General features: G+C 38.0%; 2 protein-coding genes and 1 non-coding gene across 4 annotated transcripts; 2 read left to right on the top strand and 1 right to left on the bottom strand.

The window, feature by feature from the left end:
- Positions 1-11,612: 11,612 nt before the first annotated feature.
- STRIT1 (small transmembrane regulator of ion transport 1) lies at positions 11,613-29,366 on the top strand. Its single transcript, XM_058187840.1, has 3 exons — positions 11,613-11,843; positions 28,999-29,105; positions 29,204-29,366. Exons 1-2 carry the CDS (start codon positions 11,831-11,833, stop codon positions 29,097-29,099), a joined length of 114 nt encoding a protein of 37 aa, XP_058043823.1. The 5' UTR covers positions 11,613-11,830; the 3' UTR covers positions 29,100-29,105; positions 29,204-29,366.
- Positions 29,367-41,364: 11,998 nt separating this feature from the next.
- On the bottom strand, positions 41,365-115,406 carry MME (membrane metalloendopeptidase). Of its 2 annotated transcripts, none has more exons than XM_058187837.1 (23): positions 114,881-115,406; positions 100,377-100,546; positions 96,254-96,289; positions 86,877-87,038; positions 85,393-85,473; positions 82,330-82,425; positions 82,108-82,226; positions 80,922-80,987; positions 78,976-79,110; positions 77,639-77,740; positions 73,789-73,925; positions 73,588-73,681; positions 67,466-67,594; positions 62,776-62,874; positions 61,517-61,597; positions 59,075-59,178; positions 56,402-56,460; positions 53,201-53,320; positions 50,318-50,451; positions 48,091-48,156; positions 45,698-45,793; positions 44,581-44,657; positions 41,365-43,045 (listed from the first exon to the last, which is right to left on the bottom strand). In XM_058187837.1, exons 2-23 carry the CDS (start codon positions 100,534-100,536, stop codon positions 42,946-42,948), a joined length of 2,253 nt encoding a protein of 750 aa, XP_058043820.1. In that variant the 5' UTR covers positions 100,537-100,546; positions 114,881-115,406; the 3' UTR covers positions 41,365-42,945. The 2 variants fall into 2 exon arrangements, with proteins under 2 accessions (XP_058043820.1, XP_058043821.1); XM_058187838.1 differs by lacking the exon at positions 114,881-115,406 and adding an exon at positions 114,700-114,819.
- LOC131201577 (U6 spliceosomal RNA) lies at positions 86,219-86,329 on the top strand. The gene has a single exon (XR_009155935.1). It is a non-coding gene; the product is annotated as a U6 spliceosomal RNA (small nuclear RNA).
- Positions 115,407-144,179: the final 28,773 nt, after the last annotated feature.

Below are 144,179 nucleotides of genomic sequence, written 5' to 3'. Positions count from 1 at the left end.
CCAAATATCTAATACAGTTTTATCATTGTAATAGTGGCGGATATCTGTTTTATTCGTTTTTGTTTTAAGTCATTTTCAGATCCTTTATTTCATGAATGAACTGCTGTTTAGCAATAATTAAAAAGTTTGTTTTTTCACACTGACCCAGGCATTGATATTCAGCCTGAAAAACTAATTACACATACTCTTATCACAATTTCACAATTTTAGAGTAGATACAACTTTGATTTGCAAGAGGAGTGCTCTGATCCATCAACAGTTGCTCAAGTACTAATTGTACTTATTTTCTTTATGAGATATTTTTTTTGTTTGTTTACATTTATACCCCGCCCTTCTCCGAAGACTCAGGGCGGCTTACAGTGTATAAGGCAATAGTCTCATTCTATTTGTATATTTTTACAAAGTCAACTTATTGCCCCCCCAACAATCTGGGTCCTCATTTTACCTACCTTATAAAGGATGGAAGGCTGAGTCAACCTTGGGCCGGGCTCAAACCTGCAGTAATTGCAGGCTTTGTGTTCTTAATAACAGGCCTTACCAGCCTAAGCTAAACCGGCCCCTTCAGATATGATACCATGATTGGCAATGACATGGATTTTGAGAGCTTGCAGGGCCCTTGGAGCCCAGAAAATAAGATCCATTGAATGAAAATGGTTAGGAAAGTTTTGGACATCGAAAACAAAACGGCATTCCGTCTCCATGACTATATGCCCAGATACATTTATTTTGCATCCAACTGCACCAATAAGTGGGGCCATGAGCATGGCTATCGGATCCAGACAGTCAGCTTTTCTGGAGACCATTTGCCAGAGTCAGATTCAATGGAGCTAGGCCTAAGTGGATTCGGTAAGTGACTGATTTCTAAGTGTAAAAGTAAAATGTATTCACCCACGTCTTTCGGTTTCAGCACCTTGAATAAGATAGGCAGGAATTACCAATTTTAATCTTAAAGAACGCTATATTACCATCTCTCTGCTTTCTTTAGCTAATTGTAGATGATGAGATTCTGGATGTTGCTGTCCAAGGACATTCTCACACCTGGTTAGAGGAAGGCAGAGTGATGCTACCTGGCTGCCAGCCCGTACTGTGATTGGACCATGTGATAGAAAGTTTTTCTACTTTCTCAGAACAGTCAATAACATGGTCCAGTATGGTCTGGCAGCCGGATAGCATCACTCTGCCTTCCTCTGACCAGGGGCCACGAGCATGGCTATTATATCCAGTTAATCAGCTTTTCTGCCAATGGAGCTAGGCCTCAGATGAGTTGGCAAGTGACTGATATCAAACTGTAAAAGTAAAATAGATTCACCCATATCTTTGGGTTTTAGGACCTTGAATAAGATAGATAGAAATTGGCAATTTTATTCTTAAAGAAATCTATATAACTTTCTCTCTGCTTTTGTTTAGGCTCAAATTTAGGTGATGTGATACTGAAAGTGTTTATATGGCAGGATGTTGGAAGAATAGTTAAAAGACTTTCCATGGTACAATGCACCCTTTTTGGGAAATTATCCTCAATCTCGAGAACTTTTCTTGAATGTGACTTAAGAAAAACCCTATGGATTATGGGAAGTTGTTTCTTTTTCTCCGAAGTGTCCTAAAGAGGCCAAGGAAATCCTGAACCAGATGAGTTTTGAGATGCAAGGAAATAAATTTAAATTTATAGAAATAAAATTGAGGGGCTGACTTTTAGTAAACTAATGCAATATAAATAATAAGTTAAAAACCATTTTAGTTCATTCTATTATGGATACCCTACAACCATATCTGGAGTATACAAATCTGGTGGCCATACGTAAGTTACAGCCTCATCTCATTTCTGTAATAAACTCTACAAGTCTGCTTCGGAAACACTGATGGTTTTGGTGTTTCTTCCTACTTGGCCAGATTCAAGGAATCTGTCAGCCCTCTTAGGAAAGCCGAACAGGAAATACAACTAGATGAACTAATGATACTTCATTAGAGGACTGCATTAAAAGAGTTTTGCAGGTCTGAAAGTACAAAGTTCCTACCACCATTTTTAATTGTTTGATCTATTAGGGCAGGTCCTTCCTAAGTAACTTTTTCTGACTGTTAAGCCACTTGGAGTTCCTGCGCTTTTTGTCTGATTGCAATAGATTGCAGAATCTCTTCCTTTCTTTCTCCCAATCATTCATCTAATCCATTACAGAATCAGAACATGTGATTGTAAATTTGTATTCTTGCACTTCTGGACTTTATAGTTTTCAGCACTTACATTTCTTTCTATCCAGCTGAAATCCAGGTTGTGTAATCTCACATGGAATCTTATGCATAACTATATGTTAAAGGTAAAGGTAAAGGTTCCCCTCACACATATGTGCTAGTCATTCCCGACTCTAAGGGGCAGTACTCATCTCTGTTTCAAAGCTGAAGAGCCAGCACTGTCTGAAGACGTCTCCGTAGTCATGTGGCCGGCATGACTCAATGCCAAAGATGCATGGAATGCTGTTACCTTCCCACCAAAGGTGGTCCCTATTTTTTCTACTTGCATTTTTTACGTGCTTTCGAACTGCTAGGTTGGCAGAAGCTGGGACAAGTAATGGAAGCTCACCCCATTACACAACAGCACTAGGGATTCGAACTGCTAAACTACCGACCTTTCGACTGACAAGCTCAGCGTCCTGGCTCCTGAGCCACCGCGTCCCTAACTATATGTTAGCACAAGAATAAACTTTTTTTTTGCTAAAATATTATTCCACGGATATGTTTGATACGTTTCTTTTTATGCTAGGTTTGGAGTTTACTACTTTTTGATTGGCTTGTTATCAGCCTTTTACACTATCAATCTTTATATCCTTCTGGACTGATTGCAAGGATTTTCTTTTTTATGGAGAAGGATAATTTTGTGATTCTCTTCCTGAACAATCAGTAGCTGATGGTGGCAGTGATGGAGGAATGATATTGGGCATTTGATTGCTTTATTATTATATAATGTATGGCTCAGCCCTTTCCCCCTTGCTATTTAATATTTACATGAAACTATTAGATGAGGCCTTTGACAGCAAATAACCTTATTTGTCATGATGAGGTAACTTATCAGCACAGGATGTGGTTGATTTGATGATACCAGCTCAAATGAACTGGGCAGGAGATAAAGAGGTGATCTTGACTTGGCCCAAACCTGGTGATTAGGATCTGGATGGAAAGGAACTGCTGTAGACTAATCCTAACAAAATGAAATGGCTATAGATTTGAAAGCCTTTTAAGTCTGAAGACAGTGCATTATAGTTCTGGAAAGTTCACAGTATAGGGGTTCTCCTAGACCCACACCACCTATTTGAGCAACAGGTAAAGATGGTAGCAGAAGAGCTACTACAGAACTACATCTTGCATGTATAGAACTACATCTTGCATGTAGTTCCAACCTAAATGTGTCAGTTCCAGCCTGAATCAAAAGACACTGTGCGTGGTCACTTACCCCCTTGTCATCTTGTGGCTCTTATCACTCTTGAAGACCATGTACAAGCTGAAACTGATTCAGGAAGCAGCAGGTGAAGCTAAGCAAGATCACATCAAATACCTGTACAATTAGCACAGGGCCCCCCCAAGGCTGTGTGCTCTCCCCACTTCTCTTCTCTCTGTATACCAATGACTGCATCTCCAATGATCCATCTGTTAAGCTACTGAAGTTCGCAGATGACACAAAAGTGATTGGTCTCATTCGAGACAATGACGAATCCGCATATAGACGAGAGGTCGAACGACTAGCCTTGTGGTGCAACCAAAACAATCTGGAACTGAACACACTCAAAACCGTAGAAATGGTGGTAGACTTTAGGAAAAACCCTTCCATACTTCCACTCTCACAATACTTGATAACACAGTATCAACAGTAGAAACCTTCAAATTTCTGGGTTCTATCATATCGCAAGATCTCAAATGGACAGCTAACATCAAAAACATCATTAAAAAAGGACAACAAAGAATGTTCTTTCTGCGCCAACTCAGTAAGCTCAAACTGCCCAAGGAGCTGCTGATCCAATTCTACAGAGGAATTATTGAGTCTGTCATTTGCACCTCTATAACTGTCTGGTTCGGTTCTGCAACCCAACAAGAAAAACACAGACTTCAGAGGATAATTAGAACTGCAGAAAAAATACCAACTTGCCTTCCATTGAGGACCTGTATACTGCACGAATCAAGAAGAGGGCCGTGAAAATATTTGCAGATCCCTCGCATCCTGGACATAAACTGTTTCAACTCCTACCCTCAAAACGACGCTATAGAGCACTGCACACCAGAACAACTAGACACAAGAACAGTTTTTTCACAAGAACAAATAATTCCCTCAACACTGTCAGACTATTTACTGAATCTGCACTACTATTAATCGTTTCATAGTTCCCATCGCCAATCTCTTTCCACTTAAGACTGTATGACTATAACTTGTTGCTGGCAATCCTTATGATTTATATTGATATATTGATCATCAATTGTGTTGTAAATGTTGTACCTTGATGAACGTATCTTTTCTTTTATGTACACTGAGAGCATATGCACCAAGACAAATTCCTTGTGTGTCTAATCACACTTGGCCAATAAAAATTCTATTCTATTCTATTCTATTCTAGCAGAAGAGCATCTACATCTTGCATGTAGTTCCAACCTAAATGTGTCAGTTCCAGCCTGAATCAAAAGACACTGTGCATGGTCACTTACCCCATTGTCATCTTATGGCTCTTATCACTCTTGAAGACCATGTACAAGCTGAAACTGATTCAGGAAGCAGCTGCCCAGCTACTGAGGAGTGTATCTGCATTTGCTCATGTAATACCTCTATTCTGTGAACTGGGTGCAATTCAATTTGGTTACCTTTAAACTTACATGGCTCAGGATCTAGACATCTTATTCTGAAATGAATGAAATAAGATCATGAAGAGAATGTTGCTAGGAATACTAGGAATGTTGCTAGGTTGCCAGGAATATGTTGGTATCTTAAGTATTACCATTTCTGAATAGTTCCTCTTCCATTGTCTATGGAGCTTCTCAGTCATGTAGGTCATGGTTGTCCCAAAGGTGCTTTTTCAAGAGGCAATTAGACTTTCTGTTTTTTCCTTTGAAGACGTTTCACCTCTCATCCAAGAAGCTTCCTCAGCTCAGCTCAGCTGAAGTCCACAAGTCTTAAAGTTGCCAAGGTTGGAGACCCCTGTTCTATGCCACTCCATTCTTCTACTCTGGGCATATACATTAATTCTCTCTGTTTCCTCTCTGAAATATTGAACCTACAGAAACTATGTAGTTGTTTACAATGAATATCCTGTGGAGTAGATTTATTTCCCATAAGAATCATGCTTGAGAATACAGGGATTCAAACACAGACTTTCATGAATTATGGAATCAAATCCTGCATTGTGTGGATTAGTCTGTTTTGCATTTTCTGAATATATGAAATTATAACTTTCTTAAAAGATTATTGCAAAACATTGCTAAGACACGTTCCCATTTAAAATGAGCCAAATAAAATTATCATCTACCTTTGCCTCTGCCTGAAGAGAGTAGATAATCTATAGCCCAAAGATAGAACACAAATATTTAAGAGGTGATGAATTCAGTCCATAGCACCTTGAGGAAGATCTCAATATGCTTCTTCTTGAAAACTCTAGTCAGACTGCTGGTAATTGTTGACTATATGTGAGGTTCAATATCTAGCAGTTTTGACTCACTATGTTCTAGGAAAAAGACTAGATTTAAACAATTGAGTGTGTCCAGAAATATTTCACAAGAAGGGTCCTCCACTCTTTCGCTCGCAACAAAATACCTTATGCCACCACACTTGAAATTCTGGGTTTAGAAAATTTAGAACTACGCCGTCTTTGGTATGACCTGAGCATAGCTCATAAAATCATCTACTACAATGTCCTTCCTGTCAATGACTACTTCAGCTTCAACCACAACAATACACAAGCACACAACAGATACAAACTTAAAGTGAACCGCTCCAAACTCGATTGCAGAAAATATGATTTCAGTAACGAGTGGTCAATGCCTAGAATGCACTACCAGACTCTGTGATCTAATCCCCAAACCCCCAAAACTTTAACCTAAAGTTGACCTCTACTGTTGACCTCACACCATTCCTAAGAGGTCTGTAAGAGGCGTGCATAAGAGCACCAGCGTGCCTACTGTCCCTGTCCTAATGTTCCCTTTAATTGTATTCATTTTATGTATTCAATTCATGCTTATACTTATATATATTATCTAATATGTAATTGACAAAATAAATAAATAAAATAAAATAAAGAAGCTCAACAGAAGCAAGAACCTAGCATTGGGCAAAGTGTGCGTGTGGGATTGAAACTTAAAAGCCAAATATAAATATATTTTTTCTGTTTTCTTGTTCTGGTACATAACCAGGAGAAGTTGTTCATGAACCTAAAACAGAATATTGGATGGGATTTACTTCTGATTGTATCTATGCTATGAATCAATATTAGTGATTCTTAGTTTTCACAATACTCCAACCAACCGAGGCAGAGAAATTGATCCAAGCTACCCCAATTTAGAGGACGCTGTAGTGACATTGGTAGCCTTAGAAATTGTTCATATAAATAAATAAATAGTTTGAAATTCTGGGTTTAGATGGGTTTGAAAGCATGACCCTCTTCTTACTAACCTTTTCCTAATCTTAATTGTTATATGCAAATGCTCATAGTTTAGAAATATTCTCATCTTTAAAACTTTTAATATATTTCATTTCCTGAAATGGAATCCAGAGCTGAGTCATTTCCTTACTAAAAGAAATGGGGAAAATAATGTAAAACTGAGAAATAGGCTGAAGATAATTTCTGCATCTCCTTTTTATTCAGCCAACAAATTGCAAACTACTTGGAGGGGAAAGTTTAGTTTTTAATAAATACAATGACTAATATGCTATCAATTTGCAATGGCCGTTACCTTCCAGGGAGTTCAGATATATCAATAAGAAACCAAATATGACATGACTTGTCATTAAATCCCTAGCAGGGCAATTGATATAGCATAGTTAATACCTATGCTAGTCCAGATCAGATTGGTTGAGCAAAACACTTCACAGCTCTTGAGAATTTGGGGAAATTGAAGCTGATTAAATCAAATATCTTACTGGGTGAAATAATAATGTCATAACCACACCTGTTTCCTATATACATTTGCAATTTATTATTTCTCCAAACTTCAATCTTCATTATTTTTCTAATAGATACATGTCTCTCAAATACATTCACTAGATATCTTGATCACAGTTTTATTGAAAAATCAATTGCTTTCAGTTTTAGTAACAGACGGAATTGAAATGGGTTCAATGAGATTGCATAATGTCCCATTTCAGAGATGTCAGAATAAACCAAATATCACTCTGCTTGTCAGGCAGCAAAGACTAGCTTTTTTTAGAAAGCAAAGCATTGTGGCACCTTTATAATATACAGAGGAGGTAAAATTGCATCCAAGTCCCATTAAGAACCCAGTCTCTTTTTCTTGCACATATGCCTATACCGGCTATCTTTCCTCTATGCATCCATGTGGAAAATGAGTACAAGAACTCCAGCTTTATATGAGACCTCCACATTTTCTTTCCCCCTTAGTTAAAATCCCCCCCAGAATTGTAGGTAAATATCTTAGAAAAAGGTTAAATCACGGCAACTGGACCAAAGTTTATAAAAACTGAGATGTTTCATTACTCAATCATCCAAGTAACTTCTTCAGTCAAAAGTTTGGTTGGTCAGAGAGTCATTGGAATGAACCAGATCTTGCCATACAGACTGCAGGGGGTTTCTCTCCAAAATCAAACTTTTTAAGAAACTTTTGGCCTGAATGATTCAGACTTCATTTACCTATTGGAAGTAAATAGTCTCCTGATCAATATCTTCAAAAGAGTTGTTTCATTTCATTCAAGAAAGATAAATCTTGAAACTTTGGGACAGAAAGTGGGAGGAAAGTCCATAAGATAAAGGTTTTGAGAGGATAGAATTTCTGTTACCCATATTTTCTGACCTGTAAAAATAAATTTATTAAAACAGTATCTCAGTTTGCTTACACAGAGGTAGAAAGCAACAATGAGTAACAATTCTAGTAAATTGTAAGGTGGGTAAAAGTTTATTTATTTATTTATTTATTTGTCAAACATGTATGAGATAACAGGTATAAGTATAAACATGGACATGAGCATGTCAGAGCCAGTCAGAGGTGGTATTTACCGGTTCTCTGAACAACTCAAAAATTTCTGCTACCGGTTCTCCAGAACCTGTTGAATACCACCTCTGGTTTGAGGATGTAATAATGGAGTCCGGTAGAGCATTCCAGGAATTGACTACTCTGTTGCTGAAGTCGTATTTTCTACAATCGAGTTTAGAGCTATTTATCTTGAGTTTGTATCAATTGTTTGGCTGTATATTATTGTGGTCGAAGCTGAAGTAGTTGTTGACAAGTAGGATGTTGTAGCAGACAATTTTGTGTACTATACTTAGGTCAGACCATAGGTGGTGTAGTTCCAGGTTTTCCAAGCCCAAAATTTCAAGCCTGGTGGCATAAGATATTCTATTGTGAGCAGAGGAGTGGAGGTCTCTTCTGGTGAAATACCTCTGGACTCGCTCAATTGTATTAATGTCTGATATACAGTGTGGATTCCAGGCAGACAAGCTGTATTCAAGGATTGGTTACAACAGATGTTACAAAAGGAAAAGGATTTGAAAGTGAGGGAAGAGTTCAGTCCTGCTAATCTTTCAGCCCATCTAGCCATGTCCCACATGTTTTTTTATAAAATCATTGATAATTAAAATTTGAATTTACTGTACATGTATTGGGCCTGAATTTTCATCACTCCAAATTTTTGTAAACGAACTGCAATTTGCTTAAAATATAATAAGTAAATCATGGATTTTTCAAACCACAAATCAGTACTATATCTGAATGGGTCAAAACGTGTGATTTTATTTCATGAATTTGAAACTGTATTTTAGTTCAGTGTCACTATGTTTTTATGAATATATCTGACGTATGTAATTTATTATACATTCCTGCCATAATTTTCCAAGTATAGGCTTTTTCTGGTTTAGGGATTGGAGCCAACATGAGAGGCTTAACCTCTCGCCCAACATATGCTCAAACGGTTATGAAAGCAATTCTTGCCTGCCTAGTCCTGTGTATCAGAAGGCAGCTTCAAGTATTGTTGTAAGTTAAGTCTGCTTAATTTTCATCCTCCTCCTAAAATGTCCTTTCATTATGTCCTTTAAAACTGTACATTTCAAGTCTAGTTTGCTGCCTTTAGAAAAAAAATTTTTTTTTAGCTTTCATCTAATAGTTTCTTATACAAACTTCTGCAGAGACGGTTGTTGCCATGCCCTTGTCCAAAACAACAAGGACTGGAAAGCAACCAATTTGCAAAGGTCAGCGTGTCTTGTTAGGTTAGGAACGCATTGTTCATGATGGAAATTATTTCCAGTAGATCAGGCATTTGTGATATATAATTAGCAGAAATACAAGACATAGGATTGATCAGGCAACAGTTTTCCGGCAGAAAAAAAAAGTGCTTCCCCCAGTAAATTTTTAAATCACTACTTCTGTTTAGTAAAAGGACAGGACCATGTGTTGTTATATAATGACCCAGTGACTTATTCTCACCAGCATCAAATTCAATCTGCTTCATCATAGTCTCTTGACATATTATAAGACACCAGGTGGCATCAGATGGATGTTTAATAGGAGAAAGCTGATGTCATATAAGGAGAAATTTTGGACAACTCCTGAATGAAATCATCCTCAACTATTATTTAATCTGTTTCGTGCCATTTTCATGAAAACATTCATTTTCATTTGCTTTTTAATCTTGTTTCTGAGGAATAGTGATTTGCAGCAGAACACCCCCCCCCTGCATTTTTGAGCCTTCTCATTCCACATGACAAGATTGAAATTGCCTTCAAATTATTTTTAAAAGGAGAAAAAAAAATGAGTGAAATTCTCATGGGGTGAGCAGTATGATTCTTCACTTTACCTTCACTAGGAATACATTTGGCTATGCATCGATTTCCCCCATTTCTATGTCTGAATTAAATCTCAAGGCAGGTAGCCTTAGGGAATTTTTTCCAGGAATAACTCAAAAGGTGGTGAGCCAGGGAGCAAGGGCAAGGTGATAAGAGATGGAGTCCCAAAGAACAGCTTCTTTGAAGCAGTAAAGAAGGTCAAAACTACCACCAGAAGAAATGTAAAGCACCATGGGAATGCAGTGGAAAAACCAATTCTCCTTCCTCAAGATAGAAAGGAAACTCTTGGGAAATCATAGGCTTTCAGCAAAAGAAAAAACTCAGACTCAAATAAAATTCTCATCCATAGGCTTCAACCATTTTCTTTAAGTCCCCAAATCTCAGCAAAGCAAAAATTCATATACCTCGGTTTACAACAATTCATTTAGTGAACGTTCAAAGTTACAACAGCACTGAAAAAAATGATTTATGACCATTTTTCACACAATCGTTGCAGCATTCCCATGGTCACAAGATCAAAATTCAGATGCTTGGCAATCGGTTATTTTTATGACGGTTGCAGTGTCCTGGAGTCGTGTGATGACCTTTTGCGAACTTCTGATAAACAAAGTCAATGGAGAAGCCACATTAACTTAACAATCTTGTTACTACCTTAACAACTGCAGTGATTCACTTAACAACTGTGCCAACAAAAGTCATAAAACGAGGCAAAACTCACTTAACAAGTGTCTTGCTTAACAACAGAAATTTTGGGCTCAGCTGATACCTGCTTGCTATGATTAAAGATTAGGAAGAGCTGGTCTGAAAAAAAGATAGTCGCTTGAATACATTATCACAAGAAAGATGTAGGATTAAAGTTCAAAATAATTTCCTCATCTGGGACTTCCAAACTATAGGTAAAGGTAAAGGTTTCCCTCATCCATACGTGCTAGTCGTTGCCAACTCTAGGGGGCGGTGCTCATCTCCGTTTCAAAGCCGAAGAGCCAGCGCTGTCTGAAGACGTCTCCGTGGTCATGTGGCCGGCATGACTCAATGCCAAAGGCACACAGAATGCTGTTACCTTCCCACCAAAGGTAGTCCCTATTTTTTCTACTTGCATTTTTACGTGCTTTCGAAACTGCTAGGTTGGCAGAAGCTGGGACAAGTAACGGGAGCTCACCCTGTTACACGGCAGCACTAGGGATCAAACCGCTGAGCTGCCGACCTTTCGATCGATAAGCTATACTCAAACTATACTCAAACCCAAAAGTCAGATATAATATCTGGAACTATACACACCTAATTCTAGCATGTCAGTCAAGCTCTACGTGGAAATATTGGCTTCCTGAATGTTGTATTTGCAAAACAACAGCAAGAAGTGAGGCAATGCAGGAGAACCATTAACAGTTCTTTTATTAACTACAAACAATTAACTGAGGTGAGCAAGCAAGCAAGCTCTAAACTGACAGCCCTTTTATATTGGAGCTGTCAACAGCTCAGCCAATAGGAACTCCTTAATTCTCCCGCCGGCTATAGCATTGGCGGTTAACCAATCAACTGCTGGTTACTGGTCACGTGTTCTCCAGCCGAACACAACACCGAAAACTGCCAGTGATATAACAGAGACCATTAAGGGGTCAACTGGTTTGTGTTTTTAATAGTTTGTTCCATATTTGGAACTGGCATAATGAAGAGCAACTTCCTCAACACTATCTTTTCTGACTCTTGAATAAAGTTACGTGAAATGCTGGCAATCCAAAGAGAAACAGGTGCTGGGCATTCCAAATATTGCTCTATTTAAAGCCGCCTGAAAGCTCAGAGTTACAACAACAGCCTCAGAGGATTGTATCAAGTCTGTTTAGACTCACAAGAGAACAATGGCCAGAACAGGTATTATACAAACTGAGATATTTTTGAAATGTTATTCATGTAACTATATAATACGAATAGCTTATGCACTTAGTCTGGGAGTTTCTGTTGGTTTCATTCATCAAATATGGGTTTTGAATAATCTGTCTGCTTCAAATTTAAGACGTTTCCCTTACATAGTCGATGATATTATCATTCTTACTTTACTCTTACTTTAATGGTTTTGTAATTTTATGGGCATTTGCGGGGAGGTGTTTAAAGGTGAGACCTCTGATATTTTCAAGAAAACACTTGAAGTCTGAGCATAGCAATTACTTGCTCTACAATGATTGTTAATTATTAAATTAACATTGCATTTCCAGCCATAACTAGATTATTGAAACAAGGTAAGATTTTAAAATAAAGCTCAGTGCGCCCAATGCATAGATATTTTAGAATCAAATAAATGTTATTCACTTGTAACAATTTTGTTTAGTGTTTAATAATAGCAATAGCTTTCCCATTGTCAACAGTGGAGAAGTCAATTTGAGGGTTATCTCTGTGAGTATTAGCAAATTGTTTTTGCACGCTTCCCTCACCATAGCAAAAATAAATTTCATTTGTATGAGCATTGGGGGAGATTTATAGCAGCTTTGTAATATTTGATTTCTAAATATGAAAATATTCAAATGTGCTAAAATGAGAAAACGCTTGAAAGTAGACGGCAACACAATTATTTCCCTTCAGAAATGTAGAGGGGTTTTTGTTTGTTTGTTTGTTTGTTTGTTGGTGAGCTCTCTGTAGACTTAAAGGTACTTGTTTACAGCATATGTAGTTCTAAGCAGAAGAAATCATACAACACGATCCAAATTTTGGAGCCATTTTTAATTATTTTTTCCCTAGAGTTGAAAATGATTCATTTTGTGCACAGAAAAAAAGGCATGTATCTTGGCTTCTGTTTCAAACAGCAAAAGAACTTGGGCCAACCCAGAATCAAATGCAGACATTTCACCAAATTTGAAAAAATGGCGGATGAATGTCATTTCTGCTGCAGAAAGGCTTCTGTGGACATGAAATCATGAGATCCAAATACTGTACATTCGTGCCAGTTGTAATAACTTGTTGTACTACTGAAAGCATTTGTGAAGGAGAGAGGCAAAAAGATGCTGCCTTTTGATGTTTATCTATTTTTATTTATTTCATTACGTAAATTGTATGTGGTTTGCAGCTAATTAACATTACTGACAAAATCTATGTTACTCCCTTGTTTAATTAGAGAAGAAATGGCCTCAGTGTTTGAAAATACTGGTAGTCACTATTAACCTTAACTCAGACGGCTGTAATCTTTATGAATTGTATTATGACTGACTGAATTATGGATATTTTAAAAGAAAAAAATAAATACAAATCTTAGTTTGGTTGGTAAACATATAACCATGTCTATGGAATTTGGATTGCTAAGATAAATTTTTTGCACTTTTAGGCAAAACAATTAATATTAATATCACCCATTAATAATTAATACATTAATATTAAAGTTGTAAATAGATTGTACAAGACTGGATCAAATGCCAAAAATGCCTTCAAAAGTTTTGGAAAAATAAAGGTGCTTTTTCCTCTATAATTCTGATGCAAGGAGCTGTTTTTTGAGTGTGATGATTGCTCTCAATGGAATAATATCTATGTCCAGACCAGCTTTTTTGTGAAATGCAGTCCTTTTATGAGTAGAAAATGTTCTCTACTAGCAGAGCACCTTGGAATCCAAGTCAAAAGCATTTATTTGTTTTCTGTTGTTTCCATGGGGCAATATCCAATACATGGGTCATAATACGCTGAACAACTCATTGTCAGAGTAGATTGTACCTTGATGAAATTCCTACATTGAATTTTGTGGCCAGCATAAAGGTAAAAGGTAAAGATTCCCTCCGCACATATGTTTTAGTCGTTCCCGACTCTAGGGGGTGGTGCTCATCTCTGTTTCAAAACGGAAAAGCCAGCGCTGTCTGAAGACGTCTCCCTGGTCATGTGGCCGGCATGACTAAACGCCAAAGGTGCAGGGAACGATGTTACCTTCCCATCAAAGGTGGTCTCTATTTTTCTACTTGCATTTTTTATATGCTTTTGAACTGCTAGGTTGGCAGTAGCAGCGACAAGTAGTGGAAGCTCACCCTGTTATGCGGTACTAGGGATACAAACCGCTGAACTGCTGAACTTTTGATTGACAAGCTCATGGTCAGCATATTTCACTCTAAAAAAGGATGAGACAGATGGAACCTTGCAATCTTTTTACAAGAAGTTTACAGAAATGAATGGGATCAGTTTTAAGAGAGAGAGAGAGAGACAGATACAAGCATACATTCAAGAATGCACTGGCAGAAAAACAGATGTTAGAAATGGAAAAGGTAAGAAATATAAATTCTGGTTAACTGATAGACTCTCAATAGAGTACTGTTTGTTCTGGCCCTGCATGGATAATCTGAAGATCACATGAAAAGTAAGCAAACAATTTGCTGAGATCTTGCACCTGCTGGACTCCCTTGAAACTGGACAGAAATGAACCCATCCTAAGAAATTCTTTCTGGACTTCAACATCTTTCTCTGCTTTGTTCATTGTGATGGTTTGGTGTGGGGTCTGGAGCATATTTACCATGGCTGCTGATTGGTGGATCCCTCTCCCAAAATAAAATGGGCAGCAAAGGTACTGGAAGAAAGAAGAGGTACCTACAATAGAAGAATGGATATTGAAAGTCATTAATTTGGCTGAGATGGCTAAAATCTCAGCTTTTTTGAAAGACAATACGCAGGAAAGATATTTAATTGAATGGAAAAAATGGATTGAATATCTACAAAACAGATATCAGATTAAGAAATATCAGATTGCCTTTGAATAATTAGGAAGTATTATTTTATGTAATGGGGAGGGGGTTGGGAGATGAAAAGATTTGGATGAGGTTAATTGGATTAGAAGGGAAAATTTTACTCTATTTTTAGTTTATGTATAACAATACCTTGTGATTGACCCGGGAAGCTGGGGGGGGAGGGAGGGGGGAAGGGGGTTTTCTGGGAGGGAGGGGAAAAAAAAAGGGGGGGAAAATGTTTTTGTTTCTTAAAACTTTTTCAATTAAGAAAAATGGGCAGCAAAGGTGAGCACTGAGCTGGCACAAGCCAGAAAACAATATTTTTGATACATAGCAGGAAAAAAATGGGTAGAGGTTACCTTTTGTAGGAAGGCTACTACGGGCAAAGGATTTGTGCCAGTGCCAAAATCTAGGTCACTACTAGGTAGCAAAGGGAATTTCATTTTCTTTCTACTGGGAATCTAGATTTTGGCACCACAGGTATAGTGATCTCCATCAAGGACTTATGCAGATCTATACTCAAAAGGCAAGTTTGAATAAATTGTAGTGAACCAGTTTTAATTTTGCCTTGGATTTTATTAGGTAAATGGTATATCACAATGTTTCCGATACTGAAGTAGAGATAGCAGACAGGAAAATCATACAGCAGTCCATCATGGTTATTCATATAGCATGCTTTTCCTGACCACTGGAAATCCACACTGTTATGCTTAACTTATGTTGAAAGATTATTTTCTGAGGGCTACACACTTAGTTAAATAGAATGTAGGACAATGGCTTCAAAAATAGAACTTGGGTTTTTTTTTTTGTTACAAGTGGCACTGTAGAATACTTAAGTTTTGTTCTTTAGAGAGTCTCCCCATTGGCTTCCCTAGACGTTCATTTTGGCAAGCAGCAGTCACGTTTCCTCAAATTGTGTCAGCTATTTGCTTGCTTGCTTGTAATAATTCCCCTGGAATCATTTTTCCCAGCCAGCTGTTGTCTGATTCCTGACACAGGGAAGCTCTGCGGGACATCTCTGACCCTTTGACATCATCTGACTTCCATTAAATTGAATTTTTGTTAAAAAAGCATCTTGATGTTGCATTCATTTGTTCTTTTTATAGCTCTTTCTTGTTCTATTAACTAATATTAAGGTATTTGTATAAATGAATGCCATAATGATGGGTAGGTTGTCTAGTTTAGCTGGCTTCTGTATACTTAGCTCAGGGACTTTATACTACACTTCCAGACATACATGAATCATATTATTAAAGCCAAATTATATTATATATTTCCGCAAGCATTTACTTTGTGCACCTAGTAAGAATATTAAACATAAGAATAAATGGCAATAATTCAATTTATTCTATGGGAGAACCTAAGATTTCCTAAGGTCTGGGTATGTTCCTAAAAACATTCCTGAGTTTCATTAGTTTATAAATTCACTGTAACAGTAGGACAAAATTTAAATGTGCAGGAGGATTGCTATTAAAAGCTTGCTTCTTTATTTAATGATATTTCTAGGTCAACGTTCTCCCAACAGATTCTGGGCAGCAAATAATAAAACAGCAACGATTCAATTAAAACAAGCAACAAATGCAATAAAATTCCTTTTCAAAAACAAAAACATCATGCTGAACCTAGTAAGCTTGAGCCAAAGGCATGATTAAATTAAGCAAATTTAACATGTTTGCAAAAAGCCAGTAGCTTTGAAACCCTACATACTTATGGGAATTCCATAAACTGGAGGCTACTGCTGAGAAGGCCTTATACTTTGTCTATACTCCACTTACTACAGAAAGTGAGGGGGAGGAAATAATAGTATCTCCAGTTTGACTCATGGTAGTGATATACAATTGGTTGATGTCAAGGTATTGTTTACATCTTATCCTAAATCAATGGATAACTGTTAAGTTCTGGAAGTAACGAGGCTGGAGACCAGGGTAGTGACAACAGCTCTTTAATATAGGGTGAACCCAGCAACAGGCTGGGGGGAAAAACCTCTCCTTTTATACAGTTCTGCTGGAGGCTTCGTCCAATCAGCAACGTGCTGATTTCCCGCTCAAATATTTAAAGGTACAAACATGAATACATAACACTCCTCCCCTCCCAGAAAACACTTTGCCTCTATTTACATATTTATTTACATGTTATTTTTCGACGTAGTCACGCAAATAACCTGGGCGTCTCCTAGTTCTTTCTGACCTGCGCGGTTCAGTTCTGGGTGGTGTTTTGAGCTGGTCGGAGGGCTGTTTTCTCCTCCCAGCTCTTTCTCTGGGCCAACGGGCTCCGGATTATTGGCCGACTTTTTCTTGGCCATCCGGCCTTGGATTAATTTTGGAACTTTCCTGCTGCTTCCTCGGGACCTGATGGCGTCGCTGGAACTCTGGGACCTCAGCTAAGTCTTGCGCCTCCCGGTCATTGTCAGCTGTGGATTCAAATTGGTATTGGTCATGATTTGTTTCATTTGGTTCGGTTTGGTCAGTTATTCGTTTCTTAACTGATCTATGTGGCGCCCACACTCGGTTGTCTGGTAGCTCTACCACGCACGATTTTGGGCCGGTTATCTTTATTATTTGTCCTGCGAACCAACTAGGGCCGTCCCCATAGTTTCGGCCCACACCCGTCGCCTATGCTCATTTCCTTGTCTTTTCTAGTTTTCCTTGTAACCCTCTGGTGTGTAATGGGGTTCAAGCGGTCAAGTGGGCACCGGAGTTTCCGTCCCATTAGCAATTCGGCTGGGCTTTTCCCGTGGCCGTGCTTGGGGTTCTGTGCTGGACGGCTAGGAAAAAGTCTATTTTGTTTGCCAGTCACCTGGCTTGAGCCTGGACAATGCCTCCTTAGCGCCCGGACGGAACGCCTGCAAGGCCATTCGACGCAGGGTGGAAAGGCGCAGAGAGGGCATGTCGGATGCCTTCCTCTGCCAGGTATTCTTCAAACTGGGCTGCCGTGAATTGGGGCCCATTGTCGGACACCAGAGTGTCCGCAACCCGTGAGTTGCGAATAGGTGGCGCAGAGTTGCGATTACTGCTTCGGCCGTAGTGGATTTCATGATTATGATCTCCAACCATTTAGAAAATGCATCCACAACCACTAGGAATGTTTGGCCGTGAAAGGGCCAGCAAAATCAATGTGGATTCTTGACCAGGGCCCTTGGGGCTTTTCCCATTCTCTGACTGGGGCCGTTGGGGTAGAGGTCTGGACTCTTGGCAAGCTTGGCATTTCCCTACCCTCTCAGCAATCTCTGCGTCCATGAGTGGCCACCATACATAGCTTCTAGCTAACCCTTCATCCTTACGATCCCTGGGTGACCTCGTGGAGGAGGTCCAATACCTTTCCCTTAGCTTCTCAGGAATTATTACACGATCACCCCATAACAGGCACCCCTTGAGCCGAGAGCTCATCTCGCTTTTTAACAAATTCTTTGAACTGCTCGCCCGCGCAGCGGGCCACCCTCTCTGTACCCAACCGAGTACAGTCCTTAACACAATGTCGGTATGATGCCCGAGCCACTTCCTTAGATGTGACTGGGCCAGAGTCCAACGAGTCAATAAGTAGGATGGGCGTCCCGGAGTGGGGTCTTCGGTCGCCCCTGGTAGTGGGCATCGGCTTAACGCGTCTGCATGCCCCACTTCTTTTCCTGGTCGGTGCTGCAGCTTGTAGGAGTAAGCGGCTAAGAATATAGTCCAACGGGTCAAGCGTGGCGAAAGTGCCACAGGCGTTGGGCGGTCGCCAGCCAGTATCCCAAGTAGCGGTCTGTGGTCAGTCACGATTTCAAAATTCCGCCCAAAGACATACTCGTGGAATTTTTTGACCCCTGACACAATGGCTAGTGCTTCTTTGTCTAATTGGCTGTAGTTCCTCTCTGGGGAGGACATCGTTCTAGAGTAGAACGCTATGGGGGCTTCTGTGCCGTTTGGAAGTCTATGGCTGAGTACAGCCCCCACCCCATAAGGGGAGGCATCGCAAACCAGCACTAGGGGTAATGAGTCGTGATATTGGATGAGCAGGCTATCACTTGAGAGCAGGTTCTTTACTGCTTCAAAAGCCCTATTTTCTGACTTTCCCCAAGACCAAACAGTATTTTTCCTAAGAGCCTATGCAGCGGTTCCAAGAACGGTTGCTTTGTTCTTTAAAAAGACCGCGTAAAAATTAACCAATCCCAGGAATGCCTGCAGCTCTGCTTTGTTTTTGGGCGCTGGAGCCTTCCTAATTGCCTTAACCTTGCTCTCAGTAGGGTGAATTCCTTTCTTGTCTATCCGATAGCCCAAGAAATCGACGGATTCGACCCTATCTGGCATTTGTTTGTCTTGACTTTTAATCCGGCTGTCCGGAAAATGCTCAAGACCTTTCTTAACCGCTCCCCCAATTCCTCCATGTTTTCCCCTGAAATTAGGACATCATCGAAGTAGGGAACTACCCCTGGGAGCCCCTGCAGTAGTCGTTCCATCAGGTTTTGGAACAGCCCTGGTGCCACACTGACCCCAAATTGCAATCGGTGCACTTGAAGGCCCCCTGTGCGTCACAATCGCTTGGGCTTCAGCTGTGCGGGCGCCTACTGGCAGTTGTTGGTAGGCTTGGGCCAAGTCTAACTTTGCAAAGACTTGCCCTTGCCCCAAAGAGTGCAATAAGTGTTGCACCACGGAACCGGTAAGCGCTTTTCTGTAAGGCTTTGTTAAGCGCCGCCTTGTAGTCAGCGCAAATTCTAATTGACCCGTCCGGTTTTATGGGGGTGACGATTGGCGTCTCCCACTTTGCGTGATCGACTGGCACCAAAATCCCCTGATTAATGAGCTTATCCAGCTTCTTATTGATTTTTGGTTTTAGGGCAAAGGACTCTCCTCGCCTTAAGCCTAATGGGGCTACCTGGGGGTCTAAGTTGAAGGAAATAGGGGTCCCCTTGTACTTGCCCAGGCAGTCCTTGAAGACATCTTCGAACTCGTTAAAGAGAATGTCTTTCAGGTTACAGTCACTTCTGTAGATGCCAGTCACTCCCATGCCCAGGGCACGAAACCAGTCTAGTCCCAACAGACTGGGCAGAGTTCCTTCGACGATCGTGATGGGCAGGGTCTTTTTATGTGGCCCGTATCGACTCGGACGGAGGTGGTCCTCGAACAGGGATGCGATTCCCCTGGTAGTCGTGCACTCGTAGCCGTTGTGCTTGCAGGTGGCGCTTCGCGACGGACGGCAGCGACTTCGCCAAAGTGTCCCAGGACATGATGGTGATCGCTGATCCCGTGTCTACTTCAAGCCGGCACCGTACTCCCTCTATTTTTGGCTTGGTGAAGATCTTCTTCTCCACTTTGGTCGAGGCGCGGCCTATGACCACAGTTGTTTGGTTGGAATCGCGCCTTTTTGTTTGAGCCAATCGCGGGCCGCCTTGCCGATTCCGCGCCTGATTGGCCGATTTGAATTTTCGGCGGAAGGTTGGGCGCTCGACAAACTTGAGCTAGGTGCCCTTTCTTCCCACACCGCCGACATGTCGCGTCTTTAAACTTGCAGCGTTGGCGCTGGTGTTGACCCCCGCAGCTTCCGCATTCGTCTCGGTCCCCTTTGTCGCGTTTCTCGGTGCGGCAGACCCCTTCCTCGTCTTCACCGCCGGATTCGGTCTGAACCTCCTCCTGGTGCACCGGAGTTGCCTTCGCCGCCTTTTGTGGGACCGGCTTCTGCAGTGTCTCTGCCGCTTGGGAGGACATTTCATGTGCTCTGGCTTCGCCCAGAGCGTTGGCTAGCGTGAGGTTGCTCTTTGCCAGCAGCTGTCGCCGCAAACGGATGTCTTTGACCTCGGATGAGTTGCTCGAGGAGCACCTCGCCCAGGTCACGGTATCCGCAGTCCTTGGACGCTTCTTAGGGCGCCATGTAGTCACCATGGATTCGCCTCCATCTGCCTTCGCCTCCGAATTCAAACCGCCGCACGTATTTGGACGGCGTTGGTGAAATGGTTTCTTAGTAAAGTCTGCAGAGTTGGCCACGACACCGACTGCAACGGCGTTGGCTCTGCCAGGGCTTCCGCGATGTCGATGACCTCCGGACCGCAGTGGCTTAGGAAATAAGCCCTCTTTCGGTTATCCGGAATTCCGTGCAGTTCGTTGGCTTCTAGAAAACTTTCGAAACGGGTCATATACGTTCCCCATTTCTCTTTAGCCGGGTCAAACGGTGCGGGCGGAGTGTAACTGGCCATCTCCGCTTTTCTGCCCTGGGATTGCTGGGTTCGGGTCTATCGTGCTTCAGCTCGGTTCTGGTTCTCCTCAGCCTCGAGATCCCACCTTCGTCGCCAATGTTAAGTTCTGGAAGTAACGAGGCTGGAGACCAGGGTAGTGACAACAGCTCTTTAATATAGGGTGAACCCAGCAACAGGCTGGGGGGAAAAACCTCTCCTTTTATACAGTTCTGCTGGAGGCTTCGTCCAATCAGCAACGTGCTGATTTCCCGCTCAAATATTTAAAGGTACAAACATGAATACATAACAATAACCATCCTTCCTGAAGATATTAAATAGTACAGGGGAACCCTAAGAAAACCCACACTGGAGCAATTGGGGTACTGAGCGTTTTTCATCTAGCACCACTGACTGGTATCATTCAGAGAGGAAAATAGTATCCCCCGTTCCTCTCAGATAAGCTTTAATTCATTTTCGGAACGCAGGCCAGCACACAGTGACGTAAAAGTTAGCCATCACTGATATAGCCTATAGGCTAATAAATATATACACATGGTGGTTTACTCCCGGTTCGCCCCAGTTCAGGTGAACCAGTAGCGGCAGCAGCGGGAGACTCCGCCCACCCACCCAGATGTCATCAAAAAAGGCCTATGCATGCACAGAAGCGCCGTACGCTCGCAAAGCGAGCAAGTGAGCACCCCTGCACGCTATCGATAACGAACTGGTATCACCGGTATTTGAAACGCACTACTGATACACACACACACACACACACACACACAAGAATCCTCTGTAGTTGATTTACATTTCTTTAGGTGGGTATTGGTATGATTTATTTAATTCTTTTTTGACTAGAGAGCATTCAAGGCAACTTATAAGACAAATGAAACATAACTTTTGCATTTAAATTAAATTACAATGAATTTATATTCATTGTAATTAATTAATTACTTTAATTGATATAATTTAATCAATTAATAATTAATTAATTGATATAATTTACTTGGACTCCAGCAAAGCATTTGATAAAGTAGACCATAAGCTACTACTAGATAAAGTACAAAAATGTGGTCTAGACAGCACCACCACCAGATGGATTCGTAACTGACTGACCAACCACACTCAACGTGTAGTCCTCAACGGAACTACATCCACATGGAGGGAAGTATGCAGTGGAGTACCCCAAGGCTCTGTTTTAGGTCAAGCACTCTTCAACATCTTCATCAATGACTTGGACAAGGGGATAGATGGGGAACTCATCAAATTTGCAGATGACACCAAGCTGGCAGGAATAGCCAACACTCCAGAAGATAGGCTCAAGATACAGAAGGATCTTGACAGACTTGAACATTGGGCGCTAACTAACAAAATGAAATTCAACAGTGAAAAAAGTAAGGTTCTACATTTAGGCAAAAAAACAAAATGCACAGGTACCGGATATGTAGTACCTTGCTCAATAGTCGTAACTGTGAGAGGGATCTTGGAGTCCTAGTGGATAACCATTTAGTTATGAGCCAGCAGTGTGCAGCAGCTGCTAAAAAAGCCAACACAGTTCTGGGCTGCATAAACAGAGGGATAGAATCAAGATCACGTGAAGTGTTAATACTACTTTATAATGCCTTGGTAAGGCCACACTTGGAATATTGCATTCAGTTTTGGTCGCCACGATGTAAAAAAGATGTTTAGACTCTAGAAAGAGTGCAGAGAAGAGCAACAAAGATGATTAGGGGACTGGAGGCTAAAACATATGAAGAACGGTTGCAGGAACTGGGTATGTCTAGTTTAATGAAAAGAAGGACTAGGGGAGACATGATAGCAGTGTTCCAATATCTCAGGGGTTGCCAAAAGAAGAGGGAGTCAAACTATTCTCCAAAGCACCTGAGGGTTGAACAAGAAGCAATGGGTGGAAACTAATCAAGGAAAGAAGTAACTTAGAACTAAGGAGAAATTTCCTGACAGAACAATCAATAAGTGGAACAACTTGCCTGCAGAAGTTGTGAATGTTCCAACACTGGAAATTTTTAAGAAAATGTTGGATAGCCATTTGTCTGAAATGGTGTGTAGAGTTTCCTGCCTGAGCAGGGGGTTGGACTAGAAGATCTCCAGGGTCCCTTCCAACTCTGTTATTATGTTATGTTATATTAATTTAATTTTTAATGGCTACACCCCCATTTTAGAGTCTGTCTTCTGTCTTAGCCTGATTTATACAGCTGAAAAAAAATGATTGGACTCAAGATTCATATTACAATATGTGTGTGGTGCATTATTTTACATCCAGTACATTTTAATGGTACATTCTGTCATGCTCCACTCAGTATTTATATCAGGCTACAGTATTTGGTATTAATCCACTGACCTAGTTTTTTCTCTCTCTCTCTATCTCTTTCACACACACATGGATACACACAACACACATACACACACACACAAATCCTAGAGCCTGCACATTTTAAGTTATAAATTCAAAACTGACTCAGTGCCTCTTTACTATTAACACAAACAAAGTATCTTTTATTGTAAGTCTAGTAAATGAGGTAGCTTACTTTATTCCTAATTAGGATGTCATAGGCAGATGGCTTCCTTAGTTTAAAACCATGCCAAGGAATTGCCCTAAGCAATTGTGGTTTTTTAAAAATAAAACAGCTTAGAAAATTCATTACAATACGCATCTGAATGTATATTTTTTAAAATGCTGAGAGATCGTCACTTTCAGGTTCAGTTTCAGCACTGATGATGTTTGAATGATGGATAATGCATTCTTCTCTTCCACTTCTTTTAATGCAGCTATAATTATGTAATGGAATGTGAAAAAAAAACTTTGGGAGAACAGGCAAAAAGCCTGGTCAGGTCAGATAAGATACAGCAGTGGTCCACAACCTTTGCAGCTTGGTGGCCTGGCTGGGAGTGGGGGGAAGAAGGGAACTGGAGTATGTGAGTAGCAGGCATACATGCACTCAGCTCAACATGCACAAGTTGAGGTGCGCATGTGTGTGCATGTACACAGGCCCACTGCTTGTTCAAATTGAGTTATGCACATATGCGTGTGTGCCCGCCTGCCACTCGTGTGGCCCGGTTGTGAATAGGCCATGGCCTGGTAGTGGGCCATGGCTCAGGAGTTGGAGACCTCTGAGCACAGCCCACAGCTAGATAATGAGTGAAAATTCTCAGGAGAGTTCCCTTCTTAGTTTTACAAACAGTAAAGGAGACAGGGGTGGGGAAGAATTGTACTTTCAGACTTGCAAGTGTCTGTCAATCTAGCATTACAATAAAATAGCTGATCTGGTTTTGATTCTATTTGGCTTACCCTGCAAGGCTGTCATTGATCTTGTATACTGCTTATAGATGACCTACAATACATTATATAAAAATTATACGGTATATATATATATATATATATATATATATATATATATATATATATATATATATATATATATATATATATTTTCTGAGGTTTTTGCGGGTATTTGTATGTAGGTCTTTGGTTATTCGGGTTTTCTCCCGCTTAAAATTGGAAGTGTCTTGGCGACGTTTCGACGAAGTCTCATTCGTCATCTTCAGGCTTCAGCTTCGTGCTTCTGGGAGCAATGCACATTTTACGCGGGAGAAAACCCGAATAACCAAAGACCTACATATATATATATATATAAATAAAAATATAAATGTAGTTGCCGAGAAAGTGATGAGCATCTCTCAGTGTGCCAATATGATTCCATTGCTCTCTCTGAGCTAAACTGACTACTAGTTAGCCTCGGGTGCATTTCAAGGTGCTGGTTATATGGATGGTCTTGACAAAATTATGCAAGTTTACATAATGTAATGTAAATAATGTAAAACATTTTTTAAGTCCTGAACATCCAGTTCATATGTAGAAGTGGCTCAAATGGACACCTCCCTAATTTACTCAATGGCAAGAAGGAAAATAGGGTATAAAATAATCCAATTTCTTCTTGTGTTACTATACTTGTGTTACTTGATGTTAGGTAATGCCCGGTCCGTGGTTAATAAAGCCCCCCTGATTTGCGATCTTATTCAGGGGGAGTCCGCGGACCTTATGGGCATTACAGAGACCTGGTTGGGTCCGGGGGGGGTTCCCCTCGTTGAGCTGTGCCCTCCAGGTTTCCGAGCATTTCATCAGCCGAGGGCCCAAGGTAGGGGTGGGGCGGTGGCAGTTGTCATTAAGGAAGATCTAGAGCCAAGGGAGGCCACTGTTCCTCAGATTGCCGGTTGTGAATCCCTCTATGTGAGGTGGGGCCATAGGAATCAGTTGGGCTTGTTGATCGCGTACCTGGCTCCTTGCTGCGTGACCACAGCCCTGCCCGAGCTGTTGGAGGTACTTGCCTCTGTGGCGGTTGAGACCCCCAGACTCATAGTCATGGGGGATTTCAACTTGCCATCGGCTGGCTTGCTATCGACTGCAGCTCGGGAGTTCCAGGCTTCCATGACGGCCTTGGACCTGATTCGGGTAAATGATGGCCCCACGCACATGGGGGGAGGCACACTGGACCTGATTTATATCTCTGGACAGTGGTTAAATGATCTGGAACTAGATGATTTACTAACAGAACCGATGTCATGGTCCGATCATTTTCTCCTTCGACTAGACTTCCGAACCGCCATCCACCATCGCAGGGAGACGGAACCTATATGGTGGTTCCGTCCCAGGCGCCTGATGGACCCTGAGAGGTTCCTGACGGAGCTTGGGCCATTCCCTGAGGATCTGGCCCACGGCACGACTGAGGAACTAGTCGCGGCCTGGGAGCGGGCCGCGGCTGGGGCCTTGGACCGTGTCGTGCCTTTGCGACCTCTGACCCAGCGCAGATCTCGTCTGGCCCCTTGGTTCTCCGAGGGGCTGAGGGAGATGAAACACCGGAGAAGACGTCTAGAGAGCACCTGGAGGTCCAGCCGTTCCAAAGCTGATCGGACACTAGTTAGGTCCTACTCTAGGACCTACCTAGTGGCAATGAGGAAGGCAAGGCGCTCATACGCCTCCACCCTCATTGCGTCGGCAGATAACCGCCCGGCTGCCCTGTTTCGGGTGACCCGCTCCCTCCTTCATCAGGAGGTGCGGGATGACCCGTTGCAGGGACGTGCCGAGGAGTTTAGTGGTTATCTATACGATAAAATCGCTCAGCTCCGGGATGGTCTGGACCGAAATTGGGATGATCCAAGCGAGGGAGAGGAGACACGTCTTGTTGAGTCCATTTGGGATGAGTTTGACCCTGTGGCTCCCGAGGACGTGGACAGGTTGTTGGGGAGGCTTCACGCCACTACATGTTTACTGGACCCGTGTCCTTCCTGGTTGGTACTGGCCACTCAGGAGGTGACACGAGGCTGGCTCCAGGGGATTATCAACGCTTCTTTGTTGGAAGGGGTTTTCCCTGCCGCCTTGAAAGAGGCGGTGGTGAGACCCCTCCTCAAGAAGCCCTCCCTGGACCCAGCTATTTTGGGTAATTATCGTCCAGTCTCCAACCTTCGCTTTGTTGCGAAGGTTGTAGAGAGTGCTGTGGCGCGACAGCTACCCCAATACCTGGATGAAGCCGTCTATCTAGACCCGTTCCAGTCCGGCTTCCGACCCGGGTACAGCACGGAGACAGCTTTGGTCGCATTGGTGGATGATCTCTGGAGGGCCAGGGACAGGGGTTATTCCTCTGCCCTGGTCCTATTAGACCTCTCAGCGGCTTTTGATACCATCGACCATGGTATCTTGCTGCGCCGGTTGGGGGGATTGGGAGTGGGAGGCACCGTGTATCGGTGGTTCTCCTCCTATCTCTCTGACCGGTCGCAGACGGTGTTGACAGGGGGGCAGAGGTCGACCGCGAGGGACCTCACTTGTGGGGTGCTGCAGGGGTCGATTCTCTCGCCCCTTCTGTTCAACATCTATATGAAGCCGTTGGGTGAGATCATCAGTGGCTTTGGGGTGAGATACCAGCTGTACGCGGATGACACCCAGCTGTACTTTTCCACCCCAGGCCACCCCAATGAAGCTGTTGAAGTGCTGTCCCGGTGCGTGGAAGCCGTACGGGTCTGGATGGGGAGAAACAGGCTCAAGCTTAATCCCTCCAAGACGGAGTGGCTGTGGATGCCGGCACCCCGATTCAGTCAGCTGCAGCCGCGGCTGACTGTTGGAGGCGAGTTATTGGCCCCAAAGGATAGGGTGCACAACTTAGGTGTCCTCCTGGATGAACGGATGTTGTTTGAAGATCATTTGACGGCCGTCTCCAGGGGGGCCTTCCACCAGGTTCACCTGGTTTGGCAGTTGCGCCCCTTCCTTGATCGGGATGCCTTGTGCACGGTCACTCATGCGCTCGTTACCTCTCGCTTGGATTATTGTAATGCTCTCTACATGGGGCTCCCCTTGAAGTGCACTCGGAGGGTTCAGTTAGTCCAGAATGTAGCTGCGTGGGTGATAGAGGGAGCTCCGCGTAGCTCCCATAAAACACCGCTCCTGCGCAGACTGCACTGGCTACCTGTGGCCTTTCGAGTGCACTTTAAGGTTTTGGTCACTACCTTTAAAGAGCTCCATGGCTTAGGGCCTGGGTACTTACGGGACCGCCTGCTGTTACCACATGCCTCCCACCGACCCGTACGCTCTCACAGAGAGGGACTTCTCAGGGTGCCATCCGCCAAGCAATGTCGGCTGGCGGCCCCCAGGGGAAGGTCCTTCTCTGTGGGGGCTCCCACACTCTGGAACGAACTTCCCCCGGGTTTACGCCAAATACCTGACCTTCGGACATTCCGTCGCGAACTGAAGACACATCTTTTTATTTGCGCGGGACTGGCTTAAATTGAATTTTATTAAATTTTAAATTCTTATTAACTAATTTTAAATGGGGGTTTTAGTTCATTGTATACTTTTCAGGCCAATTTTAAAATAAGTTTTTTAATTGCATTTTAAATTGTATATTGTACTGTTTTATTTTGCCTGTACACCGCCCTGAGTCCTTCGGGAGAAGGGCGGTATAAAAATCAAATAAATAAATAATCAATCCCAGTAAATGTAATTTTAGCCTTCCTGTGTTGATTTTTTTGTTCTAGTCTATCTCATGGGACCAGAGATAAACTTTATAGTTTATCATCTGTAAAACTGTTCATGATATATGACCCATTTATTTGATGGACTGCTTGTGCCCAGTTGTTTCTATGTACCCGGTGAGATCAGGCAGAGTATTTGGGTCCTATAACTTAAGCTATGTCATCCAGAAGGACCTAGGAGGATATGTTCTCTGGCATGATATCTGCCCTCAATACACAAATAGAATATCATTCTGAACATCTGATTTAATATATTTAAATGGCAGTTTCTAAAATGTTATTATGTGTAACATTTGCAAAGAATATATCATATGCATTATTCAGTAAAGAATGCATCCCAAATGTTCATCTTACTGATGTCAGCGTTCCAGAAAACACCACCTGCAGAAAAGACTCCGAAACCAGCATCTTTCAAAGTTCTTTTACTAGCATAGGTAAACTGGCACAGTTGGATGAAAACCGAAACTCCTTCTCCAGTTCAAACCCAGCCTGACCTTGACCAGCAGGAAAAATGTGTTGTTATGTCTAATCATTTATTTATTTTATTTTATTTATTTATTAAATTTGTATACTGCCCTTCTCCTGAAGGACTCAGGGTGGTTTACAGCCAATAAAACCACAATACATATGATACAGATTAAAAACAGTATAAAAACTAATTCAATATACGACCTAAAAATTTTAAATACAATTAAAAAACGCATTTAAAAGCCCCAATTTAAAACTACATTTAAGCTAGTCCTGCACGTCGAAACAACAACGTCTTCAGCTCGCGGCAGAAGGTCCGGAGGTTGGGGAGTTGATGGAGCCCCGGAGGTAGCTCATTCCAGAGGGCAGGAGCCCCCACAGAGAAGGCCCTCCCCCTGGAGGTCGCCAGCCGACATTGTCTGGCTGACGGTATCCGAAGGAGGCCCTCTCTGTGAGAGCGCACTGGTCGATGGGAGGCTACCGGTGGCAGTAGGCGGTCCCGTAAATATCCTTGCACTACCACCCTCCTCCCTTCCTTTCCCACAGAGGAGAATTGTGGCAGCATATGGAAACCTTCGGCCTAGTACGGCTTCCAAAGCTGACAACTGAGCTACAAATTTGCTTATAGTCAATCATATTTTTTTAAAAAATATTTTCCCATTGTGTAAATAAAATCTTCATTCTTTCTTTTTAGAGGCAGAGCCATTGCCGTATTCCAAGTATGTTGTACCCGTTCTTCTCATGATTGGCTGGATTGCAGGTTGTGCGTTAATGGTTTATTATGTCTTCTCTTAAAAAAAGGTTAGTGGTGATAACATTACATCTAGAATAATAAATATTATGAACTCCACCTTTCATGACTAGAATTTATTAACTATTTTTTTTTTTTTGCTATACAGGAAAGAAGACTTTGCAAACCAGCCTGAAGGCTAATGAAGACGGTCTGTTTCTTAGTTTAAGAAAATACTGTTTTGATAATCTTAACAATGAAAACATAATACAATTTATACATTTTGTCTTCCAGATCTTTAATAGAAAACAAATAAACAAATCAGTTTTGTACATATATGTAACTTTTAATGAAAATTGCATTAGACATTTAGTAATAGAACAATACTGGTCCATATGCTGGCAATATTTTATATTGTGATATTTATAGAAAGAAGCATTATTTGTCGTATGCTGATAGGCAATGTAGAAATTCAAATATTTTGTTGCTTGTAGTTAGAAAACAATTAAATTGCTTCATAGCTGTCATCGTTGCCTTGTGTTTCCCGTACATTATATAGTACTATAATAATATTTTAACATGATTTGGGGACTTTTAATTTTGTTTCATAAGAAGCATCTTTTTTTAAAAAAATGATAATAACTTGACTTTCAAGAAATGAAAGATAAAATTTGAGGTTATATTTCATTGGTCTCAAATATTTTTAAGAATAATCAGAATCATAAATGTTTCACAAATTGGGCTAATCCTTATAGCTGTTTCTTCCAGTGGCTCTTCTACTTTATTTCTAAGACTTCGACTAGAAAATCTTAAAAATTATCACACTTGTGTAAATATAAATGCATACATACCTTATAACAAATGTGTATATATAGCCCTAACTTTATTGTAAAATTATGGTAACAGAATCTTACAAAGTCTGAAAGTATCTCTCTTCCCCCGTCGCCTTTACAGCCCAATAAACTAGAGAGGATCTCTTTTGGGTTTTTTACCATGCCCTCATTCTTTCTGTGGACTCAGCTGCAGCTTGTCTGACCATTATGTATTCTGCGGCTTTACAGCCTGTCTCCCAAGGTCATTCTGACATACCGTTACAGATATACTATCATGTCCTATCTAAAATTTAGGATTATCTTTGAAAGTGTGACCAGGGGTGGGCTTCAAAAATTTTAGCAAGGGCTTCTCTGCCTGGTTGCTGGGTGGCCGTGGCCATGGTGGCCGTGGCCTAGTCAGCCTCCTGCACCATGGTGAGGGGGGTATTTTTGCCATCCCTGGGCAAATTCCTTGAGTCTCTGGGAGGGCAAAAACGGCCTCCCCAGGCTCCGGGGGCCAGAAATGTGCCTGTTTCTGGCCTTCCAAACTTCTGGTAAACCCATTTTTCACCCTCCCCAAGCCTCTGTGCATATCCTGTACTTACCTGTATCCAAAACTCCTGGGAGGGGCAGGGCAGAGTGGGCAGGGCCAGCCAGGAGTGAGATTTTGGGGTTCTCTGAACTGCACAGAATCTTAACTAGAGGTTCTCCCGAACCCCTGAGAACCCCCAGCAGTCCACCCCTGAGTGTGACTCATCCTACAACCTATATTGTATCACTCAAAAATATATACCAGTGAATTAAGACTCCTCTATGACCTGCCTGTCAGAACATATGGTTATGTTAGGTTTGCTGTTTGGAATGGAATAAATGAACAGATGTCACAGTAAACGTTAAACCATCTATTGGCCGCCCTTGAGCTGGTGAGGATTTAAGCAGGGCATCAGTTGCCTCTTGTGTGAATACTATCTTGGCTGGCCTAGGTATTGGGTTTAGAATTTTTTCCCTGAATTATTTCAGTGGTATAGTGCTATAGAGTTTCTTTGGAGCAATGTGAAAGGTGAAACAATCCCTGGCAAGTGTATCTGATTTTTCCTGGTTAGACTTTTACTGCCATTTTTCTATATATATTGTGAAATATCTTGATTTGAATATGATTAAGGTGTGACCTGACATACACTTATTTGAAAAAAAAATAGGTCCAATGAAATTGAGCAAAACTGACTCTGTTCTTGCTTAACACCTATAGCATAACAGTAGTACTTCTCTTCCTTCAGTTTACACAAATACTCACCATATAGTAACAGACTGCATGCTGTTGAATTTTTCCAACATCCTTAAGAGTTTTATCGTCATCTCTTTTTTGTTTCTTACTTTTTATTTTTAGATTTGTATGATGATGTAATTTGGAACAGGGATTCCGAAGACTATTTAAATACTGGTTAACATTATTCTTGGTAGATACTTTCAATATAAGTGCAGTCTTTTAACCTGAGATCCTGTGAATGGAACCTGAATTTTATCTATAGGCCAGCCACAAATTGTACAACTGAGTAATAGCAACTTAATGCAGAACAAACTTGCTTATGTTAAGGATGAATTGTTGTGCAATTAATAGGCTATCAATAGTTTTAATAAATGTTGAAGCCTTTGGTGGCTCTTCTCCAGTTCAATTTAGGATAATCACTGTTTCTTTTCCAAAATCTATTTTTCAGTTCTTTACATACTCTACCTTAAGGTTATTTACTCTAAGAGTGAAATACATAGAGAGACATGCTTATAATGAGAACTAAGTAGTAAATATTCTCAAATTTTGTCCCTTTTTAAATGTTGCAAGAAACCTGAGAACTAATAATATATGCTGTTGCTGTCTAATATAAGTACAAATCTGTCACTTGATGGGGTTACTGTATATTTCTGACCTTACCTTTAGTAATAGTACACTTCATTTACAGCCAGTAGGTGGCATAGCCTCTACACATACATTGGCTGTTTTCAAAGCAACAATTATGCCATCTGATGAAATGTCTCATTTCTGTATATTTACATTTAGTTGTGATTATATGTATATTTACATTTAGTTGTGATTAAAACATGGAAGACAAAACAGAAATGAGAATAGCAACACAACAACTTCTGATCATAAAATGATCTGGGTTTTCTGTCACTATTCAACATCTACACATCTCCCTACGCGATTTGAAGCCAAGCCACTTGCGCTTAACCAACCTATTTCAGAGTCATTAAAATTAGAGACTGGGAAAATATTTTTCTATAAATATTGGCACTTTGGAATATTGCATCCTAAAAAAATGTAGAGTTGTTATTTGGATACTGCATTTTATTTAGAACTGCTAGGAAGGGAGTTTGTACATGGTTTCTGTTTTCTTAGTCATTCAAAGAAGTACATTGTACGATCATTTGCTCACACCTTGGTTCCTGGAAATGCCTGTGCCGGAACAAGAGGGATGGTAAGGAGTCTGATAACTAAGGCTACAATTAGTAAAGATCTCTACTTCCTCAGCTGTTCGTTATCCCTTGTTTGTTGGCTACAGAAGTCAAATGCTACTATTGAAATCACATCTTTAGGTGTTTGAAGGATGGACTCTTGACTTCTGTATTTCGTTCTTCACTGGCTTTTAGAATCTCCAAGAAGAAGGAGAATTGGCAACCTTTGTTAGCACGTGGCTGCTAGAGCCATAATGATGACATTTTGGGTTTCGACATCTGATGGCTGCCAATAGCAATTTCAGCAAAACTTCTATTATTCTGCCCACTAACCTGATTGTTGAGCAATTTCTTCAGAATCAGACCTTGTTTAACTTCTCAGAATAACCCATACAAGACATCCCAGTCATGAGAAGAAAAGAAACTAGCCATGGTTATTTGCCTGATCTCAAAGTGTGGTCTCACTTCTGATCCTGTATATTTTAGGATTGACTTTCAGCCTTTGCCTGCTGTTTTTATTCCCCCCATCAAGGCCTCTTCAGCTGCTTCATTCCCAGCTCCCAAGGAACTGAAATTTGTTGCAACACAAATTGTGCAGCAACCTGATTTAAGTAATGATAGGATTGCAGTGGATAATTTAGTTTTAACAGAAACTCAGCTCACCGTATTTCAATCTGCTAGTTATTCATGTAATTTATTATATACATGTAACTAGTTATTATATTTTATTTATGTTATTAAAGTTTTTTGTTATGTATTACTATAGTTATTTATGGCACAACAGCTTTACTATCTTATTATAGTTATTTATGTGATTATACACATTTAACTATAAATACATCTAATGACTATAAGCAGGTCATATATAGGAGAATTATGCAGGAATATGCTTGCAAACTAGGGGCAGGAAACATTTGTGCATCCAGTGTTCTTCAATTACAAGGCCAAGATTCCCTTACATAGTCATTTTTATGAGATGGAAAAAAAGATTATGGATGTGTACTTCTATCACTGTATGATGATCTCTTTCGCCACCTCCCTGTCTTCCCTCACTTTAATTAAATGTGGTATGTGACAGAAAAACAAGTATGTTATAACAGAACAAACAAGCCAGCCCAAAAACACCACAAGAATTTCTAAAGTTTTAAAACAATCTGGAAAATTAAGTAGATAAACAGAAAGCTTTTTTTTTCCTTTTTCCTTTTGCAAAGGTAAAAGGCTTTGGCTGTTTGAAGAACCATATTCCAGACTGATGAGGGTATTTTAAACTCACTCCTAACAACATCCTCATCCATTTCCTTTGGAACTTTCTCTATTATTCAGAGCTTTTCTTGCACCACCGAACTGCTGACGTAAATCATTGCATGAACCCACTTTTTATAAAACAAATTTCTCTGGTTTTTCTTGTTCCTTGTTACATAATTCCTTCTTACATAAAATTCCCCAGGAGAATCTCTATGTGTTTTTGCGTAACTATATCTTTTCGCAATCATCTTTGTTCAGAAGGATCTCTCTCAAAACATGTTTTTAATTCATATTTCTGACCAGAGAAATATGGGGGCTGCCCTATGCTGAACAGTGCCTTTTCTCTATGTTGTAATGGAATCTGGTATGGTAGAGAGGACACACCATTCACAGAATATTCCCTAGCGAGTTTGTTTTTTTAAAAAAAAATACCACTATGAACTATTTTCCCATGTTATTTGAAGTTTATTCTTGCATTTAAAAAAAACACCACAAATCCTGAAGAAAAATAGTAAAATATACTTGTGTGAATATTTTTATTTTATTTGGCATTTGTTATCTATTTAATTAATTTGTACAGCTGCCCATCTCCAGATATTTAACTCTGGAAATGCACAATGATTGTAAGTAAAAAAATATTATAACTTGTGCAACAAATCAATGTCAATAAATACATGGCTGCCAGGATTAAAAAAAACAACCAAGACAACAATTAACCATGATACAACTCAAACATACACTTGGGGCCTAAGGCTAAGTAACAAAACCAGATCTTCAAGGTTTTATAAAAGGACAGCTGTCTAATTTCTGGAAATAATGTTCCAGAGGACAAGCTGTCTTCTTGGGCCCTGGACACCATGTAAATCAATCAATCAATCAATCAAATCAATCCTCTTCATGAGGAAATGTTCAACCATCCTAGATGTAACCTACCCCTAGGCAATTATTTGCAAGCTAGACAATATGCATTTACGATTATTCCAATACAGTTGAGTAATGCATTCTCTCTTTTTCTCTCTCTTTCTTGCAATGAACATGTGGCCGAACTCTTTAGTCTAAATGTACAAAGAGAGATCAGAATCTTAAAATCATTCCTAAGGAGAAATTTCTTGACAATTAGAACAATTAATTAGTGGAATGACTTGCCTTCAGAAATTGTGGCACTCCAACACTGGAGGGTTTTAAAAAAAGATTAGACAACCATTTGTCTGAAATGGTTTTCTGCCTGAGAAGGGGTTTGGACTAGAAGACCTCCAAGGTCCTTTTCAACTCTGTTATTCTATTATTCTGTTCCAATGTTAATACTAAATAAAAATAACTGAATATTTACTGTCCTTAAACAGCATACTTAAGAGCTAAAAGTGCAACGGGGTCAAATTGTCTTACCCAGGAACATCATCTTCAGCCGATAGGCCCATTTCTTTAGGCCACACTATATAACAGTCCATAAACTCTAAAGAATAATAACATTGGTACAATTTATTGTCAGCAGTTCTTGAAGGCAAATACAAAACAAATCCCATATGAGCTAAGATTCTGTCCTTGTAGAAAAGGGTCTATTGAATCAATTGTCCATGTCTTGCTGTATTGCATTTTTATAAGGATGCAAAAAAAATTGCTCTTGACCTAACAAACTAGTGAGACAATTTTTATTTAGTCTGTGTGCAACATGAACAATATGATTTATATTCAGTTTCTATGAATATGCCTATCTTTTGCTGTACTGCTTGTAAAATCATATACATTTTGATGCATTGATGAAATATTCTGATTTGTCTACTATTACTTTGTTGAATTTAGCCAATAACCATTAGTAATATTAATACAATAAGAATAATCAGATTATGGAATGGGTAATAAAATATGAAGTGCAAGTATGATATTCTTGGATAAAGGTGATTCGTTTTATATTTTTAGTATATTAATTACACCAATCGTGATAAAAAAACCTTTTTCATGTGCACAAACTCTATTGCTTCTTAGGGTTAACATTTAATAAATTATGCCAAATAACTTAATTATTTTTATGGGATATAACAATGACATACCAGCTGTAAGAATGATTTGTCATTTTGATAAAAATGATGACAAGTTGGAGAATTTTTAAAAGCATTCTTAATGAGAGGAGATTTAAGGAGAAGAACACTGAAATAAAATTGTCATAAGACAATTCCATTTTAAAGAAGAGCCATTTATGGTGAAAATTGCTAATTTGAATGTTTGGCACACATGATTGGCTTGTAGCCTGCCCTTTATTTTTAGATAATGTTGAATTGCGAGCTTAATTCCAGAGATCTTATGTCTCCTGTCTTTGCAACTAAGAGTAAATTTATATGCTGACATCTGCTTTAAATAGTTTCATGTCAGGAGAGCTAAGAGAGGTGAGCCAGGTCACAGTGGAAGTTTTGAGGGAAGGCATGTTGGCAGAAATACCATCTCGCCATATGACAATAGCTACCACATGGAGCCATTTAAATGGTTTCTGTCTCATGTAATCTCACAGTTAAAAGCCCCTAAAGTCATTAAGTCCAACTTCCTGCTAATACATGGAAATTCTTGCAGCTTACATTTCTGGAGGTTGTAACTTGTAATGAATCCCTTACATTTTGCATATCTGTCAAATAGTAAAATGTTATTATTAAACCTGAGAATCTTCTTACCATGTCTTGCTGAATACCAAACATTATCTTCTAATACATGCAGTTGAATGCATTTATCTGGAGGAATGTGGTCATAAAAAGATAAACATGGGGTAAATGTGTCCTTCTGAAAGAATAAGCAGTGTAATCCCATCTGGATGTGTCTTTTATGGTCTGACAATAGGCTATGCTGATTAGTCCAAAACATCTGGAAGCCAAATGTTTTCTTATTCTTGCCAAGCAGAAGACAGTCACTTTACAACAATTGCTGGTTTTAAAAGTTAAGTAGGGTCTCAGCAGATACTTTGTTAAAAGCCACCAGGGAATTCCAAGGTTTTATATTCCAGAAGAAAAAAACGGCAGCTCTGGCGAAATACTCTTGCTAAGAAAACTATATGTCCATGAGGTCACAAAGAATAAAACTCTACTCAGATGACATTTGACTTTTATCTTTTAATATCTCTACCAGCAAATGCTCAGTCTTATATATTGGAAAAAAGAATCCTAACAACAAGTACAAACTTGATGGTCATTATCTTACTGACAACCCTCACCCTGTCAAAGATCTCGGAGTTCTCATATCAAATGACCTAAATGCCAAAGCCCACTGCAATTACATAGCAAAAAAGGCTCTAAAAGTAGTAAACCTAATTTTACGCAGCTTCTTTTCCAAAAACTCTACACTACTAACTAGAGCATACAAAACATTTGCCAGACCTATTCTTGAATACAGCTCATCAGTCTGGAACCCACACCACATCTCTGACATGAATACAATAGAACGCTTCCAGAAATATTTTACTAGAAGAGTTCTTCACTCCTCCGAAAACAACAAAATACCTTATACCACCAGGCTTGAAATCCTGGGATTAGAAAACTTACAACTCAGTCGACTTCGACATGACCTGTGTTTAACACACAAAATCATCTATTGCAATATCCTTCCTGTAAATGACTACTTCAGCTTCAATTGCAATATTACAAGAGCAAAAAATAGATTCAAGCTTAATGTCAACCGCTTCAAACTTGATTGCAGAAAATATGACTTCTGCAGCAGAGTTGTTAATACTTGGAACTCATTACCTGACTCCATAGTCTCTACTCAAAATCCCAAAATCTTCAACCAAAAACTGTCTACTATTGACCTCACCCCATTCCTAAAAGGACTATAAGGGGCGTGCATAAGAGCACAAAAGTGCCTACCATTTCTGTCCTATTGTTCCCTTTATTATATCAAATTAATATAGCTAATGCATATTCTTTACTTATATATATATATTCTTCATGATATGTTTTTTTTACTTATGACAATGTTTATGTATACTGTTATGACAAAATTAAATAAAAAAAAACTTTGTTTGCTTGTTTTGATGTCTTTGAGCCAGCAGTCCTGGCAATTGCTTGGACGCTGAAATTTAAATGGATGCAAATCCCGTCTTTGTCACTGTCTGATGCAACTTTTCTGACTATATGAGAATATTTAGCTGACAACCATATTTCACTGTACTGTGAAAAATTGTATTGGTTTTGGCAATGGAATTGAGCTAGCAAGAAAAAAGACCTGCCTAAAAAGATATGTGCTCTACAATTAAAAGTTTATTTGGTGAACAAGTCTGTCTTTCACGATCACATTTTACATTTGTAAACTAATGTGCTGTGTCTGAGATGGACTTTGTAATTCACACAGTTGTAAAAGCAGTGAAAACTTTGAAGGACTTACTGTTGTGTGGAAATTCATCCAACTATTCAATAATGTGGGACAGGGCCAAATGTTTTGGCATTGCTTATTTCATGGGATTCAGTTGGGCCTAATATACTAGTCTGTGTGAATCTTCAGTTAGAAACTTGCTTTGTAAAACGTGGTTATGGTTTGTTTGGACAACATGTGGCATAAGTCAAGTGCCAAAGCAGAATATGCTGATACTGCGGTCCAGTTGTTTTCAAATAGCTGCTATCTGCATGGAACAATGCTGCCAGCTTGTATTGTGTGTTGCCAAGGAGTATCCACAGGATTTGGTTAAAAAAGTCAAAGAGATTCCACCTGGTTTTATTTGCATTAGCATCTCTAAATCAGGGAAGAATTCTTCTAATGCTCTTTTATGTTTCTTTTCCAAAATAAATATTTCAGAATCCATTTGTTATTTTGTGTTTACTTTTCATTTTAAGTGTTTCAAATGTTACTGGATTTTTTTCTTCTTCTAGTTCCATATGCCGATTCCTTTTCATGCTGACCTTCAAGCAGCTCACAACCACATGAAGCAAATTTGATAATTTGATTCCATAGTTAGAAAAAAAACCAAGTAATTGCAGATTTGAAATGGATGCTATATTGCAGGGGTGTCCAATTCAAGGCCCAATTAATTGAAATACCCATGCCACGAGGAAAAATAAGGCGTTGCTTATACATTTTCACTAAGAGGATTTGTTGTGCCTCGCCCGCCCCCCTCTCTGCAGCCGGGCCCCTCCCATCTCCTGCTATCTCAGCCAGAGACTGATAATGAAGGCGAATGGCCTGGCATGCCTCCAGCCCCCAGTCCTGGCACCATGCCTGGACAGACTGAGCAAGACGAATGGCCTGGCATGCCTCCAGCCCCCAGTCCTGGCACCATGCCCGGACAGACTGAGCAAATAAACCTCCCCCCCACAGCGTGTGAGCACGATGAGCATGAAGCCAGTCACGAACTAGAATTGCCAGCAGCTGGAGGGTGGACAGATCCACGCTTCCGGAGAATGGAGAGGCGACGTCAGCAAAAGGAAGGGAGGGGCAGGCCTGGATAAGTGCTGAGTCATGGAGCCACACCCCATGGCCTATATAAAGGATCTGCTTTCTGGCATTCTTTGAGTCAGTCAAAGTCTAATCTGGTTGCTGAAGTCACACCTTGGATTCCTGCCTGCCCTGAGAACTCTGACAGGACTTTGGCAAAGCTGCAGAGGCTTCGTGGCCACGCTTGAGACAGACTTTACAGACCCAGCCATCAGAGGAGGAGTGGGACATGACAGGATTGCTGTGAACCTTTTGCCCACATTTTAGAAAATGAGACTTAAAGGCCTTCCTAAATAAAATTTCCATGAAGGCCTATCATTTCCCTGATCAAGTCATGTTGAACATCCCAATGACTAAGAAAATATCCTGTTGAATTGCTGATGAAATGACCAGTGCAGGTAAACGTCTATACTGCCTTTCCTGCAAGAATTCAAGGCAGCTTATGCAAGGATCTCCATTTTATCACCATAATAGGTAAATTGAGCTGAGAACAAATTTCTGGCCCAAATCACTCAGTATAATTCCACAGTTCAAGGATGAAATAAAACCTGGCTCTAGCACTATCACCACTATTTCTCAGTAGCTGAATTCATGTACCTCTTGAAATATCTAGTGGTTAGAAGGCGTAAAAGAGGTCAAATGACGGGACATCTGGGCAGGAATAATATATATCATGTGGAATAAAGTTTAATTCAAACTTTTTAGAAAATGGGATGAAAGAAAAGGAGAAGTTCTTAGTATTCTAATTCCTTGCAGGCCAATTTATTTCAGAAAATTTCACTAAATATATTTCAACAGATGCTTTTTGATCCCCAATCCTCAGTATGTATCAGAAAAATAGTAACAGATTCTTGGGATTCCAAAAGTTGTCCTGGTAATTTAGTATCAATTGATGTTGTAACACTTTGAAACTGTAAGAATTGGGTTCGTCTAAGGGAGCATATTAGCATATTAGGGATGTGGTGGCTCAGTGGCTAAGATGCTGAGCTTATCAATCGAAAGGTCGACAGTTCAGCGGTTTGAATCCCTAGTGCCACATAATGGGCTGAGCTCCCATTACTTGTCCCAGCTTCTGCCAACCTAGCAGTTCAAAAGCATGTTAAAAATGCAAGTAGAAAAATAGGGACCATCTTTGGTGGGAAGGTAACAGCGTTCCATACACCTTTGGCATTTAATCATGCCGGCCACATGACCATGGAGATGTCTTTGGACAGCACTGGCTCTTCAGCTTTGAAACAGAGATGTGCACTGCCCCCTAGAGTCAAGAACGACTAGCATGTATGTGCGAGGGGAACCTTTACCTTTACCTTTAATGGAGCTCTAATTTTCCAAGGGCTCTTGGATGGAATCAAAATGGATGAGATTAAACATTTACCTGACTTCTAAAAAGCAGCAATCAAGGAAATATTTTAGGCTCCTCAGCTGACATTCCTCCACTCTGCAGGTTTAGCACCTTGTTATCAGAATAGGAATGAACACTGCCTCGATTCATTTAGTAAAGGTTTCTTGTCCCCCTCTTGACATGATCAAGGAGGATCATTTTGTTTCAATCCTTTCAATTTTTTTTTTTTTAAAAACCACTATGGATACATGTTTTACTCCAACATGGTGAAATATATCAGAAATGAGCACGAACGGTTTCCCATCTTAAAATCAGAAGTTACTAACAAATCAAGCATTTTAGCAGCTAAAGGTGTATGGATTACCAGGTTATATCAGACATGGCAACTTCCACGGTCTGCAAAATAGATCCTCTGTTTTGATATCATAAATGTATTGTTATAAAATCAGATTATGCCAAAGTGGATAGAGTTGTCTTTCAAGATTAGAAGAGTTCAAGCATAAGAATAGATGCGTCTTAGATGCTTTTGGAGAATATAGCTTGCCATCTTAAGGAAAAATCCAAGCTTGAAAAGAATCTGCCCAAATTGCGTAGAAAAAAAAGGCAATCATAGAGATAACATCACTATGAATATGTTTTATATATAATAATATAAAAATGCCAGCTTTGTAGCATTATATCTATGAATAAAATTCTCTTTTAACCACAAGAAAGCTGTACTGGATTTGGTTAAGTTGGTGATTCTCCACAAAAGTAATATTTGACCAGTTTAATGGTCCAGAATGAGAGCCTGTCTTTGCATGTCTATGTCACCCTTTTCAAGAAAAACACATTACAACTGTTCTAGACAATAAGATAAATGTTGCTTAAATTTAATTATCAAAATGCTTCATCAGATGACAAACGTGAAAACCCAAATGCACATAAAATCTTTAGATGCTCAGAAGCAGACTCAGTCAAGTCATCTGAGGTATTCTGGTATTTATTCAGAATTGGATAAAGTATTTATTGGAAATCTTGGTGTGCTTCAATATCAGAAGCAATATGTTTCTTCTCTGTTTGCAGGAGGGCATGTCAGCAGATTTTTAAGTATTTTTATTATTAGGAATCCAAATATATACATCCCCACATATGGAACATTATTACTGAAACAAAGATTCTGCTGATTTAGAACAATCATGAACATTATTTGTATTAATTATTTATGTCCCAGTGTTTCATTATCTTGAAAGCTTATCTCAAAATCAGTCCATATATCAACACATCCTTTTACTCAAGGACTTTGTATTGAAAATTAACCATTTAAAGAATGCTTGCACCCTGACATTCCAATGGTATGCATCCATTCAGGACCAGAATAGTTCAGAATTAAATATAAAAGAGCATTACATTATATAATTTTACAAACATGTTTGTCTTTTTTTTAAAAAATGATCAAAATTTGAGAAAAAACAGGAAAATCTTAGAAAAAACATGGAGGAATTTGATTACAACTGCGCTAATTATAAGATATGCTAAAAAATTAATAAATTATCTACAGTATTGTTTGGCTTTAGAAAGCAACAAGCAACACATTTGGTTCAATAGTTTAATCCTTCTCATAGAATTATCATGTTGTCTTTGGATTGTTTTGATGAACACAGATTCAAATAGAAAGGAGAACAGGCAGAGAATATGGAGCCTATAGACAGCCTCCATCTGGAAGAAAAAGAAGACCCACACGTAGTGTAAAATTGAGAAGAAGCAACAGATCCTTCACCCTGTGACTCATCACTTATGAGTATAAAAATAGGTGACATTAGGTTGAAAGACAATAGTGCTTGCCTATTTTTCTTTCATTCAGTGATGGGCCAGTGCCTACAATTAATCTCCAACCCAAAAAGTAATGGCACATAGAACAGGTTGTGATAGGCACACATTATCATCACACATGTGATTGCATACCCCATTCATCCATAACTTCTGACTTCGTACATCTTCTTTTGTAAGAAGGATATACACTTTATGGAGAGCCAATTTTGTTATGGGTGACTCTACTTAGCTGCTACCACTATAAGAAAGTATCTAGATTCCAATAGGTTTCAGGGTACATTAACTTAAGGCCCATGCAAATTTTTCTGGGTGCTAAAGTTCCTAAGGCCATTTCTGAAGAACAAGTGTGTGATGAAAAATGGGAAAGGTTCTAAATCTCACACTTAACTACATTTCACATTCAAGCTTTTGCATTGTTTAGTATTCCCTTTTTTCATCTGTTTTCAAAGTTTAAGAATGCATTTATGTGACTTAAATTGTTCAAATTGAGCACACACCCCTGAAAGTAAGTTCCACTGAAATTGATGGGACTTGCTTTTAAACCAATATGTCAATGAACAAAGTAAAACGTAAAAGCTGAACACTGAATTGAAATCAGGAAGGATCTTCAAAATAAAAATGAATTTCCTACTTGGAGCAGTTTATCATTTTCCTAGTTTAATCAGAATAATTGCTGGATGAGGCTTTCTGAACAAGGCTTTTCTTGTTCTCTTGCCTAAAAATTCCACTTTATTAGTGCACCTGATACATCCTTTTTTATGGTCCCTTTTGCAGAAAAGTCACTTCTATTGTGCTTAAAACATTCCAGATTTTTTTTGTTCCTTTTGGCTTCTACCATGTACAGCGTTGTTACCATACACGACACTTTTTCACAGGATCCATGTAATCTTTATCAGTACATTTAAAGGCTTCAGAAAACTCCAGGTTGTTCTGCAGTGATCCCAGAACCCTTTAGAGCAAGAAAATCAAAAAAACACAATTTGGTATTGCTGGATCTATTTGAAAGATCAACATTTAAGAAGAAAATGTCATGCTGGCATTCTTCCATTTTCTGAATGCTAGGACTTTTAGCACATGTGTAAGAAATTAACTTTCATTTCTATCATTTCATATCCTGTACTGAGCACAATCTAAGCTCTGATGCTTGACCACAAACCGTACATTGGATACCAGATTATAAAATACATCCAAATTAAAAGGAAACTGCCCTTGCAGACTAAGACAGGCACTACAGATTGCAACATAACTGGCTGGAAAAAAAGTGGACATATGTTTCAAGTTAGATAGAATTCGATGTGATCTTTCCCAACCTGTTATGATACTGCCAATAATAGGATAAAGATCTGCTCCAACTGAAATCTAATTTGGAAACACTCCAGATTAAGAGAGATATTTTTTTAAAAAAAAAAACCATGCCAGCTTCAGAATTTTCATGCTGCTTTCATGAAATATTTCATTACATAATGAAGCTTGAATAAAACAAAATGATTCACTTTGAAAGCTGATATAAAACAGAGCAAAAATTTTGTCCAGTTCTGAAATTTTGTTGATGGCTCATGTATGATAAACATATTGTCTGTCATTAGACAATTTAATTCAATAGAACTGAAAACACTGCTTTTCAAATAGTAGCATGGAGGCTGTTGTTATGGATAGACTTTTCAAACAGCTGAGAAAATGTTGAACTTATTTAAATATGATAGCCTAACTTCCATCTCATCTCTTCCTCTCTCCCCCAACTCCTATAGTGTCCTCTAAAACTTTATTTGGACATGGACTTTAGAATAGAATAGAATAGAATAGAATAGAATAGAATAGAATAGAATAGAATAGAATAGAATAGAATAGAATAGAATAACAGAGTTGAAAGGGACCTTGGAGGTCTTCTAGTCCAGTCCCCTGCTTAGGCAGGAAATCCTACACACTTCAGACAAATGGTTATCCAACATCTTCTTAAAAATTTCCATTGTTGGAGCATTCACAACTTCTGGAGGCAAGTTGTTTCACTGATTAATTGTTTGAACTGTCAGGAAATTTCTCCTTAGTTCTAAGTTGCTTCTTACATGGTACATTCTTTATCCCAGAGGTCCCTTTGTGTGTGGTGCTGATGCTGTTCAAAAAAGGCAATATGTACAGTTGCTACTGTCTTTTTTTTTTTATTCCTTCCTTCCTGCAGGATGTCTTTGTCTATTGCTGCTAGTAGAATGGCATTGGCTGTAGTAGAGAGGAGGAAGCACTTGGGAGATTATGTCTGCTTGATTAAGTGCAGTGGGAATGCAAATTGTTCCATGAACAAGGAGGGGGAGAAGGAAACTAGCCAATATTGAATGAGGAAGAAACAAGAAAGAAGAAGAAAAACAACAACACTATGGTGCTACAAAGCCCTACACATTAAGCATGGCATTAATCTATGAAGACAAGGGACATACTTTGATTTGAACATAAATAGTAGTGTTGTTTTTAAAGATTCGCTTGAACACTTACCTGAATTTGCCAGGGCTGTGTACATCAGTTTTAATAGAATTGACAGCATATTCTGGCCTGTAGGTCCCACACCATACCTTTGAAAACAAAACAAAACAAAACAAAAAAGTTTGCAGAAAATATGATTTCCTTGAAGTTGCTTCTTTAACTTTTCTGAGGCCAAAGCTGTGACATGGAATAGGAAATTGAGACAGTGTCTGGAATATTAATACAGTAGTTGATCTATACAAGCAGCTTGCCCCATTGCCAGTATGAGTTACCGATCATTTCTTGAAGCAGGGATGCATAACAATGTCCTCTGTCTGCCTTCAGACCACTAGGAAGGCAACCTTGACCATCTGTTCTTGTTACTCATCAGAAGCTGGATGTTTCAAGTTATGACAGCTCAAATGGCACAGTCTGGTTTACCTGCTGTGCTTCATCTCATTGTAAAGTGCCCTCCCCCACCAGTTCCCTTTCCTTTGTAGCCATTTATTTTTTCCAAGTTCACCAGTGTAATGACGAAAACTTAGCCTTGGGTTTTTTTTTATAAGCTCACTGATGAAGCAATGAAAGTATGGACTTGAAACTGACAGGAATTCTGCCATTTTGTTATTCTGTCCCAAGGGAACAGGGATCAATCCCCTTCCCAATCCCCTTCCCTTCCCCTCCAGGGGAACCCACCAGTTATGGACTATTGGAAATACAGTACACCTAGAAAACATCACTATACCAAAGTGAAGGAAAGGACTGAAATCTGCAAAGGGGTATCCTAAGCTGGCTTCATTGTCAGCTCATTTATGGACAGGAATCAAGCTGCTGAAATCTGCAATGCAGAAAAGTTCTTAGACAACTTTTAGATGCAAAATGCTCTAAAAACGAAGTAGAGGGTCACAAGCGAGTTGGTTTCCTTGGCTCACCTCCTTGGCTCACCTCCAGAATGCATTCATTCACAAGGTAGTGATTAACTTAATCTGACAGGCCACACACCTCTCGGTCTGACGGCCATGAAGACAGTCGCCTTACCAATCCTGCCAGTTCATATTAGGAGAAGAGCCAGCCTGCTGTTTCCAACTTAACTGTGAAATTGTAACTCAAAATAATTTGCAAAGCTTTCAATCAAGCCCAAACATAATACCTGTGCAAAATTCAGAAAGAATAGTTGTTTATGGTTCAGGTCAAGCCCAGGAAGCCGTTTCTCTTCTCCACTCTTCTGTACATAAGAGTCATAGGCCTGGCAAATAAAGAGGAAAGGGAACGACTGTACTGTTTTGAAACAAGACAATACACGTAAGCATCTCTGAATTCAGCTCCCAGGTAAATATACGTCGGAAAGAAGTCTAAGAGGTCTGAGCTATCATAAGAATAAAAAGCATTACATTGATTTACCAATGTCCAGTTAGTGAACAGGAAAGGGAGAATCGGTCCGGCATAGGGTGATCACTAGCTTTTCTTTTAAAAAATGCCTTATTTCCCTCTACTTTAAAAATATGGGCAGAGAGTAATGTTCAAGTGGCGCTCAGGAACTCTTTCTGCCATGCTTGATTAGAATACTGAGATGCAAATTATCTAACATGTAAGACAGCAAAGACACCATTCATACATTCATTGTTTCAACAGATCAGAATTAAAGTAGTAAACCAACTTTATCAGTGCTTTTTTTTATGCTGCTTGCATTGTTTGTGGTACACAAACATATGCAAACTTACATACTGGACACTGGTAGATAATGTGGTCAGAAAAAAATGCCACATGAGTATTTTACTACCGCTTTTAATACCTCAAAGGGCCATTTCTCCAAACTCCATTTCTATCTATGCTTGTTTCAAAATCCTTTTGAAATTTCATTCTGAAAGGTAAGTGCTCCTCTAAAAGGTCCATCCTGTTTGGTTCCAATAGATGAATAAAATGTTAAAACCTTCTTCTCTCTTATCATCTTAATGTCCATCGTGAATACCATCCCCCTAATATTAATAAGATTGTGGGACACCTTGATTACTCAGGTTGTTGTGCATATGTTATTTGCCAATTAAACACTAAAGGACTGATGATAAAATTCCTACCCAACATAATACCACTGGAACTCATGCTCTTGAGAGAATTTCATTGTGAGACAGTTTGCCTCCCTCATTCTCAATTTGGCATGCCACAGAAAATATAAAGTCATTTTCAATCTTTTCTAAAATGTCAGGTTTTTTTCTACTTGGCAATGAAAATTGCATTTTGTGGGTTGTGGAGCTCTGCCACAACTTTTATGCCCATCAGATTTTTTTCAGATCAGCTCACACCTCCAATGTACCAAAATTTGGTATATTAATCTTATATACTTTGTCTTCCCAATTTGATCCTCCAGCCTATGGTGAATCGTAATGAGAAAGAATACAACTCTATGCATATCAGTTTGTCACCTGGTACAATGTGATGTCCCACAACTCCTTCCATAAAATATAAAGTTAAATGTAAAAGCAAGTACATTGAATGAATGTATGAATGAACTCATATATTTTACCATTAGTAAAAATTGCCTATAGGAATCACTTTGTACTAGTATGAAATATACAATTAATAAGAAAGAAAATTACAACCTTTAGGTATCTTATTCTGGTAAAACTCGACATGGTTTACTGATTAGAAAATTATTTTAAAATGTCAAAATGTCATGTAAAAATAAAAGAGTTTTAATCTCTCTATAGGGATAAAACAGTGCGGTCCTTGCTGGAATGTACTTTGCCCTAGACATTTGGTTAATGATAATATGTACACATTTAATTAAGATTTTAAAAGCAATATCAGGCAGGAAGTATTTTTTCCATTATTACCATTTCATTTCCATTACTAGGAAATTTTACATCATTTAGAATTTCATCAAATGTAAATTAACTCAGTAAATTAACTCCCAATAGTTTGCCTAATTCACTATAACATATTATTTATAATCTCAAATCTATTGATTACTTTTTATAAGTAGCAACTCTGATTGTATGTTTAATTCTGTAAGCAGCCTAGCAGCTTTTAAAAATTAAGAAACAAGAACATGATGGAATGTTGAGACAATGCTTAGTGAAATAATGGAGTAATGTATCTTTGAGGGCCCATTAAACACATACAAATTCATGAATCTTAGCAGATTTGGAGAGTACTATCTTCTTTATCCTGGCTGGGGATGATAAATCTATTACAATGTTTAAGGAGGGCAATTGACCGAGGAAGCAAGTGCAGAATTCACATTTCACAGTATCTTGTATGCAGAACTTGCACAACTACACAATGAAAATAATAGTGACATGCACCAGAGGTGAAGAGCTTTTGAAAGATATGGAAATAAAAGAGAAGAAGAGAGAAAAGTTGGAGACAGAGCAGAATTGACCAACTATGCATTAAAAAGTGATGTATATAAGTTTATTTGTAGAAAAAAAACTTTAGGGGTTTAATAAACCAGACCTGTGTCAAAAAACTACCATTGGAAACTTGTATTTCAATGAATAAATTCCAAGAAATAATCTAGTTGTGAAGAAAGTAGCCATTTCTCACCCTGTATGCTTGTCTAATGCCACCATTATCAGCAATGTTTTCACCAAGAGTATTGATTCCACTGAGCTGAAAGGGAAAAAAAATGAAGAAATGAAAAAGGACCCTGGTTTTCTTTTCTTTTTATTCTTTTCTTTCACTGTCTAACTAACTAAATATAATCAAGTTCCAAGAAGAACAATGAATGTCTTCAAGGTCAAAATACAATAAAAATTATGAAATCTAAAGGGAAATGTTTCATTATTAATTTCTGTGAAAGAGATCCCACAGAAAAAGGAAGGTTTGTAATATGATCTATTGCACACCAGGTTGAAATTTTTCATAACATGTATATTTTCCTTCTTCCCATATTCCATTTTCTATTAAAATTGGTTCTTTGCTTGCACAAAATAAACAAGATATCGCACAGACCTCAAGGACAATTTTGGGAAATGGCTATTATGGTTCTTGAAGCCCATCACCAGGGATTTCCATAAGGATATGCGGTTACAATGAAGGAGTTTGAAATTTAAAATAAAAACTCTATTTAAGTGCAGAGATGGACGTTTATAGGCTGTTAATGGAATGAAAATGATGGAACTTAACATTGTTGCCTTGAGAATACATATTTGTTGTATTTACATATTCCTGTAATAAAAGACCCCAGCTCTTAAGAGCGTATAAAGCATAATCAACTGATCAATATTTTCTATTGTAGGGAGAACAGTATAGTTGTATGATATATTTAGATGAAGTGAAGTTCCAGTTAACTGAAAGGAATAAACCTTATTTTATTGAACTGCTGATACTTTGATTCTCTATTAATCTGGAAGGCAACCCACTTTTAGTAATAAATGGGAGGCATAAAGGTGAGCTTATGATAGAAAGCAGATAAGGCTTTCTTGTATATGAAGGTAAGGGTAGGATTTGATTCCTGCTTGCTGGAGTTTTTTGTGTGTAGAAGAGGAAAAATCAGGAAAAATCTTTTTTTAAAAAAATAATATTAAGCTAATTTTGGGCTTACTCTCCATGTTTTGTGAGAAAATGGTAGAAAACGATGGTTTTTTATCCATAATTGCAAAACAAAAGAAGATGAACAGATCAGAGCTTGCACAGACCTAGAGCCCTATGTGTTGCCCATCCTAGCAAAATTTTGCTTCCCTGGGCTCTGTTTTCCACTGTTTCCAACATTACTATGCAGAGAAGCTTGAAAAATTTATATTTAATTAATCACAGCATGTTTAAGAGCTGAACCTAGTGGTATTTTTTTCAAATTTGTACCACCGCATTTGACCTTTTTAAAACTTTAAAACTTTCAGATATTGAGTAGACTTAAAATCAAAATGCCTGAGCACTTTGGTATTTAAGTATTTTTAAATTACAGCTACAATATATAATAAATTCTTTAAAATACATCCTATATACATGTAATACATAAAAACACATATTTTAAAACTTAATTAACTTTTTAAAAAATCTATGAACATTAGACAATAATGCTGAAATGTTCAATTATGCCAGTTAACCAAGACCAAATTTAAGTTAGGCTAACAAATAAGGATCAAACTAGTTTTTTAAAAAAACCAGCTGAAATAAAACAGGAGTTTTATAGTCCAGATAAATCTTTTGTTCATTTAAAAGCTTCCAACTTCTCCTTTCAAGAATGTGAGCTGATAAGGACAGAAGAGCTTGAAACTAACATTTTGGATTGTGTCTGTATCAGACCTGGAAGCCATTTTTCTACCTTTGTGCCTTCAGGCTTCAGGCCTGCCACAAATTCTACTGTGGGAAAATGGGAGGGGGGGATTGTATAGAGCAATGGTGGGTTGTTCCTGGTATGGTGTGGTTCTATAGAACCGGTAGTAAAACCGGTGGGAGGTTCCGCCCACCCGCCATGATGTCATCATGTGTGATCTGCGCATGCGCAGAAGCTTGCGAACTGGTAGTAAAGGTAAGTAGAACCCACCCCTGGTATAGAGTGAAGAGGATATGTAGTCAAAATAAAATTCTTTATAGTAAGTTAAGGCCGTTGTGCCCTGCAGCTGTGTTGAGAAGAATGAGGAGGTATCTTCTGTTCCAGAGGATACCTGATTGGACGTGTGGTGGACATGTGGGCGAGGGGCAAGGTCTTGAATTTTATTTTGGGTGTGGAAAACCCAGCTCTCAGATTTGGTTTGCTTTGTTGCATAATGAAATAAAAGGGTACACCCAAAACATACATTATAAATTTTGCATTAAAAAAACCACATACGTTTTGTCCACCAGCTAGATCCCATGAAAAATTCCCATACTGATATATCATGCACTGAGATTGACTTTTAAAATTCCTTGCAGATTCTTGACTCCACCAGTCTATGAGGTCCCCTTCTGCATTAAAATTTCTACCTGCAATAACGTATATAAAAATGAAATATGCATAAATAACAATTAGAAAGGCATAGATAATACAAAAGGCACATCACAATTAAATATGCCAAGAAGGGTTTATTTTAGAAAACTTCCCTAAAGAGTTCAAGGTAGGATCCAATATATGCAAAGTAGGAATGGCTATGCAGGTAGTTATCAATTTATGTTCACAATTGGGACCAGAACTTCTCTTGCTAAATGATGGGTTGTTAAGTGAGTCATTATGTGACCACACTCAATTTTACAACATTTTTTTGCCACTGTTGTTACACAGATATGGATTTTCTCTTCTTGGAAGCCAAGTGAAAAGGTCACAAATGTTGACCACATGACTCCAGGATGCTGTGACTTTCATAATTGCAAGCCACTTGCCAAACACCTGATTCATGATCATGTGACCATAGGGATGCTGCGATGGTTGTAATTATGAGAACCAGTCACAGGTCACTTTTTTCAACACAGTTGTAACTTCTAACCCATGGTCATAATTTGACCATGAGCTGTGCCTTGGGCCATATCCTTTTCTATATTAAAAAAAAAAGAACTTGCTGCCCTGCTGCATCCATTTTCAAGTTCACCTTGCATCAGTAACTATGTAATGAACCTACATCTTGGAAAAGAAGGAAAAGAAGGAAGAAAACTTATTAGGAAAAAGGTATCTATTCCTAACTATAATGAAGCCAAAATAAGAAATCTGAGTAATAAGATGACCTAAACGCCACTCGTTTACATTTGTGTTGTGAAATTACATGCAGGTACATAAAGAACAGAAGTGGCAGTGCAACATCACCAAGTCTTTTGCCCAGCAAGGATGCTTATGGGTATTTCCTTTTGAACTATCCAAATCACACCTAGTTCTCATGTACATGATCATTCTGACTCATTGTCGAAGTATTCAGCCAGCATGCCTTTCAGTGATGCAACATATATCTGGGTATCTAGTAGTTAACCAATTCTGCTGTTAAGAGAATGAGTGAAGTTTTCACCCTCTCCAAGAGCTGTTTAGTTCACGGATTTGAAGCCTAGGATATTTATCCTTCTATTGGCTTAATCTTATCCCAGAGAGTTTGCAGGCTTCAGATAGAAGAGTGTTTGGATTATGTAGTCTCCCCTAAGCTTCCATCTGCTTGCACATCTAATGACAGGCAGAAATTGCCTTCTGCTGGTTCCCCACTGCTTCATAATAAAGTATCATACAATGCTATGACTAAATATGTCTAAATATGTCTATTTTTTATATTATCTCTATTTCTGGCCAGATGTAAACACAGGTAGTCCTCGCTTATTGACCACACTTTCAGTGACCATTCAAAATTATGACAGTGCTGAAAAGGGAGACTTATGACCTGTCCTTGAAGTTGTGATCATTGCAGTATCCCCAGTAATGTGATAGGAATTCAGGCAATTGGCAACTGGCACATATTGATGATGGTTGCAGTATCCCATGATCGCAGCATCCTCCATTTGCAACCTTCATAGCTGTCTTCCAAAATGCAAAGTCAATGGGAAAGCCAGCAGGAAATTGCAAGTTGTGGTTATTGACGTCACATTTAATGATCCACAGTGATTTGCTTAATGGCTGCAGCCAGAATGGATGTTGTAAGTTGGCATGATCACGTGAAACCTCATTTACTGACTGTGCCACTTAGTGATGGAGTTGCCAGTCCCAATTGCAATTGGTAAGGTGTAAGTGTTTGTATGCATATGTAGATGTATAAGGATATATGAATGACAGGACTAACATTTCAATAAATGGCTTTATTATGAATTCCTAACTGCAACTAATGTCCTTGATATGATGTTTTGTATAGCAATATCACTGGAGAAGTGCCTAACGCTGGGAAAGATTGAGGGCAAAAGAAGAATGGGACGACAGAGAATGAGGTGGCTCGATGGAGTCACTGAAGCAGTAGGCGTGAGCTTAAATGGACTCCAGAGGATGGTAGAGGACAGGAAGGCCTGGAGGAACGTTGTCCATGGGGTCTCAATGGGTCGGATACAACTTCACAACTAATAACAACAATAGCAATATCATTTAGGCTTACATATCTCTTCACAGCACTTTACAGCCCTGTCTAAGTGGTTTACAGAGTCAGCATATTGCCTCCAATAATTTGGATCCTCATTTTACCAACCTCAGAAGGATGGAAAGCTGAATCAACCTTAAGCCAGTGGGGATTGAACCCCTGAAGTAGCCTGCAGCAGTACTGCATTCTAACCATGGCACCACCACATAAGCAGTCTTATGTTAGTTGATTGACATTTTAATATAATGGAAGGGTTTCCAAAAAACATTGACCTGGTAATTTGTTTCTTTGTTGCTCTTTTGGCAGGCAAAAGGGAAATACACATGAATAGACACAATAATAGGCAAAGTTAACTGTTATGTCACACTAATGTAGCATGGTAGTTAAGACATTGGATTAGGCACAGGGACATTCTAGTCATTCTAATCTATTCTCATCCACTGAAACTGCTTTGGAGTCAATTTACCATATTGTGGGGATAAAATGTAGGAAGGTAAAATGAGTTTGAATTTGGGAGGAAAAAAGCAGGATATAAATCAAATCACTCACTCACTCACTCATTCACTTCAGTTGGTGGAGTACTTTTTTCCTCTAGTGCAAATGTTATTGAAAAATACTATAGCAATATCTCTTTTCCCCTTGAATTCTTAATGTACAACACTTATGAAATCTTGTTTGTTTGTTTGTTTGTTTTGTCTTACCATTGTCATCAAAGCCATGGGTGATTTCATGTCCAATGACCATGCCAATTCCACCAAAATTCAGAGACTTGGGCTGTGATGCACTAAAGAAGGGTGGCTGCAAAATCCCTGCAGGAAAAACTATACAGAAAGATGAGACCAGGGATTTCAGTGTTAATATCTTGTATGCCTGCAGAACTTTAAAGCAGAATAAATTCTAGCAAGGAAATAACTGGAGATCAAATTCAGTTATTGCTCTTTTTGCATTGTGCTTACACCCATCTGAAAGTCATTTTCTTTATAGCAAGATATAAATGTATAATGGCTTGCTCTTGATCCTGTCAGTTGCTATGTCACCTAACAGGACCCAGAAATTAAAGATGGCATAAGGAATACTGTTAACAAAGAAAGAACATTGTTACTCAATTTCTATTAGAGTTTTGTCTAAGGAGAGGATTGAATAATACAATCCTCCTGGTTGAAGGAGAAGGATAATATTTCAGTTTAATAGATACACAGTGGTCTTGAATGAATTTATATATGTAGGGCAAACACATTTTATTTTAGACTATGAAGTGATTTGCCAGTGATCTGACTGAACTTCTAAGTATTATCTTTGAGGAAATCTGGAAAATGAGTCAAGTACTAAAAACTAGAGAAGGTTAAATATTGTCTCTGTCTTCAAAACAGGGGGCAAATAAATAGCAATAGCACTTAGACTTATATACCGCTTCACAGTGCTTTACAGCCCTCTCTAAGTAATTTACTGAGTCAGCAATCTCCCAACAATCTGGGTCCTCATTTTACCAACCTTGGAAGGATGGAAGGCTGAGTCAACCTTGAGCCTGGTGAGATTCAAACTGCCAAATTGCAGGCAGCTGTCAGTTAACAGAAGTAGCCTGCAATACTACATTCTAACCACTGTGCCACCAAGGATCTAAGGATCTACAGACTATAAGCATGACAATGATAGTAGATCATTGAATACTAGAAGATTCTACGGCATGTTATAAAGCAACCAATCCATAAGCTCTCTGAAAACAAGATTGTGCTTAATAAACATCCAAAGCAAGAGAAATGTACAAAGAGATTTTAACAGCCTATAATTTAGTGGATGTCAGATTAAGTGGAACCATTTCAGATAGGACATACCCCCCCTCCAAATAATAGACAAGTCTGTTACATCTACATTTGTGGTGAGTTATGTTACTTATGTAATGATGTCATAATAAACATTATGCCATTTAGATCAATTTACATCACTTGCTCAATTATGTCATTAAGCAAATCACCACATGATGCAATATGCAATTTAATGGCTATTTGGGAGTAACAGACACTTGTTTCCTCAACTGAAGTATTAAAACTTGATTTATAATTTCATTTTTTAACTAGGCAATTTATGTTAAATCTACTTTTTAAGCAGGTAGTTTATGAACATAATACATCTTGATTTTAGCACAGCATTTGTCAAAACATTTCATACTTAATTAGTCATACTAATTAAGTACGAAATGAAGAGCAAAACACCATAGTAGACTCTACTCATTATTGGCTCTTTATCAAATGTGAATGAGAAATTGTTATTCCATAGTGTTCAATATTTTTTAATTGAATTGGAAGAAGTGGAGGGAATGTTTATGAAGATGAAACAAAACTAGGAATGAGACCTAATATTATCAAAAACAGAAACAAAACAATCTTAATAGATTAGAGAACTCTAACCAAGAGTTACAGTATATATCTTTTAAATGAAAACATAATTCATTTTTAAAATATCAAAAGTCTAACTTCTGATTTAACTGGTACTTTAGGTATGATTGCAAAGTTTAAATGATGTGGTAAATTGTATGCCACATTCGTGGCTCTGATACATAAAAGTATATACGAATAAAGAATGTTTTCAATCCATGGGAAGTGTTTTAAAAATCTCCCATCTTTCTCCACTTTGAGGACACATTTTTAATGTGACTTTGAAAATACTCTTTACAAACTGAAGTGAAGTATGAAATTTTAGTATGGCCTCTGAAATGAATTTTATTATGGCAAAATTTAATTTCATTCAAATAAAAGTCCATGTATGGAATTTTCTCATCTTCTGTTTTTCTTTTCAGCTTTTCAGCTTCCTTCAAAACTAATTATAAGGATACATTTGGGTGAAATGGATAATTCTTTCTCCCTCCCCCTTAGTGCCACTGGTGAAATTTTTCAATTGACTAATTAGTATTAAATTTTAATTTTCAATTTTTTGATGTCACACTGGTGAGGTAATTTTGGATAAAATACCCATCCCTAGTTATTCATTTCTTCTTTAGAAACTGCTTATTGGCTTATAAAAGGTATTTTACAATTTTCCAGGGTATCTTTGAAGATTGAGGTAATAACATCAATCAGTGTGATTATATAACAGCATTAGCTCTTCTAAATTTATTGAAATAGGGCTAAACAAACTCACAACATTCAGAGATTCAGTCGCTGAGACAGAGTAGCAATATTACTAGTTTTCAACATTTTTTTTTTACAAACGAAGAATTTGGAAATAGTCTGAATACTATTAAACTCTCAACTCTCCTGCTAAAAACAGCTCTGAGATTTTCAGTACCATTTTCATTTGCGAATGTCATTTTTTTATAATATTTTTTTTTAAATGTTGCTCTAGGCTAAAAAGGATTGCCTTCCTCTAATGTGAGAAATGAAATCAATGCTCCAGGGAAGGTCTCTCCCTTGCAGTTGTTTTTTGCTCTGTTGAATCTATCAGGTTGATATTTCACAATTTCCAAAGGAAAACAGAATTTCCTTTCCAACCCAGACCTTTAAAGCAAGCAGCCAAAGTAAATCACAAAAGAGAGAAAGGTTATAAAACCACCTCAGATAAGAACTGCATTCTACATAGCAAGTTATTGAGCTTCTGGTTAAAAGCATGAGATGTCCAAAGAGCATGTAATAGTATCTGAGCTTCAGTATAGAAAGTATAAACGAGCAGATAGAAACGAGATAAATTCCAAATCCTGACCCAGTCATGATCCATATGAATTCTGGGATTCGAGAGGAGGCTAAAAAATAACTTTTTCCTTCCCAAGTGACTAGAGCAGCTTCTTCCAAGCTAACATCCTCCTCATGTGCTGGACTACAACCCCCCATCAGCTTGATTGGGTGCAATTGTAGACAGCCCATCTGGAGGGCAGCAGGTAGGGAAGGCTAGATTAAGCAATATTCACTTACCAATTTGATTTCTGCTAGGTGAATAAAATGCATTGACAACAGCAGCTCCAGTTATCCATCTGCAGAAAATTTAATTAACGCATGAAAATGTTAAAGTTGACATCCAGACGAGGAGGAAATACAATATATTTTAATTCCTCTAAATCTGGATGCTATTAAATAAACCGTATAAATGGCATGCTTCTGGTGATTGAAAAAACCATGACAAGGTTTCAACTTTGCACAGTGTTTTATTTGCTAGTGGGCTTCTTTGTGTTAGCTTGGCTGAAATGATAGATTGGATCAATCTGCAGCAAATCTTTCAATTTTTTTCATACATAAATGAGCCTCACTGAGATGAAATAAGCCACAAGCTAATGTTTATGATATAAGTCGGCAATGAACCTTGAGCTCTTCTGTTTTTCCTAAGGCACTCCTCTATATATGCAATAACCATATAAACCTGTTAGTTTTCCATTATATTCTCTTCTATTATTGACAAACAAAAAAGATGCAATTTTGACCTGAAATGTTTTTAATATGTTCAACAAATATCTTGGAACTGAATCAACATTACTCACAATTGTTTGTTTTATGATTACTTAATAAAGTAATTAAAGTAACTTAAATGTATCCATAATTAGGGAATTACATCAAAGTCATATTGACATATATGTTTTAAAGATGTATTCTACTTTGAAGAATAAGCAATGTTCTGCCTGGTTAATTGCTGAATAAATTGTGCCCTATTAAGATAAACCAAATACAAGAGCAATTTAGCTATTATTTCAACCTAGTTATACTATTTACTCATAATCAACATTTTTATTGGCTTACTTTCAATTAATCAAGCACTCTTGGGATTATTGTGTATTCCCTATGATCTGCATGGAAACTAATGCACGTGAATGTCAATCTTCTCCTAATCAAGGTAACAAAGTTGTTTTTCCACTGTAGAAAGTGTTTGACTAACTTGGTAGTTTGCAATTGTGCAATTGGTTTTATACACTTAATTCTATATGACATTTTTCATATAAGAAATACTCAAGGTCACATTTTTTCCTTAGAAACATTTTGGACTTATTCCATGACACTATTTATTCCTATGCATATCAGTACTATTAATACTTATTTCTCATAGTTTCCATTGTTGTACCATAAATAAAGAGTTCTTTGATGAATTGATGCATTATCACTATTCTAAAGTTCACTTATATTGTTTAGACTCACATCAAATCATTTGTCAAAAGCTGATTTTGTTTAATTATCGTTATAATATTATAACAAAATATAAAACCATTTACTGATAAAGTAATACTGGCTGCTCTGAAGATCATCCCATCTACTACTATCTTTTTTAAAAAAAGGATATAGTGTCCCAGCTAATCTCTGAGGACTACTGCAAACATACCTTCAACACAGTTAAAGGAATGGAATAGAAATTCAATGAGCCAGCAATACCACATAAATCATTATTTTATTACAATTATTACCCCTGGGCAGCTTTCCCCATGATGGTAGGGAATTCTGGAAGTTTTAGTCCAAATATATTTGGAGGCTGAGGTTAAATATCAGAGGATAATCCCTGTGTATTCATTCACATACGTGCATAGGGACTATGACTAGAGTTTTCACTGGGCTCAAGAACTCCTCATTTCAAACCTGAGCTACAAATATTCTGCTTTATTGGTACAATCCAACTCATTCAGGATTTTGCCTCAATCTGCCTTGGCCTACTTAGTCTTGTACCTTCAGTTCATTTCTCAAAGGAGAAAAAGAAGTGCCTTTCTGTATATGACGGGTCTGAGCTGGAAATGACACAGTTGATTGTAGACCCTGTCCTCATTACTGATGGGAGAAGACTATCAGAGCATCCCATCCAATCAGAAAGCTTTTGAGCTTCTTCTATGGTTTAAGAAACCTTGCTTCATTTACTATTCATTCCCCTTTCTGCAAGATGAAACTTTTTTTTCTTCTAGGGAAAGAAAGGAAGGTTGGAATGATGCGCCACAAAAAAAGCTTAATGTTATAGAGTCTTCAGTCTTAATGTTTGTAGATTGCATATTATTTGAAAGGCACATCATTCAGAATAATTAATCAAAAGAAATTGCTCACATCATACAACTGTGCTATTATAGCCATGTTCTATAATAGGTCCTTTAGGATGGATTTTTCTCAACATTTCTTCTCTCACTGTTGCACATCTGTCAGGTGACAGAACCAACAAGGCAGATGTGAGCTCTAGGGAAAGATTACAGAAAAATGACCCCAGAGGACTATGTTTATCTCAGCTCATGGAGATTCTTCTAGTGCTACGGATGGAGCTTTAAAATATTTCTTTACAACAGGGAAAGATACTATTTTTAGGCCAATAGCCACACTCAGGAGTGAATGAGAGGTTAGGAATTGTGCAAGTATATATTTGTATGAATACACAAATGTTTTTCTCAAAAACACTCTGAAGAAAATGGCAGTAATGGATGCAACAATGAATAGACTGAAGAAGGAATGCAAAGTCTAATTATTAGACATAGTCTAATTATGGGAAGCCATCCATTCCAGGGGAACAGATTTCCCTTTTAGCATAAGGAATGATTACTACAGCATAAAGTTGGTAGTCTTTTTGATTACAAACAGATGTTCTTACAAATACTCAACAATCCATATTTAAATTCAAACTATGTAAATACGTACTCATCTTTGTCCACTTTTTCTTTAAGTTTCTTTAACCTTTCCTTCTGGCCAAATCTTAAATTCTCAATCAAGTTTTCAAAATATTCTTCTTCCTTGTAGGTCAACTTAAATAAAAATATGAGAAAATGAGCAATAATGTTTATTATACATACAGAAATATACACAGAAACTGTGGAAAATATTAGGGCAAAATATGGTTGGTTAGTTTATATCTAGGTGTGTTATATAACCTAGCCATTGTGGCTAGCTTGCAGTTCATTGTGTTGTGCAAACCAAGGCAATTTAATTTATTTAATAAATATTGATTTAATTAACTATGAATAAATGTGTTCTGTAAACACAGTTAGAGAGAAAGAGGGAGACAAATATTCACAGTTGAAGTATAATCATGTGCAAGCCCTATACATTCCTGAAGGATTCTCAATTTCTCCTCTATCTTATCACACAGAATAGCAATGATATTATATATTGTGCTTTACCTGTAATTGCTATGACTTGATATCCCTTTGATATTGTTACCAAAAAACTTCATAGAGAGTTCATGAAGTCAACAAGAACTGAGCTTAATTTAAAGGAAACTTTATTTCTGCCTAATCACTGAGTTATTCCGAGTATGCCTATATGTTCCCCTTGTTTCTCCTACTAAAAAATAAAGTGAAGCTAGCAAGAAACATGGGTGAAATACAAACAAACTGATGTTCCCATTTCTGCAGAGTTCACTTTTGAGCAAAATGCCTTCACAATTAACTCTTTACTCACTTAGCCACAAACCCCAGCAGTTCAAATGTTATACTGTAAATGTCCTACATTAAAGGGATAATGCTGGAATAGTAATAAAAGAAGAACATGATATGAAGGTATAAATTAAGGATTATTTTAATATTAGATTGATTGATCAATCAATAGATAGAGTTAATAGATAGAAATAGAAATAGAGTCCCAAAATTATAAGTCTAATTAAATGTTTAACTAATACACGTGGTCTAACAGCTGGTAGAGCCAGAATAGGGTTCTATTTTGAATACAGTGGTGAAAATTATGATCTATGTATATTCTTATCAATTCCTTATCATGATGTATTCTACTGTACAACCAGAAAATGGCTTTTTATTGTTTTATTTGATTAGATTTCTAGTAGTAACCATAGCAATATTTGTGTGTATCCTTCAGACCATTAAATCTATTTTAATATTCCCTAAGTTTTGATTAGATTTTTAATAGTAACAATAGGAATATCTGTGTGTATCCTTCAGACCATTAAATCTATTTTAATATTCTCTAAGTTTTAATTAGATTTCTAATAGTAACAATAGGAATATCTGTGTGCATCCTTCAGACCATTAAATCTATTTTAATATTCTCTAAATTTTGCAAGGTTAATTTGCAAAATGCATCCTTTTGATATTTTATCCTCCTAGTTTCAGTTATTATTTAACATATAAATACAACTCATCCTAATGGAATATTGTAGCTTGATTGATTGAAGTTTATGAAGCTTTTTCCTAGCTAAGTATCCTAATCAGATTATTAGAAAAAGCAGTAAGATTGTTCTGAACTGACCCAGGCTAGATTTTAAGAACTATCCATAAGAATTTGTAATTAAGCCAACTTTGTGGATGTAAAATATTATAAAACAAAGGTTCCTCTAGGGCCTCCTCTTTATATCTGTCCACAGTGTTTCCTGTAAGATTTTTTTAAGTGATATTCTTGGTACTCCAATAATATTTTCCACCCAGGAAGGTAAATATGCTGTGTGTAATCACAAAAGTAACTTCACCACATTCCAAGACAAAAGTATCACTTCTGATAAGATGATCTAAATGCATTTTAAACAGTTGCCAAATGCAGGTGAAATGGGTTAGACACCTCCTAATTAATAGAAAGTGGCAGCTGTTCAAAATGACATCATATCTGGTTATCTGGGAGAACTATTTTAGCTTATTAACTTGGCTAATTTCTGTAACCCTTTATAATAGGCATTCATCTTGCATTGGATTTTTAGTTCTTGATTTAATAAAAAAAAATTACTGGCTTTAAAAAATTGCAATTAAATCCTTTATCAGATATGTTTTTACCAATGTAGCTTTCATAAAATAATAGTCATGGTTTTGTGTTTTCTAATTTAAATTTAATTAAATTGTTATTGGGGAATCCTTCCATAGATCCTCAGTAAACGGGGAGCAGGCAAACCACAACATTTAAGGACATTGAATTTTGGGTAATTTTAAAACTATAGCCATAAGTTCTATTTCTGTGTATGTACAGAATAGTGATTACTAAAATGGTGCAGGATTTTACAATGAATAAGGTCTGTGCAAAAGCATCATAACAGGGCATCTTCCTGTGTAGCATATGTCAAATGAGATTTTTTTCTAATTTACACTTTCAATATGGACATATAATACCTGTTGTTTACAATACATTTACGTAATGAATACTTACACCTTTGTACTCCTGATTTAATTTCTCAGTATTTGTCAGAATTTCATCAGGGTAGCCAATTCGTTCTTTAATTGCCATAGCCTAAAAATATGGTGCAAAATGAATTGGAATCAAATTGTAAATTCAGGCAGCACAGGAAATAGTCACAGGTTGTTTCTCAACTTACAAAGTTTTTCGATCAGAGCTAATTTTTACAACCAGATCATGATGCTATTGTCCAATGCCAGGATTTTCCTGAATGTTCTTTTTGGGATTTCCAATAGATAAATACCGCAACAAAATAGAATCAGTTCAGGCAACACTTCTGAATTGCTCTCTAGTTCTTTTTCCAGATGAATACAGAAAAATTCCTTTGTTGGTATTTAAGTAAAATATAAGAATTTTCACTCTGAGTTCATGAATGCCAAAAACATTGTGTTTTCACATTACCCATTTTTGCTTGCAGAATTGATGCTAAAGCCACACAAAGAACTATCTACATATTTATTACACTTACTGCCTACTTTTCCTCTAGAAACTCAAGGTAGTATACAATGTGTGGCCCTCTCTAGCTATCTTATTCTCAGAAGACCTCTGGAAGTAAGTTATACTGAGAACATTTTAACAGTCAAGCTAAGAACTGAATTAGGGACTCAAATATGCAACACTGTGGCTTTCTGTATACAGTATTAGGTTTTAAATATAAACCAGAGGTCAACGTGCAGGACGATACTACATAGTTGATCAAACACAAGCTCTTAGTATGCTTCCAGACCACCGGGTTTTAAAACTACTGATCAAAAGTTCTGTATTTGTTCCTTTTCTCCCCTCCTTAAAAGTTTCTTTTTCCCTAAAAAGTAAAATAATGAGAGTAGTAATGGAAAAATAAAAATGTTTTCAGATACAAGATGGAGATATTAGGTATCTGGAGCTTTTCTTATATGTTCTAGATAATGAAGAATGATCTCACTGTAAAACATCTCTGAAGCATCCATATACTACTTCATTTTAAAATGCACCCTGAGACAAACAGAACGCATAGGTGAGTATACAACTGCAATCTGTACTTAATTAATTGTGGTACTGCCAATATTTATTTATGTCTTAGCTTGAAAAAGTGAGAGATTGGGAATTAGCCAATAATTTACCTGAAATATGATATATTTGCTTTCTGTCTCTCTCAAACATATATTACTCTTTTGCTAGATAGCCTGTACTATTTAAATTTTAAATGAAGAAAGTATTCTCAAATTACAAGATAACCATTAAACAAATCTTGCCTTTTCTTCTGCTTTCTTTTTGGTTTCTGCATCCATCCAAGAGAGTTCTTCCAGTGTGTTAATAAAAACTTCACGGATTTGTGTAATCATTTCTTGAACCTGGGAATATATGGTACAATAAGATTAAGGTTGGAATGCTAGACCTGCTTATCCGAAAGGAACACCAATAAACCTAGTGAGACTCACTTCTGACTAGACCTAGCTAGGATAATACTCTTAATTATAATTTAGTCATAGGTCATGTTCTGAAATTTATATTCCAACTGTTGTGGCCAGAAATACTATATTTTTGTTTTTTCAAAATAAGTTGACAATGGCAAAAAATTAAATTGCTATAATTGCAAACCTAAACTAATCAAGTGAAATAGGTCTCCAAAACAATAATTTTAATGTTTATGCATTCAAATGAAAGCTAGTGCTAACTTGACATATTGTAATGTTATCCTATAGCCAGATAATTGCTTTTATCACCTGTTTGGAGATTCTAGGATTAAAGCTCCAAATTTTCTCATATAAAACATACATATATTTATTGATGAGCTAGAGGCTTTGCTAAAAAAATTAACTTAATGCCAATGAATTCATTCTGGGGAAAAATAAACCTTATTTATTTATTAAATGTATATGCTACAAACCAGTCCAGAAAGTCCCTCTTAAAATAGACTGAATTTGGTTCCAATTTCCTGGATAAATTATTTACACAACTGAATTGTGTTATTAAAGGATTGCAATATAGGTGTGCAAAAAACAAGACACAACAATCTAACCAATATAACAGCAAGATACAATCTGAATATAGATGATCTCCAAAGTCATACTTTGCCTTATTGTCCTAGGAGGGCAACACATACCCATTATTAGTCTGGCTGCCAAAGGATATTGATAACTAACTGCTTAAATCTGCTTTTCAATCATTCTAAGTATAAGATGTTTTTTTTAAAAAAATCTTTACATATTTTCTTTTTGGAGCAACCGGCTCCTCAGCTCCACATTACTAGATAATGTGTCATTCAGTTTTTCTCTGCAGAGTGTCCTTCATGTGTTTTCTATTGCAACTCTAAAATTAATCAGAATAGACCTGGAAGAGACCTTGGAGGTCTTCTAGTCCAACCCCCTGCTCAAGCTGGAGACCTGACACAATTTCAGATAGGGGGCTCTCCAGTCTTTTCTTAAAAACTTCCAATGATGAAGCACCTACAACTTCTGAAGGTAAGTGGTTCCACTGCTTAATTGTTGTCACTGTTAGGAAGTTTCTCCTTAATTCCAGGCTGCTTCTCTTCTTGATTAGTTTCCATCCATTGTTTCTTGTCTTGCCTTCTGATGCTTTGGAAAATAAATTGACCCCTCTTCTTTGTGGCAGCTTCTCAAATGCTGAAATACTGTTATCATGTTATCACAAGATCTCAAATGGACAGCTAACATCAAAAACATCATTAAAAAAGGACAACAAAGAATGTTCTTTCTGCGCCAACTCAGTAAGCTCAAACTGCCCAAGGAGCTGCTGATCCAGTTCTACAGAGGAATTATTGAGTCTGTCATTTGCACCTCTATAACTGTCTGGTTCGGTTCTGCAACCCAACAAGAAAAACACAGACTTCAGAGGATAATTAGAACTGCAGAAAAAATAATTGCTACCAACTTGCCTTCCATTGAGGACCTGTATACTGCACGAATCAAGAAGAGAGCCGTGAAAATATTTGCAGATCCCTCGCATCCTGGACATAAACTGTTTCAACTCCTACCCTCAAAACGACGCTATAGAGCACTGCACACCAGAACAACTAGACACAAGAACAGTTTTTTCCCGAAGGCCATCACTCTGCTAAACAAATAATTCCTCAACACTGTCAGACTATTTACTGAATCTGCACTACTATTAATCGTTTCATAGTTCCCATCACCAATCTCTTTCCACTTATGACTGTATGACTATAACTTGTTGCTGGCAATCCTTATGATTTATATTGATATATTGATCATCAATTGTGTTGTAAATGTTGTACCTTGATGAACGTATCTTTTCTTTTATGTACACTGAGAGCATATGCACCAAGACAAATTCCTTGTGTGTCCAATCACACTTGGCCAATAAAATTCTATTCTATTCTATTCTATGTCACTCCAGTCCTTCATTACTCTAGACTGACCATACCTAATTCCTGCAACCATTCTTCATTTGTTTTTAATCTCCAGCCCCTTAATCATCTTAGTTGCTTTTCTTTGAACATTTTCCAAAATCTCAACATCTTTTTTGTAATGTGGTGATCAAAATTGGATGCAGTATGCCAGGTGTGGTCTTACTAAGGCTATATAAAGTGGTACTAATATTTCATGCGATTTTGATTTTCTGCCTCTGTTTATACAACCAAGGCTTGTGTTACCTTTTTTGGCTGCTGCTGTACACTGCTGGCTCAGGTTTAACTGATTGTCCACTGGGACTCCAAGGTCCCTCTCATAGTTACTGTTTTTCAGTCATGTTTCGCCTAATTTGTACCTTTGGTTATTCCTGTCTAGGTGTAAAACCTTGCTTTTCTCCACATTAAATTTCATTTTGTTGGATAGGGCCCATTGTTCAAGTCTGTCAAGATCTTTTTGGATCTTCAGCTTGTCTTCCAGGGTGTTGGCTATCCAATACCCTATCCAATCCCTATCCAGTACCAAGTATGAGAAGTTGTTATAAAATGTATATCAATTAAGTCTCACCAGTGTGTTTGCAAACATGCATATTCAAATCACCATCTTGACTATATTGCCCTCCAAAGATCCATTTCTCCCACTTGGGGGAGAATTATGGCTTCTGGGTGCTGCTAAATATATTTCAGGATGCAGCATTATCATGTCCACTTAAGGGCTCAGGACTCCTCCATGCTTACCAGACACCTTACCATCCCAACTTTTAAAAATCCTTAATAAGAAGTTGGTATGGTGCAAAGCAAGGCACCATTTTAAGGTTCACATTGATTTGCTGCTATCATTTGGAGCCCATAACATTTCACTGAAATAATACGGAGCTTTCTGGGGGCTTTTCCCTCTTCTGACACATGAGTGTTTTCTGAGTGGACATGCCATTTATACTAGCCATTTTGGAACTTACAAGTTTTCTACGGTTGCTGTGCTATGAGCAAGTTCGCCCTATGCTTCCAAAATTCCCCTTAAAACAGAAAGGTTTCCCATGTTAGGATCAGAGGGATCCTACTATAAACAAGCAAAAATAAAGAAGCATAGAAAACCAAACCTGGAAGTTTTCTGTAGGCACTGTGAAACTGATTATTAGTAACTAAGAATGGATTCTCCCACCATAAAGGTAAGATTCTCCAATATTAGTTTATTAAATTGAGCAAAGGCAGGGCAAAACCTGAGAACAAGACAGGGGAAAGGGAATAATCTCAAAAAAATTCCCAATGGGCTGAAAGGGAAGACAAAGTCGGAACAAATGTCCAGGAAGTTTGAATCTGTACATGTTGCCTGATAGACTGTTGAAGAAATAAAAAACCAAATACCAGCAGCAGCAGCAGGAGCAGCAGGAACTTGTCACTGCAATATTTTCGGATACTTCCAAATACTTGGCCTTTCTAGGACCTATCACTTCTCTGCTGTTACAAGTTGCATGTCTGATACTGTTACTGTAAAAGCCACAGCTGCTGCAGCAATTGCTTATCATGTGCCTTCTGATCTGGAGTCACATTTTGGAAAGCTGCTGCTACTGTAATGCCTCAGAGATTTCAATACTTTTTGATCCATTTCAACCAGGGGTGAAATCCAGCAGGTTCTGACAGGTTCTGGAGAACCGGTAGCAGAAATTTTGAGCAGTTTGGAGAACCAGCAAATACCATCTCTGACTAGCCCCAGAGTGGAGTGGGAATGGGGATTTTGCAGTATCCTTCCCCTGGAGTGGGCTGGAAATGGAGATTTTGCAGTATCTGTCTCCTGCCACACCCACTAAGCAACGCCCACCAAGCCACCCCACCCCCACCAAGCCATGTCCACAGAACTGGTAGTAAAAAAATTTGGATTTCACCATTGATTTCAACTGAACAACAGCAGATTGGTTTCCCAAATACAGGCCATAGATACGAAGGAGCGTCATCATGTGGAAATTGACGGCTCCTTTTCCGACAGTCATTAAAGAAACCACTGTCATCCTGCAGATGGCAAGTTATTTTTTGCTCTCTCTGGGGGATAATCCACCCTGGAAGCCTCATGCCTGGAGGTAACATTGCCCAAAGTGCTTTACTTTTTATTTATTTATGTATTTAAAGCATTTATATAGCTGCCCATCTTATAATCAACTCTGGGCAGCTCCAATCAAAAATTAAAACAGCATAAAAGCCACTACAGCTATAAAACTAAACACATTAAAAGTAACAAAAACCTACTCCCAAGTTAAACTTCCGATATGGTAAATGGCAGGGGCAAAGGGTCCAAAGCAGATTGGTGCTGCAGATGGGGTCAGATACTATAGTCAGATACAACACAGGCTAAACTGGTTGTCAGAAGGATTACAGTTCCCTTCCTTCTGGCCTGTATCTACTATATGAGCCCAGAATACAGTCATTCTTGCCTAATCTTATAAAATAGAATTACAGGATCTTTCCAAGCAGTTCTTAATATGCCTGGTTTGGTTTCCAAACTTCTACTGCCATTCAGATGAACCCAACGCCTCCTTAAGTATCATATCAATGATAATTACCACATGTTTACTCTCTCCAGCAAAAGCTTCTTCGACATAAAGCCTCCCCACAGCATTGCCCATAATGCTGTTGACGTAGTTTGCACAACGGCGCCAAATTGCAGCATCTGAGGTTGTGCCGTACAAAACCTGTAGAGCATAAACATAAATCACTTATGCATGTGGCAACAAGCAAAGACATGTGAGTTTGGAAACAGTTCATGTTCTCTCTGAATGCTTTTAATCAGTGTTTAATGAAAAGTGTTTGTGGATAAGGGATATTTAAAAAATGGGATAGTAAAATGAGAACACATTGCTCTTTGTATTGTTTCAGGAGTTTGGAGAATGTCAAACAGGCTGTATCGAGCTCAGCAGGGTGAAATTATTTGTGCTTCTTTTTCTCTAAGTACAACTTCTTGAAAACTGTAGGAAAGCATCTTTTATTCGGTACTGCCTCACAGCCATCCCAGCCAATAATAGCTGTAGTGTCCAACATCTCTTCCCCAGAAGTGGTATCTGCTGAAAGAAACTGACCCCTATAAAGATAAAAGTTATCAAGACCTCAAGCAGACTAGCTAATAACATGATTTTTACATGTTCTGGAATCTTTATTCTGGTTTTTGATATTATCACACTTCCTCACTTCTTCTTTCTCCTCCTCAGATACGAAGGAAGATATGAAGCAAATAGGACTTAGTCATAAACTCAACACTCTGGAAACAAGGAATGGCCAGACATTAAGCAAAGAACCAGCTTCCAGGCGAAAGAGGAGCTGTGTTAATTTGATAGCATTCCCCTGCAGAAAAGGCTCCAGACAGTTTCAGAAAGTTGCCTGCAATCTTTTACAGTAGATGAATTCTGGCAAAACTTGAAAAATCAATGAAAGCTGCTTTCTGGATTTTATTTTTAATGGTGCTTTAGCACTAGATTTGGAGAAGGACTGAAAGTCTCTAGGTTGTGATACAGGAATGTAATACTGTAGCCCTATTAAATCATTTTCTGGTGAGCAGAGTTTTATAATAGCATTTTTGTCTGATATTTTGTTTTGAGTTTTGAAAATTATGTTACTACGAAGGGGCCATTCTGGGTTATCCTGCCTTCACAACAGTGGTGGCTGTATTGTGTGCATTTATACACATCTAAGAAGGAACAGGCTATTTTTCTCCTAAGTGCAGGCAACAGGCCTATAATTTGCGCACATCAAAAAGTTCAACAATGATTGTGGTGAAATCTTTCTGTATCTTACCAAATGGGTAACAGTGACCTGCTGTGATATTTCAAATAAAAACATTAAGAAAATTGTTTCCACATGCGTTTCCCCCTACTACAGGATAAGAAGCAGCATATGCTGTTTCTGTCCATTTCAACAGCCTGTACTTGGAGACTGAATATTGGGATGGTTTTATAATTTATAAACCACCCAGTATATTCAAAATCAGAGTGTTTTAGAGCAGGGGTCTCCAACCTTGGTCCCTTTAAGACTTGTGGACTTCAACTCCCAGAGTTCCTCAGCCAGCTTTGCTGTCTTGAAATATTGGCAGGTGCTTGCAGAATTTTCACAGCTTCTCTGGGGAGAATCATTGCATTTTAGACAACACCTCACTGAGGTCTCTCCAACCTCCCAACTGATTCTGTTGATCAAAGCGAAACATTGCATCTTCCTGGATGAAGCCTCAGAGCTCTCCTTAAGTAACACAATGTTCCATAACCTTGGCATAATTCTGTGATTTAATTAGTCTTTTGATCATGGTTCATTTCAAATGTGTTGCAACCCATTTTATTTTTGTAAGGGACATACAGTATGCAACCCTTTTAGATAATGGGCCATAGCTGTCCTTTTGAGCCATATCCTGGAAGCCATTCCCCAAGAAAACCTAATGCAGACTAGGATGAAGTGAGTAGGCCTGTGATGGGAATTATTTTTTTTAAGTAAGTAAAGATTTATGCAATTTAATTGTTAAATTAGTTTGTTAAAATAAATACAATTGTTTAATTAATGTTTATATTAATGTAATTAGGGACATGGTGGCTCAGGGGCTAGGACGTTGAGCTTGTCGATTAAAAGGTCGGCAGCTCAGCAGTTCGAATCCCTAGTGCTGCCGTGTAACGGGGTGAGCTCCCGTTACTTGCCCCAGCTTCTGCCAACCTAGCAGTTTCGAAAGCACATAAAAATGCAAGTAGAAAAAATAGGGACCACCTTTGGTGGGAAGGTAACAGTGTTCCGTGCGCCTTTGGTGTTGAGTCATGCCAGCCACATGACCACGGAGACATCTTCGGACAGCGCTGGCTCTTCGGCTTTGAAACAGAGATGAGCACTGCCCCCTAGAGTCAGCAACGACTAGCATGTATGTGCGAGGGGAACCTTTACCTTTACTATTAATGTAATTATGTACGTATTTAATTTTTTATGCTTCCTAGATTCACTTATTCTCTTGGTGTGGGTAGGTGAGCTAATCTCATTGGGATGAGCTAGTTCCTCAGGTACACTCAACCCATGCCATGAAGGACTTTAAAGGTGATAACCAACACCTTGAATTGGACCAAGAAATGAACGGGCAACCAATGCGGCTTGCAGAACAGCAGTGTAACATGAGCCATCCTAGAGGCCCCAAGAACTTCACACACAGCTGTGTTCTGCACCATACTTCTGGGTAGACTTTAAGGGTAGCCCCATGTATAGCATGTTGCAATAGGTCAGACATGAGATGATCAGGGCTACGGTGACTGAGCACAGGGACTCCTGATCCAGGAAAGAGCACAATTGACATACAACATGAAGGTGTACAAAGTCTTTCTTAGCCACAATTGCCATCTGCACAGAACTCAACCTACCCAGTGCCACTCAGTCTTACCAAGATTTATCCAGAGCCTGTTGTCCACATCTACAACCCCAAGCACCACAAAAGGGCAGTGACAGCATCACTTGGGTCACCTAGCTTGGAGATGTAAACCTGACTATCATTGGCATGCTGATGGTACCTCATCCCATGGTAGTGGATGACCTCACCCAGCAGCTTCATGTAGATGTTAAAAAGAAGTGCAGAAAATACTGTGTCCTGAAGCACAGTACCGTGGGCTTGGCCTTTCACTCCCTATCAACACTGATTGAGACTGACCTTGGAGAAAGCCGAACAAGTGTAAAACTGTGCCACCTAGCTCCAAACCCTGCACTCAGCCCAAAAGATATCATGGTCAATAGTGTTGAAGGCCCCTGAGAGGTCAAGGAGATCAAGGATGGATGCAATACCTTCATCCTGCTCTCGCCAGAGATCATTGACAAGTGTGACTAATAGTGTTTCTGTCCCAGAACTGGCCTGAATTGAAAGAGGTCCAGATAATCCATTTCATCCATGACCCTCTAATGCTGCCATGTAACCACCTTCTCTACCATGCTCCCTAAAAAGGAAAGTGGACAGCTGGATGGAAATTATCCAGACAGGATTAAGAGGTGGTTTTTTTGAAGAGGGGGCAAAAGAGGGCTCCTTGAAAGCTCCCAGATATGTCCCTTCCTCCACTGTGGAATTTATCACTGCCTGAACCCATTGACTAGCCCTTTTCAAAACATGCAGCTCCTCCATGAAGCACAGGGAATATTGGAAGCAATTGGTTGAGAGCAAGAGAGGCTATACAGGTACAGTCCTGCCTAAAGCCTTGGTTGCCCTTTGATGATAACAACAACAACAACAACAACGAGTTGGAAGGGACCTTGGAGGTCTTCTAGTCCAACCCTCTGCCCAGGCAGAAAACCCTACACCACCTCATACAAATGGTTCTCCAACATTTTCTTAAAAATGTCCAGTGTTGGAGCATTCACAACTTCTGCAGGCAAGTTGTTCCACTTATTAATTGTTCTATCAGGAAATTTCTCCTTAGTTTTAAGTTGCTTCTCTCCTTGATTAGTTTCTACCCATTGCTTCTTGTTCTACTCTCAGGTGCTTTGGAGAATAGTTTGACTCCCTCTTCTTTGTGGCAACCCAACAAGAAAAACACAGACTTCAGAGGATAATTAGAACTGCAGAAAAAATAATTGCTACCAACCTGCCTTCCATTGAGGACCTGTATACTGCACGAATCAAGAAGAGGGCCGTGAAAATATTTGCAGATCACTCGCATCCTGGACATAAACTGTTTCAACTCCTACCCTCAAAACGACGCTATAGAGCACTGCACACCAGAACAACTAGACACAAGAACAGTTTTTTCCCGAAGGCCATCACTCTGCTAAACAAATAATTCCATCAACACTGTCAGACTATTTACTGAATCTGCACTACTATTAATGGTTTCATAGTTCCCATCACCAATCTCTTTCCACTTATGATTGTATGACTGTAACTTGTTGCTGGCAATCCTTATGATTTATATTGATATATTCATAGTTTCATAGTTCCCACCACCAATCTCTTTCCACTTATGACTGTATGACTATAACTTGTTGCTGGCAATCCTTATGATTTATATTGATATATTGACCATCAATTGTGTTGTAAATGTTGTACCTTGATGAACGTATCTTTTCTTTTATGTACACTGAGAGCATATGCACCAAGACAAATTCCTTGTGTGTCCAATCACACTTGGCCAATAAAATTCTATTCTATTCTATTCTATTCTATTCTGAGATATTGGAACACTGCTATCATGTCTCCCCTAGTCCTTCTTTTCATTAAACTAGACATACCCAGTTCCTGCAACTGTTCTTCGAAAGTCCAGGATGTAACCAGAGTTTTGGCAGGACAGTGCAGAAAGTACTCCCTGGATATCCCCAAATCCCTCTGGAACCCATTTGCTGGGGTGGACTGCCTGAATGGATCCAGCCTGCCTACATGGAGGCTGGAACAATGTAAGAGAATCTTAAGGTCACCAGGGTATGATTTGACCATGACAGAGGGATAATGACAGATCCCTCACCAGATCATATTTCCATTGTTCTGACTAGGCAGTCATATCCAACAGGTGACCACTGTCCTGAGTTGGGCCCAAAGTGACATACATTTGATAAATAAATAAAATAAAATAAACATTTCAACTTTTTATGGGATGGGGTGGTGGTCTGGAAGTCCAAGGCTTTCAAAGGTGACATGAGGCTTATATATCCTTTTTTTATGTGTGTTGGATATTGGTTGAAGAAGCTATCTTCACTATTGATACTGTAATTTTATCATCATCGATCATCTACCTATCATCTATCTATTTATTCCTGTTCCCTTAATCTTATGTGAACAGATTTAAGTAGTCATTAAATTCTGCTCTGTGTACAGAATACTTTGAAAAGGAACAGATTATTTTGTTTCTTAATAATCATATAAATAATATGGCAAAGATGAAAGAACTTCAGAGAAAAGTTATCAGCAAATGCAAAAGAATAGTTAGGGCTCCTACAATAATTTTCTTGAAGGATGTTCTATTCTATTGGATGCTCTATTTTACTTCAGCTTAATTTTTGTTGTATTTTTGGAATATATTGCGGAATGTAATATTTAACAGAACACTATCTTCCAGCTTGTAAACTTAATTTTCCTCAAAATATAATTACAATTATGTCATGAGTCAGAGAGTGGAAACTATATTCCAGCCAAAGTTAAGCTCTTTTCGTCAGCAAAAAAACAGTTTTCCACTTAAAATAAGTACATTTTGGTCAAATTGGATCCAGCACTTCAATGAATCACAAAATATTTGAGCTGGAAAGAATTCTAAAGGTCATTTAGTCTGTCCTATACACTTCTATATATTCTGAAATCTATCCATCCTGTTCTATTTAGAGTAAAGCATTTACAAACTCATGAATGGGCCATGGTTATGGATCTACAACTCTAAGGTTTCCTCATAATGTTGAAAAGGGAGAAGAATGTTGAGAGGCAAAGTTCAACAACATTTGGAGAGCCAGAGGTCCTCATTCCAAGTATATTTTGAAAAAAAGGATCAAATAAATTCATAATCGCTTATTTTGCATCTTTGATGGAATTCAAAGAACTGTTTGTCCCTGAGATCAACATCACAATTGTCTAAACATGAAAGGGGTGTGCCAATTGTGAGCTACCAGCCAATATTTTCAAGTTACTCTTTAAATATCAGGATGCCCACAGAAATATCAGGAGTTATATTCAAAGGTTGTGTAAAAAATGAATTATAGATTTCTGTACCTTACGGAAATTATTCCTTGTGTCCTTGTAGTCGCGACTTAAGCTGCTCACCATATCCATGATGTATCTCCAACTTATGTAGTTTTGAATTTCTCTGCATAATAAAGCAACAAGAAGCACCATTTGCTGCTATTTGTAGAACTACAAAATACATTGGCATGTTCAAAAAATAAAAACTTAAAATGCATTTGGCATGCATACCTGGCAGTGTAATTGGAAATGACAGACTTCAGCTTGATTAAATATTCTGGAGCATACACAATTACGTTGTCTGTATTTTTAATTTCAATTGCCACTGTTTTCATTATATTATTTACAAATTTTAGCCAGTCAAATGTCTGTGGGGAGAAAGAAATGTTACGTAGAATAAAACACTTGACAATGTTACCCTTAGCATTACGTCTTTATCATTGATTCTGCCAAATGCATTATATGCTTTACGAAGAATGTTGGTCTTTTTTAGCTGTGTTATAACCCTTTTTTATATTACACTTACAATATAATAAGGAAATAAAAGAAAACTATGCACAGTTGTTAACAGCATTCAAAAACAACATATCGGAGGAGGAGGACGCACTCCAGACTCATTGCAAAACTATTATATTGTAGCGTGTTATTTTATTAAACTGGGATCCCATTCCCAAATATTTTAAGAACTTAAATCCAGATATTGGTTTTAGGAAGTGCATTCACAGAACAGAACTTTATCAAATACCTTCCCATACCCCATAAGCATCTGACAATGTGACAAGTGTCTTTTTCTCAGCCACTAGCTACTATGTCTAGATTTCACACCGTGAGTGACTCCTACTTCCAGATATAATAAATTTGAATTTTAGTATTTCCTATTTCAAAAATTAAATAGTGTCTTAAAGTTTACTCAGCGCTTACGATGTTTTATGTACTGTTTGAAAGTAGTCATATGTAAATCACATAATGTGTGGTAGAAGCAAAGATATAAAATTACCTAGATAATAATGTTACCTAATTTGGGTAATGAAACATCTACAACAAGATAACCAAGCTCAGAAAGCACCAAAGACCCTTCATTTCAACCCTGAGCTACAAATATTCTCCTTTGTTTGTAACATAAAGTTGTATATAAAATGCTATCTTTTAATGTTACAGAAAGACTGAGGTAGTTATATATATTTCACAATCCATATCTGCTCAAATATGGACATTCCCTTCTATAGGCAATGTACGAACTCCACATTTAGTACCAATAAAGGAGAATATTTGTAGCTCAGGGTTGAAATGAGGGGTCCTTGGTGCTCTCTGAGCCTGCTTGCTTTCTTGCAGATGTTTCATTGCTCAAACTAGGTAACATCACTAGCACTGATGGTGTTACCTAGTTTGAGTAATGAAACATCTGCAAGAAAACAAGAAAGTTCATAAAGCACCAAGGACCACTCCACATTTAGTGGCTGGATGGATTAATACCTAAGTGGTACAAGCCGTCTATATACTACAAGGACTCTCTTATCTGAATTCTCTCTGTGTAAACCTTCAATTGGGTGAAAAGATGCATCACAAAGCAACATTTTTTAATCGAGATACCTCAAATGGGCTAACTTAAGGAATGCATTCAAAATCCGGAACCCATTATTCCCATTGGTCTGAAATGTCAAGGATCTTCAGACCAGTTATAATGGCAAACTTATGTCCAACCTTCAGCAATGCCATCCCACTGTAGTCACTTGTAGTAATGTGATTGGGATTTCTGAATCTCCCTGCCAGCTTCCCACTGAAAAGTGTAGTGAAATGCATGGATGACCTTGGGGAATGGGGGAAGAGATGCTACCTAGGAAACAATTGGAATAGAGGCAGGAGCCCCCAGTGACTTAGTGGTCAGAGAAAGAAACTTTGGAAAAACCTGCCCTAATGGATCAAGTAGTTCAAAAGCAATGTCAGGAAGTTTGCACTTTTGGACTTGCGATAGTTTGTTAAAGTAGCCTTATAATACAGTAGAATTAGTTTACTTTCTCGTGTTTATCTGGTTTATCTGGGAGGGCTAATGCAAAGTGAGAGGGGAAGCAAGCAGGAAGTTGGAATTCACTCCTGCCCCACTGCTTTTTTGTCCTCCCATGGTAATTTTGTATATTGGTCTAGGTAAGGAAATATGTCTGAAACAATGAGCATGGGTTGTCTAATTGAAACTTAACTTTTCAAGAATATATCTATATTTCAGTGAATTTTACTAACATATTGCTTAACAACTGGCTTATCAAAATAATTTGCATCCACTGCTTCATCTTTTGTCATTTGATTTTCTACAGCCAGACTGCTCCTGTAAACAAATTCCTCATAAGAGGAAAAAAACCCTAAAACCTTTGATAATAACAATAAGCCACTGTTAAGCAGTTTAGCTGTGCTCAGAAACTCTTGGCCAACAGGCAATAAATTAAGTTGAATAGCTTTAATTTAAAATTAATGAGCTGTAAAACAATCAAAGGACTGTAGTTCTAAAAGCATTTACATGATGGTAATTCTTATAATCAGAGAGACAGCTGTGGTTTCAAGAGGTCTTAGATATGTTTAAGGATTATGCCAAATATGTTTAGGAACAAAATGAAAGGAATTGTCATCCTGATTAGCGGTAACAATAAGTATCTATAGTTTAACAGTTTATCGACTTGGATTTTGAAAACTGACATCAGCATATGACATTTGAAAATTAAATTGTGGCTTGAGAAATTGATATTTGGCTGGATTCTCCACCTTTTGTGAGATGTGTTTTGTATGACACATGCCCCAAAATTTAGTTTTTAGAATCCCATCCCGTCTTGCTGGCAGCAATGCAGAAAATGCATTTTGTGCTCTTTTGTACATTTGGATGAACCTGATTAGGGCCACCTTGTCTGGTCTGCAAATATCCAGAAAACTACAAGAGGATTCCCAAGAGAAACTCTAATGTTCACCTAATGCCCTTCTGAGTGGGTTTTAGTTTGATTGGTAAAGTTATGAAGTAATTGATTTCATAATTTCACAATTCAATGAAAAGTTATTGACTTCGAAATGATTTTTGTGGGATTCTAGCAGGTTAAAGTAAAAAAAAAGAAGCACAAAAATAAAACCAGATAAGATCAAATTACAATTTAAATCCAGTATTAACGGTATCCAGACAAATTATTTTAGGAAGTGATCAAGCAGATGATAGCCTTTTTCAACTGCATACTACTCCTATGTTTAAATTTTAAAAAATTAAAGAGGTTTTATTCATTTTATACTTTCTTCAATACGTTTCAAAATTATACATGCTGAGAAATTACTGATAATACAAATCAATTTATTAAATTTAGAGAACAAGTCAACAAAAGTTATTCTTAAATCAGAAGATTGACATATTATCTTATTAGAACTTAGTGCCAAAGAATTTAGCCTTGTAACGTAGGTTCTGTTCCTATCCTTCTGTCACATGAACAAATTTGTCCTTATTAAATATCATGTAAGCATCACATCTACCATAAAATGTAGATACGATTACATTCAGTTTGTTGGGCCAATGAAACAATTTATATCACTAAACTTTGACCTGCTGTTAAGAGTTGATTTGCAACAATGAACTGTAGCTTAATTTCACTGTTCAAATCTACTTGAAGAAGATATGCAGGCAGATGTAGACTTTGGCATATATATTTCTAGCTTGAAAGGAAGTAAAGATTTATATAATTATTTTCCAGATGGTTTGTCTCCAATTCCAGTAAAATATATGTATCCCTGGTTGGGAAAAAAAAAGGAGTGATCAAATTGATGGTAATCTTTAGAACAAAACACAAGGCACAATTTTCATAGGATTTGATAGGAACATATTTAGTCACATTGTAATCTTTACCACCAAATAACTATTTCATGTGATTGTTAAACCAGGAAGTTTATGTCCTACGACTAGTTTTATTAGGACATTTGCTTTCTTTCCCTGCTATCAATTAGATACATACCAGGCTGATATATTTAGCTTAGCATTTTAAGTTCAAAAGCTTCATCTTAAACTTAATTTTTTTTAAAGTGGGATATATTGCTAGTCAACAACATGTTTCCAATATTGTACCTGATTGTTGATTTCCATGGAGAAATTTGTTTGGAGATCGCCCAGCTTCATTTTGTGATATAGCAAAAGTGGATCATTTCTGTCTTCATCTTTGGTTGTGATCTAGAAAAACAAATTTATACTATAAAAAGGAGTGGCTTTGAAGAAAGGACAGAAAAGACAGAAAAGCAAAAAAACAAAACAAAAACAAAACCTTAATACAAAAGGCAGAGCAAACCTTCAAAACAAAGAGATTAAGGCATAAATGACTGTCTTGTTCATATATAAAAGGTAGGAGAAAGTATGAATTTATGGTCCATGGGACAGGATCCTAGAAAACACAGAAGCCCTCTCTATCCTCTAGCTGAAGCTGGGGATTATGCTATGCTCTGGGATGAATCTGACCTTGAATACCCCATCTCAACTCATGCCAGCTTCTACATCATGCAACTTTCCAAGAACATAAAAGTCTCAATCTCAGAACACTGAGATTCAAAAGAATTTAACAGAATAGATTCTGGGCAGGATGAAAGGTTCTTCTTAGCATGAGAACAAGAAGTGAGTGGAGATGCTACTAACTAGACTGTCATTTTGATATATCATATATAGGTTTATAGGTTTAGATCACTCTGTCAGTAATTCTTAGAATAAACTCACTGAGATCATCATGGCTTGTTATGTCCAACTTAAATCCATTGATTTCAATACGTTTACTCAAAATATCACAAAGTCTAAATCCAAAATGTTACCAAACGTGGCAATATAGTACTGTACATAGATTTGTTAAATACTCAAGATTTTGTGTATTTCGAGAGTCATAAATATAAAAATATTCAATATTTTCTCTTTACTGGAACAACTGTACCTTGAGTACATGAGCTTTGTAATACATTTTTATTATTACTCTTATACTAGTATTAATATATACCATTAATAAGTATTGAAGGATTATCATGTGATGCAATAACATCAAAACAGAAGTAGAAATAGAAATAAATATAAGGAATTTATTATCTATTTTCCATTCTAATCCCGCCACTTTATGGCCATCATATTTCAGACCATATCTGAAATACTATGAACCACTTTTGTTCTAGAAGTCACTTTTGGACCACACCATTGTGGGAATCGTCAGATCAACCTGGTTTAGAATTAAAATGGAATATTTTTGTATTCCCTGGAACATCCCATCCCCCAGACAGAAGGAAATAGAAATATTTCTTTTATGTATAAATTTATCTCTTTCTCCCTAAAATCTCTGATTTAATAGTATAATTTTGGGAATGAGGGAAAGAGGTAGAAGCCTATATTTTTCTTCTTACAAAACATTCTGTATAAAAAAATAGGAGTTAACTTACATTTGCAAGTTCTTTCTCAAGAGCCATTATCTTGTTTACTTCTGCAGAAATTTCAGTATCATTGATGGAAAGGTCTCTTTCTTTGCGAATTAACTTAGCTACAGAAATCATGAAACTAACATAGGCTGAACAGGCCTGTAAGAAAAAAAGAATGTTTTGCTTTAATACTATGATTAACTTGTATAAAAATTATTAAAATATTAATAAAAAAGTCTAAAATAATTTTAAATATTGTATTATGGTAAATAACTGTATACTTTTAATGAACATCAGCCATCATACTGAATGAAGATTTTATTATGAGTATTATTTTAGATTTATAGTGTTTATTTAATCTTATAATTTGTACTGTGGAAGTACTAACTAATCTTAGTAGTTTTTAAACTTTTGCATTAAATCATGAGTTGGGATAAGGCACTAATTATAGAGATAATTATTCATTGTAATCAACCTTCTAAATGTTTGAAGAAAGCTCTTCCATAAGTACTTTGCCTCTTGTTAATTAGCTTTTCTCCTTGACATGCTGGAATTTGTATACTCACAATCCATATTTGGGGCAACTTAAACACTTAAACAGTTTTCTTTATTAATATTGCCTTTTGTGTAAGAAATTTATATTGATGTTAGGATGTTGCACCCAATCATCATCTGTGTACAGAATTAAGAAGAGCGTATCAATCTGTCATCAGTCAAGGCAAGAAAACCATCATAGAAAATCAGCTTTAAGGATATAGAATGGTAGACAAAGTGCATATTTTATTCGGAGCGCGTATGTGTACTCAGTCTTTATTGGGTAAAATTTTCAATAGACATTTATGTGAGATTTCTTTGCTTTGAAAAGTGGCATGAATTTAATTATAATTAAATTAAATTATAATTTAAAAGAAAATTTTTATAAGAAGATGTAAGTAAACTCTGTTACTATATATGTTGATAGCAGCAAGATTTGTACGCACAAAAATGGAAGGACACTTTGATTCCTACCATGGACGAATGGCTGCAGAAGCTGATGGGGAGTTGGCTGAAATGGCAAAATTGACCATTTTGATTAAAGAAAAGAATATAATTTTGATTTTGGGTTTTACCAATTAGACTTATAGATCCTTATAGAAATGGCTAGTTTATATTATTATGAAAAAACAAAAAGTTGTGATTAGATGTTAATGCTTTATTTTACTGCAACAGAGAGAGTCAGAAGTCAATGCTTCTTTTTCTTTTTTCTAATCCTTCTTCACTTTTCCTTCCCCTTCCTTCCCACTGCTTTCCTATTTACTTTCGTATTTTGTATCTTATTTTACCTTATAATTCAATTAAAAAAATGTTAAACAGAAAAGTGACATGGATTCTTCCTTTACATGCAATAAAGATAAAGGTAAAGGTTTCCCTGTTCAGTTTTGTCTGGCTAGGACGTAGTGCTCATCTCTGTTTCTTGGCCGAGGGAGCCAGCACTGTCCAAAAACATTGTCTATGGTCATGTGTCCAGCATGGCTTCACACCAATGGAACACAGAATGCTGCTACCTTCCCACCAAAATGGTACATATTGATCTACTTGCATTCTTGTATGTTTTCAAATTGCTAGGTGGGCAGGAGCTGGAGCAAGTTGACAAGCTCAGTGTCTTCAATCACTGAGCCATCACACCCCATGTTGTACAAGATAAACACATGCAGAAACTTAACAGTTTTGGGATATGCTGGACAGTTTTTGTAGAGTAGTAAAACAGCATTATATCTTTCAAATGTAATTGGGCTATAAAAATCTGTAGCAAATATATTTGTTATTATAAATAGTTTGCATATATGTATGGATACTTTTCTTTTTTGTCATTTTATTAGCATTTAATGAAGACACTCCTCAGTGAGGCTGCCAAATTTGTCAGCAATTAGGCTGGTTGAAAGTCTAACTTTTTGCGGGAAACTTTTGCTTATTCCTAAACCTGCATATACCTCTTCGTACAGTCCAGTGCATTCATAGTAATCACGGGAAGGAAGTCCAAGTCTAGGTTGATCAACCTACAAAACCAAGTTTAAAAATAATCAGGCCACAAATAGAACAACAATTTGTCAGCAGATAGAAGATTGCAAGCAGTGATATTTCCTTTTTTCTAAGTAATTTTTTTCAAAGTGAGACTTTTTAAGTATAAAAATCTAAGGTTAAAAATTTGGAGAGAAAATGAGGAGGGAGGAGAGAAGAGGCAAGGCGAGGAGAGGAGAGGCAAGGCGAGGAGAGGCGAGGAAAAGGGAGGAGAGGCGAGGAGAGGAGGACTAAAATGGGTACCTTGCCTGACTTCTAACAACTGTAGGTGGTTGACAAGAAAAAGCAAATATGATGGTGGTATCAAGACATAAAAGTTTCACTCTGCTATACTTCCTATAAGAGATAATAGATGTTCAATTTCTAAGCATCTGTGGAAGTAGAAAGAAGCCATTACTGTTCAAGAGTGACAAAGGATAAATGGGGATTCAGTATTCTTAGTAGCAAATGTCATAAGACACAATCAAAAGTAGAACTTCAGCATCATTCGGACTACAGATTGATATCCCAAGTTTAATTAGCAGTTAGAAGACGTAGCATTATTTCAATTGCACTTTTATGGGAGGAAAGAAATCTATATAGAACTAATAGCAAATAGCTTATCCCTTGGCTCCTACCAAGTACTCACAAAGGCTATTGTTCTTTATTCGCTGCATTCCTAACCCTGCACACATTGTAATTATTAGACTGTTACAATAATTTGAACATCAGTTTTAATGGAGATTCCATAACTGTGGATCACAAAATCGATGGGTAGGTTAATCAGGCAAATTCTATTCAAAATTAGAAAAGTTAATTACTTTTCCTAAGCATATATAATCAAGCAATTTGTGGCAGGATGATTTAAATTCAGTTATCAAAGGAAATGAATTCTGACTGTATATGACACGTTTAGCAAAACATTTTTAATGGAAATGAAATGGAATTTACATTCTGTTGCATCCTGAGCCATATTGAAGAATCTACAGCAGGATGGTGTATTATTTATATGAATCAATACAAGTCCTTATGGATAGACAATTTAAAATCCATAGTTTCTCTAACCATACCAGCCAGAAGAAATGCATTTTTAGAAATTTCTCAGAACAACAAACTTACATGAAGTACATGTTGTGAGGAGTTTTTATCATCAGTGCCAACAAACAAGTTAATAATGACTTTTCTTCCAAATTGAAAATTTAATTCTGCAATGGATTTCTCTGCACTCCATTTGGTCCCTAAAGTAGTAAAAATGTATAGTCAGTGTTGGATAAATATAACTCTAACTTCACCCTTTCCCATTTGAAAATTATAATGAACAAATAACTTGAATTCACCTACCATGATTCAAGTCCCAGTTGTCTGCTGCTATAGGCCATTCTGAAATGTTGGTCATTAGGTCAATTAGTGGTTTCCCTTTTTTGCTGTTAATGGCATCTTGTGAAAATAAACATGAATTCCATTAATTACAGGTAGAGACTAGTCGGGCATTTCCAAACAAACATTTTCTGCAGAATCGTATCTCACAAGAAAAGGTGAAGAACAAACAATTAGATGGAAATAACTTGAACTTTTGGTGTCTTCACAGAATATGATTTAATGGATTTGTAAGTGACACAAGTCACAACAATGTTACACATTATGATGTCATCACATAAATGAAACAACTTATTTAATATGATGTCACATGATATGATTTCATTCCCTCCCTCCCTCCCATGGTCTATGGCAATGATGGCTAACCTTTTGCATCACTGCATGCCAGCTTGCATGCCAAAATGGCACGTGAAACCATCCTGTGTGGAATGCATGGTCCTGCTGGCCTTCATGCATGCGGGAACGCCAATTCCTGGAAGAGCAGTGGTCCGTCACACGTGTGTAAACCAGCACCCGAAAATCTGGTTTCCAGCATGGATGCGTGCCCAACAAACAGCTGGCCATCACGCATGCATGCAACATAAACCCAGAAGTTTATGGGTATAAGGGCCGGTTTAGCTCACGCTGGTAAAGCCTGTTATTAAGAACACAGTAGCCTGCAATTACTGCAGGTTCGAGCCCGGCCCAAGGTTGACTCAGCCTTCCATCCTTTATAAGGTAGGTAAAATGAGGACCCAGATTGTTGGGGGGGCAATAAGTTGACTTTGTAAAAATATACAAATAGAATGAGACTATTGCCTTATACACTGTAAGCCGCCCTGAGTCTTCGGAGAAGGGCGGGGTATAAATGTAAACAAAAACAAAAACCAAAAAAAAAAAAGTTTGGGTGCTGGCCTGCGCATACGCAGCAGAACACCGCTCTTCCAAGTTTTGCTGCTCCTGCGCTTGCAATGGCCAACTGACTGGCATGCAAGTGTACACAGGAACCATCCCATGAGGAATGCATAGGCCGTGCATCCCTCATGGGATGGTTTTTCGTGTGCCACTTGCAGCACGTGTTCTGTAGGTTCACCAACACTGGTCTATGGTTTATGGCCTAAATCATAAAATGATTTGCTTCTTTCTTATGGTTAATGAGAAGATAGCAATTATGGTTTGTAGTTATGGCTTACAGAGGTATTGAACCCACCTATGTGGCATTAATAGACATTGTACATCTGTGCAAAATATTCAAAAAGAGTAATTCAGTCAATCAGTCAGTCATTCACATACCTTCTAGTCTCACAGCAGTGTCTCTGGGAGGCTTACAGAACAACAATGCCTGGGTTCCAATGACAAACCAAACCAAACCAAACCAAACCAAACCAAACCAAACCAAACCAAACCTTAGTGCACTGTTAATAATTTAAGAATTAGTAATGTCTATTGTGAATAAAATAATCTCTCCAAGATTTCTTTTTTTGCTAGCCATTTCCTTTATAGATGCTGCAAATGGAAAGACCTTATTTACATTCTATCAGTCTTTTCTATGACCCCCTACAGAGTATCGAGAAAATAGATTTAATTTACTCGACTTTACTATTCCTCTCGAGAATTGAAACAATTAATTAATATATACAGAATTCAATATATTGATACTAACTTCATACATGTGAATTTATATATGCGAACCATACTATGGTGCCTATAAAGCAGTCATCAGGGTTCCAACCAATGCCCTAATAAAAGCAGGAGCCTCAAACAAAGTTTTAAGAAAAATCCAGTTGTTTATTAGGAGTGCCGTCTCCAGGGGAGCCTTTTACCAGGTTCGCCTGGTTCGCCAGTTGCGCCCCTTTCTGGACCGGGATGCCTTATGCACGGTCACTCATGCTCTTGTCACTTCTCGTCTGGATTATTGCAATGCTCTCTACATGGGGCTACCCCTGAAGTGCACTCGGAGACTCCAGCTAGTCCAGAATGCAGCTGCGCGGGTGATTGAGGGAGCTCCACGTTGTTCCCGGGTAACACCACTCCTGCGCAATCTGCACTGGCTACCTGTGGTCTTTCGGGTGCGCTTCAAGGTTCTGGTTACCACCTTTAAAGCGCTCCATGGCTTAGGGCCGGGTACTTACGGGACCGCCTGCTGTTACCTTATGCCACCCACCGACCCGTACGCTCTCACAGAGAGGGTCTTCTCAGGGTGCCGTCCGCCAGGCAATGTCGGCTGGCGGCCCCCAGGGGTAGGGCCTTCTCTGTTGGAGCACCTACCCTCTGGAACGAGCTTCCCCCCGGTTTGCGCCAACTACCTGACCTTCGGACCTTCCGCCGTGAATTGAAAACTTATTTATTTATCCAAGCGGGACTGGCTTGATTTTAAATTTTCAAATTTTGAATTTTTAGTAATTTTATATGGGGTATTTTAGTCTGGGTCAATTTGACGGTTTTAATTTGGCCATTATTGAATATATATTGATATTTTAATTTTGTATATTTAATTGTTTTAATCTTGGCTGTACACCGCCCTGAGTCCTTCGGGAGAAGGGTGGTATAAAAATTCAAATAATAAATAAATAAATAAATAAAGTGCCATGTCAGCACGGACCAAGTGAAGCCAGCTCTAACTTCACTCGGTTTGTGCCTTGCCTCTGACTCTGTTTCCCCCTGCCCCCAAGGTGTGTCATTAGTCACATTCCCCAACAAAACAATTTTTGTGAGTCATAGAAGTCAATCCCTCTGGCCATTGGGGTCTCCATGGAGATGGCCTTGATTTTGGCCAGCTAGGATGTGTTTTGTTTAGACTGAGGTGGGAATTCCTTGATGCAGCTACAAGGCGCAATTCCTCATCTCCCTGCCTCTGGCAATTTGGGAGCAGGTCAGGAAAACTTTGGGAGTTGACAGCAGTTGCAAGAATGTGACTAAAAGTAGTATTAGTAAGCTGCCCACATATATCTTGAGGTAAGATAGGTGGCCAATCAATCAATCAATCAATCAATCAGAACAAGATTATATTCATTACTCTTAAATGCGGTAATTTAGCAAGCAACTTACTTTCATTTACACAAGATCTATAGAGCATTTTTGCTTTTGCAACAGCTTCTATATCTTTACTGTCTTTCTTCTCAAGAACATCTGAAAATGATAAAGGTTTATATATTACCAAATGTGGTACATAATGTAGGTTATGTTCTACAGATGTTATGCAGAAGTACACATAATGATTCCCATTTCACTCATTTTAGCCTTATAAAAAAACAAATGAGAACAGAATTCAAAGCTTTATAGTCCAAACTCAGAGTTTCTGGCAGAATGATGAACTAAATCTCCATGGTGAAGGGAGAGGCTTGTTTCAAAAAAGAAAGAGCCACCACTAAAGTTCCCCTGTAGATAGCAGCAGGTTTCTGTTAGCATAGCTGCCTTTTACCTCAGAGGGTAAATTAAAAAGGTGTTTTTCCAAGCAGGTTGAAGAAGGATCTACTGATCCTTCTTTCCTAGAAGCACCAGTGGGATTTCCCTTCCTATAGGCCCTATTAAAAGCAAAACCAAGAACAGAACAGTTTATACTGTATGATTTAACCTGGTCAGTGCAAAATCAGCAGAGCTTAGAAATTGGCACTACCTCTGCCACAGATTCTCTTCCATTTTGGATGTTTAGTTTGTCCCTCTGTAAATATTCGAAGATTAATATAATGCTGTTTCAGTTAATGTTTTTATGGGGTCTCTGTTCTCAAATTATTTTTCTGATTTTCATCGATTTTGACACCTGAGACTTCTACTATAGTCCTTATTTGTCTGCATCTAAATATAAACCATAAAACCGATCAGTTTGGACTATCAAGCTTTTGAGCAGTATATTCCACTTGTTAAGCTAACTATTGTGCTCGCTTCGGCAGCACATATACTAAAATTGGAACAATACAGAGAAGATTAGCATGGCCCCTGCGCAAGAATTTGCTTCACGCAAATTCGTGAAGCATTCCATATTTTTTTATGCTGCTTCTTCACTTTATTTGTTGGGGTGACAAGAATTGTCTTTTTTTTTTTTTACATCTATTGGAAGCTGTGGGAGGTAGGGTTGTTTTTCTGGATGTATTATTTGTTCCCCCCCTTTTTGGGGGGACAAAAATTTTTCCCTACCCCACCTTTCTGAGGGTTTATAAACCACAGTTCAACCTGTAAAAAAAAGAGGAAAGATTAAAAAAAAGAAAAAAGAAAAAACTAAAAAAAAAAAGCCCACTAAATGAGACTAAGATTAGTCAGATATGTTTATTCTTGACCCACTGTTGATGTGGATTTTACCTGGGGATGTTCTTTTTTGGTTGTGGCTTTTTCAGCCCCACATTGTTGAGATCTGCTATTATGTATTATCTTCTCTATCTTTTTTGTTTACTCTAGCAAATCTTTGAGATTGATTTTAGATAAAACAGAATATATCTCTTGCTGTCCTATTACAACATTTGAATGTATATATATATATATATATATATATATAAAAATTGATCCACAATTTGAAGTGACTCATTTGTACTACTGACCTTTCAAAACAACTTCTAGTTCATCTCTTAAAATATCAAAATTACTATAACGGGAACTTGTCTCAGGTATGATGTGCTTTTTTAACCATCCTCCACAAGCATACTGATAAAAATTATTGCAAGGTTCTGCTGTTGTATCCATGTTCTCAATGATTCGGGCAGCTGTCATAAAACAAAAATAAATAAAGACATATTAAGGATAATATAGTTTTTTTAAAAAAAGTAATCTACCTTTATCTTTATTGTTATAAAACATTAACAGTAATATTTAGTTTTGTAATGAGAGTTGTAACCCTCAAGTGCTTGAAATAAACCAAGCTGTATTAACTGAATATTAATTACTTTTGAAGACATACATATAGAATTTCACTATACAACAGCACAGTTCGGTGGGTGTCAGTATTATTGCAACTAATAGACTGTATTTAGAACTAATAGAACTGTATTTCTGTATATGGCCAAATACAGAATGTAGATGGCCAAAATAATATCTGAATTTCATACTACATTAAATATTTTCGGTTTGGTGGAAGATTCTGTTCCAAGAACATGAGTTGATTGAAACAAAACTCCCTTCATCTGAGGAACATGAAAATTAATGTCCATGTTTTTATCCATGTTTATATCTAACTATATATACTGTATCTTTATTTACCAGGGATTGCCCTATAAATGCTAGACATATTAAAGCACACCAGCTGCTACCACAGCAGCCCCCTTCCTGAAACATATTACGTTTCCTGATACCTGCTTGTGTGAGATTGCAGTATAGGCCAAAAAACAAAAACCAATTTTTAACTGTAAAATATAGCTGTCCATGAGATTTGGCTTCACCTACTATCTTTCACTTGATTGCAGTAGGTGAAGCCAAGTCTCATGGATAGCTATATATGACTGTTAAAAATTGTTTTTTGAACAAAGCAAAGCTTAATATGTTATGTGAATTCAGCTATGCATTTTATTCTGCCATTGTATATTTGCGTGTTGTTTTAATTGTTTGGTTATTTTCTAATCTTTGGTTTTGTTTTTGCATAGCAGTGTTATTGTTTTATTTAATTTAATGTTACTTTATGCAATTTATTATCTGCCCTGGCTATTTGTTTGCTAACCTAAAACCAAATTATGATATAATTCAATATAAAAACACTAGGGAAATATTTGATACCAGGTTACTCACACTTCTGAATTGCAACCTGGTGTTGCCTAATGGAAACTTAATTTATTTAGCAAAAGCACTTAGATTTATATACCGCTTAATAGTGCTTTTACAGTCCTCTCTAAGCGGTTTACAGAGTCAGCATATTGCCCAATAATCTGGGTCCTCATTTTACCCACCTCAGAAGGATGGAAGGCTGAGTAAACCTTGAGCCTGGTGAGATTCAATCTGCTGAACTGCAGCTAGAAGTCAGCTGAAGTACTGCAGTACTGCACTCTAATCAGTGCACCACCTCCGCTCTCTAACTTTGTTCTCCAGATTCCAATTGTCAAGATGAGATTGAAATCAAACTTGATTGCAGAAAATATGACTTCTGCAACAGAGTTGTTAATGCTTGGAACTCATTACCTGACTCCATAGTCTCTACAAAAAATCCCAAAATCTTCAACCAAAAACTGTCTACTATTGACCTCACCCCATTCCTAAGAGGACTATAAGGGGCGTGCATAAGAGCACAAAAGTGCCTACCGTTCCTGTCCTATTGTTCTCTTTATTATATCTAATTAATATAACTATGCATATCCTTTACATACATACATACATATATATATATATATATATATATATATATATTTCATGATGTTTTTCTTTTTTTACTATGACAATGTTTATGTATACTGTTGTGACAAAATTAAATAAATAAAAAAAGATTCCTCTTTCTGAATGGCAGTGTTCTTTAAAATTACACCTAAGGACTATATTCTTTCATTGAGGTATTGTTAAAAGTGCAACACATTTTTTAATGTAATGAGGCTTGCATGAATGTCTGGATGGAATGCATTGAAATTAACACTGGATATTGGACTAGCCAGAAAATCTATAATATTAACTCTGTTTAAGCATTATACTCCATTGATAATATACAAATCAGGACTAGAGGCCATATTTCCAACAATATTAGAGGCCATTCTCCCAATATCTGTGCATGTTTCTCCTTCAGTCCTCATTCATCTTAAATTGAACAAGTTTAAAAAGAGCTTTCATTCTTGTTCAAGTCTTCATATAGCACTCAAATGTATATAGCATATTTAATCAGAAATAAGACTATTTTTTGCTCCAAATAATTACTTGTGAATTGAAGGAGCTTCTTACATATACTGAGAATACCCTAATAGAAAAAGTGCTATTGAAATCAAACCAGAGGTGGGTTTTAGCAGGTTCTGACCAGTTATGAAGAACCGGTAGCGAAAATTTTGAGTAATTCAGAGAACTGGTGGTAAAAATTCTGACTGGTCCGGCTCCCATCTATTCTCTGCCTACTTAGTCCCAGCTGATCAGGAGGAAATGGGGATTTTGCAGTAACCTTTCCCTGCATTGGGGAGGGAATGGAGATTTTACAGTATCCTTCCCATGCCACGCCCACCAAGCCATGCCTACATAACCGGTAGTAAAAAAATTTTGAAACCCACCACTGAATCAAACTAATATCCTGTCATTGCTTTTAAGCATCTGCAATGAAAAATTGCCTCTTGCCACAAATGACTCCATGAAGTGAGGCCAATATATTGGCTGAATAGACCTAAAAAAGCTTGTCATACTGAACTGCATAGAACAGTCTACAAAGATTTCTTTGTACTTGTAGCCCACCATAAATACCTTCATCAACCAGTTTTCCTTTGTGGGAAAAGCAATTTAATAGATCAAAAACATATTTCCCTGTCTGGGAAGCTAAATTAACAGATTTGTTCTACATAACAACAATTAATGCCTAATTACCTGGAAGGAAGAGTTACTGGACTTAGTTTCACATAACACAGATTAAAAGTGGGGAAGGATACATTTAGGTTATAGAATAGGAATTGTTAACCTTTGAACAGATAAAATAGAGGTCAACTGCTGAGCACAATAAAGGAATCATAGAAAGAATTGAAATTATTTTTGATCATTGTCAAGAGATTAAATAATCTAACTGAGAAGAATGACATGTTTAGGAAATATTTATTTGAGAGGCTTCCACTCTTAAATATATGGTCTCTGTCACTTTCTGACTGCTAACTGCATATTCTTTCTTATGCTATCTACTTATTTTGGGGACCCTGCACAATTCAATGAACTGAAAGATTAGAATTCTAGAGTACGAAGGGAATCTCCATGACTGGAGAATGCCCCATATTGCCTCAATTTGCCATTTCAACATATAGATTTAACAAAGCAGAGAAGTTAGCAGGGCATGAAAGAGGTAATTCTAAAGAGAGATGATGTTATGAAAAAGCAAATATGGCAGTGATATTCTCTGCCTCCTCCCCAAACTGTTTGCTTGTCTTTGAATCTTGATCATATGTGCAAGCTTTTCTCATTTGTATTAAATCAATAAAACAATTATTTAATACAGGTCCACAACTGGGTTTCGTATGGATCAAGAGGAGGGAGGAAAATTATTACAGAGACAGATAGGTTTAAAGACACAGTGCATACTTAATGTACTAAATATTAGGGCTGCTATACTTGGGGTGCAAAACTCCCATCAATGAGATACCAAGAACTCTTAATTCCTTGTTTTCATGTAATGGTTATCTGTCTTTTTGCATTGAAATCTACCATATCACCCACAGAGTTAACAAGAAAAAAATAAATATAGGCTAAACCATGAAGTCTTTGTGCCTTAGTCTACTACATCAAGCAATGTAGCTTTTTTTTTGGTTTAGATCTACTGCTGGTTTCCTTAAAACCATTTTCATAATCATTAACTTAATAAAATTAAATTATATTTGTAAAAGCATGTTTCATTGAAAACAATAATTAGAGTAAATAATTAGATACGTTATACTATATATGATATGTGAAGCAAATGTGTTGTCTTGAATTTAGCAACTGCAGTCCCTATGATGCAATGACAAGATTGGAGACAGCCTTATCTGTCTATCTATTCCCTCTTATTCATTGATTTCCCAATAGAGTACAGTATATTACAGCATGGATGTCACTGCAATGCAATCTCTCCAAGCTGAAGTAGTGGGACAACCCACTTCAAACTTCAGATTTTAGCTAGTGTCAGCATTTGACAAAATAGATTTTCAGTTCTAATGGACTTACATAAGGCAAGGCAGTCAACTGGCTATAAACATACAGTAATTATTAAACTATAATACTTGGGGAGATTCAGACTTCACCATCCTCATGATTAAATCTCATTGCTTGTTTTGATTAACTGAGTAAATCTGAGTTCAATACCTTTTCCCATGGTATCACAACAAATGTATTAGTGGTAGATATACTGTCTCTAAACTGATTTGTAATATTTGTTTATATCTAAATGCCATTAAAGTTCTCTAAGTTCCAAAAAAGATATCTGAGTATCACCGGACCCCACCCAAATTTCCCAAATTCAAGATCAAGTTGTAACTTGATAGAGTAAAATAATCATGATGAGTTAAGAGGGTAATCTTATTAATTTTAATTTTAATTAAATGTAAATCAAATTGAATCAAACATTGTTATTGTCTAGTCCCTGCCCCACTCTTTTTGGAGAATAGTTCTTCCCTCCACTTCCAAATTTCGATGTTGGAGAAGGTTCCTAAGAATATTATGGACAGTCAAGAAAATAAATAAATGGGTGATTGAATCCAGAGTTCTTATCCAAGGCACAAATAACCAGGCTCATATTATCCTATCTGAGACACAAGTGAACACCTTGCTTTCTGGAGAAGGCTCTAATGCTGGGAAAGGTGGAAGAAAAGAACACCAGAAGCAAGATAGATAGACTCAGTTACAGTGTCAATGAATGCATTATTAGAAGACCTGAGGTTATGGATAGATTATGGTGTGGTAGAATCAACATTGACTTGATAGCAAATCATTCCACTTTCCCCAAGATGACCCTTGATCCTGAAACGGCACTGTTATCCTTGAAATTCACAAATCTTTGGGAGATCCATTCCTTTCCTTTAGATTTCATTCTACAAACTTAGAGCGTTGTTCAAGGATTCTGAACCAAATTGCTTATGGCTATGCAATCTCCTAAATCTTCTGTTAGGAGGAAACAGAGCAATTCTCTACTCTAGCCTAAGATGATTCTGTCTTCTACTGCTTCTTGCTGCTTCTTAGGCCAGAAATTCCAGTTTGGATTGAAATGGGTTACTAACAGGTCCAGGCTGGTGCTATGTGGACTATGGCCATTGCAAGATCATCCCTAACTACTTGTCCTTACCATCCATGTAGGGAAGGCAAGCCTTGCTGGATGCCCACAGAAAGATGTAAGAATTGAATGGAACATGAGCTTCTAGGGATAAGAAAAGTTTTATTGATTTAACTTGCCATCACTGATCAACTGCAAGACTATAGAAACATGTAGAGACTGTCTACATCTCGGGTCTCCAACCTCGTCCACTTTAAGACTTGTGGTCTTCAACTCCCAGAATTCTGGGAGTTGAAGACCACAAGTCTTAAAGTGGACGAGGTTGGAGACCCCTGGTTTACATAGCACAGTGACCAGCCCCTGAGGGGTGGAAAGAGGACAAATACTGCAGTTAGTTGGAGCTGAGGTTACCAGAAGATGAGAGCAAAGAACTGCTGAGGAACATCTGCTCTGAAGGGTTCAAGACAGTTCTGATGAGAAAAGAGTATTTTTTTAAAAAAAAAATCAAAACCAGCAAAGACTTTGTGGTTTCATTTGCAACAGGCTGTGAGTAAGGGAGGATGACATCTGTTCCAGGCAGAGGTGGGGAACCCATAATGGCAATTGGCCAAGCAGAAAGTGCAGATACTGTATATCCTTACCCGGAAATGCACTCACTCACATCTGTGGTTTGATAGTTTTAATGACTATATTGGTAAACTAAACTATTTTTTTAAAATCAATTTGAATCCCCCCAAATACAAAAGAGGATCACAAAAACCTGTTATCATTATCACAGTCAGTTATCAAGATTCATTTTTCAGCACAGTATTTATTTTTGGAGATATTTAACACCTAATTTATGTTTAAAAAACCTTCAATTACATGAGTTCCCAGAGAATGGAATCTGACACTGTTATCTATCTATCAAGAGTGGTTAAAGAGCCATGCTAGAATCCTGAAGATTGTGAGTGATAGTTCTGTTTTAGGCATGAAAATTGACTGGGTGACTATGTGACTTTTCACCTAGTCTCTCTTTCACAGCCCAACCCACCTCACAGGGTTGTTGTTGTAGGAAAAATAGGAGAAAGAAGGAATATTAGGCATGTTCGCTGTTTTGAGTTATTTATAAAAATAATAAAGGTGAGATAAAAATAAATAAATATATAAACATAAGGTTATACCACTGCAAATTGTTAACTAGTTTAAAACATCCAATAAGTGATGGCTTTGCAAGGAAAGTATATTATTCAGCACTTTTTTCAATCTAAGAAAGCGCAGTTTCCTTAATGTGCCTCAGGAAAGTGATTCAGCAACTAAAAAGTATTTTGATTAAGTAAGCTTAACATTCTGTTCTAGGTTAATTGGTTTTGGATAGTAAAAATATTTTATTAACTTGAAAAGCAAATATTAATTATTAAACATTAATCTTGATAAGTGAACTTATTTTAATAAATAGCATGCAAGACACTGCAGGAGTCAGTTATGCTATTCAGATAAAGTTTCACCTTCATGTTATCTCTGTTCCCACAAATCAGAATCCTGTACAATCCAGAACACTATAAAACGTGCAATGAAAGTTTAAAGGAAAAATCAGTATCATGAACTTGACTGCATTCACACTAGTGCTTATCAGTGTTGCTTAATTAACTCACATTCTAGGTTGCATAATATACTGAATCTTAAACTCACCAACGTGGCTGGTTCGTATTCTGTGTCACAATTCTCCTCCTCTCCCCAGTTAACACCAACAAAGTTTCAAGCATTGCCATATAGATAACTAACATAACATAACATAATAACAGAGTTGGAAGGGACCTTGGAGGTCTTCTAGTCCAACCCCCAGATGGTTATCCAACATTTTCTTAAAAATTTCCAGTGTTGGAGCATTCACAACTTCTGCAGACAAGTCGTTCCACTTATTAATTGTTCTAACTGTCAGGAAATTTCTCCTTAGTTCTAAGTTGCTTCTCTCCTTGATTAGTTTCCACCGATTGCTTCTTGGTCTACCCTCTGGTGCTTTGGAGAATAGTTTGACTCCCTCTTCTTTGTGGCAACCCCTGAGATATTGGAACACTGCTATCATGTCTCCCCTAGTCCTTCTTTTCATTAAAATAGACATACCCAGTTCCTGCAACCGTTCTTCATATGTTTTAGCCTTCAGTCCCCTAATCATCTTTGTTGCTCTTCTCTGCACTCTTTCTAGAGTCTCAACATCTTTTTTACATCATGGCGACCAACACTGAATGCAATATTCCAAGTGTGGCCTTACCAAGGCATTATAATGTGTTATTAACACTTCACATGGTCTTGATTCTATCCCTCTGTTTATGCAGTCTGTCAATGTTAACTAAGTCTTTAATTGTCCTGGTTCAATGCAGTACTTTAACTCAGCCATCATGATTTAAAAAAACAAACAAACCACTAGTCTTGTAATTTTTCCTCTTGTTAATTTCTGCCCCTAACCAAGAATTCTGACCATATATTTTTAAATATTTCAAAGGTTAATATGCTGTGTCCTGATGACTTCCCATCTCCACTCTCACTCCATCCCCTTGCCATGCCTGTCAGGGCAGAAGAGGTAACACAGAAAAGAAACCAGTTTACGATCTGTTCACAGAGCTAAAGTTATTAATGCAAATTTAAAACTGCTCTTCATGTTAAACAGGTGAGAGGACAAAAGACTTCATTTAGGTCAGCTATGCAACGGAATTTTTGACCTTTGTGCTAATCTGCTTTTTTCCGCTAGGTGATTTTAACCTTTATCATCTGGTTATGATTTAACATTGTTTTCTCTCTCCTTCAGAACTTAACCCTGATAATCATGTGCCGTATGACATCTTGGCACAATGCAATTGATTAGATCAGAGGCATCTGCAGGCAATTGAAGTCCTGTCCCTTTTTTATACATGATAATTTGTAGCTGCCAACTTAACTTTTTCATTCCCTTCCCCTGGTGGATGCTCCTGAATCAGGCTTGTATACACAACTGAGAATGCACAAATTGCAATGCATTGCATTGTATACACAACTGAGAATTGCTTTCAATCTAAATGGTGGGGAGAAAAGGCCCCGGTTTTCAATACAACTAAAAACATGTTTTTTAGCTTGTCATACCACACTGCTGTAGGATTGTTAACTTTTTTTGCTCATCCTTTTGCAGCACAGCAAGAAAGTGAGAATTAGCCTAATTAATTTTGCACTAGGAACACATTTCTATTATGCCTGTATAAGGATATATATGTTCCTTTTGTATGACCTCTGACACACTGTTGAAAACATAAGATATTGTTCTGAGCCTTTCAAAACTTTAATGAACACTGCCCCCTTTCAATTCAGCCATCTTACCTATTTGGTCCCAACATTATTTGCATGACTATATGCGATTAGGATTAGCACAATTATCAGCATAGTTACTGTACTTTAAGAGGTATTTTAATAAGCTAATCATATAAGCAGAGCAAAACTACAAGCCTTCTTTCGCTTCCCTGTGAAATGATTGGTTGTCATTTCAAGACAAGAAAAGGAAAACCTTGACGTTCGGAGATTCAAATATTGATTCTATATATTAGAACCAGCATGGGTGAGTCTATGCCTATTCCATTAAGTCAGCATACCATCTTATATACTCTCATTATCAAACAAAACACCACATTTTGAATTACTAGGTCTACTTCCCTTAACCTTAGGCATTTTATAGAGATATTTTGTGAGCTAAATCTATTAATATCTTATCACAAGGCTCTGTATTTGCAGAGGTCTATTAATTTTAGGAATGCTCTAATACAATGTTGTACAGCTGCAAGTGATTCCATTATTGTGTTTGTGTTTAATCAAAGGAATAGAACTTCAGAATTCTGGATTTGTGATAAATATATCTTTCTTGAGTTGGCTTACCTGCAGTTACTTTCTACAGTTTCCACTGTGGTATTGTATTGTTATATCTCTGACTTTCAAAAGCAGATTGTCATATGGAGTGAAAGTGTAAAACAGATGTACAATTCAAGAGACACAACACAAAACACTGGCTTGTGCTTTAGGATACATTATTTTCAGAAACTCCTTATTAATAAAGTAAAACAAATGAAGACATTCTATCTATCTTACCTGATTTTATGCAGTCCGAAGTTTTACAAATACCATCTGGAAAAAAAAAAGGATGGATGAGGATGTTTTTTTTTTCATAGCACATTAACGTCATTGTACTTAAAATTTTGAAACTCATTCCTAATAGATACAAACTAAATGTGTCTATTTATATAATGCAGACATCTGCTTCTTCAAGACATTTGGGTTTGTCCTAGTACTAGGTCACTATTCTGACAGCAAAGAATTAAAATAGAAGCTTCATCAATATAAAATAAGTATACTGAAATTAGGACAGGAGAAAGTGAAGTTCTCGGTATGCATGAATGCAAAGGGAAAGACAAAGTATTGTTTAGAGGGAAAAGACTTACCATATTTTTTCATCATGTCTGTGCCTGACTTGGGAAGGAAACATGCTACCGGGGTCCTCAAACTTGGCCGCTTTAAGACTTGTGGACTTCAACTCCCAGAATTCTCCAGCCAGCTATGCTAGATGGAGAATTCTGGGAGTTGAAGTCCACAAGTCTTAAATCTGCCAAGTTTGAAGACCTCTGTTTTAAATCAATGGCATTTCTCCTGAGGAAGTAATACTTTACCAATGATTTCAGGGCTCCTTTTATTAATGATGCTAACACTGTTTTTGGAACAGCCAAGTGAGACGATTTCTTTCATTATGGTCTTCCCTTCTTACTACTTCCTACTGAGAGTCATTGTGGTTGGAAATTTTAACATTTTGGATTGCGGTCCCTCATGCAGCAAAACAGATTAATTCAAATATGGATGATTATACCTCTCTGAGACAAACAAGACACGGAATAGGCTTGTTTGGAGTGTGGGTGGAAGTGTGTGGCTATCCATATATTTACTGATGTTTTTAGGTCTGTTTAGGGAACTAAAACCCCATCTACCTATCTACAGAAAGAGCTTTGGGATACTTAGGATGCAACTGCCAAATCTAGGCTGAAAACTATCCAGTTGGCTACTTGGTAGAAGCTTGTTGATGTCTTTCTGACCTCTAATGGTCATCTGGATTTTTCTTCAGCCCACATAGATAGGCTTAATTTAAGGACAAGTAAGTGATAAGATCTGACAAGAAATTGGAACTGCTGATATATGTTTCTATGTGTGTGTTTTCAGATGACAAGGAGGAAATATGTGATCTCTGAATTATGGTAGCAAATGCAATTTATATGAAAAAGGAACTGAAAATTTCTTAGGTGAACATCCTTTCTGTAATGTAACTATTATATAAAAAAAGTAAGATTCAATCTCTTTTCTGCCACCCACATTTTAATGTAATGCACATTCTTAAACTTCACCAAATTAAGAAAAATACCACATTATTTGGACCTAAGGATAATCTAATTTTTGCCAGAGGATAGAAAGAAGAAAGACTTAAGATACTAAAACAGATATCTGTCTTCTAAACAGTTTTTGAAGCTGCAGAAAGGAAATATTTTTGTCACAGTGAAAAGGAAATGACTAACAGAATTTGAATTAAGTGTGTTAAGTATGTATGTGTTAATTTTTTTAATGGCTGGGGGATTTTTTTTTCTGAAGAAATGATCTTCTATTATTTCTTCAGAACAACTAGTCTTGTGATGCAACCAGAACAATCTTGATCTAAATCACCCAAAACTGTAGAAATGGTGGTAGATTTTAGGAGGAACTCTCCTATACTACCACCTCTTACAACACTAGACAACACAGTATCAACAGTAGAGTCCTTCAAGTTTCTAGTTTCTATCATGTCTCAAGACTTAAAATGGACACCTAACATCAAAAACATCAAAAAAGCACAACAAAGAATGTTCTTTCTGTGCCAACTCAGAAAGCTCAAACACCAGAGGGCCCTCTGGTGGCTCAACAGACTAAGACAGTCTGTTATTAACACAGCAGCTTGCAATTACTGCAAGTTCAAGTCCCACCAGGCCCAAGGTTGACTCAGCCTTCCATCCTTTATAAGGTAGGTAAAGTGAGGACCCAGATTGTTGGGGGCAAAAAGTTGACTTTTTATATAATATACAAATGGATGAAGACTATTGCTTAATATAGTGTAAGCCGCCCTGAGTCTTTGGAGAAGGGCGGGATATAAATGCAAATTAAAAAAAAAACTGCCCAAGGAGCTGCTTATTCAGTTCTAGAAAGGAATTATTGAGTCTGTCATCTGCACCTCTATAACTGTCTAGTTTGGCTCTGCAACCAAACAAAACAGACACATACTTCAACAGATAATTAGAACTGCAGAAAAAATAATTGCTATCAACCTGCCTTCCATTTAGGACCTGCATACTGCACGAGTCAAAAAGAGGGCTGTGAAAATATCTACAGACCCCTCACATCCTGGACATAAATTGTTTCAACTTCTACCCTCAAAACGATGCTATAGGGCTCTGCATACCAGAACAACAACAAGACAAAAGGACAGCTTTTTTCCTAATGCCATCACTCTGCTAAATAACTAATTCCCACAACACTGTCAAATTAACTACTAAGCCTGTAGTTCTTCTCATCCTTACTAGTACTTATCTCTTCCCACTTATGGCTATATCCATGTTGCTTGTCTCTTTACAACTTATATTGTTTTTATTGTTTCCTACTATGATTTCATTGCTTATTAGTATCCCATGACTATCACTAAGTGTTGTATCTTATGATTCTTGATGAATATATTTTCTTTTTTTCTTTATGTACACTGAGAGCATATGCATCAAAGACAAATTCCTTATGTGTCCAATCACACTTGGCCAATAAAGAATTCTATTGTACTGAATTTGAATATAAAATAATTGCAGCAAATACTCCTTACTAGTCAGTGATAAAATTACTTATCACATCTTCTATTACAAAGATTACAGGAAATTGATCCAAAGACTAGGAAGTGGCCCCAGAAATATAGATAATTCAGGTTATTCTCTCCACCACCTGAAGGGAAAGGACAAAGCCAATATGAAACAACAGGCATTCCTTGAGAGATTAATATTAGGTGAGAAATGGATAAAGAGACAAAGAAAGAGAACAAGTTCTGAAAGAGATTTGCCTTCCTCTAGGTGTCAGATACAAAGATACAAAGTCAGAGAAGTGTCAGATTCAGATATAGAGTTCTGAAATACATCTTTAACCTTCATGTTGCTACTCTGTTCAATCTATCTGTTAGTAAATAAAACTCAAATATTAAAAAATACCAATTCATCTCTAATTGCCATTTTCCAATGGCAAGTGGCAAGTGGAGTGGACGATTCCTCTATATTTTTAACACTCAGAAAAGGCAGGGGAGGAGAATAATAGTGCAATGTTGGCAAATATTCTTTAAAATATAATTATAGTATAATTGCCAGGCCTGAAGGCCCAATGCAACAATTATATTTATTACCCATCCATCCTTTTTTTTCTGCGGAGTTCATGGCTCTGCAGGAGTGAGGAGGGGAAGGGTCTCCATTTTATTGCTACAACAGCAGTCTTGTGTCTTTGGTTTGATACAGAATAACTAGCCCAAACATGGGAATTTGAGCGTGACAGATTCACTATATAACTATATTCACAATGTTACATTGACTGTCTAGTTGATGATGGAATCCTGCTTAATTGTCTTTGAGAAGCCCAATTCAAATACAGATCTATCAATCAGTTAGAAAGTTTTATTTCTAACAATAATGACATAGATTTTAAGATATAAATATTAAAAGGAGACTCTTATTTTATATATTGTAATTGTTAGATTCATCTCCTGTTTTTTCTCCAAGAATTCAAATATATCTACAGAAGATTTATTTTCATTTACTCACACAATGGCAACCTTTTAAGGGAGGTTGGACTAAGAAAGAATTATCATTCCAAAGTCACTCAGTAAGTCTCTATACCTACAGTTGGACTTGATCTTGAGTGTCATTGGTTCTAGTCGTACACTTTAGCCATTAAATCATACTACATCACAACAGAATATGGACTATTTTCTAGTTTAGTAGCTAAAATTTCAACAATTCTACAGCTCAATTATTCTAATCAAATTGCTCTGCCTAGGGTGTTATAATCAAATCTGTTTCTAGGAAATTATACTCACTGACATTTTCTCTCCTCACTTATAATATAATGTTTTCAATTTTTGTTACTGACATTTTAAGTTTAGGGAGGGGCTCCTACTTACCATCATAAGTTGCATACAGAATGATCATGGTGATGGCTACTATAGCAAGAAGCAGCACTACAGCAGCAAGTCCAATTTCCAGTGGACTCCAGCGCAGTTTTCTCTTTGGTTTTGGGGAGTTCATTTCAGTTATATCCATCTGACTTTCTGACTTAGCCATAACCTAGAGTCTGGCAAGAAAAAGAAGACAAAACCGAGTGACTGAAACAGTAGAAGAATGGAAATCTTTAGTTCCTCTTAGTCATTTTTTTTCCAATGAGGAAGAGAAAATACTGTGTGGTGTGTTTTTTTTAAAAAAAGAACCAGTCAACATAGTAAGTCGAGGTATTTTTTGCTACTTACAACCCACAGAATAATGGTGTTCTTACACAAATAGAGAGTTAGGCTAAAAAGGGACTAAAAACAAATGTCAGGTTGCTTTTATTGCCCACATATCTGTTTTATTGTAATCTAGTGGTACAAGAGTTCACAAGTAAGTGAAATGCACCTCTGTTTGAATAAAAATTAACTTAACCTTTCAATCTTTGATCCTTTGCCAATGAACAAAAGTGTTTCATTTTGCCTCTCAGCGATTTTCAAATCCTTCTAGCAATTAATACAAGAGTTTTTAATCAACTTTTAATATGTAATCTTTATTAAAGATTTTTTAAAAGGTAAATAAAAGTGATAGAAACTAATATAACGTAATATAAAAGAAAAGAAAAAGAAATAAAAGACAAAGCAAAAAGTGAAAGAAAAGGAAAAGGAAAATATGAAAAGAAAGAACAAAGTTACGAAGAAATACATATTGATCTGCTTTACAGCAGTTATAAGTACAATTACAAATTTATAAATGTATCTTTTATTCCATGATTATTACATAATCCAATAATCAAAACCATCTATTATGAATTAATTTTTTCCTGTTTCATGTGAAAAATCTATAATAGATTTCCAGTCAGCAATAAATGTAGATACTGTTTTTTCTCTGATCAAATACATTTTAGCCATCATTTTCACCAACCATTCCTAGTCCTGAATCTTTATGTATGCAATGATCTTCCTGAACGTTTTATGTATTAAAAAAAGTTCCATTACCTTTTTCCAGCTGTTTCTCCATCAGTCCCAAAAGAAACCCTTTATTTCAATTATATATTAATTTTTAAGAATCTGTGAATTAGTATATGTATTTGGATCCAGAATCTGGACTTGAGAGTTAACCAGGAAGAGGTCTGGTTAATATTTGGATGGGAGACCTCAAAGGAATATTGGAGCTGTAGATTAAATGAGAGTAAAACAAATGAACAAAAAAATCCTGAAAGAATGCAGTGGTATCCTATTTCCATGTTGCTGCCAAGATAATATCATAGAGACATTCCTGAACTTGCTAGTAGTTGAGCTCAATCTGAAGGAGACTTTATTTTAACATCCGAGAGAGAAAAAAGGAACCCCTTTGGGTATAAGGTATAGATTTGAAGCTCTACAGCTCAGTGAAGATGTTGATTTCATTTGTGGCAGCTGAGAACAAGAATAATTCATGCTAAGAAAGGGATGGAAAATTTGACACTCAACCTTGAAATGCCTTTATATCAATCTATGGCATAGCCGTAAGTGAAATTCTGGTTATTTTTCTGGACATTCTATTTGAAAAAAAAAAAGAAAACATAACATTGCTGGACAAAGCAGAGAAGAGTGCAAGCAAAATTATTGAGGCCCCAAGCATCATCCTTGCAAGTAAAAGCTAGAATTTTTGAAACTCTTTAGTTTGGAACAAAAGTGAAGGGCTGGGGCAGAGACATCATCAAAGTGTATAGAACCACATATGATACTATCGAAGTGTATAGAACTATACTGTATATGGCGGAGAAAATAATAGGGAGAGGTTTTCCTTCTGATTCAGAATATTAGGGGTAAGAGTCATCGAATGAAACTCACTAGAAGAAGATTTGGAACAGAGAACAGAGAACAGAAAGCATTTTTTTAAAAATAAACTGCAGAATTAACCTGTCAAATTTATTACAAGGTAACATGATGGTGACCATCAACTTGGATGGCATTAAAAGAGGATTGGATAAATTCATAAAGGACAAGTCTGTCAAGGCTATTTTGAAGAATTAAAATTTTCTCCAGGTTGGAGAAACAGCCTTCCAAATATCATTTGCAGGGTTATAGCTATAAGAAAGAGATATTTCTCCACTTTCTCCTTGCAAGTTATCCAGAAGCATTTGAATGAGCAAATGTGAGCCTATCTGTATGTTTTTACGACACTCCCCCTAAAACAGACTTAGTCAAAAGTAAATAAAGACCTGTGTTGAAAATGGATAAGGAAAGATAGTTTTAGGATAGTGATGGTGAATCTGTGACATGTGTCTCATCAAAAAGTGACACATCATGATAATTTAGGTGGACATGCCAGGATTCACCAACCCCCAACAACAGCTAGTCTCAAAAGCATATCCCATTCTCGTGCAATATGGAGATATTGAGGCAGCACAAGAATGGGCTCTGCTCTGCAAAATTCATGCAAGACTGGAACGTGCTTTTGCATGATTTTTAGAGGCTGCAGATGCCTCAGGAAAGCATTATCTCCAAAGCTGCTTAAAGAACAAAGGCCTCGTGCAACTTCGAGCAACCTCAGGTAGGCTGCAGGGGTCTGTCAACAGAAAGAGGCTCTGAAGATAAGCAGTTTGGGCATTTCATGGGGAGCACTGGACCATCGCAGCAACCACACTGGTCTCCCAGGTTTGTGCACCTTGGGGAATAGTGCAAGATGACCTTTGTTAAGTTCTGGGCGAAGAATGGAGGCGAGGCCAGAGTGATTTCTAACAGTTCTTTATGCAATACTGCCTGTGAGGCAATCTCACTCCCTGGCTGACATAGTTCCTTTTATATGAAACTGATCAGCCAAACAACCAATTTTGGAGAGAGTATTTTCCCACTCCAACAGAGGACCAGAATGAGAACTTCAAGTGACAACTATACACAATACATAACAAACTTTTTGATTGGCAGCAGTAGCACTAGGGCCTGAAGACAAGGCCTGGGCCTCTACTTTAGGCCCAGCCTTAGCCCTGCTGCCAAGTGCTGCTGTTTAGGGTGGTTGACATGGCAGGGGGGCTATAGATAATTATTTCTCCTTTGTTTGGGGGAAAGGGACATACCAGCTGAGTAAAGTTAGGCACTTTCTCACCTTCAGACACACTGATACCAAAACGTTTGCCATTACTGACCTAGATGATTTATTCTATGACTCAAAGTAAGATTGGTGGTATGTTGGAGTTTTTCCATCTTTATGGCTCCTTAAAATTTATATTCTTCCCTTCCCATAATGTTTTCTTGAAATTTGGAATAAAATTAATCAAGATAACCTGAAACTTATCAGAGATGGGTAGCATAGCAGCTAGTTTCAGACTGCAACCTTGATTTGGGACTATAATGGGAGACTTCAGGATTACCTGTCCTACTATCAAAACTTTGTAAGATTCTTGTTATTTGGCCAGCCCTTGTGTGGTAGATACAAACTGGGCACTGCTCTCCCAAAAGCAAGGACTAAAAGTAATGGTGAACATTACAGACAAACAGATTTCAGCTACTGATTGTGGAAAATTGATGGTAATCTTCAAGAAATTTCTGATTGCAGTATTTTGTAATTTCACATCTCTTCTTAAGGATTTGAACTGCCGCTGACAAACCTGGAAGAAAATCATGAGGCCATGCAGACTGTAGAGCTTTGCAAGCAGCTCTCCAAAGGCAAAAATGTGCAATCTACATATGAATTTATAGTTCATGCTACTATACTTTGGAGCTTTATTTGCATACTACCAAATGCAAAATATAGTCAGAGAAGTGTTTCTTCATGGCTGTTGTGCTCTTAAAAACTGTACTTATTAGATGAACTGGCTGCTATTAAATCATTACAGAACTCAATTCTGTGGTTGCTCATGCAGACAGAACACAAATGTTTAAATGCTTAAGAATTGTTTCTCCTATGCAATTAAAAAATAACTGTAATCTGTAAACTGTAATACTGTAATCATGTTGGCTAATTTTACATCAGATTCACAATCAGTAGAATATTCCTTCCTATATATACACCTATGTGTGGTCAAAGCAAGACAAATGAGAGATGATTGATTTCATATGGGGAAAATGGGAATCCCAAACTCAACATTCCAAAACTCACATTTCAAATGTTGTACAGTTTGAACTTTCTTGACACACCTGGAATGTTCTGAAAGCAGTAAATTATACACTTTCCCCGCATTGTATAATCTGAAAATGAGTCTGTAATTCAGTTTGATCTCAGCGGGGCTGTGAAATGCTTAGCTTGAAACTTTTTAGTTTGCAGTCTTATTTATTGTTTTTTTATGTTAATTGAGTTTGGGTAGTGTCAAATTTTGCTTTTTTCTGTTTAAGATGCATACTTTAAATAAATGTAAATCTAAATATTGGGAATAACTGAAAATAAAATACCAGTGTCATAATGTAATCACATCTGGAATACTTTTAGAAGTATAAGTTATCAGACCTTTAAAAAATATTATACAGCTAAAACTGGTCCAGAGATTACTATGCAAAATTATAGAGATTGAAGCAAACCTTCTATTAAAGAAGATTAAAATACTTAGGACATTTTAGATCATGAAAGAAGTGGATAAACACATGACATAGATAATATATAAAATTATGCATGGAAAACATAAAATTAGGATGAATAAGACAGAGGAAAAAAATTCTCCCTCTATCATAGCCTTCAGACTATATTAAACCAACAACTTCCTCTTTTAATTCACAAATAAACTTATTATGTAGTTATTTTCCCCATATATATTCCTTTTTAAAATTTCTCCAATATCTGTTCTTTTTCATATTTTTACTGAAAACTAAAAATCTTGTTATTGCCATTCAGAGATTTCTTTCAGCTCTGAGAGACCACATCTCTCAATAAAAGGAAGGTCATTCTCATTCACTCCTGACCCATCTCTAAACTATGTAAATTGAAGTTAAACTATGTAACTATGAAGACATGTGTAAATGTAACACTTGTTTTATTCTTCTGGACAGGAGAGTGAAGGAAATTTTAACAATAAATTCTGTTTCACTTAACTAAATGAGAACTGGGGAAAAAATGAATGAATTATTATTTTTTTCTCTCTTCATTATCCTTGACTAGTGATATTTTCTTGACTAGTGATTAAGACCTCTTAATTCAGATCCAGATTCTATTATTTACGGGACCGCCTGCTGCCGCCAGTTACCTCCCATTGTCCGGTGCGTCCAGTGCACTCTCACAGGGAGGGCCTCCTTAGGGTGCCGTCAGTCAACCAATGTCGGCTGGCGACCCCCAGGGGAAGAGCTTTCTCTGTGGGGGCCCCGGCTCTGTGGAACGAGCTGCCGGTGGGACTCCATCTTCTCCCTGATCTTAGGACCTTTAAACGCGAGCTCAAGACTTTCTTTTTTCACCAAGCGGGGCTGGCCTGATTGATTGATTTTAATATTTGGGGTTTTTTAGCGGGTTTTTTAACAGGGGTTTTTATCTTTTACATTTTACCTAATAGTTTTAAGCATACAGCAGTCTAATTAGATTTTTAACTTTGTTATGATATTTTAAATGGTTTTGGATTATTGTTGTTTTACTTGCTGTACACTGCCCTGAGAAGGGCGGTATAAAAATGTGAATAAATAAAATATTAGCATTGGAATGTTTTCACTCTGTCTTAAGTTTAGAAAGTGACTGAATTAATATCATTTAAACTGATTAGCAAGGTAATATTCAAATTAGAAATCCTAGCATGTGTATATTTTACAAATATGCTTGGAGTAATATAAGGGTTTTTTTGCCCTTGTGGGATGTTGGCCAAAATGTGTTTAAAGTAACCAATAATTTTCTTACTAATAACAAGGAATACAACATGTGGTATATATATATTCTACATCCTCTCCATATTACTATGTGCTAAGTGCTACATAAAAGTCTCAACTGATCAAAGCCATGATGGGCAGTGCAGGTCAACATTTATCAGCAATCTGATGACATAGAAGACTATGATATAAAAGGACTACATTATAAAAAACAGGAATTAATGAATGAAATAAATTAAAAATGGGTATTTTTTAAGCAATAAAACTAAGAGAAAGGGAAAAAGATGCAATAGATCTGAAAGAGGGTCTGGTTTTGTGAAGTGGAGTTAATAAATATGAATGCATTAAAGTGGAGATGTAGGGTTAATTGTGCATGAAAAGCTAAAATATATGTCAGAACGTATACATACGTAACATTTGTGTTGTTGTGGGAATTTATGAAAATAGAAATTCAAAGGCTGGTAGTAGTTGTTACATACATATTATGAATTTTACTATAGTTGTAACATAGTGATGAGTATTATAATGATGAGTTATTATAAACAACTGATTTGGTATGGTACTCTAAATAAAAATGATTTGAGAGATATCCTTTGGATGAATGAATACATAGATGGGAATGAAATTAATGATATTGAAAAAGAGATTGGTCCAATTGGATATTTAAGAATCAATGAGAATGGTGAAGTGTTTGGGGAATACATTGCAAAGGAATGAATATAAATCTAAAAAGTAGATTTATATCTACTTTTGATTGATTAGATTGTATAGGATAAAATATTGAAGGTGTTTACAAAGAGGATTTGAAGTGTGAGACAAAATATTTCTTGTAGTAATTTTAGTGAAACTTAGAAAAGGAAAGGAGGTAACAAGTTAAAGTAAAAGAAGAACTACTGCAGGAAAAATGAATGGGAAGTTGTCACAAACAAAGAGGATATGGAATTTGCTTAGAAGAGAGTGAAAAACAAAAGTGTTAGGGTGCCCAAAAGTATAGGTAATTGCACAAGTGGAAAATGTGAAACAGGATGCTTAGTGGAATAATACAGTGAAAAAGTCTATATGGATACATTGAGAAACATGATTGCTGAAGAAACCGAGAACAACAGAATAATATTGAACCATGGTAGTGCAGTGGTTAGAATGCAGTATTGCAGGCTAATTCTGCTCCCAGCTAGGTGTTCAATCCTGACCAGCTCAAGGTTCATTTAGCCTTCCATCCTTCCAAGGTTGGTTAAATGAGGACCCAGATTGTTGGGGGAAATATGCTTTTCTTCACAGAGTGCTGTAGAGTAGCGCCACCCAGGGACTTGTTTCACGGAGAGAGGTTTTCTTGCAGATTTGATGGGGCATGGTTTCGTGTGCTGCCTGCATCCCATGGATGGGCCTTTGTTTGATTGTGCGGACCAGTTTCTGGTACACCGTAGACTGGCACCTGTCCACTGTCCGAAGGTTGGGGACCCCTGCTGTAAAGCACTGTAGAGTATTATATAAGTCTAAGAGCTATTCCTATATTGTATGACACATTACATCTACAAAAAGGATAATATAATTTATGATTTCTACAGAAAGGATATTTCCAAACTATGTAATCAAAAAGAAGAAGGAACAATTAAAAGAAACAGAGAAAACGGAGGGTGGTTTTGATAGATGTTTTTTAAAAAATTGTTTGAAAAGTGGGAGGAAAGAACCAAGCAATAATTAAAAATGATGAAATGATGTGGGATGAAACCGAAATAATGGAATGCTGGAAAGAATGCTGCAGTTATTTGTATGGGAATGACAGGATGCATTGAAAAGCAGAATTGAAATGAATGTTGTCTATTAGATTTAAATTATGGAATGTTTCGGTGACTATGAAGTTGGAGGTTGGTTGATGATTATGATAAGAATATATTATGGATGTAAAATATCTATGAGAATAAATTCAAACTTAGTGGTTGACCACTGAGTAAAGCTAGAATTTATGGTGTGTACTTTATTCAATGCAAATGGTGATTTAATGGATCATAAAGTATGTTTATGATGTCATTTGGTGTGCTCATTGGAGATATATGAAGCACTGTATGGATATGGTTAAAAAGATAGTTTGCAAGAAGAGAAAGTTATGGTAAGGTATACTGAATGGTATTGGTATTTATTGGATCTATTCCCCTCATCTCATTCCTTACTTTTTTCGGTTTACTAATTCTTACTCTTTTTCATATTAAACTGATTACTCCAAAGAGAATAGTCACTCAAACATGGCCAAAATGTATTGATATTCCAAGAATTTATCGGACTTTTATAGGGGATTGGACAAATTCAGATATTTACTGCTATCAATGGCTTATAATGTGGTTATACATCAGTTTTACTCTACTATCTGAAGCCGTAAGCCTATAAACAGCCGTAACTGGGCCAAAAAAATATATGGTTAAATATTATATATATATAATGTATATTTGTTATATATATATATTTATTTGTTTTCGTAGATTTTCATTGGTATAGATATGTAGGTTTTGGCATATTCAGGTCTTTTCCCGTGTAAGGTTGAGAGTATCTTGGTGATGTTTCGACGAGGTCTCACTCGTCATCTTCAGGCTAGTGCTTACAGCTTCGTGCTTGTGTGAGCAAAGTGCTTCATCATCTTCATCATCTTACTCTTTCATCATCTTTGCTCGCACAAGCATGAAGCCGTAAGCACCAGCCTGAAGATGCCAAGTGAGACCTCATCGAAATGTCGCCAAGATACTCTCAACCTTTCGGGAAAAGACCCGAATATGCCAAAACCTACATATATAGGGCTGATATATTGTTTGTAGACTGCATCTGACTGTCCAGCAGAAGAAACAGGGTATTGAATCATATGGATCTTTGGTTCTCCTTACGTTTTTATTATTAGCTCTGCACTAATATTTAAATGTTAATTGGTATTTTTTAAAAAGTGGGCACTTCAACAAAGCATAAACCTATGATGATGGTGGTGGCAGAATCAGTGTATTGCTTTGCTTTGATCTTTAATCCATATACAGAGCACCTAATAAATTACAAACAAGAACAGAAAATAAAAAGGTAATAATAAAAGTTGTAATAGAAAGAATACTAAAATCAACAAAGAAGTGAAAAGAATTGGTGCTGTACTGTTTTGTCTTGTGGATGTGCCCTCTTAGAGGTTAGTCCTGGCTTTCATTCCAGTCTTGTGATATTGCTGGTGTTTTTTAAAAAAAAATTAATATACCGACATGCATGCAATTAGACAACTCTATTAAGAAAACCCAATAAATGGAAGACAAGTTCTCCTAGTTCAGGCTAATATTACAACATTCTATTTTCTACAGTAGCCAATCAGGTGACCACAAGCAGGACATAAAAACTTTCTTGATGTCGCCCTAGCAACATGAGAAACTTGGGCAGGATTCACTCTTTGTGCCAAGCCATAACATGACTTGTTTGGTGAACAGATTGGTAAGCAGATTGGAGAATTCAGCCATTCTGGTTTATAAATCATGCTTTATCACTTAGCATGATGTGTGCATCAAGTAAATTGTGGTTTATACTAAGCCTGGTTTGACCATTGTCAAATCAGGCTTAGTATGAAATATTAGCCTGGATGGGAAAACATTTAATCCAGGTAGGAAGTTTCAAATTTCATTTGAAACTCACATGAAGGGAAGTGATTATGGTTATATGAAAGAATTTGCTTAACATAGCAACACAATTGAAATAAGATGTAGCTTCCTACATACGAATAACATAAATATCTGCCTAAAGCCTATAAAAAGTTGTTAGTTCTCTGGAAAAGTATATGAAGGAAGAACGTTGTTGGAAAAAATATATAGAACTGAGTTTGTAAATTGTGCTCAGGCAGCAAAGTCATTGTTCTTTTTTCTTTAGGAACTTGTATGATCAGAAAAAAAACATTTCTACTAATGGATAGCAGAAAGCAAATTTCATGAAAATTCAAGAGAAATTCAAAAACAGCAATCTTTGATGACAGTAAAGAAAGCTAAACTAAGATATCTTTAATTCAGATCTAATTTTTTATCAGCATGCAGTATAAACAATGATAACATATCTTACAAGGCTTTCTGTAAGAGTTACTGAAAAATAATATATATACTGTATGTATATTACTTACTGCTATAGTATTCTACTGAATTAATTTCAATATTTCACTTCAAGTGTTCATGAAAACACTAAAGATAATTTGTAACTGTTGTAATAAAGCAAAATAATGCTCCAGTAGTAACTTTTAAAAAGAAAATGTCACCTTTTATGCTTTCTTTGCTGAATTATATGAAATAATAAAGACCAAAATAAGTAAAAGTTTTGAAATAGGGCTGGGGAGATACAATGAAAGGCCTTGTCTCATTGTGCTACTTGCTGGGTGACTTTGGGCTAATTGTTTTCTATCAGCTCAACCTGTTTGTTGAGAGAATAAATTGAGGAATGGCTTCACACATGCTACCTTGAACTCTTTAAAGGAAAGGTTATAATAGGATATAAATAAAGAACTAAAGCAAGCAAGCAAACTAACTAATACATGTATTCTTTATTTTCAAGCCAGCAAGATTAACATTTCTGCCATATAAAATTCTATCTTCCTTCCCAAGATCAGAGGAAATGTTCCTTAATTTATTAAACAAGTTAATTTTTTTGGCCTGATTTAAAAGTACCCACTTTAAGGTATTTAAATTAATATTTTTACAGTAAACATATAAATGAATACCTTCAGAAATAACCTTACCCGTTCTGTTCATATAAGTAAACAGCTAACATGAAAAGAATCTTCAAATGTAGTAGGTCCATTGTCAAGATTAGAAGTTTCAATTTCTTAATATGGTAAAATACTTTACTGTACCTAAACTACAATTTATTAGCACATCAAGAATAATCTCCCTTGACATGCAAATGTGCTTTATGAAGTCAGCACAACTTTCCCAAAGGAGTTAGCCTTTATATTGCTGCCTGAATATTTCTATTATTTAAAGAAAACCTATGATCTGTTCTTATCAAAGAAAACTAAGGAAGTCTGCAATACTGACTTAGGGTATGTTTTAGTATATGTCACTTTATAAGTTCTTTGCATGCGCTACAAAATCCTGAGAAATAAAGTAGAGGTGCCAAAATTCTGGTAAAATTGTTCATTTCTATTTCTCCTAATATCTTTGCCCTCTGAAAGCATAGAGAAACAAACACTTGTGATTTTGTCAGATCAAGAAATTAGGAAGCAGCAATTGGAATAAACATATTTTCTTTTTCTTTTCTAATTTTCTAACATGTTTCAACTCCTACCCTCAAAACAATAGAGCACTGCACACCAGAACAAAAACAGTTTTCAATCGAACATCATCATTCTGCTAAACAAATAATTCCCTAAACACTGTCGAACTAGTTACTAAGTCTGCATTACTATTAATCTTCTCATCATTCCTATCACCCATCACCTCCCACTTATGACTGTATGACTGTAACTTTGTTGCTTGTATCCTTACGATTTATATTGACTGTTCCTAATATGATTTGATTGCATATTTGTACCCTATGACTATCATTAAATGTTGTACCTTATGATTCTTGATGAACGTATCTTTCTTTTATGTCCACTGAGGGCATATGCACCAAGATAAATTCCTTGTGTGTCCAATCACACTTGGCCAATAAAATTCTATTCTAGTCTATTTTGTGGCTTCTCCATATTGCTCTTAAAATACTGTGTAATTTAAGTAACAAAGTTGCCAGAATAATGGTATTTCATTTATTTGGTTGATAATTAAATTTATATGTCACTCATCTCACCAAAGGTGACTTTAGGCAGCTTGCAATCATTCAATTAAAAATTATCATTTTAATTCATATAGGAATGCAGATCTATAGGAACAATCACCCTGAAACAAATGCAGCTGATTGAATGATTCCAAATATCACAGTAATTACTTACTCCCAAATACTTACTAAGTTTTGACCTCATAATAAACCATTAGAAGAATATTTAGGGCACATTTCCTTCTCTAAACAGTGACTGAGCTTATCTCGCAGAAGATGCATCTATCTTAGAAATGTTATAGTTAATACACTGAGTCTAGCATCAGGTATGGCTGATAGGAAGAACCAATTGCTACATTATTTAGTTAGGGTATCCTGCTTGTCTCTATTATTCAGTGAGAAGAAAGAGCCTTTGTACAACTGAATTGTGTAAGCTTTGTGCACTGTACAGCAGATTACACATTTAAGAAGGGCAAAACAGCATCAGCAACAGAAAAGAATTATTATTATTATTATTATTATTATTATTATTATTATTATTATTATTATTATTATTATTATTATTATTAATTAGATTTTTATACCACCCTTCTCCCGAAGGACTCAGGGCGGTTCACAGCCAATATAAAGATGTTCACTAATTTGCAACTTCAACAATGATAGTTTTCTTGAAAAATATCATCTGAATACTTGTGGAGAGCAGACTAAATGTGTGAGATGCATCTGGAGGACACTTATTAACTAAAAATAAATTAGTCCTAACTACTTCAAAAGGCATAAGAAGCATCTCGCAGGAGTCCTTGAAGGGCAGAATACTTCAGTTTTGTTTCAGAGATAAGGACTTGGCAGTAAAGTGTGGCTTGGAAGTAAACTGACCTTATTTTTACACATCAAAGGCACTCTTGAATCCTAACAGACACATCAGATGTACCATTCCAAGGAGGAAAAAAATCATGACAACTAGAAGTGTAACAGGTTTAAGTTCCTGTTTGTGGCCATTAATTGATTTTTCAAAGAAGAAGCTATAGTGACCCTGTTCTAATTCACATCTTTCAGTTTAAATGCACAGGAGCTCTTCCTGAACCTGAAGTGTAAACATTGATTAAAGGTAATAAGCAATGAGAAGAGACCTGTGAATTGTGAATCCTTAAAAGAAACAACTTACTATCACATTCATTAAAAGAAGTGTATACATCCCAGAAATGTACTGCTTGCTTACTTAAGATAGCAAAAACCATTACTGTTTGGACTCTTACGTGATTTATAAATAAGAAAACAATTTATATTGTATATTTATGTACACATTTATCACACTTCCAGAATAGGATCATATGTATCAAATCATCTATTAAGTTATTCAAAGATGAAAAGTTAATTGCTTCAGGAACTCTGGGGAGTAAAAAATTCTTCAGATATTGCTAGAGCAGCCCCAGCTAGCATGACCAATGGTGAGGATGCTGGGAATAGTAGTTTGGCAACATCTGGAAGGCCACAGGCTTTCCATTTCCATAAAAGCTACAGCACACGGTTGTAGTGAACTGTTATTTTTTAAAAATAAAAGCTAACAGTTCCTTGCATGGGGATCTCCACAATACCTCCAGTAACACATCTGTGGTGATTTTTGCTTGCCAGAATGCGAGTTCTCGCTCTCTTCCCCCCACTCTGTCCCCCTCCCTCCCTCCCTCCCTCTGTCCCCCTCCCTTTTAACTGGGATGGGGGGGATGCTACAGTTCCCATTATCCACAGCTAGCAGTACTAGGATGGGAATTAAACACCCACTGTTAATTGGGTCTTAAGCAGAGATCTCACACACACACACACACATATATACATACATACATATTTTAAAAAAACTCAACAATAGCAAGATTCCCCCTCTTTTCAAATTATCTCTTTCTACATAGCAGTTTCATGGAAGGCATTACACATTTACCAAAAGTTGATAGAAAGATCGCAGGAGTGATACTTTCATTTTAATGAATAACCTATGACAGGCATAGACATGGGACACCAAACACCACCTTTCTTATTTCTGGAAGGTTTGAAAAATACTTTGCTAAGCTCCTTGAAGTAAGGAGGAGGGTTTTGAATAGACAGTGTTACTTGAGCTACTGCATTAGGAAGTGAGAGCTCATCCACTTATATAGACTCCCTGGGAGTTAAACAGCAATCACATTGTTCCAAAACTCGCTGATAGCTTGCAAGTCCAGGACAATGGGGACCAGGCAACCAAACATAATGTGCACAGAAATAAAACCATGTGTAAAGCAAGTAACGCTGCAATAGCCTATACATTTCATATTAGGAGCACTTTAAATCCAAGGGAGGGGGGAGTGTTTTTCTTGCTTTAGCCATAAAAGACAACGGAGAAGCTTTTAGGTGTTTTGTTTTTTTTTAGAAAGCTTTTAGTTTTTCAAAGCCTTTCTTTTCCTCCTCTTATCTCTAGCTAAATTCAGCGGAAGAAAGTTTAGACATGGAATTTATACACTAAGCCAAACGGTCCAGGAAAGGAACGCTTATTGTAAAAGGCAATGGTTTTTCTCGGGTTGTGGTCCCCGCAACTTCCCTTTCACCAAGTCCTTTTAAAAAGAAACCTAGGTTCAGAGGTGATGGCGATGATGGGGAGGGGAGGGGGGCGGACGGAGGGGGAGAGAATGAACTCTGCACACGCTCAATACTTTTCTCCCTACTCGCCATCATTACAAAGGGATAGTCAAAAGGAAAAGTGACATACCCCAATCCCTGCTCTGGATGCCTTTCCCTGCTGTTCACACCTCTGCCCTCATGCTTTTAAAGTCTCCCCCCCACACGCCTCTTGCTCCAGAACTCCCCACCTCCTCGGTTCTCCCGCTGCTTTCCCTACTCCGGATCCCACTTCTGCACCGCCCGCCTGCCCGTCCGGTACCTCGACTTACCAAGCTGTTCTTCGGAAAAGTTGGGAGGCGATGTAAATGCATACATCACCGACCAATGGGGGAAGGAAACAAAAAACCAAAAAAAAAAAAAAAGGCGAGAGAAGCAGCCGTGGGAGCTCCAGGCGCTGAGAATCCGCCGGCCGGGAGGCTCCAGGGAAGCGTCGGCGCGGCGCTCCGCCGAGCGGGCCGGTGGGCGGGCGGGGATTGCTCCGCTCCAGGGGTTCCCTCGGGGCAGGGCTTAGGCTGCTCGTCTTGCCAGGAGCCGAAGCATCCTCTAAAAAAACAAAACAAAAAAAAACCCTCGGGGATCGCTCGCTTCCTTTGCCAGCCGCTTGATCGGGAGAAAAGAGCGAGCGACGAAGTGGGCTTGCTTGCAATTGCCACAGCGGAGGGGCAGAGGCTGAGCTGGTCGCTGCCTTTTGCACGCCCGCCTCCCGCCAAAGGGACTATCGAGGTCCCCTCTTAAGTGCCCGGCTCCTCGGAGCCGTGCGGGCAATTCTGGGGGGCCTCTGAGAGGAACTCCTGCTAACCTAAGCGAAGAGCCTTCGCCCTCCCCCTAACAAGGACAACCCTACGGGGCAAACCCGGGAGGGACGGGAAGAAGACTTTTGGCAACCCTCCCCTGAGAAATTAGGCAGCCACTCCAAGAGAAGGAAGTGTTCTGCGAGGACACGGTGGGGGCCAGAGCTTAATCACCCCGTCCTGAGAATCGGGAGCACTCTTCTCATCCACCTTCCTTCCTTCCTTTTCTGGATGATAAGTAAGGTTTAGGAAATACAGGCGCACACCAGCTACCCCGCGCCAAGCCTTCCTCAACCCGAAGTTTCCCAGATGTCTTCTGGACCACATCTCTCATCACCTTCAGATGCATGTATGGATAACCCCTGAGGGCTGAAGGTGGGCAAGGAGCTGTACACCCCCACAAACAGTAGTGACCGGGATTCATAGAGGGCTACAAATCAGATCCACCTCTTTTCATTCGAGGTAGAAATAAATTTGGTGAAATCCAGCAGGTTCGGATAGGTTCTGGAGAACCCTTAGTGGAAATTTTGAGCAGTTTGCAGAACCAGTAGCAGAAATTTTGAGTAGTTCAGTAGTTTAGGCAAATACCACCCCTGGCGGGCCTCAGAGTGGGGTGAGAATGGAGATTTTGCAATATCCTTCCCCCAGGAGTGGGGTGGGATTGGGAGATTTTGCAGTATCCTTCCCCTGCCACGCCCACCAAGCCAAACTATGCCCACCAAGCCACTCCCACAGAACTGGTAGTAAAAAAAATTGGATTTCACCACTGAAATAAATGCATAAAAATACAAACTCAAAAATTATTTCTGTGGCTTGGATTTCCCTTGACAGTCGACAAGGAGCAAAAGAGAGTGGAAGAAATTAGAATTTGCTTCCAAGCCTTTTCAAGAGTGCTGCCAGCCCTTCAAAGTAGGCTAGGTCAAGGAATAAAAACCGCAGAAATTCCAAAGATGGTCTTTACTGTAGAATAAACTAATTTATATCAGACAAAATCAAGGCAGGATTGACTGGATTTCTTTTCACTTTCTCAGGACTGAGTTCTCTTTTTGTGTAACACTTCATTGCTTCTTTCACAACTGCCTTTGCCCTCTGTCCTTTCAAACATGGAAGCTGAAGAAATTTCTATTGCCCTAAATCTTGCAGCCATCATAGCTGGGCTTTACTAGACATCTAGAATGGAATCATGCTTTGTTGCTGTACTGTATAACTCTGTCAAGGCAGTGGTTGGTGGTTACTTCTGGATGAAATTCAAAGATCACAACCCTGGGGTGGGGGGGACACCATTAATTTCTGTGTGTGGCCATCCAATATTCCCCTCTCCCAAATTTGACTCAGCACCCTGACAATTGTTACATGGCAGCAAAAAGTTCACCTGTCTCTAGTGTATTGTAATGTATTGGTCACCTGGTTTGTGCTGCCCCAAAGTAGCTAGCTACTGTGTTAGGTTTTGACGATTTGGCTGTGTATGACAGTCAGGTTAAACTGTGGGTGCTCTTGAGTATATATTCTGAAAATGTTTCCAAGATGACTATTGAACTCTCCACTGGTCAGCCTCTGAACCATTAGCCTCTGAACCATTAAGAAAACATTGTTCAGCAAAGGGTTAGATTTTTGTATCTCTTGGCTACTGTCTTGTCATTTGGATTTATGCAGCTGAGCCACTGGAAAAGTGTTATTGAAGAGTTTGAGAAATGCATTCAGCTATAGAAATATCGATAAAATAATAGACCCACCCTTTAAAGTATACCGAATTGTTAACGTAATGTAATTGTTTTGTAATTTTATGGGGTGTAATGTTATTTTAAATTTCCTGGCTAATTGAATAAGTTTCTTAAGGGTTGTTTTAATATTGTGTATGTTTCTGTTTGTATTTTACTTGCCTGTTCACCGCCCTGAGTCCTTCGGGAGAAGGGCGGTATACAAATTAAATTATTATTATTATTATTATTATTATTATTATTATTATTATTATTATTATTATTATTATTATTATTATTATTATTATTATTATTATTATTATTATTATTATTATTATTATTATTAAGAATAATGACAAAAATACAAGAATGCTAAATAGTCACCATCCACCCCCAGTGCATTCAGAAAGCCCCCTCAGGCTGCCTTCTTTGGAGCATGGCATGAATTGAACTGGTGTTCCAAAGCAGGAGTGCTATACATGCACTCTACATCTGTCAGATGGTTTAGGTTGCATAGCTCTTGGTCAAGGCAACACCTGTGACATTTGAGGAACCATCTAAAGCAGAAGATAGTGAGCTTCAAGTCCCCTTCATCTAGCAATGTCATCTACTTTCTCTGTTGCAGTGCCTGTACTCAAGAACAGCAGATATCTGCATGGCTCTGAATATGTTTAAAAAAGCACTGGAAACTTGGTTGTTCTCCCACTCCTTGGATTAGGATGGTTTCAAGACACTACAATTTTATCCAGTTAAGTATCTTCTGTCTTCTAGAAGCACATGATAAGGATGCCTATTGTTCTACTACTTTCTTGCTTTTAATGCTATATGTTGTAGTCTTGGGTGGGCTCTAAACTGAATAATGAATGAAGAGACCACTTTTAAATCAATTGGTCAACTAACATGTAAGGGGGAAAAAAATACCCTTAACAAAAATAGTGACAGAAGCTGGCATTCCAAACTCCATTACAGGCGAAGCAGCATTGCAAAACTCTTAGAGCCTAAGAGACCATACACAAGAGCAGCAATCCCACAACAGACCTGCTGAACCAATTTCACTTGCCCATCTCCTCTGAGACTTCACAGAGGAAGTGTGAGTCCACACACTGAACTGTTCACACTAGACTGGATACAGAGCTGCCTTGTGCTTGCAAAACATGGAAAATACTATGCATACGCCAAAGCATTCAAAACCATCCTCAGGCAGGTGCAGGAGAGTGACAATGAAAACATGGCAACATTGTGATATCCTCAACAAATGGTAAAGTGGTGTCTTTACCATTTGATGAAGAAGTCAAAGTACTCAGTGGAAAGGCTAGTCCAGGTTTTAAACAACGTTAGAGAAAAATCAAGAGACATTCGCATTGAATAAAATCACAAAGGACCTTACCCATAAATTCAGCTGGAGCTATGGATAGATCGTAGCAACACAGCTTCTTTAGTGCAAATCTTGGCCTTCAGTGTAGTGATCTCTTTTCTTTAAAATATTGGGGGATTGGGTAGGCGGGAGTATTCCTCTGAACCCAGTAAATGATTTTCAGGAAGAACCACATACTTTGTGGGCTATAAAGCTTTGTTTATGTCACAATCTGGGCTTTTTTATTTTTATTTTATAGCCTCTTAATTCAGCTGCTCTCCCTGTATCAATGTGTTTATATAGTACATATCTATTTATTTGTTCATTTGTTTCACACCCTAGCTTTCTGCTGTACCAAGCCTTCAAAGACCTAGTAGATTTGTTTTTTAAAAAAGGAACAATAAGCAAAAATACAAATGAAATTAATTAATGATAAAATGAATACCAAAATCAAATAACAATGAACAATCTCATCAAAGAGATGCATCTCCATCAAAATCTACTCCCTGAGAGAGTGGGGACTATACAAGTAGTCCTTGACTTACAACAGTTCATTTAGCTATTTGAACTTACAACAGCACAGAAAAAAGTGATGATCATTTTTCACACTTATGACCATTGCAGCATCCCCGTGGTCATGTGATTTATATTCAGATGTTTAACAACTGACTCACATTTATGACAGTTGCAGTGACCTGGAATCATTTGGTCCCCTTTTTCAACCTTTTGACAAGCAAAGTCAATGGGGAAACCAGATTCATTTAACAACCACGTTACTAATTTAACAACCTTAGTGATTCACTTAACAAATGTGACAAAAGAAGTTGTAAACTGGGGCAAAACTCACTTAACAAATTTCTCGCTTAACATAAATTTTGGGCTCAATTGTGGTCATAAGTTGAGGACTACCTGTATACAACTCTAAAGAGAGTACATTTTCCTGCCTAAGGGACTGCCAGAATCAACCTATTTCTCAAAGCACCTGAAGATAGGACAAAAAGCAGTGGATGGAAACTAATCAAGGAGAGAACCAACCTAGAACTAAGGAGAAATTTCCTGACAGTGAGAACTGTCAGAAAATACAGTGGAATAACTTGCCTTCAGAAGTTGTGGCTGCTCCATCAAATTTTTAAGAAAAGATTAGAAAACCATATGTCTGAAGTGGTATAGGGTTTCCTGCTTGAGAAGGGGGTTGGACTAGAACAGGGGTCTCCAACTCCAAAACTGGCTGAGGAATTCTGGGACTTGAAGTTCACAAGTCTTAAAGTTGCCAAGGTTGGAGACCCCTGGACTAGAAGACCTCCGAGGTCCCTTCCAACTCTATTATTCTGCCGTTCTGTTATTCTGCCTGATAAAAAGACCTAAGAATACAACAGCTTTGCTGTTCCAGGCCAAGTCTATCTTACTCCAGCATTTCTTTCTTTCTTTCTTTTTTGCAAGTACAAACCAAGAACCTCTGGAGTGCTGGCAGTACACTTCCCTTCTGCTTTTGTTCCTCTGCAAGTGGTATTTGGATGTAGGCTAACCCCAATCCAGAAATAATACTGAGTCTCAGGAATAATAGCCCCTGACTGATCTGGCTTATCCAGTCTACTTATAGAATAGAATAGAGTTTTTTACTGGCCAAGTGTGATTGGACACACAAGGAATTTGGTGCATATGCTCTCAGTGTACATAAAAGAAAAGATACGTTCATCAAGATACAACATTTATAAGATACAATGACCAATTGGCAGGATGGCAGTGTATGGGGGGATGGGGTGGGGTGGGGTGCATTTTCAAAAAAGCCCATCCAGCAGAACCTAACAACCCAAAAGATTTGTAAAGAGAGAGGTTCTAATCCTTAAACCAGTTAAAGTTTTAAAGGCAATATCAAAACTTCAGTTTGTGCCAGGAAGAAATTGGCAACCAGCAGGTATCTTTCCACACAACCTTTATATGAACATTTGGCTACTGCACTTTTTACCACTGCTCCTTCCAGATTTTTTTCAAGAGTAGCCCCCTTAAGGTACTTTGCAATAATTCATAGCAGCTATAAATCCGTAAAATTTACTCCTCCTTATAGTAGTCTTAGTGGGTGCTTTCAATAACATTGGTCACTGGCTCATTTTTATGAATACTGTGTGAGGGCTGGGGGCACTGCCTTGCAAAGATTCTGTTCATTCCTAAACGGTCAGGATTATTCAGTGCCAGTGGAGGAGAAACTGGTTCAATGGTACTTCTCTGGGGACTTCTATAGCATTAATTCCTTTCTACACTATTATTTCAACACATGTATGAAAACACTGGGACAGGTTAGTTGAGAATGAGGTATAATCAGAATGCTGATGATAGGTAGTTACACATCTCCAAACTAGATCAAGCAAGAGATACTGTAGAAATCTTGACCCAGTATCTAGATAATGTGGGCGTCTGGATGAGACACGTTATGATTCTCTGCCATTCCCGTTCTAATTCTGGACTGAATTTGACTCTTTCTCTGGGAGCAAGACTATAATTTGGATAACATTCTGGACTCAGTGAGTCCAGAGTGAATACAACTCTTGTATTCACAGGTTGAAGCCACAGTCAAGTTTAGAGAAGGGCCTTTGCCCATCTGTCATGACAAGAAAAATCACACAAGGCTGCTTCAGCTTCTACCTGAACAGAAAGCTAAATCTAATATATGTCCTGCTCTCTGCATGGGGCCTGCAGAGAGCCATGGCGACAGGCCTTGAAGAAACTATTTAGAAACAGTTACAAAAACAAAATGTGCAGAAACATGATTTGAGCTTGAATGGAACCTATTTGGAAAAAAAACCCCTTAAACTGACTCCTCCTGGGCACCTAGAGAGCAAGAGGGAGGGAAGTAAAAAAAGCAAACAGACTTGCAAGATTCTGCTACTACCGCATAATATAACTCAAGTGTATTCCTAGTCTTTTTGTGTAGTCTGTTTCCAGATTTGGACAACCTTAAAGGGCTGACATGACTAGATACCAAGCGGAATAGTGATGTTTCTGATTGGGCAGCCTCAATATAGACAGTGAAATCCCACAGGACAAGATCCCTAAAGTAATCCAATCCAGAAGATTACTCCTATTAGGTTGTTGTTGTTAGTTGTAAAGTCGTGTCTGACCCATCGTGACCCATGGACAATGTTCCTCCAGGCCTTCCTGTCCTCTACCATCCCCCGGAGACCATTTAAGCTCACGCTGACTGCTTCAGTGACTCCATCCAGCCACCTCGTTCTCTGCCGTCCCTTTCTTGTTTTGCCCTCAATCATTCCCAGCATTAGGCTCTTCTCCAGAGAGTCCTTCCTTCTCATTTGGTGGCCAAAGTATTTGAGTTTCATCTTCAGGATCTGGCCTTCTAAAGAGCAGTCAGGGTTGATCTCCTTTAGGACTGACCGGTTTAATCACCTTGCAGCCCAAAGGACTCGCAGGAGTCTTCTCCTAATAACCTATTAGGTTATGAAGCGAAATTGTTAGGTAGCAGGATGAATGATCTCTCCACCCTTTCTGGGATGCCTGAAGACAGCAGCTTATTCTCAAAATCAACAGACTACCAGATGGAGTCTTTGGTCAACTAACTGGAATTTCTATAGAGCATGGACATGCCACTTCATCCTAGCTTATTGTGCCATTCTCTGGTGAATAATGCTGGGAAAGATTAATTCCCTGATCTTCTGTCAGTCTGATTTTCATTTTACATGCCAAGTCAGGCTTTCATCCAGGATTAAATGTTATACCAGCAACTGATCGAGCATCAAAGAGCAAGTCTTTCAGGTTGGAGGGACCACCACTGCTGGCACCTGGATGCTTTTGTGTTTACTTATCTGTTTGTGTGCATTGTTCTCATTGAGAATAATCATGAACGATACTAAGGAAACTGAATCATATTTGAGAAACATTATAGCATACTAATGTTCCTTTTATGTCCTGTTTAAAAGAGATTTAAACACACAAAAATACACACACTCCACCCAGACGTGTTCTGCACTCACACACTCCACCCAAAGGTGTTCTGTTAACTGAGAATGGTAATATTTTGAATTGAAATTTGAAACCACAGTTTCTATCTTATCCACTTTTTATTTTTTAAAATTTTCTTTATATCTCGCATTTTCCTCAGTGAGGATAAACCAAAATGCATAACTCCCTTCCATTTTCTCACACTACAGCAACTTTGTGAGAAAAATTAAGGCTGAGAGAAAACACTGACCCTCAGTCACCCATTGAACTTCATGGCTGAACAGCCGAGTCATTCAGTACTCTAACAACATTATCACTCTGCTTTTCAAATAATGTCTGATTTAGGCTTGCCAATTTTTGAACTACCCCTTGTGTATATGCCTTTAAACCAATTCTTGATCTGAGACAATTAGCAAGTGATATATCCACTTATGAAAAGATTTGCTTGCTAATTGCTGCCAATCAGTTTGTGAAGGCACTGGTACTGGAAACCAATCAAAGAGTCCACAAGAAAAGACTGAACTAAGTAGAACGACAGTGTAAACAGGCTGTCTCTAAATATATTGACTCAAAACCAGGGGTGAAATGCTCCCGGTTCGGACCAGATGGCGCGATCCGGTAGCGATGGTGGCAGGTGGTTCAGAGAACCAGTAGCAAAAATCCCTGCCCCCTCTCCCCCTCCCCCACCCAGCTGAGCTGCGTGATCATCAGAGGGTTTTTTTTTACTTTTAAAAGCATTTTTTCTTCGGAGGAAAAAAAGCTTTTAAAAGTAAAAAAAAAAAGCCTCTGTTGATCGCGCGGCTCAGCTGGGATTGTCAGAACCCTTTCAAAGCATTTTTTCTACAAGTTCTTCGGCCGAAGAGGTTGTAGAAAAAAAGCTTTTCAAAGTAATAAAAAAAAAAGTTGGCCACGCCCATCCAGTAACATTACACCCCCACCAAGCCATGGCCACAGAACTGGTAGTAAAAAATTTTACATTTCACTCCTGCTCAAAACTTTCAGTAAATTTAATGACACTTATTTATTACACTGGAAATATTGATAGAGTTTTAGTAGTGTTTTTATTAAAACCTTCCAGGATGCAATCCTATGACTCCTGGTTGGAGATAGAGGTATATAGAGGGAGTTTTGTGATCTGTGATCACTAAATGCATCCAGGCTGTCATATTTTCCCAACTCACTAAATTGACACTAGAATCAAATGTTTCAAATGTTTATTCCCTCCACAAAGATGGGGGAAAAAACAACCAGCACATTTTTACTCTACCAATATGAGCCTGGCATAATATTGGATTTGCCAGAAGCTCAAACTCTGGAGACCACTTAGCAGAGTAACTGGATTTATTTTGTTTGGTTGGTAGGAAAATGAAAAAGAAACATCACTTCAGATAGCCAGCAGATCTTTTTATTTTCCATATCCTAAGGCAAATGTCATGAAAATGTCATGAAACATATTATGAATAGGTAAAAATCAAGCAAATAGTCATGCATGTCAACCTTATGTATGACTCCCAATATTCACTCTACACCAGAGATGGGCAACCTGGAATTTCAGAGTTGTCCTGAAAGACCTTTTTGCATTTCCTAACACATTTCTCTACACAACCATAGAAAATCACCAAGATAGTTTTCACTGACTTGAAACTGGAGTTGAATGAAAATTATAGTTTATTCGAGTTAGGTGGTTAATAAATTCAAATACACATATAAAATCTCCAACATGGGTGGTTGAACAGGTAGAAACAGTATATTTAAAAATTAAAACTTTTATTTTTTTAAAGCTATTGTTGAAAGAAATCTCCATCTGGGTTCAGTTCCAAGTGGATAGAAAGATACTGGAAACACGGAGGCTGATTGGAAAGATGGTTTAATGGTGGACAGGACCACATGGTTTGAGGTCCTGGGCAATTGAGCACATGGGTGAGAGGGAGAGAGAGAGAGATTCATACCCTCTCTTGGGCTTTGAACTTGCTTCCTGTTCCTGTGAAAAAAATGTATTCTGATTGGTTGTCAGACTCCCATGGGGCCATGCAAGGGTAACTTTATAGGTTGTATTGAGTCCCAGGTTTGGTTGAATCTTGCTGGGTGATGTAATAAATGGGCTTTGGGCAATTCCTATTATGGCTTAAATGGCTTTGTCCTGGTTTGGATCTTGAGTGAAGGTTAATTCTATCACCCTGGAGCTGAAGGTCTTTTGTCTTGTAAATAAAATGGCCCAATCTTTTGTCTTGTAGATAAGCTGGCACCAAAATATTTTCTGGGACTGAGTTTCTGTGTCCCTTAAGATTTCTATTTCTCTTTTAGGTGAAATATTCTGCTTTTTTAATATTTCCTAAAATATTTCGTTCTTCTAGGAGAGGGGTGGGTGCTAACTTTCTACATTATTTTTCCAAAGACCTTTCTTAACCACAGGAAAAATAGCCAGAGATATGGAACTCTGTTTGTATATAACTGTCAGTTTGGCACCATTATCTTTCCCATTATAGTCCTCATAGTTCGCTTTGTCTAAAACTTCAGCAGATCTATGGCTCCCCAAAGCTTGATCATGCCTACAAACTTTTACAGGTTTTAACTTCCTAAATAAAACCCCTTTAAATGCCTATAAGACTAGGTGAGAATGACAAGGTCAGTCAAACTTCTATCTATAAGGAATTATTCTGGAGTCCACCTGTTGGCCATTTTGGCCATATGCTCTGCTCCACAGTAGAGATCCCAGTGCTGAACTATGAAGTCTTGCAGAACCTGCTATGTTTTATTCACTTCTGAATTTTTTTGGGGACCAAGAGGAAGTATCAACAACTAGAACTGGAAGGGCAAAGCAAAATCGAAGAATATATTAAAATCATACATTCAAAGAAGTGGTCAGTGTTTATATATCTTTGAAACAATCTTAGGGTCTGATGCTTCCCAGTTTGCACCCTATGGACATTGATGATGGTCCAGGAGAATATTGCAGACTACTTGGGGAATGAGTAGGGAGGTGACAATTATGATATTCTTTCATAGCTATTGTATTTAATGTTACATTATTATTTCCCCTTGTTATTATTTATTTATTTATTTATTTATTTATTTATTTATTTATTTATTTATTTATTGTTTCAATTTCTATACCGCCCTTCTCCCAAAGGACTCAGGGCGGTTTACAGCCAAAGTAAAGACAGTTAATACAATTTTTAAGACCAGTTTAAAAGGAAAATTTAGAGATAGTTGAAGAACTTAAAACCAATAAAACCCCTTATTAAAACCCCACTAGGCCAGTCCTGCACGGTGAAACAAAAATGTTTTCAGCTCGCGTTGAAAGGTCTGAAGATCAGGGAGTTGACGGATACCTGGTGGTAACTTGTTCCAGAGGGTTGGTGCCCCCACAGAGAAGGCCCTCCCCCTGGGTGCCACCAGCTGACATTGACTGGCCAATGGCACCCTGAGGAGAACCTCCCTATGGGAGCGCACTGGTCGATGGGAGGTCGCTGGTAGCAGCAGGCGGTCCCGTAAGTAACCCGGTCCTATGCCATGGAGCGCTTTGAAGGTGGTAACTAACATCTTGAATTGTACCCGAAAGACCACCGGAAGCCAGTGCAGCCTGCGCAGGAGAGGTGTTATATGGGAGCAACGAGTCGCTCCCTCTATCACCCGCGCGGCCGCATTCTGAACTAATTGGAGTCTTCGGGTGCTCTTCAAGGGAAGCCCCATGTAGAGAGCATTTCAATAGTCCAGACGAGAAGTGACGAGGGTGTGAGTGACTGTGCACAAGGAATCCCTGGCGTATCAGGCGGACCTGGTAAAAAGCTCCTCTGGCGACGGCCGTCAAATGCTCTTCCAATGACAGTCGTGCATCCAGAAGGACAGTCGTGCATCCAGAAGGACAGTCATGCACCCAGAAGGACTCTTCTAATAACATTTGTTCACCAGAAAAGGAGATATCTGTCTCCTCTTCATTTTTGCCACCATAGAAATACCATAGTTCTGTTCCTACATTGTAAACAATGATAATATCCCATGTTGAAGTACCCCAACCCCAACAGTTTCAAGTTTCTCCTCGACTTATGACCACAATCAAGCCCAAAATTTCTGTTGCTAAGCAAGACATTTGTTAAGTGAATTTTGCCCCATTTTATGACCTTTCTTGCCACAGTTGCTAAGGAGTTGTTAGCTGGAGTTGTTAAATTAGTAACATGGTTGTTAAGTGAATCTGGCTTCCCCATTGACTTTGCTTGTCAGAAGATTGCAAAAGGTGATCCCATGACCCCCAGGTCACTGCAACTGTCATAAATAGGAACCAATTGGCAAGCATCTGAATTTTGATCACATGACCAGGGGGATGTTGCAATGGTTATAAGTGTGAAAAACTGATTGCAATGTTTTTTTCAGTGCCAGTGTAACTTCGAATGGTTACTACACAAACTGTTGTAAATTGAGAGGACTACCTGTGCTTTCCCCAAAAAAGTTAGACATTTGGAGAAGGACTTCCTAGGATTATATCAGGATCACGATAAAAAAGGTTCTATTAAATGATGACACCATTTTGCTTAAACACATCTGGAGCAATAGTGGGTTCCACTTAGCTTCGCTACAGGTTCAGAACTGGGAGTGCGCACGCTTTCTCTCTGGCTTCACTCACGTGCAGCACTTCTGCACATTCACAGAACCTTCTGAGCATGCGCAGAGCGTCCATGATGACATCTGGATGGGTGGACGGAGCCTCCCGCCACCACCATTACCGATTTGCCCAAACCAGGGCAAACTGGTAGAAACCCGCCACTGATCTGGAGGCAGATTAGAAGTCAGTGGAGATGACAGATATTGTTCCTTTTCCCTTTATATATTTCTTTCCTTTTTTTTTTTTGGTAAGTATTTATGGGACCTACATGGTTTCATATACAGATGGATGTATACAAATCAATACTATTGCAGCTGTTAAATAGTATTGGAGCCTTAAGGACTTTTTGACTTACCTTTCGATTTTGTTTATTTGCTTGTTTGTGGGGGAGGAGATGTTAGCATTCTATAGATGTGTTAAGTCTAGCAAAAGCTTGACAATAAAACATCTGTTTTCTTTGGGTTCACATTAAATATTTGCAGGAAATTGCATCACTTTTATCTAGTAACATAAACTAAGAGATGTCCAAGGTCTTCAAAAAAGAGCTGGGGGCTGCATATGTCTTTGGGATATGGATTGCCGAACCCTAATTTATAGCTCTATGTTCAAAAGAAATCACATACAAATTATTTCATTTGAAGTTTACAGTAAGTATGTTTTATTTAAACTGCGTTTAATTTCTTTAAATATAATAAGACAAAATAGCAATGAAATGATATCTGATAGCTCAGTTTGGTGCACCGTTCCAAATCTGTTTTTTTGTATTATATTTGAATATTATCCAATATATGAAGAATGACAGACTACTATTGTTGAAGTATCTAGCTGTATACTGGATGCAAGCCCTTAAAATCAAACCGAAAACACACAAATAATAACTATGAATACTAAAATCATTCTGGTTGAAAATAGTCTAGAAACTGATTTATTTCTAAATATGTGTTGAAGTGCTACCAACTAGTTTACATGGGCGATTGACCATGGTTGCTATTGCTTCACTCTAATTACTGATTTTTATTGTTGCCATGGAGCAAAGTTAGTTGTATTATTCCCTCATGCATTGCTGTAGCATTGACAGAAATGTTATTTCTTCCTGGTTCTGTATTCAAAGTTAGGCATAATTACAACAGTGTTATCAACACTTTACATCCATATTGTTTTCAATGACTTATTATCAAATGACTTTGTGAAGAGGGATCAGAGGAAAGCTCTGTGGAGCTGTACTTTTTAAAAAACATGGAAAAAACTATCCTATTAAGAAAACATGCATTCCTATTAAAATATGGTGCCTGCACAATGAAAGAGGTAAAAGGAGTCAAGGAATTCAGGCCTCTACGGTATGGCATTGAAATTATAATTTGTCTATTTGTTCATTATATAGGATAGGATAGGATGGGATAGGATAGGATAGGATAGGATAGGATAGGATAGGACAGGATAGGACAGGTACAGGACAGGACAGGACAGGACAGGACAGGACAGGACAGGACAGGACAGGACAGGACAGGACAAAATAGAAGAGTTGGAAGAGACCTTCTAGTCCAATCCCATGCTTAGGCAGGAAGTCCTATACCATTTTAGACAAATGATTGTCCAATCTCTCCCAACTTCCAGTGTTGGAGCATTCACAACTTTTGGAGGCAATTTGTTCCACTGATTAATTATTCATTTATATGGTCATCCATCTCACAAAATACAACTTTGGGCGATGTACAATAAAAACTAAAACAAAACAAAACAGCAATATGGAAAAACAAATGAAAATATTAGTATTATGATTAAAAGGATAATTTCCTGGGTCCTGTAGCAGATGGGATGAACAACATGCCATTTCTGCTGATGGGATAGGTAGATGTAATTGGAGAGAGTCAGTCCCTCAAATAACCTGACCCCCTGCCATGAAGGGCTTTAAGGTCAAAACAGTCCCTGCAACTGGATCTAACTGGTAACTAATGCAACTAATGGACTCAAATTGTAAGGTGTGCCATTCTAGTGGCACACAAAACTACATCCACATGGAGGGAAGTATGCAGTGGAGTACCCCAAGACTCTGTTTTAGGCCCAGTACTCTTCAACACCTTCATCAATGACTTGGACGAGGGGATAGATGGGGAACTCATCAAATTTGCAGATCACACCAAGCTGGCAGGAATAGCCAACACTCCAGAAGATAGGCTCAAGATACAGAAAGATCTTGACAGACTTGAACATTCAACAGTGAAAAAAGTAAGGTTCTTGTTGTGACTCCGGCCCCCGAGCCTGTTCTCATGGAGGAGGATGACTCGGAGAGTGAGGGAGACGAGCCGACAAGGCCTTCCTCTCCAGGTCCCGCCTTCCTGGCAACACCTCAAGTGCCAGTGGAAGGCCAGGAAGAAGGCGTGTCAGAGCCCCTACAGACAGAGGACAAGGAGGATCAATCCTGGATTGACCCTAGGCAGCATTGGAAAGAGAGGCATGCGCAGCAGAGGAAGAGGTGTGGCAGGCCCAGAGAGTGCTGAGTCACTGAGTCACACCCCACAGGGGATAAAAGCGGGTGGATTTGTCATCGGGCCCTTGTGACGGACAAAAGCTACCAAATGTGAACTGCAGATCGGTTGTTTGGGAATTGAAGGCCTGGACTGTGCAGACGCTTTTTTCCTGTAAGCTCTTGGCAATGGATCTTGGACACGTGGGCTTCTGTCTCCATAAGAGATAGAGAATTCGGAACTTGGCAGGCCGTTGCACTGTAGCTGCCAAGTCTTGCTTTCACTACAGAAAATCAGGTCTATTGCAATATAAAGGACTGTGGGATGCGTTTCTCTGCGTCTTTTCTGTGAAGTGGGGAGGGGGACAAAACATTTCTACATTTAGGCAAAAAAAAAACCACCCTCAAACAAAATGCACAGGTACTGTATATGTGGTACCTTGCTCAATAGTAGTAACTGTGAGAGGGATCTTGGAGTCCTAGTGGACAACCATTTAGATATGAGCAAGCAGTGTGCAGTAGCTGCCAAAAAAGCCAACACAGTTCTGGGCTGCATAAACAGAGGGATAGAATCAAGATCACGTGAAGTGTTAATACCACTTTATAATGCCTTGGTAAGACCACACTTGGAATATTGCATTCAGTTTTGGTCGCCACGATGTATAAAAGATGTTGAAAGAGTGCAGAGAAGAGCAACAAAGATAATTAGGGGACTGGAGGCTAAAACATATGAAGAACGGTTGCAGGAACTGGGTATGTCTATTTTACTGAAAAGAAGGACTAGGGGAGACATGATAGTAGTGTTCCAATATCTCAGGGGTTGCCACAAAGAAGAGGGAGTCAAACTATTCTCCAAAGCACCTGAGGGTTGAACAAGAAGCAATGGGTGGAAACTAATCAAGGAGAGAAGCAACTTAGAACTAAGAAGAAATTTCCTGACAGTTAGAACAATTAATCAGTGGAACAACTTGCCTCCAGAAGTTGTAAATGCTCCAACACTGGAAATTTTTAAGAAAATGTTGGATAACCATTGGTCTGAAATGGGTTTTGGACTAGAAGACCTCCAAGGTCCCTTCCAACTCTGTTGTTGTTGTTGTTGTTGTTGTTATTATTATTATTATTACTATTACAACAGTATACACAGCAAACATGATAACTATGCTGGATTTCGTATCATAGATCACTAGTCGAGCACTTCCCAAGCGTTTAGGACTGTGTGATGTATCGGCGAATTATGCAAGCAGATCCCAGTAAGGTGGCCTTCTGCAGCTGACCAATGGTGATCTTGTCAGCACCAACTGTTTTTAAGTGCTTGCCTAGGTCTTTAGGCACAGCTCCCAGTGTGCCAAGTACCACTGGAACCACCTGCACTGGTTTATGTCAGAATGTCTGCAATTCAATTCTTATTATTATTCTTATTATTCTTATTCTTATTCTTATTCTTATTCTTATTCTTATTATTATTATTATTATTCTTATTATTATTATTACCCACACCATTGCTTCTGGATGCTCTTCAAGGGTAGCCCACGTAGAGTGGCCCAGATAGAGCCCCCAATGTTGAATTCAAATAATCTTTGAACAACTATTCTACAGGTGTATTTTTGTTTGTTTATTTATTTTTTTGTTTACTTATTCTTTGGAAGGCCACAAAATGTATTACGTAAAGGGGTTGGGACTTTCCATCAGCAGGATAACTAACAGAATAGAAGTGGTCTGATGGTATAGGAGAAGAAGCAGACAGCAGGATCCAATCAGGTGGGGGGAAGACTGCAGTAAAGAACATTCCAGAAAGAAATCATCAATGTATTCCTCAGTTACATTTCTTTGTTTGTTTATCAACCTATATGCAGTTACCAAAATAACTTGAGATGACTCAGCTTTTTCTTCTTCCCCTTTAACTGAGTTATTTTGTCCCATTTTATACAATCTCAATACAGCTGTTATGAAATAGTGGGGACAGGGGTATCTTCAGTGTGTGATCAAAGAAGTCAAGATAACAACTGTGTGAACAAAGCTTTGCCTGTATTTTATATGCTTTATCTATCTTCTTTGTTTGATTTTTTTAAAGAGTGTGTTTATTCTGTGGAAGTGTGCTCACAGATCAAGATAAACTGCTGAAAATATATATTTCCTACTCATTCTGTGATGTGAGACAAGCAAATATTTGAAACAGCCACCATATCATCACTCCATACTAAAAACACCAATCACTTCAGATCTCAAATGCAAATTGATAAATGCAAGAAGCATAGTCAACAAATTACCTGAATTTATCCTCTTATTAAACAGTGGCACATTTGATATCATTTTTGTTTGTGAAACATGGCTGAACTCATCCCTTCCTGACTCCATTATCTCAAACAAAGAATATCAAGTCTATCGATCAGATTGTGAAAACCGAAGAGGTGGTGGAGTGGCTATCTTTTACAAAAAGTCACTGAATCTAAAAAATATCCAAGTAGCACATAAACTCTCTCTTCTTGAAACTATAGTATGCGACCTATCCCTTGACACTACTCTTGGATTCTTACTATGCTACAGAGCCCCTGACTATGACATTACCCATGCAAATATGCTAACCTCAATGCTAACATGGGCTACCTCTTGCCCATATCCTCTCATCTTCCTGGGTGACCTAAATCTACCTCTCATTAACTGGACAACTAATGAATGTTCAACTGACCCAATCCATACTACACTATACAACGCTGTTACAAACCTAGGTCTTGAACAACTTGTAACTAACAATACAAGACTCAACAACTGCCTTGACCTCATCTTCTGCAACAATTCAAACTCAATTTACGGACTACAAATTAAAGAACCTTTTTCCAACAGTGACCACTGCATGATTGATTTTCGTCTCAATATACGTCCATACTTAAATCATCATAACAACAGTACTCCCAACTACAACTTCAAAAAAGCCAATTACGACCTTATAAACAACGATCTTTCATTTCTGGACTGGCAAAATCTGTTTGCAACCTGCATAACCGCTGAAGACCACTATAGAGTCTTCCTACTTGAAATCAATAGAGTCATTAAACTATATGTACCACAAATGACTACCATGACCAAGAAAAACAAACTATCCATATCAATAAAAAAGCTTCAATCAAAAAAAAATCCCTCTGGAAAAGAAACAAAAAAGGCTATGTTACAAATTTCAAAAACTGCTACAGAAACATATGCAACCAAATAAAAACTGAATGCACAAATTACCACACCAAGCAAGAAGAGAACCTTCTGCGCACAAATTCCAATCGTGCCTTTTATAATTTTGTCAACAACAAACTTAAAGACTCAAGATCCATCCCACACTAAAAGATTCTAACAACAAAGAATGCAATGACGAAACAGTCAAAGCAAACCTCTTCAACATTTTCTTTGGCTCAGTTTTTGTTAACTCCAATAACACATATCCGACATTCCACAAACGAACCAGCAATGACTATGATGATTTAACTCATATAGACTTCACAGAAGACAACGTTGGAAAAGCCCTTCACAACTTAAAACCATTGCTTTCTATTGGACCCGATGGACTATGTGCATACTTCTTAAAAAAACTTTCCATTAATATAGCAGAACCCCTAAGTATTATCTTTGATAAAGCTTTCACTACCAGTTCTCTTCCCAAACTTTGGTCACTAGCCACAGTCATCCCTATCTTCAAAAAAGGAGACCCCAGCTTAGTCGAAAACTACAGACCGATCTCCCTTTGCTGCGTCACCTGCAAAGTCATGGAATCTATCATCAACCAATCCATTACCTCACACTTAGAAACTAACAACCTACTCTCCAACAAACAATTTGGTTTCAGGAAAAAATTATCATGTAACTTACAACTTCTCCACTGTAAAAACATATGGACTTCAAATCTCGATCAAGGCAAATCAATAGATGCAATCTACATAGACTTCTGCAAAGCTTTTGACTCAGTAGTACACGATAAACTTCTCCTAAAACTAACATCCTATGGCATCTCAGGACCCCTCCACAAATGGATATCTGCTTTTCTGTCTAACAGACAACAAGTGGTCAAAATTGGCAATGCTTTATCAAATCCTGTTCCTGTCAAGAGTGGCGTTCCTCAAGGCAGCGTCCTTGGACCAACACTCTTTATACTATACATTAATGATCTCTGTGACCACATCTCAAGTAATTTTGTTCTCTTTGCTGACGATGTCAAACTATTTAACACCACAGACAATACTTCTATCATTCAAAACGACCTTGATCATCTATTCGCTTGGTCTAAAAATTGGCAGCTCCAAATTTCAACCAGCAAATGCTCAGTCTTACATATAGGAAAAAAGAACCTAAAAACTAAATACATACTAGATGGACATTACCTTACAGACAACCCCCATCCCGTTAAAGACCTTGGAGTTTTCATGTCAAATGATCTAAGTGCCAAAGCCCACTGCAACTACATAGCAAAAAAAGCTCTAAGAGTTGTAAACCTAATTTTAAATAGCTTCTTTTCCAAAAGCACCACACTACTAACCAGAGCATATAAAACATTTGCTAGACCAATTCTAGAATACAGCTCGCCTGTTTGGAACCCTCACCACATCTCTGACATCAATACAATTGAACGTGTCCAGAAATATTTTACAAGAAGAGTTCTCCATTCCTCTGAAAACAATAAAATACCCTATCCCACCAGACTTGAAATCCTAGGCTTAGAAAACTTGGAACTCCATTGCCTTCGACATGACCTAAGCTTAACTCACAGAATCATCTATTGTAATGTCCTTCCCATTAAAGACTACTTCAGCTTTAATTGCAATAATACTAGAGCAACTAATAGATTTAAACTTAATGTCAACCGCTTTAATCTAGATTGCAAAAAATATGACTTCTGTAACAGAATCATCAGTGCTTGGAATACTTTACCTGACTCTGTGGTCTCTTCCCATAATCCTAAAAGTTTTATCCAAAAACTTTCTACTATTGACCTCACCCCATTCCTAAGAGGACCATAAGGGGCGTGCATAAGCGCACAAATGTGCCTACCGTTCCTGTCCTATTGTTGTTTTTTTCTTTTCTTCTTCCTATATATATGCTTATACCTCCTTATATTTACTCATATATGTGTTTATATACTAAATAATCTTTTGTATGATACCTACATATATTGTTGTGACAAAATAAAATAAATTTAAAAAAAAAACACATTGTAAATGATATAAATATTGTCTACCGGTTGCTAATGTATCTGTTGTCTTGGCATGTAGAAATGATATAGACATCCTCAAATTCAAGGAACTCATATAGACATAAATAAGTAATTCTTACATACAACACAGAAATTTGCAAATATAAATTAGACATGTTAAAATTATAGTTTTTCAGTCTAAGCAATAATTAAGCTATTAAAAGAAAGCAAAATGTTTGATAAAAGCAAGACATATTTTTGTTTTGTTTTGTAAGGATCATTGATTCCCAAAATTTAAATGCACCTTCCTTTGAAAGCACTCATTCTATTGATGTCTTTTTTAAGGCAATTACTTCTTGAATTCTATATCCTTACTAGACAGTCATGACCCACTCTAACAAATTAGAGAAACAGAATAACCATGGGTACTAACATCAGCATAATTTCAGAATAATTTTATGACTGTTTGGAATGATATTAAAAAGGATTTATTATAAATTGCAACAATCTTTGCTCGCCAGACTTTTTATAAAAAGAAGCCTTTTTTTAAGAAAAGAAATGATAGTAAATTATGGACCTATGGTGAAATAATATGCTTTATTCAAAGTGAACTTAACTTGAAGCTGAAAGAAGAATTGGAATTAGAAGGACTTGTTGGTCACTGGCTCACAGCACTACAATCAAAAGAAAGATTTAATATAGATAAGAAGAGGCATGGCTTTGAGTCTCCAAAAAAATGAGTTTCAAAATACATTGTGTGCTAATGATGAATATGTTATTGCCAAACTGTTGCTGAAATATGGAAAATGAGTATGTTACAGAATGTATGATTCAAGAGGCAAAGAAGTCTGGTGACAATATGATTGATCAATGGGAAAACATGTGGATGAATGGATTGAAGTTTACATTGAATTATAATCCAAAATATTTTTTTAAATAAAATGATGTATCGCCAATATTTAACACCTGAAGACTGTTAAAGATGAATTAAAGGATTTCAAATGTATATTGCAAATGTAAAGAAAATAATTTTTATTATCTCTAGTGAACTTTGTGACAAAGTGAAGAAATACTGGAACCAGATTTTAATTTTGATTAAGATGACTCTTAAAATAAATGTACAACTGAAACCGGAAGTTTTTCTTTCTGGGTCAAAGAGTTTGAAAGAAAATTTGGAACTTTGTTATTATATATGTTGACGATGGCTGGAAATTTATATGCACAAAGATGGAAAGATACATTAATTCCCACAATGAAAGAATGCATGGTAAAGATGATATGGTTGATGGTGATAGAGAAACTAACTGTTTTAATTAAAGAGAAAAATTTAATTAGTTTTGTTTCCACATGGAAATCACTTCTGGACCTTGCGCTCAAAGTAGGGGAAAAATGAAATGTTAATTTTAGGTTTTGATGACTAGATTAATTTTGATGTCGTGGAAATAATTTGAAATAATCAGACACGTAAAACAAAAGGTTGAGCTTGTAATTTTTCTTGTGTTCTACTGCTCTGGAAAAAGTCAGAAGTCACTCCTTTTGTTCTTTTTTCTTACCCTTACACCTCTTTTCCAACTGTATCCTTTTTTGAATTTTTTATTTGTCACATTTTATTTATCACATAAACTTTAATAAAAATATTATAACCATCTTTCTCCTCCAAAGTGTTAGCCACACTTCCTAGTTTTATATCAATTGCTCAAGTGATACTCATCCTTTCAGCCACTTTCTCCAGGTTGGTAATAAAGAGTTGCTCTGAGAATGAGATGGGTGGTCTCTAAATAATAATATAATAATATCTGATAATAAACTAAATCAAATCAAACCAAACCAAACCAAACCAAACCAAACCATAAAAAATAGAATAGAATAGAATAGAATAGAATAGAATAGAATAGAATAGAATAGGAACAACACACAAAGCACAGGACTAGGACTGCATTCAAGGTAGGATACCAAGCTGACCCATTTTTTAGTATTCTCTGGATACAATAATTTAGCCAATAATGAATTCCCCTAGTAGTTATATCTTATAGCCCATATTTTTACCATTTTATCAAAAATAATATCATAAACTTTATTGAATGAATTGCATCAACTACAATCCAAACTAAAACTAAGCTAAAAATTACATTTCTGGCTGGAACAGAACAGAAGTAGTACAACTTTATGCCCAGAGTTCAGCTGAACTAAATAAAGAAATCTACATAAAAAATCTACAATTGAAATAAATGTTCATTCTTAAACTACAATTATGTAAACCAACATTTATTAAATCAGCAGAATTTAAATTCTTCACTAGGTGCTTATATACTATAATTTAATATATATTTAGATATATAAACTCACATTTTCCTTCAAAGTGCCTGGTCAAACTAGCTGCCTAAAATACTTGTTGGCTTTATTTTAGTATAAATGATGCCTATAGTTCTTTGCTTCTAAAATAATGTTTTCACAAATACTTCTCATGGTGTCTAAAAGCCAACTCACTAACTGATACTTGCTTTAGAAATGTATTACTAAGAATAATCCTTCCGTAAACTTCATTTCTTTCTGTTCCTAAAAACTTGTTTTCAGACTACAAATCAGCAACGAAGAAATGGCAGGTATTAAATAATTCTGCTGGAAAAATAAAACTAACATTTGACTCTCCCATTTCTATTTTTCACTAAGGTGATAAGAATTGTCAAAACTGACAGCGCTGGCCATTGCTTTAATAAGATCGCTGAGGATTGTAAAATTGTCTGCAGTTGCCACTGTACACAAAGGATTTTAAATTACAGTTTGTAACTTTTATATCATTTAGGCCACTGGATTAAAAGCTGAATAATGTAACCAATATCCCTGTGTTGCACGTAAAAGATTCAGAATATGGAGATCTATGAAAATTGTTCAGATAATACTTAACAAATGTCTAAGAGCTATTGCAATCATTTCATTTGAGTTCAATCTGAAATCAGATACATATATTTCATTTTACCAAATCAACATTTTAAGTACAAGGGATATAAATAGAAGGGAACAAGGACATATAAACTGTTTAATCGGCTACACAATTCTAGCAAAATAGAATTATTTTATTCTGCACCAAAATTTACATTAAATCTGATGGCAATGGACCATATGCTGAACAGTTGTGAATCTTGAGAATATCTGACAATGTCTTTGGGAACTCAGATAACGTGGCTGTATAAATGGTGATAATAACAATTTCCACTTTGGGAGAACTTTCTCTAATAATTATGAAATGCACCCAAAAAAGATTGCAGTGATTAAAATTTCATTTAAACCATATGCAAATGAATCTGGTGCTATCTTTTGCTAGCACACATAAAAAGCCACTCTGATGATAGGCTTTACACGCAAAAAATCAAGTAGTCTTGGAATCTTAACAGCTGCTGATTACTCTGACAGATCAGTTCTTTCTATCTTTGATAAAAGTATCACCATAGGAACAAGGGCTTTAGGAGAAGCACTTATTTTAGAAGGCTATACCATATACAGTATATGTCTGGAATGTCCTATTGGCCAAATGGTATCCTGCTTGTGGAGAACTTCGCCACAATCAGAACTAGCTGTTTGTATCAGGGCACAGAATACAGAACTACATCAGTATAGAATGAAAAGCTGAAACAAGGTGAGTCCAAACTGTAACATTCATCAGAAATGATATCCAAGGAGCAGCATATAGAATTTAGCAAGTTAGAGCAGTTCCATGGGCAAGCTAATGAAGAAACATTCCAGTAACTAGTCTTCTGAACCAAGAGTCAGATTAAGATCAGTATCAACTTTCATTAATGTTGTACACGTTATCATTCAATGCCTTAGCATTTGATGCCTTTAAAAGACACAGGCCACTCTTCTGAATACAACAAAGTGCATATTTTGGACAGAGGGGATCACTGGTTTGAAAGAGAGGTTAAAGAGATCATCTATGTCAAAACTGAACAGCCCTCTTTCAACAGAGGAGGAAGGATATGGCATCAACTATCTCCAATCTATAACACAGTTCCAAGAAAGATGTCTGATACTTAGGAAATGGAGATATAGACCTTGTTTCCTTGAAGCAATTTCATCATCATCATCATCATCATCATCATCATCATCATCATCATCATCATCAATCATCATCAATCATCAAACCTTTATTACAGTTTTTAGACCAGATAGGAAAACAATAAAATACATAAACTTGTCATTATTATTAATAAAACTTTTTTTTAAAGAAAAGACACACCATGAAATAAAATTACAGAAAATACCTTATAATAACTCTAACAAAGATAGCAGTGGCAATCATCAGAATTTGTTCTAAACTTCAACCATAAATAGAATGGATACAACAAATGATAGCACAAAATCAGGCAACTTTGAATACATCAGTGTGAAATAGACACTATGCTTTCTGTGAGGGTAGTTCTTTAAAATGGGCTAAATATGTATGTTCTGAGATTTTCTATAAATTAAGCAACAAAGGAACATGGGCATAAGCATTGCTGCAAAACAACATTTTCATAAATGTAACAAACTCACCCCCAATTTCCCCTGTTTCTTGAACAGAAGGTGGGATTGTCTAGCACCCCCTTTTTTCAGTGGTTCTAATGACACGTTGAATGCAAAGTTTGTCTTAAGTGTTGCTTACTCTTACTGGCTGTTTAATCTAGGCATACCATCAAGTAGTTGAACCAATGGTACTTTGACAAAAACCACAGATGTTTACTTGGCTCTTGTTTCAATTCCTATGAATTTCTCAGGTTTGGGGTGAGAGCCAGCAAGTGACATCCACCATTATTACTTTTCTGAGAGGGAAAAACAAAGAACACTTTTGTGGTTAGGATTACTACAAAGTGAGCAGGATGTGCCTTTTCCAGGAATACAAAAAGGTTGACATAACAGGCTGTGCTTTCTGAAGAAACACTATGCTTGATATTTAAAAAGGATCATCTGAGAGAATAGTTGTTTAACTTAGATGCCATTTTCCATTTTAAGCTGGCACAGCGCTTGATTTATATGTGGCAGAATCTCATTTACATATTTACTTCTGCATCAGCCCAGGACCTTTCTAACATTAAATATATCTGAGAATCACAGTACCTTATATAATTTATCCTAACATACTATTACTGTATCTGCTCTACCTGCTTTTTGTTTGAATTTCCCTGATGCATTTTACCAGGACATCATCTTAAGGGCAATCTACATATGAAATAAACATAATTATCTCCTCTTTATTTAAAAAAAATATCCTCTTTGTATTTATTTAAATGGAGATAGCAAGTAGGATCTCCATAAACTTCTCTAGCTTTAGATTAATTTTCTGCTGATGCTAAATGTGCTCAAAGATAAACAGAGTTACAGATAGTTTTAATACATGCTAGCACATTTGGCACAGTAAAAACACATTTGCATTTACAGGGAAAATGCAACCTAGAAGTAAGGAGAAACTTCCTAACGGTGAGAACAATTAACCAGTGGAACGGCTTGCCTTCAAAAGTTACAGGTGCTTCATCACTGGAGGCTTTTTACAAGATACTGGACAGCCACTTGTCTGGAATATCTGGTTGCCTTCTTGAGCTGGCAGTTGGACTAGAAGACCTCCAAGATCTGTTCCAACTCTATTATTATTCTGTTATTTGATTTATTTGATTTATAGTGCCGTGGCTATTACAGATGTGAATTTGGACAGTTAGCAACATATTAAAAATGGAGAAAATCACACATTTCCCCCCCTTAAGTATGGTCATCATTCCCTTGATTTCTATATGGCTACAACTGCCCTTGAACATTTTGAAGTTTATCAAAATCAGTGCATACTAATACGAAATACAAGAACGTGCTGGTCATGTATAGCACTTTTAAAAATAATTGTTGGCTCATAGTTATAGAGAAGATACTTCCTCTCTTTTTATGTATGAAAAAGAACACTGTTGTATAACCATGCTTCTATGTGTGTCAATTCTGGAGGGTCTTTCTGGGTTTGGAGAACAGGGAAAGACAATCTTGCCCTCAATGTTGCAAAGGAGCAAGGACCTTGCATGGCTGGAATACCACGTGAACCTATTTTATTATGCTGACTTACTGTATTTTTATTATGCTAACAACCCAGCAACTGTTGGCACCAGACATTCTATTGATCTATTTATAAAACAAACAGATAATAAATATAGTGATTTTTTGAATTCAATTATAGTTCATACAATGCGTTGGGGATTTATTCTCTTTCTGTCTTGACCAGTAGTTTTCTTTAACTTGTCCTTTATATAATTAATCCTATTTAAAAAAACACTCCTTTTTCTATACTCAGCATTTCAATGTTTCATTTATCTTAGTACAGCAGGTAAATGCATGTTTGCCATTAACGGCTTAACTGTTCATGTAAAGTTTTAAAGCCTTGGTAAAATGCTTGAAATCATCATATTATTGTAATGCTCTCTACATGGGGCTTCCCCTGAAGTGCACCCGGAGGCTTCAGTTAGTTCAGAACGCAGCTGCATGGGTGATTGAGGGAGCCTCACGTTGCTTCCACGTAACACCGCTCCTGCGCAGTCTGCACTGGCTTCCTGTGGTCTTTCAGGTGCGCTTTAAGGTTTTGGTTACCACCTTTAAAGCGCTCCATGGCTTAGGGCCCAGGTACTTACGAGACTGCCTGCTGTTACCTTATGCCTCCCACCGACCTGTACGCTCACACAGAGAGGGTCTTCTCAGGGTGCCGTCCGCCAAGCAATGCCGGCTGGCGGCCCCCAGGGGAAGGTCCTTCTCTGTGGGAGCTCCTACTCTTTGGAACGAACTTCCCCCTGGTTTGTGCCAATTACCTGACCTTCGGACCTTTCGCCGTGAGCTGAAAACGTATTTGTTTATTCAAGCGGGACTGGTTTAAATTTTTAATTCTAAATAATTTTAATCGAGGTTTTAAAATTTATAAATTTTAAGGGTTTTAAATTTGATTGTTTTAATTCCGGCCATTTATGAATTATGCTCGTTTTAAGTTCTTGTTTTAATTGTATATTGTGCTGTTTTGTATGACTTGGCACCGCCCTGAGTCCTTCGGGAGAAGGGCGGTATAAAAATTTAAATAAATAAATAAATAAATCATCCAAAGATTATATCTTGCACCAATTATTTGCTGGAAGGAAAAGTAATTTTATGATAAAGAATAAATGGAAGAAAAAATGAATGAAGTCAATCTGAACCAAAGTTCAGACAATATGGCTGATGTGGCTAAATCTGAAAAGTATGAAATAAGAACAAAACCAACAATATTCTATGTGCAGAATGCACTATTTCGTTTCTGCAGATGAATCCTCAGGTCATAAAATAAAGTCTGAAGAAGTTTATCTTTTAACTTATGGCTCTAGCAAAGATTGTATATCAGGTTTTCTTAATTAAAATTTAAACTCTCGGAAAGGATGAATTTACCCAACTGCAAACAGCATCCAACTGGAAGTGGAGGCTACAGTGAATACGATTGTTTTAGTTCTATCTCTTTGTTAATGTAGATCAAAGTAAAAACAATAATTATATGTATATGAATTTTTAAAATTCCCGTCTCACCCTTATGGGTGGTCTGTGTCAATCTTGGGTCCTCTACCAAACGCCTGGGTGTTTGACGTTTTTGTGCAGTAGTGTCGTGTCCCACTCCTCCGCTGACGGCCGGGTCAGGGAAATCCGAATCAGGCTTGCCTCTGCAGCTCTGCCCAAAGTCCTAGCAAAGTCCTCAGAGCAGGCAGGAGACCAGTAAGTGACTTCAGCAAGATAAGTTCGACTTTTGCCTGACTCAGAGACTGCCAGAAAGCAGATCCTTTATATAGGCCATGGGGTGTGGCTCCATGACTCAGCACTCATTAAGGCCTGCCCCTCCCTTCCTTCTGTTGCCTCCACCTATCCAGCCTTCTGATGCGAGGGTCACACCAATCAGCAGCTGTTGGGAATAAACCCTCCTCAGGCTCACATGCTGTGGAGGAGGGGGAGGGGTCTAGCTGCTCCGTTTGCCTGGGCATGGAGTCAGGGCTGGGGCCGGGAGATGCTCCTTCTTCTGCAGTTTGTGTGGGCATGGAGCCAGGACTTGGGCCGGGAGGCATACATTCCTCAGTGTTCGGGAGCAGGTAAGAAGGCCCCGGCTGCTCTGAGGGCGGGCAAGACACAACACTATCCCTCACCGCAGGGCCCTTCCCCCGGGGCTGACGATCGGGATGCGGTCGGGCCGGGTTCTGCTCGTGGAAGGCCCGCACCAGGTCCGGGGCGTGGACGTCGGAGGCGTTGACCCAGGTGAACTCGGTCCCGTACCCTTGCCACGCAACCAGGTATTGGAAGCGCCCCTTCAGCCAGCGGGAGTCGCGTATGCTGTGCACCTCGTACTCCTCCACCCCGCCCCGCCGACAGCGACGGGTGGCGCTGGCGCCGGAGGGGAGACAGCGGGCCTCAGGGACCAGCAAGGACCGATGGAAGACGGAGGGATCCGCATGGAACGCGGCAGGGTCAATCGGTAGGCCACCGGATTGATGACCGCCTCGACGGGGAACGGACCGATGAACCGGTGGTCCAGTTTCTTCGCCGGCCGGTCGGACGGGAGATGCTTTGTGGAGAGCCACACGCGGTCTCCGACCACCAGCGGGGGTGTTGCCCGTCGGGAACGATCGGCGACCCGCTTGTAGTCCTCCTTCGCCCGATTCAGCTGCCGACGCACCATCTGCTGGACCGCGTGCAACTCGGAGAGAAAGGACTGTGTCTCGGGAACCGGGAGTCCGGGGCGCCAGAGGAAGAGCGCGGATGGTACCCCAAGTTGGCCAGGAACGTTGGTGGTCTGGGTGGAGGTGTGTTGGGAGTTGTTGAATGCGAACTCCGCCAGGGACAGGTAATCGGCCCAGTTGTCCTGCTGTTGGTTCACGAAGCACCGGAGGTACTGTTCCAGGACGCCTATGACCTTTTCCGTCCCGCCGTCGGTCTCCGGATGGTGTGCCGATGACAGGCACACCTGCACCTCCAATGCGGCCATCAGGCTCTTCCAAAAGCGGGCCGTGAACTGCACCCCACGGTCCGACACCACCCTGTCCGGCAGGCCGTGGAGGCGGAAGACGTGCTGCAAGAAGAGACGGGCTGTCTCATCCCGGCACGGGATGAAGTGTGCCATCTTGGTGAGCATGTCCACCACCACCAGCACCGTGGTGAACCCCGAGGACGGCGGCAGGTCCGTCAGGAAGTCCATGGAAATCGCCCCCCAGGGTCTGCCAGGAGTCGGCAAGGGCTGGAGGAGACCGGGAGGGGCCCCCGTGGCGGCCTTGGCTTGCCGGTATGGCACGCAGGACGTCACATAGGCATGGACATCATGCCGCACCCGGGGCCACCAGAAGGTCCGCATTACCAGGTTGAGAGTCTTGAAAAACCCGAAATGGCCCGCGGCAGGGTTGTTGTGGCACTGGGTCAGGACGAGGGACCGGAGCGGCCCCGTGGGCACATACAACCGCCCCCGGAACTTGAGTACGTCGTCTTCCAATGTCCACGGAGACGTGGGGCCCGCCTCTGCTGAGACCAGGCGTCTTGGCGCTGC

Source organism: Ahaetulla prasina, chromosome 6, assembly GCF_028640845.1.
Source record: "Ahaetulla prasina isolate Xishuangbanna chromosome 6, ASM2864084v1, whole genome shotgun sequence".
In the NCBI taxonomy this organism is placed as follows: Eukaryota; Metazoa; Chordata; class Lepidosauria; order Squamata; family Colubridae; genus Ahaetulla; species Ahaetulla prasina.
This window is presented reverse-complemented; position numbering and strand designations above follow the sequence as displayed.

Bases quoted from the DNA above. Each gene is read 5' to 3' on its own strand.
- MME (XM_058187837.1), bottom strand. From the start codon at position 100,536: ATGGCTAAGTCAGAAAGTCAGATGGATATAACTGAAATGAACTCCCCA. The intron at 59,179-61,516 runs GTAAGTATTCAT...TTTTTATTTAAG, and splicing joins TAAATCAGGAGTACAAAGGT to TTGACCTACAAGGAAGAAGA. The intron at 44,658-45,697 runs GTATTATGTTTG...TTGTTTTCAAAG, and splicing joins TCTTTCTGAATTTTGCACAG to GTATGGTGTGGGACCTACAG.